Consider the following 144179-nt stretch of genomic DNA (forward strand, 5'->3'; position numbering starts at 1 on the left):
AAATTTCCCGGCAACATGAACTGAGGCTGGGGAATGGTTAATTGATGGGACCCATGTGGCAAATTCAGCAAGTAGCAATCCCAGCACCTCCCTCCTTGTCCTCTGTGCTCTCACACAACACCCCATCTGCACTCCAACCCAGGGAGCCAGAAGGATCTGTTCTCTCTCATTTGTGTTTCCCATTATTTCAAGGAAGTGGCCCTGGAAGGAACCAAGCCCCACAGCAGGCAGCAGAGCTCCCAGAACGACCGTGCTACTGCTGGAGGAAAATGGGGCAGGCTCAGCATTAAAGAGGAGAGAGAACAAGTGAATGGTTTCAGAGGCTCAAGGTTATGGAAATCTGTGGGGGACAAGGACGGGGGGACAGTAGGGTTCAGGACAAGTGCCAAGCACCAGCCCAGCTCCCAGCATCACTTTTTGATAAAGGGGCAACGTTGCCAGGCACAACTTGTTGACAGTGCCCATCCTCACTGGCTTCAGCCATTCCCATGATTTCGAGCAGCTGAGGATTGGCTCCGATAGCCCCTGGTGCAGCCCCAGGGTTACAGGCACCCTATGACTGGAAAAGGTCACACTGCAAGCCACAGCCTGACAGACCTACCAGAGCTTGTGAGCTCACTCCACAGCCCACAGAAGAAGCCGAACCCTTCAAGGCCTGACATGGAGCGTGACGAACACCGCGAGCATATGAGCAGCACAGGAGCACAGAGGGGCTGTTGCTGCTGCAGGACATGAGCCCACCTCCGCACCCCCGGCGAGACATAGCTATGGGATTTTGCACGAGTACAGGTGCACACTGCACAGCCCAGCAATGTCTGCCCATAACGTTCCAGACACTGTCAGAGGCTGCACGGGCCGGGACTTAACCTCAAATTTGAGCAGTGGTGGCGCAGCTCCTGCACTTGAATGGAAACTCCAGGTCGATGGCATGAGGCTGAGTTTCTTTCACATGCCCCAAGCTGCTATTGGGACAGTGCGTGGCAGGAGCCAGCTCACCGGGCTGCAGCCAGCAGCCAGGCCGCTTGCCTCAGCCCCTTCTCTTCAGGTCACATTGCAGAGGGCTCCCGTGTGAGCTCTGCCCAAACCCCAGGCAGACATTGCACCCAGCAACCATGATTTCTTAAAGGACATTTCCAACCACCTGGCTGTGCTAAGCCCTTGCTGGGCAGCTCCTGCTGGTGCAGGCAGAGGCTGGTATGCTTCCCTGAGCGGGTTCCCCTTGTCAGGCTTAGGAGACATCCCTGCCTCAGGGACGGGGAGGAGCCCGTCTAGGAAACGGAGGCTACTGAGGGACGAGCCAGGCCAGCACGTGCAGCAGGAAAAGTCAGCACCAGCAGGAGAGCTGGGCACAGGGGCCTCCGGAGAGCTGTGCCAAAACCCCAGGGTGCCGCATGCAAGTTAATTCATACCAAGGCTCTGTATAAAAATAAAAGGGTTCTAATGGAGTTAACAATCTTAAATAAATATTTAATCACAAGTCCCGGGCCTGGTTTATAGTTCATCCTTGGGGTTGATGTTCAGGTCGTCAGCTGCTAGGTGCTCTCGGTCTAACGTTGCTATCACTTCGTCTGCCTGGAGTCGCTCCTGCAGAGAAGAGGAGGAGGAATAAACAGAAACAGTGGCAGCCACTTCAGTGCCACCTCTCTGAGGCAGTTCGCGATCAGTTTCCTCTCCCAACCTTTGACTCTCTTGCCCATTTAGATTTTAAGCTCTTAGGAGCAGGTCTTGTCTAACATCCACACAGCACCTAGCCCAGCAGGGCCCATAATGCTACTCTAATGCAAATAACTACAGCACCAGCCTGTCCGTATGTCCCAAACTAGGCCCCAAGGGATGGTCAGGTTGTGGTTGCCAGACCCCAGGAATCCCGCAGGCGGCAGCACAGTCTAGCGACTGGACTAACCGAGGGGGCGTCAGGACTGCTGGATTTCACTCCATTTTGCCCATGACACGCTGCGTGACCTGAGGGAGCGACTGAGCCCATGTTCCGGGTTGGGCCATCCATGGGGAGGGCTCTGCCAGCCTGCTGTCGTTAAGGGCTCTGAGATCGCTGGCTGAGAACACTGTGAGCTCACAGATCAGGGGTTCCGTTGCTGGGGATTTCCACTGGGACACTGGTCATTAACTGACTTGCCCACTAGGTGTCACTAACGCCCAGCATGTGTCTGCGCGGCAAGGAACGCAACTTGGGCTGGCGGGGTTTGGTCAAAGGGCAGTTTAATTGCAGGGCGGATGCTCAGGCGCCAGTGGGGGCCCAGGTGGGAGGCTCCCAGGCCTCAGCCTGCCCAAGCCAGAATGTTTGCACCACAGCTTGTCAGTCGCTTAGCTGGAGTCCCGCAAGCCTGAGTCAGCAGGTACGGGCCAGCCAGGGGCTTCTAACTGCAGGGCAGCCACACCCCGAGTGCCAAGCCCCAACGGCAGGCCCTGCTTCTTGGCCTGAGCGCACACTAGGGCCACAGGGAAGCCCATTTCCTTTAGTCCCCAGGGCTCACTGTAGGGAGCCAGTCAGGGGAGGAGGAGAAAAAAAAATTACAAAAACCAGGAGACGAGAGGATGGCAGAAATCTGAGATGTATTCGGGCCCTGGACGAAGGGCGGAAACCCTCACACCAGGGTCGCTGAGGTACGTCTACGCTGCAGCTTGCACTGACACACTCATGCTAGCCGTGTTCCCTAACAACAGTACAAGCCCTCCTGGCCCCAGGGGACACAGCTATGAGGCCACACCACGGCATCCTCACGGCCCTGTACAGCTTGCTAGCTGGAGGGTGCAGGGCCATCTGCAGGAGCTGCCCAGCTGCAGTGCAGACAGACCTTGTGAGGCAGAGCTCCTCTGTGGAGGAGTGAGGTTTCCCTCTGTGCCACACTCCTCTCTTGCGCTGGAAGTGACTGACAAAGCATCGCTATCAGAGCCCAGGGGGCAGATCTGCAGGGCTGCTGGGGAGCAAGGGGCTCCTTCCCATGGGCCTCATGCACCTCACAGCCTGCACAACACAACAGCGCCCAAAGCCCCGAGGATGGGTTCCACCTGGCTATGGGAAGATACTGCTTCCGAGGCAGGCACACTTCTGTCTGGGTGGGCATCTTTGCAGCCAGACAGAAGGGCCCCTCTGCTACTGTGATGGAGCTATAAGGAGGTCTCTGCTGCACTGCCCCATGCCATTCGTGGCAGTCTCTGCTCCCGTCATGGTAAAATAACTCACCAGCTCCCTGTAAAGCGGGTCCAGAGTGAACCAGAGGGCCACAGCACACCGCTGGCCTTTGGTGACTGCTTTGACCCCATGGGGGTTCTCCCCGCCGGAGGAGAAGCTGATCATGCGCCCACACTTTGGCTTGATAGAGGCCTGTAAAAAAAACCCAAGTCAAACAACCAGCATTTAGCCTCCTGGCAAAGACCCAGCATGCTGCAGATCATGGGTTGCCCTCAATTCCTGTCCCTTCGGGTGACCTTTAGGGGGTCTCAATGGAGAGCGCCGGGAGTTAATTAGCTTTAGGGGAGTCGAAAACTCAGTGCCTTGCAGAGACTGAGAAGGGATCCATCCTGTACCAGGGAACTAATGCGGAAAAGACTCAGCAGTGTGGAAGGTCTGTGCAAAATTCAATGCAGTACATGCCGTCATTGCAAATCAGCCATGCTCAAATGAGGGAACAAGTAAACATCCCTTCAATGAGATCATCCTGACTGAGTGAAGGAACTAAGACAGCCAGACATTTTTAACAGTGAGGGTAATTGTTTCAATGGTTAATTTACCAAGGGCTTCTGCATCGTGAAGCATGTTTAAATCAAGATGGGAGGTTTTGCTAAAAGCTCTGTGAATTATTTCTGGGAAGTTCTCTGGCCTGTGCTGTACTGGAGGTCAGACAAGTTGATAACAATGATTTCCTTTTGGCCTTGGAAAACTTCAGCCATGTTCCTTTTCTCCCTCTTCTGACGCCATAACACCCTATGAAATTTCTAATGGGGCCTAGTAACATTCAGAGATGGCTGAAGCTGGCTTTGGGATAACTAGCCACAAGGCTTAATGTATTAAGCAAACCTGACCGGATGCTCCAATCTAACCTGGCTGGACTCAAGCTGAGACACTGCAGTGGCTCTACAAAAGGGACTAGCAAGCCCCCAGGAAGCATGACCCTGCATGATGTCCTGGAGTGATGTGGTGACTTTAAACATCCTGCTTCAGTCTGGTCCACATGGTTCAGTGTGGGAGACGTTCTGAAGTGAGCAAACTGACCAGCTGAGATGATAAAACCACTCCTTGACCCTGCCACCCCATACACAGTAACTTCTGCAGCAGAACAGGACATGGGGGCTAGCCCTGGAAGAGAAAAGATTCTTTCAGGACAACTGGCTGAGGCCTGTCAATCAACTTGCACCCCAGGGGGTGAACGACAGTTTGGAAATACACGTGTCTCAAGGCCTGGCATCGGATCCCTCCTTGCGGAAGTGCCTTTCAAAGGACCCATCACCAACTTATGTTCTGTCTTTCAATGAAGGAGGCTGGAGAGGAGACAAGGAGGGCTACACACCTGCACTCTAACCCTACACTGCAGATTTCCTTTAGGGGACATCAGTGACACCATCCCAGGTGTATGTACCAGAGTGTCCTACTCAAGATCCTGGTGTAGCTGTCCTCCTCTACCCAGCACTGATGAGGCCTCCACTGGAGTACTGTGCCCACTTCAAGGGGCACCATTTGAGGAAGGAGGTGGACAAACTGCAGAGATGCCAGGAGAAGAGCAACACAAATGATCAAAGGTTCACAGAGCTGACTTACGGGGAAATGCTAATAAACAGGGCAGGTTTAGTGTGGAGAGCTATAGACTGAGGGGGGACCAGATCGCAATGCTCAGACACGTGGAAGAGGACAGTGGTCAAGCGCACTCCATGTCCGCTAAAGACCGGCTGACAAGCAATGAGCCTACTGTGCAGCACAGGGGACGGAGGTCAGGCATTAGGAGGAACCTTCTAACTCGAGGGGTATTTAAGCTCTGGAACCTGCTTCCTGGGGAGGGTTGTGGAGCCCTCACCACAGGAGGTGAAAACCAGGCTGGACAGACACCTGTTGGGAGAAGTCCAGGGTTACTTGGTCCTGCCTCAGTCCATTGGGCTGCAGTTGATGAACACACTTTTCCAGGATTCCCACACCAATAGTTTAAATGGTCTCGGCTTGACCATCGGGGGGTGCAGAAGCTCAGTCAGATGGGGAAATCGCATAAACTGGGATCCTCAGCCAGCCCGTCCTTTTTTTTTTTTTTTTTTTAAATAAACGTTGTCTCTTAATTTAATCATTCACTTAACGGATCAAAGCTTACAAAAACCCGCTCTCTGCAGAAGAATCCTGAGTGACTGCAGCCACACAGCAAGGCTACCACACAGCTTTAGTATTAATGCCTCTGTTTATTTCCCACCGCAGAGGAGCAGAACTGGCTTGTTAAATTAATTCGGTAGCAATAAAACCCCCACAGCCAGTTAGACCTGTCCTAATTGGCCATCGTAGAGAGGGGGCAGCCGTGAGCCACACTGAAGACATCACACGCTGTCTGGGTAGCTGTGCTCTGCAGCAGCCGGGTGGTGACCGTGGCTTTTCAGATTGCGCCGGGAACAGATTCCACTCTAAGGTGACTGGGGCAAGGGAAGTGGCTGTTTTATGGAGGGGCTCACCGGCGTGAGGGCCGAGCTGACAGGGTATGGAAAACCCTGGCTGCCCATGGCATCAGTTGGGTCCCAGCAGGTATTATTAACCTTTCCTCTCCAGGGACTCAATCCTACAGCCACTGACATCACTGCGGGTTTTCCATTACCTCCAAGGGAAGCAAGGTCACTTTCATTCAATGGCAGCCATGTGTATCTCTCCCGCACTCCACTCTGCTGTCCCCATGCGACTCAGCTTTGAAAGAATTAACGAGCATCGCCCCGAGCGGCTTGCCCCATCCTTGCTCTGCTGACATGCACTGTCAGAGAGGCAGGGTGACCAAAACACAGCCCAGCCCATGGGGTTAACAGCTCGGCATCTGTGCTGCCAGGACACGAGGGGCTCTGCTTCACCTCAGTGGAGTTCCACCTGGGGCCCCACCAGCCCCAAGACTGCCCCTCTCCTACCCGAACCCCACACTTCCTGCTCCTCTCCTTCCCTCCCTCCCAGATCGAGGGCAGGGGAGGTCAGCACCGAACTACTTCTGAGGAGTTGGCCCCACGTCCCAGGCACTGTGGGCAGTTCATCGTATTGGGCACAAGCAAGACAAGATACATGGGATCGGACTCCGGCTCAGGAACTCCCATGGGGCTGCCTCTCCTAGCACAAAAGCGGAAGCTCTGGAGGACTGGACTAGGGAGGACACTCACATGGGTCTCCTCAGCCACCCCTCTTAGTGCAGCTTTCCCAGTTACTTACAGTCACAGTTTTGGCATCCATCTCTGTGAATACGAACTCCCCTCCTTCGAAGTCGGCGTTCATGTACAGGAGGGCACTAGGGGAGTGGGGAAAGGATGCGAGCACAGTAAGACTGGCTGGCCGAGCCCACCCCGGCAGCTGCGGGGAGGAGCATCTCACCGCATACGCTGGCAAACAGGATGTGCTACCACTGATCTGACCTGGGGGCCAGCAGGAAGAAGGATAACCACTCCACCCGCCCGGAAGTCAGGGGAAAGCCTCCCACTGACAGCAATAAAAAGCAGGTAGGCCCATCGTCTTGCAGGGGTTCAAGTTGCCCCATTCTATCAGCGCCAGCAGAGGACGGGGATGTGGGGTCGGAGTGGGGAACCTGTCCTCGCAGTTGTATGTAGGCCCAGCAACACCGACACAGGAGGTAGAAAGGTGGGGGATGCAGCAGCAAGCCCAGGCTTTGCACCAGGCCTTCCTGCCACCATCCCACCTCCCTTGCTGTGCTGGCCGCTGACTCTCTGCTGCCCCAGGGTCCTGCCTGGCTGCTGGCCCCACCTCTAGGGGATGGGGTGCAGCTCAGCACCCCCATCACAAAAACTGCTCCAGTGCTGCTGCCCAGCAGGGATGCTCATTTGTCTCCCCTGGTGAGGTTCTGCTGATCGCCCACAACCAGCCAGCTATGCGAGGTGGCTGCCAAGCTCTGCCTGGCTCCAGTTCCTCCCACAGCCATGGCAGCACCCCAGACCCAGTGCTGGGCTGGGATGTACCTGTTCCAGGGCGGCCTACCTCTGCCAGGCACCGGAGCCAACGTGGGCTCTTGAGGTCATGCCCACCTCCCGGGTACCCAGGGAGAAACCTTCTCAGTCTTTTCCTCCAGCCAGGCATGTGCATCTGGCACCTGGTGTCTCCGCCCTGCACGCCTACCTGTAATCCCGGAAGGTGTAGGCCGGGGGCTCCTTCCAGCACTCGCTGGCCTCGGGATCCAGCAGGCAGTTGTCAGCATGGATGGGGTGGCTCAGGTCATTCCTTTTCTCCTGCTGGCCTGAGCCGTACCAGACATGGAGGAGAGAGGGAGGGGTGAGATGGACCTGATGGGCTCTCAGGAACTCGGCACCCCCCACCCAGTGGTGGTTGCACTTGGAGGGCTCTCATGGCCAGTATAAATGCTTAAGACAGAGGGGCACAGAGGCAGAACCTGGGAAGGCTGGAGACAGAACACCAGCCCCTGCTTTGTGCTCACCACAGAACGGACATGCCTAGCCAGGGGAAGGAGAGCCCGGGGGAAGGCACAGGCAGAGGAAAGATGAGAACAGAGAAAGAACGATGGAAAGCTAAACCACATACAAACTCACGCCCTGCAGCTGGCTTTCTGCAGGGTGGGCACGGGGGAGACAGGACAAAATTGCTGTACATGCAAGAGCTCCATCCCCTTCCGCCAGCTGTTTCTTTAGCTCCCTGCTCCAGGCAGGGCCCCTCTCACCAGGCAGGGCAGTGCGGCACACCATGTGCGTGTAGGAGAAGTAGAGGGTGGAATTGAGCAGGAAGTAGGACTCCACTATCCTGCGGGCCTTCTCGCTCACGTCGTAGAACAGGCGGGCGCTGGCCAGCGGGATGCGTCCCTCGTAGCCAAACTGCGGGGCAAATCGCACCGGAATGAGCACTCGGAGGCCAGGGACTAGCGGGGCACCCTGGGCCACAGGGGTGGGAGAGAGGGGCAAACCGCACCTTGAGAGCTTTGAGGACTGTGGCACCTTCAAACTTCTCATTGGGAGTGTGGGGGGAAGGTTTTCCTCGATAGCCATCTCCAGCCAGCATGATCCCCTGGGAGAAGAAGTGACGTGAGCAGAGGGCAGAGGCTCCCTCTAATTTTTGCCGCTGACGTGCAAGATACATTTTGTTATGTGCACAAAGGGATGAACAGATGTGCACCTCCAACAGAAACATGCTGCCAGCTGTGGGTGCTGTGCAATCTGCTGGGCAGCACATGAATCTCTCCTGCTTGGCCAGCCAAGAGCTTGGCTTCAAGGGAACACTGGCAGGGACATGAGTTATCCCAAAGAGAACTCCCCACACCAGATTTATTCTCAGCCTGTTCTTGCACCCAAAATACCTAACCCTGGCCAATAAGAAATATTGGCAGAACTAAAGTGGTTCCAATCTGCTTGGCAGCCATCAGTGACACACACAGCTAAGGACCGCCTGCAACATGGTTCCTGGGTGAGATGACAATTGTGCTTTTGTGGCTTTCTGACAACCAGAGAGATTCAGGAGTGCCGGGCTGTGCTTTCAGCTCAGCTGCGACCAGCTTCTGGGTAAACTGCTCCAGCACTGGCCTTCAGTTGCCCTCTCTCTAACACAGAGATAATGGTCCTTAGCTCCTCTGTAAGGTCCTTGGGGATCTCTGGGTTGAAAGCATTGCCCTAAAAGCGAAGTGTTACACAGCTCCATTGTGCTGAAGAAGAAATATGGAAAATTACCCCGCTCCGCCCCCCCACCCCAAACTTTTTTTAAGTGCCATCCAGTTTTCGGAAATGAAAATATCAGCTGTGGGACTCCACCCCCTGGAAGTCTCGTAAAACTCTAAGCATGTGGCCTTTTGCGCCGAGGGGAAGAGGGAGAAAATGAAACCAGTCATAGCCAGAGAGTGAAAACCAGCCAGCTGTGATTGCTGGCCCCAGCAGAGTGAAATGCTGTAAGCCAACAAACTGCACCACTAGAGGAAAAGCCCCTGAGAAGATTCAGCCCGCTCCAGGAGCTAGCTGGAACACGAGCAAAGGGGATATTTTAGGCATTGACTATTCCCTAACTTGGGCGTCCTACGCAACTGTTTGCAGACTGTGAGCCAGCCCCTCCGCTGGTGTCTTTTGGCAGCGGGATGACAGATGGCAGTCCCGAAGTGCACAGATCACACTGCTCTGGTAAGGACGCCAGGCTGCGGCCTTGGATATGCACATGCAACTGACTCCCAGTGACCTCCTTAGTTACTGCAGTGTGGGAGGGTGGAATCTGGAGACAAAGTTCTGTGTTTGGGCTGGGCCTTGCACTGTTATCCTACACTGGACAATTACACCCTCCTTCCCCATGGCTCCCCAGCCCAGCCAACTCGCTACTCACGCCGGGAGCTCAGATACTCACGTTAGCCGCTCTGCGCAGCTCTCGGCACTCCTCCTCCGAGATGACGTTATCCAGCAGCACTCGCTGTGTGCCGTTCAGCTGCTGGGAGTTATGGACCAGCTTCACTTCGCTGTAGAGCAGGGAGCCCCCTAAGGGAAAGAGAGATACAAACCAACCCTGAATGGGATGACACCTCACTGGCTTGCCGGTCATGGTGACGTGCCAGGCCAGTCGAGGTCGGATCACCCTGCTGGCATTCCAAAGGCACAGCTCCAAGCTGTGGAACCGAGAGCCAGAGACGGCCTCATGTCAGTAACAAACGCACAGAGGTGAAATCCACTCCCGGGGGTGCCAGAGATTCCCCTTTTCTCATCGCAACACACATGCCAGACTCGAACAGCCTGCACGGAGACACAACAGGGCCTGGACACCAGCTCACTGGCTTCTTGCAGTGCAGCCAACAGAACCACTGCCTATGTTAATTCAGCCCCAAATTTCCCATAGTGCTTGTTCCGTACAAGCCTCTTCACTTTTAGCACAAGGCACTGGCCCCGGCATTTCTTCAGTCTTCTTTCTCTGCAGCTGCTGGGAGCCGACTGAGTCATACCTGCCCAGAGCTGCTGCCAGGAGCCCTCATTAAGGGCCAACCCGAAGTCATGGAGCAATCTCCCCTTCTCCCCACTTGCAGGGCTCCTGGGAGACAGAAGGGCTCTGGAGGTGGCCGTTCTGTGCTGCAAGGACCACTCCCTTACGCCCATCCCAGTCTCGCTCCTACTGTGTCCTCCCTCCAGTTTGCTGTGCCCTTGTCTTGCTCTCCTACACCCTAAGCTCCCTAGGGCAGGCTCTATCTCATGATGGAGAGACCGCCTTGCACAGAAGGCTTCCCACATGAGGCCTCCAGTAGCAACCGCTTCCCCAGAGTCCTGAGGCCCCTTCACTTTAGCGTTCACTCCTGAAGACCCTGGGAAGGATTCAAGGCAGAAAGACAACTGCTGCAACGCCAGCATGTTCCACAAAATGCCAGTTCCGCGCCCTCCTCGTCGGCCTAGGGCAGCGGATTGGGCCTGGCTGCTGTTCCATTGTGCTGGAAGAGCAGTCAGGCCAAACAGGGTGGCAACGCTACTCAAACTGCCGTGAGAGAGGAGCCATATCTGCTGCCTTGTTTGCCTATTGCTAGAGAAGCCCCTGGCTGTGATTCACTCTGTAAAAGCTCAGCCTGAACCCCTCCTCCTCTGCTCCTCCCAGAATCAGAGGGCTGGAAGAGACCTCAGGAGGTCATCAAGTCCAACCGCCTCTCCCCTTATACCCAGGGGCAGGCCCCAGCTGCCAGGTGTGCAAGCTGGCAGGGGCACTGAAAGATCCTAACAGTTATTTTGGGCCAGCAAAACTTTATCACCGTGTCCTGGCGCTGCCTCCTCACACAACCCTGCTGCCACTCAACACGGTGCCACCACAAGCCTCCCTTGGCTACAGGAAAGCTGCCAAACATCAGCTGAAGATACAGCACCATTATTATACTGGGCTGGTGGGGACACACAGTGGTGGTGGTTGACATTCCCTGCAGACTCCAGCCAAGACCCCCTTTTGTGAAGGATTTCACATAACCAGTTCATATTTGTTCCCAAGGGGTAATGTCTTGGATTGGTTTTGAGGTCCTTTTGAAATGGGCCCGGCAGAGTATTGTCCTGAGAGCACGGAGACACCCCAGACAGGACTTGGTGCAAGCCTGCCATGGGTTTGCATTGCGTAGTGCTGACTGGAGCCTGGCCAGGCCTTTTGTTCTGGGCTTGTACCGCGCCTAACTACTAGGTGTGAGGGTAATATAAGTAAACACTAGTCCATTGGTGACTTGGATGGGTACCTTGCAGGGAGTGAGGAAGCAATCAGCTCTTTGGCATACAAGTGGCATGATGCTCAAACATTCTCTCTCCTGCACACGGAAACGGAACGAGGCTGCCCGCCCCCAATAGAAAAAAAAACAATACAAGACAATGGAAACAACATCTCTGTGGTTTGAAAACTAACCCCTAAACCAGATGATTCGTGGACAGGAAGGTGAAACGCTCTGGAGCTGTGAGCAATGTCTCTGCTGTGGGAAAGCTGCAATGAAGAGCAGTCAGCAGCAGCACAGCCTGTCTGTCGAAATGTGACGCGATGGAACATTTCTATTAAAGCCTCCTCTTTTTATTTTTGTCTACTGAAGAACATAGCTGTTTTGGAGGGGCCGCCAGCCAGCAGATGACACACGATAAGGAGTTAAGATCCCACCATTAGCCCAGGAATGCTCTGCAAAAAAGATTTACGTTTTTTGGATAGGGAGCTTCCCTCGCAGTGTGTTTTGTTGCTACATGACAGTACTTATTATAAGCACGTGTATATCCAAAAGAGAGCCCTGGATCCAAGCCTCAAATGCTCAGGACATTATCCAACTGGACTCTGGACTTCCTGGAGCAGGTTCGTCTCTTCTACGTACACAATAGAGTGGGCACAGCTTAGACAGCTTTTCCTGCTACCTCCTTCTGGATTTGCCTGAAATAGCTCCCCATTGTTGGCAGAGGATGAATTTCCAACAACCAGGATGAAGCTGTTAAAAAGTGAACCATAAACCTCCAGCAAGTTGAGGAGGACGTGCTGTATGCAGCAGCCAAGGAAAGGAGGGTCACTGCCAGGGTTCCCTCCAATTCTTTTTTATTGATGGGGGAATAAATTTTTGTTATGTGCACCAAGGCACGTGTGGATGTGCACCCCCAGTAGAAATACATGCTGCCAGCTGTGCAGCACCTGAATGTGTCCGCCAAAGCAGCCTCCAAAGCACTTAGCTTACAGAGAACACGACACTGCAAACACAAAACTTCACTTTCCTTCTGTGGGTAGGTGCTGATCTGCCTGCTCCGGGCTGTATCATGTCATATCCGAGCACGCACGATGCTGGTGACCTCTACAGTCCAAAGGAGTGCGCACTGGAGCCTTGCCCCCTGGATAGACTGTCTGCACAAAACCCCAGGGTTTGCTCTGGCCTTGCGCTGTTCAGAGGAGGTCTCCACACACTTCACAGGCAGCCACCAACTTTGCAGGCACCACCCTGACTGAGAAGCATCAACATGGCTACTTAGAGGATGGGCAAACGTCACTGACCCTGTGGCCCAAAGGGGCTAACTGGTCGCGTGGCAAACCAGCTGCAGAGCTGGGACTGGAATCCAGGAGCTCTGACTCACACTCCGCTGGCATTAACCAGGACCAGCAGACACAATGCTGAATGCGACCGGCCCTTGTCATCCTCATCTCGGCTAACTCCAAGGGTCCCAGCAGCTGTCACAATTTCCAGGCAGGCCCATCTAAGCCACCAAACAGCTGACTGAGGATTGAAATCCATTGCTTCTCCTGCAGCAAACAATGCTGGGGAAGCTAACAGGACTGCTTTGGGAGTGAAGCCAGCAAGGTCTGGGGCCTGACTGACCACAAATCAGCAGGGAGCTATTCATGCAAGTTCTATGCAGCCACGTCAGCCCAAAGGTCCCTTGCAGTGAAGGGCTCTGTTGCTCATCTCTTGCTTTTATTCCTAATCCCGGCCCTGCGCCATTCAGGAGTGGCGCAGTAAGTGGTGTGCCTTTGGGAGGCTTTTAATTTTTGGCGATAATTTTGTAATTCCAGCCATCCACTGGGGGAAGCTGGGGACGATGACAGCTGTATGTTATGCTTACAAGAGATCATTTGCAGCCAAAAAGAAAAAGGAGCCCTGTTAGTTCTGACAGCTGGTCTGTGCTCTGACATTCATTCTGAACTGGCCCTCTGGCCAGCTGTGTGTACAAACAGGGGCCACCAACCCAAAGGAATTGGGCATCAGAGTTCAGAGGCAAAACCCAATTGCTCAGATTCTCAGGAAACTCCAAGACCTTCAGAGGATTAGCTCTTTGGAAAACCAGCCACTCCAGTTCTCCACTGCAAAGCCGGGAGGCTTCAGTGCAGTTCTGTGTCATGTGGAGGACTGGGGGAAACCATGCACACTCCGCAGCCAGGGGACAAGCGGCTTCTGGACTAATGCTAACTGGGGGGGATGGCTAACCTCGGCAGCTCTCATCCCTTCCCTGCACCAGCTTAGGGGACACAACCAACCTTCCGTGCTGCCAGAATCTGAGTGATTCCAGGCTTGCCTGTAGCTTCACAGGCAGGAGAACACTCATCATAGAGTCATAGAATCCCAGGGCAGGAAGGGACCTCAGGAGGGCATGGAGTCCAGCCCCCTGCCCAAAGCGGGACCAACCCCAACTAAATCACCCCAGCCAGGGCTTTGCCGAGCTGGGACTTGAACACCTCTAGGGATGGAGATTCCACCCCCTCTCTCAGTAACACATTCCAGTGCATCACCAGTCTCCTGGTGAAATAATTTACCCTGATATCCGCCCTACAGCAACCCTTAGCTCCGAACAAATATGGTCTCTGCATCCCCAGTGTTCATTGCACCTGGCCAGGGCTAGGTGAGGATTGTGGAAACCAGGATGGCAGGAGGTGGCATGGGGTGTGGAGAAGCAGCCATCCATTTCCTAGCAGAGAACAGCCCAGTGGCGTTAAGACTGAAGAACCAAGAAACCTGAGGGAATACACAGCCTTACAAACGTGTTTGGTTCCTTACAGCTGTTTGCATGGAGCTGCCCCAGCCAACTTGCAGCCGCTGCCCTGGGAGTTGCAGTGTAAACACTGCATCCTTGTATCACTCCCCTTCAGTATGTGGTTGGCTGCTCCATCCGAGCTTCCTGGGCCTGTGGTTACAGCTGCAGCAGGATCAAGGAGAAACCCAACATCAGACACACATCGTGACTGTGCGAAGGACTTGTTTGGCCTCCAGTGTGTCCTGAGACTTTGTACGCTCATGAAAAGAGGAGCTCAGAGATCTACGGCAGTACGTGCATCAAAATAAGCTGGATGGGAACACGGCAAACAGGGTCAGTGGTGTTTTCTTTGGCTAAAGCTAGACACCTTGGGGGCCTGACTCCAATGTAAATGGCACACTCGGGAATCTGCAGAGAGCCCATGGAGAGCAATATGCCCATGCAAAGCCAGGATAGGAAAGAATCAGGTTCCAAATGTGTCCCAGACAGGGTCTGTCACAAACGGTTTTCTGGGGAATCTCCAGAAGGGGTGAAAAAAAAGTCCCTTTTTTCTCATTTTTGGAAAGGGATTTTTCAGATTTTTTAGGAACAAATACCAATCTTTTTTCCTTGTGCCCCCGCTTCCCTCTCCTTCTTCCTTGGCCCTTTTTCCAGATGTGGGAAAGGTACCCCAAAAGTTACTTGAGTAAAAGTGCAGCTTCTTTCACTCCTGGATACTTGAATACAATCTAGATGTGCCATGCATGCGTGTACTTTCACTCAAGTAGTTTTCCAGAGGGACACAAGTAACTTGTACTTAAGCACACCCCCACAAACAGGGCACAGCCTCTGATGATCTGAACAAGCAGCTGATGTGGTCCTGGTATGTGGACATGCTACTTTCCCCTTGTTTTTCATCATACAGTATCAATGTCCTGCATCATTTTTGACTGCAGCCACTCAGCATGATTTCCAAAGGAAGCAATGCCCAGGATTATTCAGAAAGCTTGCAAGTCCCTGTTAGAATGACAGCCCCAGGCAGAACCTGCCTCTTCCGCCCACCTAAAGACCAGAGTAAACATCCTGATATTTTACATGATCTTCTCTCCCACCCAAGCAAGGTGGAGCTCGCTCAGTGGTGGATACAGGAGACCTGCTCTATCTGGCTTACTGGGGGGTTGTTGTACAGCAAAGAAACAGCTTTGTAATTTGGTAAGAGTGCGCCTGATTCCAAAATCACCCTGGGAAATAGCTCAGTGGTAGTCTAATCATTTATGGCTATTCCCTCTGGTTGGGAAACAACTACTGAACCAGCTGAAATCCCTGCAGACAAAGTGCCTACCAGGCTTGAAAAGAAAGTGACCTGAACTAAGCTGTGAAATTATGAGCAAGGAGAACATGCATGCAGTGCTTAGCAGAGTCAGAGGAGAGCCCTAAGGCTGCTAGCGAGGGGGTGGGAGCTAGGAATTCACAAGCTGAAGTGCTTTCCATTGTCACTCAGCATGCCCTCCGGGGGTATCAAAACAAAAAGGCAGTCAAGTAGCACTTTAAAGACTAACAAAATAATTTATTAGGTGAGCTTTCGCGGGACAGACCCACTTCTTCAGACCATAGCCAGACCAGAACAGACTCAATATTTAAGGCCCAGAGAACCAAAAATAGTAATCAAGGTTGACAAATCAGAAAAAAATGATCAAACTGAGCAAATCAGAGAGTAGAGGGGTAGAAGGGGTGCTACTTGACTGCTTTTTTGTTTTGATAGTATATAGACTAGCACGGCTCCCTCTCTGTTACTATCTGTGGGTATCATGTGAGGACTAATGGAAGGCCCAAGCGAAAGTTGCTACGGTTGTCATAGAGCTGAGGATCAGAATAAAGGACAGCCTGGGAAATGCGTATCAGAGCAGCCAACTTCTCCACTCAATCCAGTCTCTTATCTCCACATTCCCAGCTCAGCTGAGTGCGCTCAGCAACTTGCAGAATTAGGCCCTAACTTCTGGGCATCGTAAGGGCAATCTCAGTAGATCCCTCACTGCAGCAACATCATGCAGAGCTGTAGCAAACACACCGCGGCAGCTGGTCCCACGGCGTGACTTCCTGGCTCTACCCCTGCATTGACAGGCAGAAGAAGCCTCTTGGCTGACTTACCCTCCCGCAGCTCTCGATCCACTTTGGGCCCTGGTTTCTTCTCCAGAGTCAGGGCTGGACCATCTGCCAGCTCACTGGTAACACCAGAGGGGACTCTGCGGAGCAGGAGACGGGGAAAAGCTGTCAGTTTTCAGTGGGTTTCAGATCCTGGGAATGAGGCTTTTTTGCAGCCATCAGTAAAACAAACACACTGGAAAGGACGGGGGAGAGGGCGAGGGGAGGGACACAGACCTGCTGACAGGGGGAGTCAGTGTGGCAGCTGCCTCAGGACCTGGCGTTTCAAAGGGGCCCAGAGCTCCCACCCTCACTGTCACTGAAATAACGGCAGCAGCTGGGGCCGTGGGCCCCTCTGAAGTGCTGGAGCTGCGCTGCACAGCTGGGAAGGAGGCAGCAGCAAGATCCAACTGCCCTAGGCCCTGCTCCTTCTGCCCTTGGCCCCGTGCCGTCCAGGGCACAGAGCCGGGGCTCCCTCCCTCCTTGCCCCAAGGCCCGCGGTGGCCGTCAGCCCCCGTTGCGGGCGGGCGAAGCATTACTTGGCGCAAAAGCCACGACATTCCACACAGAGCAGGGATTTTAGGTGCCCCTGCAGAAGAGACCGGCTTTTCTGCAGTGAGGGAGTGCTCTGCCCTGGCTTAAATCCGGGTCTCACAGACGTGTCTGGGCCCCCGATGCCACAAGTGGCTTTTGAAAACATTGGCCTCGGTGTTTGCAGATTGGTTGCATGATTGTGACCAGGTTGGATTTGGGGGCCTGGAAAATTCCAGGGAATCCATGTGAACCGGTACCCCCAGAAGCTAGCGCTTGAGGATGAGAACAATATGGCAGACGTTTAGTAGTTCACATATCCACTACAGTCCTATAACAGGCCCCCTCCTAAGGAACCATGGGGTAATATTTGGTGCTTTGTAAAGGGGCCACATTCCCATCGTGCCCTGGAGCAGGTTCCTTAGGTTTGTGGGCAATGGCAATGCATGCCACATTGCCTCAACAACGACCTGGGGGCGGGGAGTGCATGTGTAGCCCCAAATCCAACGCTATGCTAGGGACCCATCAACTCTCACAAGCAGACACACTGGGTCTGCCCTTCTGAGACCTGCCGGGAAGGCTTCTGTGGGTGGGGCTCTCCCCTCTGAATACACACGGAGCCCCCAGGCCAGCGCGGTGCCCCGAGGTGAGGTGCCAGCGTCTCAGAACGCCATGCTCTACAGCAAGCAGCCTGTTCTCTGCACTAAAATGCAGCACTAGGGGCTCAGGAGATCTGGGACCCAGCTCTTGGCTGATTGGGCAGCCATGGGCAAGTCCCTTGGGCATGCCAGGCCTCTGTTCCCCTAATTAGTAGAACACAGCTAACACCACTTCCCTACTAGAGAAGGGTGCTGGGAGGTTCAGTTCATTGATGTTGGTGAGGCACTCAGATAAAACCACAGGGGGGGCTACAGAAAAGCCTGTAACTAGCCTGAAAAAGGCACCCCATCATTTCCACTGAGTTACGGGGCTTGCTGGGATAGCTGGAGTTCACAGCAGGAGGCCCCAGGTATTTCTCCAGCTGCCTTCTGCAAACACACCATCCTCTCTCGCGCGGCAGAGACCACGCGAGAACCCTGTGGAACCGTAAGTTCAGAAAACAAGGTTGTGCCTTTGATCAGGGGCTGACCTGTGCTCGTCCTGCCGGGCGCCGGAGCTGCTCCAGTAACTCTGCAATGAGAAAGCGGAGCTGGGTTCTTTACAATGAACAATCCAAGTGACTCACGAGCACCACATGGGAGTGAAAAGGAAACGTCTGAGTTTTTAAACAGGCTCAGTGGGAACATAGAAAACAGCGGCTCTTGAGAATGGGCAGGTGATGTCCATGAAGGCATCTCCCAGGGAGCACATTCCCACACCCCCTGTCTCATGTCCTCTGGGGCCTGTGTAGTCTCTCTGTCTCTGTCTCTCTCTCACACACACACACACACACTCACTCTCTCTCCCCTTGTCCTTCCAGCTATGCAAAGGACCCCTACTGGTTCAGAAGGGCAGGCCTCAAAGCAGATGATGTGAGCAGCCCAATAGTCTCCTCTCAACATACTCCACAACACCCCAGATATGAGGCCAAGAGGCCTCGTCCTGAACTGGAGCATTCCTCAGGTCCAGGTGCGTTCAGAGGCCAGGTGTAGAACGGCGACAAGCCAAGCTACCACGTCTACATCCACATTCAAACTTCTCCAGGCCCTGAGAGGGTTCAGGTCTCAGTGCCTCTACCAAGACCCTCCCTACCCCACACATTATGGATGGGTGCGCAGGTCACAGTTTTAGCAAATGGCACAAAGTCCAGATAACAGCACCACACTGGTTCTCCTGAAGAAAGGGTGAGGCAGAAGGGGAAGGAGCGAAGAATCTGCATGCATATTCCACATGGGTAGAGTCACAGGCACATGGCTTTGAGCCCTGTTGCAGTCCACTGGCATGCAGGATGTTAGCTAATCTGCAAGTCCGTTATTCTGCTGCTTAATTAGGAGGGTCCAGTGGTTAACACTCAGGTGTGGGTGGAGGTGGTGCATGTTCATATCTCTGTTCTGCCCTAGTCTTCCTGCCTGCCCATGGGCAAAGTTACTTAGCTGCTCTATGTTGCCTCAGTTTCCCCAACAGTAAAACATAGTTATCACTACCTCCCTAGTATGCTGGGAGATTTAATTCATTAAGGGCTGTGAAGCACTCAGATAAAACCATGACGACTGCCACAGAAAGACCTGTAGCTAGTTTGGTAGGGGGGCCATATGAAATAATGTGAGAAAGGCAGCTGCTCATGTGTTGGGGGTCTGTCTCTTTTCCATACTGATATCACCTTCATGGCTTGTCAGGCCAAAAGATTCTTCTGGACTTGAATGGATGCTGATAGACTGCTCTGAGACACACCTCACCTCTCCCTACCCATGCTTGGCCTTGCTAATGGGGACCGAAAACCAGGCGGCAACATTAGGAACCAACCAACTGCCATCGCAAGGAAGAGCTTCCTTACCGGCTCAGTGTACATGAATCCCAGGCCAGTTGCTCCCATCTGCAAGAGGTCAGATTCCAGCTTATAACGCCTCAGAAACCTGTCTGCTTCCTGCAACAGAGGAGAAAAGGGAGGAGGAAGGATAAGGTTGGTCAGGACAGGAGGCGCCAATCCAGGACAGCTGTGTGACCTGGGGTGAAATGCTGAGCCTACATCCACAAGACAAGCCCACAGCAGCTGTGCCACGGCAGAGCAGACACTTTCCATGGCAATGAAAGGGGTCCTACCCATCACTTTAAATCCTCACCCCACCCTAAAGCAGTAGAGAAGGACAGAAGAATTCTTCCGTGAACAGAAAGGTTTCTTCTCTGGGGCAGAACAATGCCTCTCAAGTTGAATAGTACCAGAGAGATAGCCGTGTTAGTTGGTATTCTACTAAAACAAAAAAAGCAGTCATGGAGCACTCTAAAGACTAACAAAATAATTTACTAGGCGATGAGCTTTGTGGGACAGAGCCACTTCTTCAGATCATAGCCATACCAGAACAGACTCAATATATAAAGCACAGAGGCCCAAAAATTGTTAACACGGTTGACAAATCAGAAGAATTGTTATCAAGGTTGGCAAATCAGATAGAAGAGCAGACAGAAGGGGCTGAGGGGTGGGGAAGTAAGTGTTAGGTCAAGCATCAAAGTATGTGAAGGAGTCCTTGTAATGGGTCAGGTAATTGCTGTCCCTATTCAAACCACATGTTAATGTATCCAATTTGAATATGAATGTGAGTTCCGAATATCCTCTCTGTCGACATTCATAAACCTTAATTACCCACTGGGAGAAGCACAAGAACAAATCGATGGGGCCAGACGAATACCCAGAAACCAACTACTCCAAGATAGGCCCAAAAAAACCATAACAGAACACCACTCATTATTACCTACAGCCCCGACTCAAACCACTGCAACGCATCATTAAAGACCTACAACCTATTCTGAATCAGGATGCCACACTCCAGAAGGCCATAGGTGATAGGCTCTTCTCTCCTATAGACAACCTCCCAAGATTCTCACTAGCAACCACAGGCTATAACACAATAACAGCAATCTTGGAACTTTTCCTTGCAACAATTCCTGTTGCCAACTTTGTCCACATATCTATTCTGGAGATACCATCACTGGACCTAATGACATTAATCACAGAATCACAGACACATTCTCCTGTTCCTCAACTAACATCATATGTGCCAACAATGCCCACGTACCATGTATATAGGAGAGACTGCAAACACACTTCAACAAAGAATGAATGAACATAGAGCAGACATCAAAAATCTACAAATACACAACCTGTCAGCCAGCACTTGAATGCAGTGGGCCATTCTGTTAAAGACCTGAGAGTTTGTATTCTGGAGAAAAGAGACTTTAACAACCGCCTACAGAGAGAATGTTCACAACTAACATTCATGTTCAAATTTGATACATTAACATGGGGTTGATCAGGAACAGCAATTACCTGACCATTACAAGGACTCTTTCACAGACTTTGATGTTTAACCTAACACTTACTCCCCCACCCTCACCTCCTTCTCTCTGCTCTTCTATCTGATTTGCCAACAGTGATAACAATTTTTGTGATTTGCCAACCTTAACAACAATTTTTGGACCTCCGTGCTTTATATATTGAGTCTGTTCTGCTAGGGCTGTAGATCTGAAGAAGTGGGTCTGTCCCATGAAAACTCATCACCTAATAAATTATTATATTAATCTTTAAAGTGCTACATGACTGCTTTTTTGTTTTAATGTCCCTCAAAGGTGTGAATTTTTCATACCCCTCAGCCATGGAGATAAGTCAACTTAAGTTTTAGGTGTAGACCATGCCTCAAGTTCCTGGCACCTCTGCATATGTGGTGAGGACCCCGAATAAGACCCTTACACACTATAGAAATGGGAGTCAGAAAGGCAACTATCGTAAAATTCCTTTAATACGGACTCCGACCATTAGGAAATCCTAAGCGTCCAGCATGTGGTAAAAATAGTCCTATTTACGGGGATAACCCGGCAAAATTTGATGGTCTGGCATACAGTATTCCCCCGAGATATGCGAGGGTTGTGTTCCATGCAGCCCTCGTGCACCTCGAAATTCACGTAAGTCGGCAGGCTTGGGTGGTGGGTTGGGGCCGTGGGAGGGAGGCGGTGGGGGTTAAGCCTGAGGTGGGTTAGAGCTGGAGGGGGGCTGGCGTGTGGGGATTGGAGCTGGGGTGTGTGGGCTTGATGAAAGAAGCTGGGGACGTGCAGGGGTGGTGAGCGGCAGCTGGTCACAGGGAGGTGAATCTGAGAAGTACGGGGTGGTGAAGAAGCTGCAGGAGCATGGGTTAGTGACATCTAATAGTCCAGAAAATTTGGTAATCCGGCACCTGTCCAGTTCCAGATGTGCTGAATTAAAGGAATTTTACTGTATCTAAGAAAGATCCACTTCTGGCAGGATGACCCATCTCTCAGGGCTGTGGTAGGAATGAGGACAGGATTCAGCGCAGCAAAGGGATCTATAGAGGAAGGTTATGGCTAGGAAGATGTTCCCCTGTCGTGGTGACTCATCAGTAAGTCCTGTTTCATCATATGACCCTAAACTAGTCCCACCCACCTAACTGCAAAGCTGTTTCCCACAGAACAGATTGGAGTGCTTTTCCCCATCAAGCTTTAATTGACTCCAGCAGCTGGAATGGGTTCTGCCACTTCACGTGGGGAAATATTTCCCAGTCAACTAACACACTTCACTGTCTAGAGTTCTCCTGGTGCTTCTTACCTTATTTTAATCACACTGCTTCTATTATCCTCTTTACGTTCTCCTAGCCCATGGTCTCCAACCAGTTCTGCAGCAGTAGCCACTATAGGTGGCTTGAACAGTGGAGCTGTTTCCCGAATAACGTCGCTAGTTTGCTATAGAAATGGCAGCTATAGTGGCTATTGCTATAGAGAACTAGCCACATTATTCCAAAAACAGCTTCACTGTTCAAGACAACTAGCCACACGTAGCTAGCATGTTGGACACCACAGTCCTAGACAATCCCCCTCCCTCCTCGGTCCATACCAACATATGGGCATCACAACCTCGTGGCTTGCTGGTCCTTTGGCTAAGAACAGCCACACTAGCCACTGGGATTAGTTCAGATTCACACTGATGTGACCAAAAGAACCACCTGGCCCTTAATCCTTTACCCTTTCCTTGGAATCTGTGACCATACCCGGAAACTACCAAATTACTGCATTGATTGAGCTACTTCCAAACCACCTGTCAGTGGTGGTGCCATGCAAGATGATTTCAATACATTTGTTCTCACTTCTCTGGGTTTGATGGTCTCTGGATCCATAGTCTCTTCCAAAAGGCTCTTGTAATAATCCACATTTTCCAAGACAGCTTCATCGTCCGGGTGGAACAGGAGGTAGGACTTGGCACACTCCAGGGCTTTCATGTACTCGCCAACTGCAAGAGAGCAGAGGTTGGGGATGGTAGGGAGATTACATGGCACCACTGATCCAGGGACTCGCATGCATCACAGGCCACAAGAAACAGAGTAAGAAAGAAGCCAGCCAGGGACAATGAGATTTTTCACTCAGACCTTCACCCGATGGCCCCAAGGCTCACAACAGTCATTTATGAACCAGTCCCACCACAGTTCTCTGCAGCAAGTCTGACTCATTGTCTGTATCTTACATAGGGGGAAACTAGAGCACGGAGACATTTTTTTTCCCAGGGCCAACCAGCAAATCAGGGACAGAACTAGGACAGAAGCCCAGAATCAGCAGCAGACCACAATCCCTGACAGAAAATGAGGAGGGGGAAATTCATTGAGTATGAAAAATGAGTAACCTCCCAGTTTTTAGTACGGTTTATTATTCTAAGGCCATACTGACTTATCTGCTTATTTCTCCCCATCTCAGCCCCTTGGTATATTTCTCTCTAAGATTCTGTAATTGTGCATGCTTTTTATATACAGCCACAGGCATAGACAGAGAAAAAAAGACCATTGTCTTATCTTAGGTGTTGTTTTGCTATCACCAGTACGTAGAGGTAATTATTTTTACAGTCTTGCCAATGCTTGCAATTTTCTTGCAACTCCTACAATCTTTGATGGTTAGACTAGTTGATTCTGTGAGGTCCTCAGTCTGCATTTTGTTCGTTTTTGTTTTGTAAACGGCGCGTTCATAGCCCTCATGGTTATGGTGAAAAACTCAAAGACATGAACCCCAAAGGCTCAGAAACCAGAAAGATTTAAACCAATTAAAAGATCCCAAAATGCATCATTAAAAAATAATCTCAAGACTATTGAGCTAATCTCCTGACTCTGTGGTGGCTGGTTGTAAGCAAGGCAGGCTGGTAATACTGCTTTTTATAAAAGCACTTACAGACAGATTTTTAAACGCTTATTTAGGGGGCCTCAAACATAGGTAAGCACATGGTGGGATTTTCAACAGCACAACACCTAAATAGCTTTAAGAATCTGGCCCTTTGCTCTTCACTGAGCTTGGAGAGTAACCCCAGGCAGGACTCTTCCACTCTCACTTTCTAACGAGATTTCATAGCCTTTTATGTCAGAAGGGACCACTGTGATCAGCTACCCTAGCCTGACCTGCACACTGCCACCCACAGAACCTCATCTACACCGAAATAGACCCCTAGCCTCTGGTGGAATTCTGGAGTCCCCAAATCGTGGTGTAAAGACTTTGAGTTACAGAGATCTCACCATTGGCACTAGCTTAAACTAAGAGTGTGGCCCACAGAGTGCAGAGGAGGGCGAAACCCCCCTATCTGACATACGGGAAAATTTCTTCCAGACTCCACCTATGCCACCAGTGAGATCCTGAATATGTGGGCTAGACCCTCAGGTGACACCTGGAAAAGTCAGTCACTCAGAGCCCTCCCACATTAGGGCCCCATGTTTAGCACCTGGGGATTTTTGCTATTGCGGCTGCCAATGGGCCACATGCCATAGTGTCCCTACAGAAACTTATCCACCTCAGGCCCAAAGTCAGTTAGGTTCCTTGTCCCCATTGCTTGCTCCACCCCCTGCTTCCCAGAAGGCAGGCCCAGAAACTCCCTCATTGGGTGGCTAGAAACCTTCATTTTGAGCCTAAGCATGTTGATGGCTAATTTATATCCATTTGTTCTTGCATCCACATTGGCATTTCACTTAAATCACTCCTCTCCATCTCTGGTATTTACTGCTCTGATGTATTGAGAGAGAGCAATCACCTCCCCCCTCGGCCTTCTTTGGGTTAGGCTAGCCACGCTCTTCGAGTCTCCTTCCATAAGCTAGCCAGCGCTGTTACGCTGCGATGACACAATCCCTACAGGAGAATCTATACATCTCCAAATGAAACAGGCTCTGTTGACTGAAGGAGTAACAAAACCAAGCCAGGGCTGTTACATATGGGTGAGCTTAGTCATACCTCTATAATAGGCAAACTGCAAGTAGTCATAATGTAGGGGAAGGTAGTTCTCGATGGGTGATAAACGCCCAGGACGAGTGGCAAGTTCTCGGACGCACTCGTGAGCACACAGCAGGATCTGCATGTAGTGATCTGCAGTGGAAAGAGAGATGATAACATCTGTGCTCAAATGGCTGAAGATCAGCTCAAGAGACCAGCTCAGATGGGTTTATGGAGATCAGTTTTGCCACACTGGGTTCGTGTCACAAGTAGATCAAAGACACAGGGGCCCATCCAGTAAGCTCCTTGATAGGTATACCTTGAGAAACCAAAGGGACACAAAGGTGCTTAGCAACTTACAGGAACATGTTCACCATGACCAATATCTGGCCCACTGCTGTGTTCCCTCATACAAGGGCTCATAACAAAACTCAGGTATGGAGCATCTTGCAAACACATTCTAAAGGCACACCTTGGTTGCAGGTGTTTGATGTTTTACTCCACATTAATTTCTAAGGCAGTTAATTTTGCATATGTGACAAGTAGCAACTGTTTTGGTCTGAAACCACAGCAAAGACACCTCAATGTACCTGCAACAGGCCTCTCAGGAGACCGTTGCAATGGTCTGACTCCACGGATCAAAATGCAACTGAGACACAGCTAGAAGGGTATCAAAGATGTGAAAGATTTTGAAGTCATCACGTGAGGAACAGGTTAAAATAGCTTCCAACTGCTTATGTCCCATTGGTCTGTTCCATCTATTTTTAAATGTCTCTTGCAACAAGGTTCCCACTGCTTCTTTTTGGAGACTAGCCTACAAAGTAACAGGACCTATTAGAAAGTTCTGACTGATGCACAACCTGTGGGGTTCCTCTGTTTAATTTCATCCCTTAACAATGCCATACATGCCTGCTGGGGCACACTAAGAACCATATCTTCGATCCTTTCTCTGTTGCAGCAGTGACAATACTGGACATGTACCAAATAAGCGACATTCTGGGATGAATACTGCTGCAAAATCAGACTGGGAAGCAATGCCAGCCATTCGAGCTAAACCTAGTAATGGAACACGTACTGCTAATAGCAAAGGCACACGGGGGAAATGCTATCTGCACAAAACTGATGTCCGTTGCTTCTTAAAGATGACAAATATCTCTGGCTAATTAAACTGAATAGCAAGCATCTGCCAGAAACAAGACGTCTAACTGGCGAAAGCAAACCATCATGCGCTGTGTCAGCTGTTGCATTTATAATCCAAAGCGGACATCTGCTTCCACTCTGGGACCTTTCCTACAACGTATTTACAAATCAACTTCACTTACTGTGTCTCTGTATGCAATTAAAATTTTCAAAGAACAAACATGGGCTTGAAAGAAAACATGCGCTCAGCTACCAGAACACTCCCTAGAACTGTCAAAGTGCTGGAAAATTAGTACTGGGCTTTGAAATCAAAGTAGAAACTCAAAACAGTCCCTGTTTCGCTCTGGGGATTCAAAGAACTGTAAGTGTGAGTGGACATCTTACTTTCTATACTCACTAAAATATTGTACTAAAGAGGAGCAGAGAGGGTAGCTGAGCTTTAAACCTACCAGGACCATCCTGGATCTAAAAGCTGGCAACAGATCCCCAAATGAATCATCACTGACATATACCGCTGCTTCTCAATGCCCTCAAAACATCCTCCAGAACATTATAGGCTAGTACAGGAATCATCACCCACCATCTCTGGGGTGGAATGTGGCAGCACCCTATTAGCCCATGGCAGTACTACAGAATAGCTTGGGATAGGAAATGAAACACTGTTTGGGAGCAACTTGAAAACGTTTTCACAGTGGCATCAGAATTCCTTCTTTCCACTAATTCTACGAGACTGTGAACCAGAGACTTGTCAGTGAATTATGGAGTAAACTCTGAGTCCAGCACCCTTCTCTAACGTCACAGCAATGCTCCTCTTCCTTCTCCTCCTGGAACAATCTGATTCTTGCTAATTTGACACCCTCAACTGACACCGCAAATCCCCCAATCACCACCAGAGCAAAAAGCCATGGAGTGCAGCGAAAGCAGCGTATGTGCACTGAGCCGGCCTGGGAATGGGGAATGAGTCCCACCTGCATCTCTCCCAAACGATCTCCCCTAAGATGATCACAGCTGCATGACACGACGGGACACACAGGACACACAGGAGAGCACCCTCTGTTTGGAAAGAGGTGGGAACTCAGCAGTGCTAGCCTCTGGGAGCATGCTCCGGGGGAGGGGCCGCTGCCAATTTTCCTGGTCTCGTGCGTGATGCCGCCCAAGGTTTCGTAGAAGTAACCTGACAAGGTGGATGGCCAGAACCATAGCAGACATGTAGAAAAGCCCTAAGGGTCTTTGTATGACAAGATAGGTGGCACTAGTTTCATTATGCAGGTTAACCCTCTCTCGTCCGTCACACTCTAACCCAGCAACATCTGTAATCTGGCATGACATTAGTCAGCCAGATGTCCACTTACCATGGGTGTGGCTGAGTTTCCCGTGGTCCCATAAAGTTTATTTCCAGCCAATCATCCTGGCTCTCAGAACTCTGTGCTGTTATTTAGCTGTAATTTACCCTTAAATGTCTTCTAAGGCCCAGCAAGCAGTGACAGGGTTGGTAATGCTGCCACACAGTATTTACCACCCGAGGTTGGGCAAATTCTCTGGTTCAGCACCAGTCAGATCCTGCGGGTGCCGAACTAGAGAGGTTCAACCTGTACTGGTGTAGTTAAAACACTACAAGCTCCTCCTACAGGCACAGCTGCAGAACTATTAAAAATGCACATACTTGTATGGGAAGGGGAATAAAATATTCCAGAATAAGATCACTTTTATGCCCGTACAACTATATCTACAGCAGAGTGTGAACCAGTATAACCATATTAATGGTGGCGGAGGGTGGAAGGGGAGGAGAAATCATGCCCCTAACTAACGTACAGGCACAAAATCTACCTGCAGGTCAGGCCTTTGAAAGCTTCTCATTTTTTTCTTCCAGGGACTAAATGTTAAAATCAATCTGCTGTCTCCTTCAGAAAATGATCAACCAACCAATGAGCAGACAAAGCCTTCCGCCTTGTTGTGCCAAGGGCTTCCTGTCTCACTGGGCTCAAATGGGCTCTTGGTTTTGTGCTGGCAAAAGGAGTTCAGACACAAATGAACATTAAATCTCTGTGTTTCAATGGAAACATTTTACATAGCAGCAGAAGAAAAACTATCCCCCCAAAACCCTGGAGCGGTTCTCAGAGCTGAGAGGCCAACTGCAGATACACAGGCCTTCAGAGGCAAATGGGCTAAAGTTTATGGCTATGCTTTCCTTTACTGCTGATTACAAGCTATCTGGTTTATGGAGACACTGCTCCCACTTAAACCTGCCCTGCTCTGGGTCACCCAAGCAAATCAGAAGACAATACAGCAGCTGTTTCAATCCCTGGCATGAGTTTCTAATCTGTAGTAATCTTTGTTGCTTCCCCATTATTACAGCATCTACCCTGCCTTTTGTCAGCGCCCCCAGCCCTTTCAGACAATGAGCTGTTCAGAATACAACCTTGATAATCACAGAACATGAGAACTTAAAGGAGCCCTAAGCGGTCATCAAGTCCAGTCCCCTGTCTTCACAGCAGGACCAAGCACCATCTACTTCATCCCTGAAAGGTGTTTCGTTAATCAGCTCTTAAAGGTCTCCAAGATGGACATTCCACAAGCTCCCTCAGTGATTTATTCCAGTGTTCAACCACCCCAACAATTAGGAAGTTTTTCCTAATGTCCAGCCTAAGCCTCCTTTGCTGCAATTTAAACCCACTGCTTCTTCTCCTATCCTCTGAGGTTAAGGGGAATAATTTTTCTCCCTCCTCCTTGTAATGATGTTTTAGGTACTTGAAAGAACAACCCGTATGGAAAAATCCACCTCTCCTTAGCTACACGTTAAGGAAGGTGGGCTGAGCCTGTTTATCATTCCTGCCTGTCCTGGGACCGAGGTGTGTAACCTGCCCACTTCTGGGGCTCTGGGCATGTGGAAGGTAGAATGCTGGTGTAGGCAACAGTACAGGGCTCGGAGCCAGGAGTCCTCTGTTCCAATCTTGATTCTGTCACCGACTGGCCGTGGGCAAGCTGCCTCCTCCCGTTTGTAAACAGGCTGTTAAACCGCCCTCCTAGGGGTGGCCAGGTGTTTTTGCACAAGGGTTTCAGATCCCTCAGCTGAAAAGAGGGCAAAGCCTAGCTGTCACCTCTCACAGGGTCGTGAACATTGTGTCCTGCTGCTCGCGTCCCACTGCTCCCAGTGCCACCTTCCGGTGCGTCAGATTCTGCAGCATGCCAGGTCAGCATGCACCCATGTGATGGAGACTGAGCTCTCGGAAGAATCTAGAATGGATTCTAGCTAAAATCTAGAATCTCTAACTAGAATCTAAACTGGCTGGATCCAACCTTTCCTGACATTTGGGGGTCTGGGTTCAGTCTGTTCCAGGGGCAGGGACAGATGTGAAATTCGAATGCAGACGCATTGTGATCTTCAGGGATGAACTTGGACCCCCGCATGCACGGGTTCAAGAACAACTTTCTAGTTGGTCTTATGAGACATGAAACATAAGTAGTTTTCAAATGGAGCTTTATAAAAGTTTATTAACAAGGCCATGTGACTGGCTTGCCCTCAACTGCAGGGGAAGACTGGCCTCTGTGACCAGGAGGTCCCTTCAGTCCTGTGTCCTTAGACATATTGTTCTAGGACCGGCTGATCAACCCACAGCTCTTAAGCCACATGCCGCTCTTGGCTCAATGAAATGCAGCCCCTGCTTGAAGCCATGCGCCTGGACTGGAGGGAGTAGTGCGTGGCTGTGGCGGCAGCTCTGGTGAGATCCAGGCACTGGGTTAGCGTGGGGGGCAGGGCGGGAGGGGACCTGGTTCTGGGGGAGGAGTGGTGATCAGGTTAGAGCAGGGAGGCTGGAAGTGCCTGGCTCTGTGGGAAGGGGAAGGCATTGAGCCAAGTATTCTACTTTTATTTTTATACATCTATATCTAAAAATATACACTACGTGGCTCTTTGCACTCTAACCACGGTTATTTTGGCTGTTAGCCTCTAACTGGTGGGCTACCCCTGCTCTAGACAGTTTAAGGGACCACAGCATCTTGAAAACACTTGACGCACAGCCCGCTGATAAGGCAGATGCTAACGTCCTCATCTTATAGGGAGGGGCACCGAGGCAGAGCTGCTAAAGGCCCGATTTTCAGAAGGGCAGAGCACCCACAACACCAACTGTAATCTCAGCACCTCTGACAAAAATCAGTCCCCTCCCCCAGCCCACTGAAGGAGACCACTTCCGACTCAGGATCTAAAGGCAGTGCCTGTGCTCAGTGTTACGAAGCTTGCCGGATTTGCTGGTCAAGGCTGCCAATTACCATTCTGGAGAGAAGCTTCTTTGCCAAATTCAGCCAAGGGCTTAAAGTGTCTAGTTAAAAACAGCCCAGGAGCGAAGCCGCATACATATCACGCCCCTCGAGGAAACCAGGAACACGGCTGGAGGGGAGGGGTTACCTGCAATTGCTTCATAGAGGCCAGCTTTATACTCCAAGTACTCGTACTCCTCAAACTTCTGCGGCCCCTCGCACAAGACGCGGCATTCCACGTCCGCCGTGTAGTAGCCCTGCAGGGCTCGCTCCAAGGACTCGATGGCCAACTCATACTCTTCTTCGTCGTAGTGCTTCACTCCCATGCTGTAGTCCTCCTGCCAAGGAAGCCAGGCAGGCTACGTAAGCACAGCAGGGAAACCATTCCACCCCACGGACATGGACACTGGCAACCAGTCAGGCAGCGAGGCCCAAAGATGTGAGTGCACAGGGGCTGCAGCTCACAGCGTCGCCTCCTGCACCTACCTGATTTAGGAGCCGAAGTCTCATTTCAAAAGTGATTTAGGGATGCTGGAGCCTAAGTAGTCTTAGCTGTTTAAGAGATGTAGGTGCCTATGTGCCTAACCCCCCTTTGAAAGCAAGATCAGAGCTCCTAAACCAGTGAGGCATTCAAACAAGGGGGAGGTGGCAACTGATAAATACCTCTACAAATTGGGGTCTAAATCAAAGCACGTGTGGCACACTGCACCCCACAAGGTCTCAAAGGGACTCCTGTGGAACTGCGCTGTATGCTGGGTGCACAAGGATGTCTAATGGACCTCCTGCATGTAACTTCTCCGGCGTGCTAGGAAATCCCTAGCCACCAAATGCTACGTGCCCAGTTCTTGGGTTCATTTTGGTTGCTTCCACAAAACACCTGTAAAGCTAGCTTCACCAGCTGGGCACCCCCAGACAACACAGGCCCAGACCCATGGCCTGAAGGAGTCAGTCAATGGGAGTTTTTCTATGGCTTCAGTGGGTGTTGGATCCCGCCCAGAGACCTGACATAATGCTAGCACCTCTCCCAGCACTGCCATTGGAAAAGAGACCTCTCTGCTCCGGCAATTCCCAGAGTCTGCTCTGATTTATTTCAGGGTCCTGGTGGATTCCAGCTGGTCCTGGGATGGGGGCAGGTGGGGAATGAAATTGGTTTACATCCCCCTTTTGCCACCCCTCACTCACTCTTAGGCTCCTGTGATGGACACATATGTGGCTGTAAGCAGAGTCAGGCCCTGGGTAAATGTGTGTCAGCCAGGGTTTGTAAACCCATTCATACAATGTGTGCAAAGCCTGCCACTTACCGAGCCATCCGTCACACCAGGCCAATACAGGCTGAACCTCTCTAGTCTGGCCCTCTCAAGTCCAGCAACATCTGTAATCTGGCATGATTTTAGTTATCCAGATGACCATTTATCATGGGATTGGCCAAGTTTCCTGCAGTCTGTCTATAAAGTTCGCTTACAGCCACCACTCCTGGCTCTCAGTGTTCTGTGCTGTTATTTAGCTGTAATTTACCCCTAACTGTCTTTTAAGAGTCCACAAAGCTGTGCAAGTGTTGGTAATGCTGCTGGACAATATTGACACCCTGTGGTCTGGCAGATTCTCTCGTTTGGCACCAGCCCGGTTCCCAGGGTGCTGGATGAGAGAGGTTCCACCTGTACTGATGCTAAGAGCAGTCAGCACGTGAGTCAGCAGATCCTTTATTGAAGTGTTGTGCCACTGCATATACCACTGGGATGTGTGTAACCAAGGCTGTGCAGTCAGCTCAAACAGGACACACACAGGAGAAGAAAGGGCACTTCTGAAAGTCTGACTGAACCTTCCCAGCCAGAGAACACTGAGTGGTCCCGTGCCAGCCAGGGGTCCGCCCTGAGAAACTGAGCTCTGGTGTGGTATGCCTTGGATGTGCACAGGTACAACAGGTGAGTGAACAAGTGCTGTGGCGAAATACAAGGGCAGCAGTACAGTGCAAATGCAGGTGCACGGATGCGTGCATGGATGTGTAAATCAATGCACAATGGCCGTGTTTACTCTCGTAAATTGGGGACATGGGTTATCCCTCAGCCGAAGGCAGAACAATGCTGCAGCCAGGCACGCACCACAGGGTGGAAACTGACAGAGGTTGCCTTTCTAATGCCCATTGCAGACCTGGCTGAAGGTAGAAGCCTGGCACAATGTCATTCTCCAGCAGGCACTCACTTCACAACACTGGAACACCATCCAGTGGAGCTTGGCCCGTAGCCCAGTTTACTTTCCTCCAGCCCGAACTCTCTTCCCCAAACTGGCTTGGCACCAGACTCATTTTCAGCTCCCTGGAGAGAGCTGGATTCCCACACTCACCATATGTGGCCTGGCTTCTCGATCCACCAGCTGGGCCTTCCCTGCCAGGGTTTTGTAGTTCTCAATGTCCTGTTGTATCTCCATGTGCTCAGGGTTTGCCATGAAGAAAGTGTGAGCAGCATCGGCTGCCTCCTCCAGCTGGTTCAACTAGAACAAGGGCAGAAAAATCCAGCTGTAAGTCCCTGCCCAGGTAAGCCAGAATGGCCCTCCATACAAAGACAAGCACCACACTCAGGAGTCCAGGGGCATCGTGGTCCACCCCCTGAGCCGCTGTTGAATGCTGGGAGGAAATCCTGCCATTTTGTCTTTGCTAAGTCCATCGCCAAAAGCAGGGGCTGAAAGGGACCTGCTGAACATGAGATAAACTCTGAGTGATAAGTGAAATCAAGGGAAAAATGAGCCTGCAGAAGGAAGCAAGTGATCTCAATCCCAGAGCCAGCCTAGTGCCATGCACTCAGGAGACTGGGAGTCCAGTCTTGTTTGCCTATGTGAACTTGAGCAAGTCACCTTGCTTCTCCGTGACTCAGTTTCCCCGTGTCCTCTGAGATAGCAGCTCCTTCAGAGGAGGGTGCAGACACCCTCCTCTGCTTTGTAACTCCCGCTTGGAGCCTGCAAATACGTGCAGCTGGTGCGGCGATTGGCCACACCTAAACCATCCTTGACAGGTCCCCGACAGGCAGTGGACCACTAACCCTAGGGCACCTGTGGAAGGCTTCCAAAGAGGCCTGGAACAGGAAGCACGCGAGAGAGACCAGCCACCCCTCCCTTCTAGACCCCTCCCCCTTCACTAACGCTCAGATCTGAACCCCCATGGAAGCCCTGCACTAGCAGGGAACATTCTGCTGGGAATGCACCCTGCCCCCCGGCTCTTCCTGCAGCCAGTGCCAGGGCTCCAAGCTCCCCTGGGCTTGCACAGAGCCATTGCTGGGCCATTTAAACTGCAAACATGTCAACTCTGCTGCCAGTTACACCGATGACGTCTGCAGTGGATCCCACTCAGCTAAATTATTCAGGGAACTGATATCAGATGCAGGCCCCTAAACAAGGGGAACCCTGCCCTGTTCACACCTGTGGGGAACGAGACAGCTGTTCCAGCAATACCGCTGCTTGCTGCCGTCCTCATACCCCCTCACAGGCGAGAAAAGGAAAGGTGGAAGGTGGCAGCTTCACTGGCTGAGGTCTCAAATTTGATTGCAGCACCAGGAAGAGCAGGAGCCAGGCGGTGGCCAGGCAGTGACAGCTCTCCCTGGGTGCCCAAGGAGCGAGTGCAGGCCCAGCGTGCACAAGGGCTGTCCAAGCCGAAGGCTGGCTGACAGCGGAGCCAGATGCTCTGGGCCCGACTCTTCTCTTGTGTCGGGTGCTGGAGGGCCAGCCCAAAGCCTGGGCAGCTCTGGAATCCCACCGAACACTGGTGGCGGTTTCATTGGCACACCCTCACACCCGACTGCCCGCCCCCCCGCTTCCTGAGTAGCACGAGGCCCATTGTGCGTGTGTGGTGAGGGAGTGGGGCAGAGTGAGCCGAGCCCCTCCTGCGCCAGGCCCCAAGCACGGGCCTCCACTGGATAGGTTCGGTCTGTCCAAGTCACCAGAAGGCCCCTGGGGACTCCTCCCTCTGCACCCCCCTCCTCAGCCAAGGGGGTCTGCAACGTCTAGCCTGACGCCTCACTCGGTGCAGGTAGCTCACAACAGGGCTGCTTTCAAGAGTAGTCCGGAGATTGACGAAGATCCCAGGAGGCTCCAGGCCAATCTGAGAGAGCTGGCAACCCTCCCTCATAACGGCAGGCAGGGCTTTGCCCCAACCAGCAGCGAGGAGCCACACCTTGGGGGCTGCACCTAGCTGTCTGGGGCACCAGACAGCTGCGTGAGGGGCCCGGAAGCGTTTTACACAGCAGGCCCAGCGCTCTCGCTGCCAGGCCCCAGCTGCGCAGTTTTCCCCAGAGAGGTGACGCAGCAGAGCAATTTCCCAGGACCACAAGCCTCACTCCACTATTGGACACTCACTGCCGGAGCAGGGCACTGGGAAGCAGATGCCAGCCACGCTTGTGCACAGGCAGAAGTTACTCTCGATTACAACCCTCTGGCAGAACCCCAGCATGCCAGCCGTCTCCCAGAGGGACCACACAGCTGGGCTGGCTCCCAAAGGACGTTATTCACCCACGAGAGAGACCAGGACATTTGCCGGGTCGAAGCCAGCGCCACAGCACAGCGTGACTGAGGGTAAAGTGCTGTGGGGCTGAGTACATAAACGCACGCCACTTGGCTGGCACGGCTGCGAGTTGGTGAGCCACACTGGTTTGGTCCTATCTGCTGCTCGGTTTTCCAGAGCAGACATGGGAGGCAGGGAGCTCTTCCTTTTGTGACCTTCTCTCTTAGTCTCTGCTATAGCACAGGCTGTAGGTCACAGCAAAGTAACACACCTAACTCAGCAAGTTGCCTGCCCAGAACGCAGCTGGACCACCTGGAGCAGCTCAACTTGGGTTTGCTTGACCGGTCACACTTTATATTACCATCCCATTGAACAACAGTCGAGGGAGGGCTCATGCCCAACGGACAGACCTCTCAATAAACTGTCAAGCAATCTCAACCTGTCAAACTGGTCTATCAGTTACTTATGACCTGGGCAATGGGAGTTTATAGCTCCTTCCTCAGATGTGTTCGTACCCCTCTAGAGCACAGACTACTTGTGTCTGACATATCTGTCCATCCTTTCTAAACCATTCGATAATGGAACCTTAATAATAATTGTGACCATCTGATGTGTGGGCGCTCCTGGCTGTGACATCCTCGCACCTCAAAAACATCACCCGATAACTCTCCTGGGAGTATCACTATCCATAGGGGAGCAGAGACATGCGGTGATTCAGGCCCAGGTCTTTGAAGGGAATTAGGGAAGCCGCTCTCGATTAGCTTTTAGAACTTACTAACGGCCATACAGGATCAGACCAGAGATCCACCTAACCCAGTGTCCTGTTTTCTGACAGTGGCCAATGCCAGGTGTCCCAGAGGGAGTGAACCGAGCAGGCGGTCATTGAGCGATCCCTCCCTGACATGCATTTCCAGCCGCTAACAAACAGGCTGGGGACACCATTCCAACCCATCCTGGATAATCGCCATTTATGGACCTAACCTCCATGAATTTATCTAGTTCTTTTTTTGAACCCTGTTGGAGCCCTGATTTTCACAACATCCTCTGGTAAGGCGTTCCACAGGCCCACTGTGAGCTGTGTGAAGAAAAACTTCCTCTTGTTAGTTTTAAACCTGCTACCTATTAATTTCATTCGGTGACCCCAAGTTCTTATGCTGTGGCAACAAGTACATAACTTTTCCTTACTCACATTTTCTACACCCCTCACGATTTTACAGACCTCTGCCATATCCCCCCTGTTAGGTAAAAGATGATTTAATATACTGAGTTATAAATGTTGTTCTAAAATGGCGTAGGGGTTGTATTGTAAATGTCACCTCAGGCTAAAAATGTAAGCCTGGGAAAGAGACCGCTTTAGCGCCACCTGTTGATGGCTAATGGACGTAGTGGACAAATGGACCTAATTGAGAACTGCGATTTTACACACGGCACTAAAGTTTATGCACACGGCACTAAAGTCTATGCACACGGCACTCAACCATCCAAGAGCCTATATAAAGCATCAACAAAGGGTCCTGTGGCACCTTACAGACTAACAGAAAAGTTTTGAGCATAAGCTTTCCTGAGCACAGACTCACTTCATCAGATGCTGGTCTGAGCATCTGATGAAGTGAGTCTGTGCTCAGGAAAGCTCATGCTCAAAACTTTTCTGTTAGTCTGTAAGGTGCCACAGGACCCTTCGTTGCTGTTACAGATCCAGACTACACGGCTACCCCTCTGATATTATATAAAGCATGTGGCTCTCCCACACACAAAGAGGAAACAAGAAGACAGCAGAGAAAGGATCAGAAGAGAAGCAGGTTCAGGAGAAAGCCATCTCTGGAAGCAGAGCTGGATGTGACTGAGCTGAGCCAGAGATGCCTGTGTGCATAAGCGCTGTTGCCATGTCAGTGCTAATCAGGGCCTGACAAACACATACAGGCATCCCTTTGGCATATGTGACTAGCATGAAGGTGCAGTCATGAGAGCTGAGCTAAATCACTGAGCTGAATCTCTGAGCCAGAGCTGCCTGCACGCATAAACGCTGTTGCCACTGTCAGTGCTAATTAGGGCCTGACAAACATATGGGCATCTCTTTGGCATATATGACTAGCATGAAGGTGCAGTCATAAGAGCTGAGCCAAACCACTGAGCTGAATCTCTGAGCTAAACCACCGAGCTGAATCACTTCTCCAAGACTCTATTCAGTTTCAGGTTTAGCGCTGCCCTGAAAGTTGCTATCTTCACCTATTCCACCAGGAAGGCAAAACCAACGTCTCACCCACTCATTCGCTACCTCGCCCAGCAAGTGCAAGTGATCACCATAGACATCAGCCTCGAGGGATCTCCTCACTGTTCCTCCTCCAAGGAGCCATGGAGTAGAAGGTCGTGAGCGTCAATTGTAAACTGCGGCGTATAAGTTTCGAGAACCATAAGGTTGAACTTAATGCCTCCAAAGGTTCAAATGTTTGTTTAAACTCCTTGTTTTGTTCCTAAAATTATATGCAAATATATGGTTTGGCCCTAAATTTGTGTAGATGCTAACTGACTACTGGTGATTAGATACAGGGTGGCGGGGGGGGGTCGAAACTCAATCTCTCTGCCCTGAGGATAGTTGAAGTCCTCTGATTATTTCATCTACTGGCTTCTCAGTCCAACGCTCCCTTAATCTCTTTCCTAAACTGAAAACTCCCCATCTTTTTACTCTCTCTTCACAAAGTCCCCTTTCCAAACCCTCATCCGTTTTGTTGCCCTTTTCTGAACCTTTTCCACTGCCAAGAAGTCTTTTTTGATTGACTTTAATAGGAGTTAGGTGCCTAAACATCATGCAGGATCTGAGTCTAGGTCACTTGCCAAAGACCACGCAGAAAGAATATGGCAGAGCCCTGCGGAAGAGGTCAGGAGACACAGACACACTACGCTGAGAGAAGCATGGCATTACCGCTGAACGCACCGTTTACGCCCAATGGCGGAACTGCTGGCTTTCCATCCAAGGCTTGTCAGACCATAGCCGCGAAATTCAAACCGAAAACGTGTTCTCACATCACATCTCACAGCAAAAATCAAACCTGCCCAGTGTGGGCAGGGGTGTGGCTGTCACGCTTTAACTTCCCACTAGGTGAAAACAGACCCAGGGGCTACCCCGCAAGACACTGATGCCCCAGGTGGGCTGGGCATGTTGAATATTAGCCTAGAGCAGTGTTTCTCAAACTCAAAACATTTGTGAACCCCTGTGGGGACTTGGGCCTTATCGGCATATCCCCTCTCCCAGTGCCGTCCCAGTGTTATCTCCTGATTTTCAGTCATTTATTTTCTGCTACATACCTCTTGAAATCCTTTTGAGTACAACCAGTGGAACACGTACCACACTCTGAGAAACACTGCCAGAGATGATCCCAGAGAAATCTGCAGGCAGAGACCTCCACATCCAGGTCCCCTTGCTCAGCAAGGAAGCCATTTCCAGGACACTCTCCCCCATCATCTGGGATCCAGCAGAAGGCTCTCCAGGCGATTACAACTAAAGCAGATGGTCTCATGTTCACGACAAAGAGTGAGTCCCCTGCTCGTGCACACACACTAGCTCTCCTTGCACAAGGCGAGTACCAAGAGCAGTCACCCCACAACGAAGAGCAGGGCAGCTGCAGGAGCACAGAGAGCTGCAGCACAGACATGGCTGAGCCTGAAAGCTGTAGATATGTAGCAATATTCCCTCTCACTTTTCCCATTCACAAGTGGAATAAATTTTGTTCTGTGCACCAAGGCATGTGCACATGTGCACCCCCAATAGAAACACAGGCTGCCCACTGTGTGAACTTTGCTAAGCAGCTGAGTAGCACCTGAATCTCTCCTGGGCAGCCACCCAAGTGCTCAGCTTGAAGGGTACATGGGAACATACCTACCTCAAACGTTCACTATTCTCTAATGAATATTCTCTAGAGCTTTGTCTAGTAGTTTTAGGTACTCACTACTACTACCCTTGCTGCACTGCTATTTATACTTGTGCTTGCACAAGGAGAGCTAGTGTGAGCATGTGAAAAGATAATAAGTGGAGGCATGCATCTCCTACAGCTGGAAGGGACCTCAGGAGATTGTTTTAGTCCAGCTACCTGCTCTTTTGGCAGGACCAAGCACCATCCCTGATACCTATTTGCCCCAATCCCTAGATGGCCTCCTCAAGGGTTTAGCAGGCCCATACTCAAGCCACTGAGCTATCCCTCCCCCTATGCATACATGAGCTGTGCAATCACATTGCCAGCCTGCTGTTAGCCAGGCTGGATGTCTACATGGCAACTAGCCACTTGCAGCCCAGGGAGCTGACAACCATGACAGGTCCTTGGAGGATGTGATGTGGGGGTGTCATATGCTTTATTCCTGGAAGGGGCAGGGCCTTGGATGAAGGGGTGGGGCCTCAGGCCGCAAATATACCATGCACCGCCCCCGCCCCCGCCCCCCCTCAGAGCACACCCACCCCACCAGTCCTTAGAACCACCCCGTGTGACCCCTCAGAGCTCCAATGGTGATCCAAAGGGCCTGGGGCTCCAGGCACTGCTGCTGCCACAGTAACAACCGCAGCCCCAGGCCCTTTAAAATCGCTCTGTCCTGGGACGGTTGCCCTCTGCCTCACCACAGCTGCCCCTTGTTAGCTGACTCAGCCTCATGAGGCTCCCACTGACGGCACAGAGCCCGGAAGTCTACACAGCAAGGAAACAGCACAGCTGCCCAGGTACTCCAAACAGGTGTCAGCTGGCACGAGCAAGCCCCAGGATTTTCATTGCTGTGTTGACATACCCTAAAGATCTAGATCTTTTTCAGATCTAGAGAAGTAGTTATTCCTCTTTATTCGGCACTGGTGAGGCCACATCTGGAATATTGTGTCCAGTTTTGGGCCCCCCAGTATAAAAAGGATGTGGATTTGCTGGAGCAGGTTCAGCGAAGGGCAACAAAAACGATTAAGGGGCTGGAGCACAAGACCTATGAGGATAGGCTGAGGGATTTGGGCTTGTTTAGTTTACAGAAGAGAAGACTTAGAGGTGATTTAATAGCAGCCTTCAACTTCCTGAAGGGGAGCTCTAAAAAGGAGGGTGAGAAACTGTTCTCAGTGGTGTCAGATGGCAGAACAAGGAGCAATGGTCTGAAGCTGAAGAGGGAGAGGTGTAGGTTAGATATTAGGAAAAACTACTTCACCAGGCGGGTGGTGAAGCATTGGAATGCGTTGCCTAGAGAGGTGGTGGATTCTCCATCCCTTGAGGTTTTTAAGTCCTGGCTGGAGAAGGTCCTGGCTGGGATGACTGAGTGGGGGTTGATCCTGCTTGAAGCGGGGGGCTGGACTAGATGACCTCCTGAGGTCCCTTCCAGCCCTGGGATTCTGCGATTTTGTAAAGGGCAACTGGGCTTGGCTACAGCTGGCCAGATGGCTCACACAGCTGTCCAGTGCCCAGCACTGCTGCAGCTCCTAGGGCTCCTGGCCTTGGGGAGAGCTTGCTGTGGATGCACCATTTTCTAAACAGCAGTGTATAGCAGCTGGGTTTCTATAGAACACTAGAACTGGAAGGGACCTCGAGAGGTCAGCTCCAGCCCCTTTACTCATGGCAGGACCAAGCACCAGCTAGACCATTCCCAACAGGTGTCTATCTAACCTGCTCTTAAATATCTCCACTGATGGAGATTCCACAACCTCCCTGGGCAATTTATTTCAGTGTTTAACCACCCTGACAGTTCGGAAGTTTTTCCTAATGGCCAACCTCAACCTCCCTTGCTGTAGTTTAAGCCCATTGCTTCTTGTCCTGTCCTCGGAGGCCACAGAGAACAACTTCTCTCTCTCCACCTTCTAACCCTCTTTTAGGTACCTGAAAACCGCTATCATGTCACCTCTCAGTCTTCTCTTTCCTAAACTAAACAAGCCCAATTATTTCAGTTTCCCTCCTAGCTCATGTTCTCTAGACCTTTCATCATTCCTTGTTGCTCTTCTCTGGACCTTCTCCAAAGCTTTCTTGAAATGCGTTGCCCAGAACTGGACAAAATATTCCAACTGAGGCCTAATCAAAACAGAAGTTATGTTTAATGCCTCTGTGAGCAGGAATGGCCTGGAGTTGGGTAAGAGTGGCAGCCTTAGATTTAGCTAGAGCAAACAAATTCCCCTCCGACGCTGCAGGCACTGGCTGAGCGCTGCAAACCTGTTCCCATTCAGAAACTGGTGCTGGCTGCCAGGGCTCATAAAAGACGCCAGTTGTGTAACTGGCAGAGCAACACCTCCACCTACAGTATGTGCTCAGTGCAGTGGGGTTTGGGAAGGCTCAACGAGGATGTATGTTTTTTGTTCCGAGGCAGCTTTTCTAAAGGTTTAGTGGGAACATACTCTGGCAGCAAACAAACCGGCGGGTGCCATTTGAGTCTCCTCTCTCAAACAAAAAAACCCAAGCGGCAAAAATGCATTCAGAAGCTACCGAATTGGATGTCCTGTGAAAACAAGGTAGGGAATAAAGCAAGTACAGCAAGCCATGGAAAGTAATTTCACCTGGGCAAAAAGCAAGCCAACTAGCTGGGAAGTCTAATTGGAGTAGTCCCTCCAAGTCTGGCCTTCCCAGGCATCCTAGCGCTCTCTCCAAATGTGGTGACTCTAGCTCCCTCTTTGTGAAGCAGAGTGGGGAAACCTGATGTGTCACAGGACAAAGAAATTGGCTCATGGGATAGTATGGGCAGACTTCCAGAGCACAAGTACAATGGGACTGTGTCTACACTGTAAAGCACCAGGGCTTGAATACTGGCTCCCAGGGTGACTTAGGCTCCCATGGGATCCTGGGTCTAAGCCGTTGGTTAGGGCGATTTGCATGTAGATGTGCGTGGGGGGGGGGGGGCGGCACTAGGATTAAACCTGGGTTTGAACCCTGGTATTACCTTGCAGTGTAGACATATCCAAAGGCTATGTAGACACTGTGATAACACCCCCTTCCCATGGCCGCCAAGTCTGCTCACTGAGCCTCAGGTTTTTTTTAACTGCAGCGCAGACCTACCCTAAATGACCTAGTCTGGGGGCACAGAAATCAGTTGCACAGATGGGAACAGAAGCTGTGTCCTAAGTGTCAGTACTGGTTGAACCTCTGTACTCTGACACACTCTTGTCTGGCAACATCTGTGGTCCAGCATGATTTTAGTCAGTCAGCTGTCCGCTTACCATGGGCGTGGCCAAGATTCCCACGGTCCCATAAAGTTTGTTTCCAGCCACCAGTCCTAGTGCCCAGTGTTCTGTGCTGTTATTTAGCTGTATTTTACCCCTCAATGTCTTGTAAGAGCCCAGTGAGCAGTGGAAATGTTGGGTATGTGTTAGACAACGTTAACCTCTTGTGGTCTGGCAAATGCTCTGGTTCAGCACCAGCCAGGTCCCAAGGGTGCTGGACTAGAGAGTTTCAACCTGTACTGTGCCTTCTCCGTGCTGCCTTCCCCAGGGCTTAGGGAGGCCACAGTCCCATTTTGAACCCATTCTCAGATCACGCAGTTTGAGATACAAACCTGGGAGAAAACAAACATAGCTGGAAACTACAGCAGGAACCTCCAGCCCCCTTCAGAATCCTCTTGGTGCTGTGGCAAATGCTAATATGGGAAAAACCGAGACCCAATTTCAGTGGCATGTGCCATGCACTTTGGCTAACCTGTCACAATCTTGCTTTTTACAACCACACACACTAGCTCACCGAGATTTCCACCACTGCAGTCAAGTCTTAGATAACAAACTTTTCAACGGCAGGTTTTGTTCTCTTGCCCTGAAACAGCCAAACCCCACTGGTGGGCCCAGCTCCCATCAGACCCAGTAGAGGAATGCCTGAGAAAATGCATGCGTGATTGGCTTTGAAAGGAAAATGCAAACTCCTCAGTTGGCATGTCACAACAGGCTCCAGCTTTGTTCATCAAACAGCAAAGCACCAAGCCACAGCGATGCCCAGAGGAACTTGAACAATTTGCCCTGTGCAAACTTGAGAATATTTTCGGCTTAATCCTTTAATTACAACATGTGCGGGAAACAGAGGCTCTCTCTGCTCTCCCTGCAAAAACAATAGCTCTCCCATTGTGTATTCAATCCAAACAGAGCTAAACATTTGAGTTTACATTACAGCACAAGGGGAAGAGACTGAGTTGACCTGGTAAATTCTGTTCTACCCATTTTACAGGTAGGAAAACAAGGTGCAGGGAAGTAATGGGATGTGCCCAAGATCAGTTTATAAATAGGTGGCAATGCTGAGAACTGCACTTAGGAACTCTAGCCCAAGGGCTCCCGTAAGCCCTAGCCATGGATGGTGCATCTAGGGTGGAGTACAAGACCGGCTATCCAGTTGTGGCTGGTCCAGGACAGCTGATTGGGGCTTGCAGTGCTTGGACTCAGAAGGCTGTCTAGGTGTTTTGTCCAGGTTAGATACAAACATTTGTACAGCTATAGAAACAGAGAGATAACCATGCTAGTCTATAAGATCAAAACCAAAAAAAAAAAGTAGTTCAATAGTATTTTAAAGACTAACAAAATAATTTATTAGTTGATGAGCTTTTGTGGGACAGGCCCACTTCTTCAGATCATAGCCAAACCAGAACAGACATATACAGCCATGCTATTGAGACATTCTGATGTGTCTCAGTAGTTTCATACCCACAGCTAACCTTGGTCAGCTGGCTCTGGTATATGGGGCTCAGGCTGGGAAGCTGTAAAATTGGCATAGACATGCAAGCTCTGGCTGACACTGGAGCTCTTGTACCCTCCCCACTACAGGGTCCCAGAACTCAGGATCCAGCCCAAGCCTGGACACCTACACTGCAAGTTTATAGCTTAAGCCCTGTAAACCAGAGCCAGCGGACTAAGACCAGCCCAGGGTGTCTAACTGCGGTGATACGCCAAAGCATCTCAATAACATGGCTGTAAGAATGTTGCTAACCTGGAAAAAAACAGCAATTTACTGACAGCAAGGTAATGGAAATCTTGCCGTATTGCAAACTTTAGCCTTGATCTCCCTCACGCTTAACTTTGCAGTCTTTCACATAATTATGCTTCAAAAAGGTCCTGTATTTATTTTTTTTCTACCAACAAACTTAATCCAGCTCAGCAGAATTCTTGGACAACAGACAAATTCCACTTCTTTCCTCAAAATAGGGTGTAAACAGTTTCAAGCTCTAAACATGCAACATAATATCAGAGCACCTTTTCATGGTATTTGCTTCTGAAATAGCGAAGTAGCCCTAGAAACCAAGTCCTGGTAAGTTTCTACTTGTCTTGGAGTGTTTAAATTAGAAGCATATATAGATAAACAAATTCCAAACTCAGAAGCTTGGGTTCAGAGAGATTATAAAACACACCAAGGTCTAAATGCAAAACTAAATTTCGCAGCAAAGTACAGGTTTTGGACTCAGGAGATCTCAGATGAGTCACAGAGTAAAATAATAATAAATAATATTGATACAGGTTGAGCCTCTCTAATCTGGAACTCTCTCGTCCAGCAACATTTGTAATCTGGCATGAATTTAGATATCCAGGTGACCACTTACTATGGTTGTAGTCGGGTTTCACACTGTCCCATAAAATTTGTTTACAGACACTAGTCCTGGCTCTCAGTGTCCTGTGCTGTTATTTAGCTGTAATTTACCCTTAAATGTCTTCTAAGAGCCCAGTAAGCAGTGGAAGTGTTGATAATGCTGCTAGACAATACTGACCTTCCATGGTCCTGCAAATTCTCTTGCCTGGCACCAGTTAGTTCTTGAGGGTGCCAGATTAGAGAAGTTCAACCTGTAAAATCTTTTTATCTTACTACAAAGATGGCAACTTCCCTGAGACAGGGAACGCCTCTTGTTGCGTAGCACATGGGAATCCCATTACTGGTTGTGGATGCTGAAATAAGCAATGGAAAAATAGGTGTTATTTATAAATCAGAATTGGACAAAGTGCAGAGAGAGGCTATGAAAATGATTTGGGGTGTGGAACAGTTTCCAGATGAGAAGAGAGTAAAAAATTCTTGGATTTTTCACCATAGAAAAGAAATGACTAAGGGGTATGGCAGAGGTCTATAAAATCATGAATGGCACACAAGTGTTATTTATGCCTTGACATAAACATAAGGCTCAAAAGGTCACCCAACGAAAACAACAGGCAACTGGCTTAAACACTAACATAAGTAAGTATTTCTTCACACGGAGCGCAGTCAACTTGTGGAACTCCTCGCCAGGGGAGGTTGTGAAGGCTAAAAGCATAACTGGATTAAAAAAGAATTACATAAGGGCATGGATGATAGGTCCACCAACGGCTATTAACTAAAACAATCAGGGATGCAAGCCCCTGGTGTGGCTATCCCTAAACCTCCAACTGCCAGAAGCTGGGATTGGACGACAGAGGCTGGACCACTCAAAATTGCCCCACTCTGTTCATCCCCTCTAAAGCACCTGGACTGGCAACTTCTGTAAGACAGGATCCTGGGCGAGCTGGACCATTGGGCTGACCCACATAGCCATTCTTAAGGATCAGGCCCTTACAGTACAATACATCTTGAGTTATACTGACACACACAGGAATGACATTGTGAGGACATCTTCAAAGTTTTACATCCAAACCTGTCTATTTCAGCCACAAGGTCATAAACACAGCAGAGCACCTGACAGCACTCAGGTTTACAGAAGTGAAATTTGCAGACCCAAAAAGGGATTTTTAGACTGCATATTATTGCAGCAGACATCACACACACCACACAATCTCAGGCACGGGCATGGGAAAGAAGCTACTTGAATGGGTTTCATGTCTCTTTGGAAGAGATGAATGGGCTTTTCTGCCTTCCTTAACACATTTGCCTTCTCTCAGAAATGTGCAAAGCATTTCGCTGTCTGGACAAAGCAGAACTATCCCATTTGTGTGCAAACATCTTGTGCAGCGCTGACAGGGCTGCTGCAAATGTGTACTGTTACTGAATGCTGGAAATGTTACAAGGGAGAAAACCACATCCAAATCAACGTGGCTGGAGTGTGATAATAGTGAGGTCTGAGTTGGATCTTACAGATATTGCTCTTCCCTGGGACGCAGACTCCTCTTTTACATCTGTTCCACAATATCACTCCCACTGGGACACATTAAAAGGAGAAGACAACCCTAGTCTGCATCGTTTTTGTTCTAGGTACTTGGTAGGGGCCCAAGGCCAATACTCATCAACAGGCATGACCCTCTGTCTTCAAGGAGAAGTACCAGCATCAGAGAACATTTTCTCTAGCAGTTCCCAACTGGGGTCCATGGACCCCTGGGAGTCCGCAAGAATATTGCAGGGGGTCTGTGAAAAAAAAAAAAAAGATCAAGAAGAATGATCATAAGTTAAATACTCTGCAAAGTTACAATTATCATTATTAAATTAATTATTGTGGTAGGGCCAGGGTGGAAGACCCTCTCAGAGGGAACCCAAGCAAGCGGAAGGGCCTGCGGAGCACCAGCAGGGCAATTGCAGGAAGCTGGGCAGGAGATGGCTCAGGCTAACTGGGGCCAGCTGACTCCAAGGAGGGCCTAATAAGAGGCCTTTAAAAGCCCTTCACAGTGGGAAGGACGGGGAGAACGCGTGAGAGGCAAGTGGAAAGAGGGGAGGAGACCAGAAGTAGTGAGAGAGAGCAGGTTGGAAAGGAGCAGAAGAAAGGAACAGGAACACCAGGAACTGCAGAGGGAGAGTGAGGAGCTGCAGCAGATTGAGAGGGGGACTCCTTACAGCTGCAGCCTGGAGAAAGTACCAGGGGAATCATCTGGGGAAGTGGACCAGGGAAAAGAGCTGCTGCACCAAGGGCTAAGGGAGTCGGCCTTTCCCACCAGCAGTTGCATAAGGTCCCTGGGCCAAAACCCGGCATGAGTGGGTGGGGGCTGGGTTCCCCCCAGATCCCCCCCCCTCACCCCAGCGAGGGCAACTAGGCCCTTAAGTGGGTCCAGTGGACTGAACAGAAGCCAGAGGACCAGGTATAAGACTGACTGTCACAGTATCTTCCAATAATGTTATTGATGGCTGTCAGAAAATCCATGCTGCGGTTTCCTTTTTCATTTAATGAAGTGCACTTAGTGACTAAAATTGGCTTTGGGGGTCCATGAATGGCTTGGGCGGTGATTGAGGGTCCACACAAGTGAAAACATTAGGAACGACTGGTCTAAGGGTCTTAAGTTATTAGACTGAGTACAGAGTTTCAAGCTTGAAAACCCATTTCCCTCCCAGAACACTTGTGCATTCGTCTCCTGAACACTCAGATGATGCAAAACAGGATTCCATGCTGTACCCTGCAGGTTCTTCCTTAAAAGATTTCATCATCACATCTTTTTCCCCGTTGAATTCGACACGCTCGATAACCATGGCAGAAACACAGACTTTCTGACTCTTTGGAGGCCATCAACGTTTGTTTGTTGAGATTCTTCCGTCCTACAAATGTAATCAATCTTCAGTTTGCTTTGGATGGTCCTTTTTTAAACAGTTTCAATGTGTCCGAAACAAGCACACTAGTATTCTGCTGGAGCAAAATGGAGCAAATTTGGGAATTGGCACCAGGTAAGCTCATCGCGATAAGGTAGGCTTGGCATGGGCATGTCATTGAAAAAGCTATTGAGAGAGGCAAATTATACCAACACCAGGGGTCAGCAATCCTTGGCACGGGTGCCAAGAGCGGCACTTGAGTGGATTTTCATTGGCACACAAGGCAGGAGCTCAGCCCTGCCTCTCCTCCCCCATACAACACAGAGCTTACACAAAGCCAGGCTGCCTGCGGATTAACAAAAGACCAGTCAATGCTACCAACCACCACCTATACGGTAAAGCTCAGCCTCTTCAGTTATTTATTAATCAAGCTGTTACAAGTAGGACTATTAGTGACTTTAAAAGCATCAGCTGTACTCGGACCATATATAGAGGTCAAGAGGTCAGCACTGCACCTTGGAAAGGTTGCTGACTATCTGACCTACACCATCATACTTATCAGGCTATATGCACATGTGTATGCATACACTCAGTACAGTCAGCGTGCACGAGGCTTTGGAATAACCCCCAGAAAGTGGTGTTCCCCTGGAGAATCCTTGCTTTGGAAATGTATAGCTGGATTGAACAAACCCACAGAAAACATTTCCTGGGGAACAATCCTACTTTGGCTGCAGGGAGCTGGATCAGATGCCTCAATGGATCCCTCGCTTGTGTGATTATCTCCATGTCATATATGCGCATTCAGGCACATGCGCAATAGACTGAACAGATTCTGCAGTCTGATAAAAACAAGAAGCCCTGTGGTACCCTAGACACTAACAGCTTTCGTGGGCAAAGACCCACTTTGTCAGATGCATGAGTGGAGGAGTTCAGAGGAGGGTTTAAAGAGGGAGTCTCAGTCAAGGGGAAGGCCAGAGTCGACACAGTCTGTTCAGTCATGGAGGATGTAGCCAATTATCAGCAGTTTGTGTGGAGTTATGCACCTTGAGAGGAGAAACTGCTTTTGTAATGGACCAGCCACTCTCAGTCTCTGTTCAGTCCTTGGCTGATGGAGTCAAATTTTGCAAATGAATTGCAGCTTGTTCATTTTTGAAGTTTTTTGTTGTTGTAGGACTGCTACTTCTACTACTATTGCTGATAATGGGCCACATCCTCTGTGACTGAACAGACCTTGTCAGCTCTGGCCCTTCTCTTGACGGAGACCCCCTCTTTAAACCCTCCTCGGAAACCCCCCACTCATGCATCTGATGAAGCGGGCCTTTGCCCACGAAGCCTTATGCTCCAAAATATCTGTTAGCCTATAAGGTGCCACAGGACATCTTGTTGTTTTTGAAGATACAAACTAACTCAGCTAGCTATCTCTCTGATTCCAGTCGGATAAGTCCATTTTGTAGTGGGTAAACAATGCATAGTGGCTATAAAGCAGTAAGAGGTGGCCATCGGCGAATTCCCTGTGTGCTGAGTGGAAGCAACACACTGCTTTCTGTACCAGCTCTCTCTCAACCACAGTGTAAGGGAAGGAGGACTCGGCCGGGGGGATTCCAGGGATGGTGTGGTGATCAGAATCGGACATGGTGGAATACAGCTTTGCCTTGCACCCGCATCCAGTGGTTCAGGATAAGTTTGCACAAGGGCAGCGTGATCTTGCACCAGGGCTGATAGGTCCTGAAACAGAGAGCACCAGTATCAGAGGGGTAGCCGTGTTAGTCTGGATCTGTAGCAGCAACGAAGGGTCCTGTGGCACCTTACAGACTAACAGAAAAGTTTAGAGCATGAGCTTTCGTGAGCACAGACTCACTTCATCAGATGCTGGTCTGAAGAAGTGAGTTAACTCACAAAAGCTCATGCTCTAAACTTTCCTGTTAGTCTATAAGGTGCCACAGGACCGTTTGTTGCTGCTAGAGAGCACCAGCTGGCTCCCTGCAGCCCCCGCCCCCAGCTCTCTGCATTTCCAAGCTGTGTTCAGACAGATGAGAAACAAGCCTTCATCACATCTACTTGGTCTTGTGTATCACATACCTTACACACTTGCATGTATATGGTCAGGCAAAAGGGTCTAAAGGACTTGGTACACCATTTCCCGAGACCACCTCCAACCCTAAGCCCCAAACACGCTGACACAGGCTCCAAGGATGCACCACAAGAGCACACAGCAGGCAATCTGCTTGTGTTTATGGCCCTGCACCAAGCCTTCAATATGATTGATCACCCAAAATACTCCAGTTGGGATTTCTTCCCAAGAAAACATTCGGTTCCATTTAACACACTCAAAAGACAGTTAAGTCATACATTAAGTAACACATCATAAAGAAAACTTTCCAACAACACATGCTGTTGGTTCTCTTGGCACATAGTTAAGGATGAAGCTGAAAACTAGATGCAAAATAAGCCTGTGCAGAAAGAATTCTTTCCTTCATGCCGGTTGGTGAAACACACACTGGCCATTCTCAAGTTGAAGTCACACGAAGGACATCTCTGGCAGCACGCAAATTTTGCCACCTTGTTTTGTAGTGCAGTACTTGGAACAGGGAGATTCATTCATACAAGGTGATGCAGGGCAGGCAAAGTTGAGCCCCTTCAAGCTGAGGACAGAACTGGGCCCACAGAACCTACTGTTAAAAGAGATCAAGCAATCGCAGATGAAGACACCCAATAGCTGACAGCAGCTTGTGGTGCAAAACACAATAGATTTGACAATCCATCAATTTCTGCAGAAACTTGAGCCTGGTAAGAAAAGGTACATATTCCATATATTTAAATGGATGCACACATAAATCAGACGGCAAATGAGTAAGTGGCAAAAGCTTCTTTTCATAAAATTCTTCCATTCACTGTGTGGCTACGTCTACACTAGCACAGTACATCGAAGTAGCCTATTTTGACGTAAGAACATTGAAATAGGCTACTTGGACGCATGCCGTCTACACGTCTTCCAGGGCTGGTGCTGTCGATGTTCAATGTCAAAGTAGTGATGGAGAACGTCAAAAGGAACTGCCCTGGAAGGAAATGTGGAGCGTCCACACACACAAGCGCTCCCCGTTGAAATAAGGGGCCAGCAAAGCCCCAAGCCGCTCCCTTAAAGGCCCCCTCCCAGACACACTCGGCCTGCACAGCACAAGATCCACAGAGCCGACAACCGGTTGCAGACCCTGTGCATACAGCATGAACCCCCAGCTGCAGCAGCAGCCGCCGCCAGAAGCCCTGGGCTACGGGCTGCTGCACACGGTGACCACAGAGCCCCGCAGGGGCTGGACAGAGCGTCTCTCAACCTCTCAGGTGATGGCTGCCATGGAGGACCCGCTATTTCGAAGTAGCGGGATGCGGATCGTCTGCACACACCCTACTTCGACGTTGAACGTCGAAGTAGGGCACTATTAGATTTCGATGTCTCGCCGCCTAACGTCAATTTCAACATCCAAATAGCACACGGCGCGTGTAGACGCGATGCGTGCTATTTCACCGTTGTGCCGGCTACTTCAAAGTAGCTGGCTAGTGTAGACACATCCTGTAAGTTATTACCTCTTGGGAAATGCTACAAAACTCCCTATTTTCAGAGCTTGTAAGAAAAGCACTTGACATTCTTCTTGGTCAAGCTACATCAACAGACTTTCTAACGCAACCCACTTCACCTCCTGGGACTCTTTTGTGGTCAGACATTCTCGCCTCAAATATGAGCAGCAATACACAACACTGAATGCTAAAATTCGGTATAAAGACCCACACAGCTGTTGCCAGGCAGGCATTCTTTGCCGCAGAACAAAGGACACACCCTCCTTCCTAGTCACAAACCTATAAAATCCCCATGGCAAGTGAAGCAGTTATCCACAAGGAAAAAATATTCAGAGAGTAGTTCATGTATGTTAAGTTAATTAAACTTGCGCTGGATGTAAGTGGGAGGAGCCAGCAGTAAAGGACCAACCAACTCCCACCCCCACACCAGCAAGCATCCTATGAACCACAGTTTGAGACCCCTTTTTGCAAGATAAACACAACAATTGACTTTAATCCCATGCAGCCAGGAACCTGCACAAAGCCATAATGCCTGTGGATTGACAAAAGATCAGCTAATGCTACCAACCACCACTTAAATGGCAAAGCTCGGCCTCTTCAGTTATTTATGAATGAAGCTGTTGTGAGCAGGACTATGGGGCTACGTCTACACGTGCACCCAACTTCGAAATAGCTTATTTCGATGTTGCGACATTGAAATAGTCTATTTCGATGAATAACGTCTACACGTCCTCCAGGGCTGGCAATGTCGATGTTCAACTTCGACGTTGCTCAGCCCAACATCGAAATAGGCACAGCGAGGGAACGTCTACACGCCAAAGTAGCACACATCGAAATAAGGGAGCCAGGCACAGCTGCAGACAGGGTCACGGGGCGGACTCAACAGCAAGTCGCTCCCTTAAAGGGCCCCTCCCAGACACACTTTCATTAAACAGTGCAAGATACACAGAGCCAACAACTAGTTGCAGACCCTGTATATGCAGCACGGACCCCCAGCTGCAGCAGCAGCAGCCAGAAGCCCTGGGCTAAGGGCTGCTGCCCACGGTGACCACAGAGCCCCGCAAGGGCTGGAGAGAGAGTATCTCTCAACCCCCCAGCTGATGGCCGCCATGGAGGACCCCGCTATTTCGATGTTGCGGGACGCGGATCGTCTACACGTCCCTACTTCGATGTTGAACGTCGAAGTAGGGCGCTATTCCCATCCGCTCATGGGGTTAGCGACTTCGACGTCTCGCCGCCTAACGTCGATTTCAACTTCGAAATAGCGCCCAACACGTGTAGACGTGACGGGCGCTATTTCGAAGTTACTGCCGCTACTTCGAAGTAGCGTGCACGTGTAGACGCAGCCCACGTGTCTTTAAAAAGTATCACCAGCACTCTGACCATGCACAGAAGTGAAAAGGTCAAATTTTGGTATGGAAAGGTTACTGACTTCTGCAATAGGCAGCTGATATCTACAGGCAACCACTCCAGGGCCTGGCAATACAAAAGGGACCACTGCTGCCACTGCTACTGTAGCAGCATCCAGAGCCCTTCACATGGCCGCTGGAGAGCCATGCCGTGCACTCTGGGCAGTACTGAAGGCTAGGCGAGGGACGCGTGCTGCAGACCGGGTGGCTCGGAGGGCTGGCTGCCCCAGCCCTGCCCCTTCCACCCGAGGCCCTGCCCCTTCCAAGGGCAGGGAGCAGGGCCTGGCTGGCACTCTACCAACCGATCAACTATTAGCAGAGTGCCTGGAAGTTCACAGGAGCAGGTTATGTGGGTTTTCTACCAGGACACAGCGACCCTGCGGCCAGAAGGGTACCTGCTGAGACTGCCCTGCAATCTCAGTATTTTAGAGTTAATGAGCTGGTTCGTGGTGCAAGGAGAGACATCAAATCACAGATTCTTTCCAAGGGCATGACACAGTCCCCTTGACAGAAGATACTGTAGACACAACAGACGACTGAACTCCTGCAGTGCCTCCGCTTATCTATTTCTCCTCTTTTTTATTTTTTCCTGTCTGGGAGGACATAGGAAAACAGGACCTGTCCAGGTCAGGGATTTGCCTGCTTCCCATGTCTCATCCAGTGTCCGAATACTCCACTTCAGACACAACCACTACTGGCTCTTGTGAAGTCTACTGCATCATTTGGAGCGGACTGACACCCGTGAGAGCAGATGCAGAGCTAAGCAGCAGGGCCGCTGTTTTCAGGCTGACGTTTCTGGCAGTAACTAAAAGAAAAGATGGAAGAAAAACAAGACAGAAAACAACAGGAGCCAGAAATACCCCTACAATCCACCATGTATTTTCCCCAGATTACCACAACAGCTCAGCACCTCTTAAAAGACTCTGAAATGATGAGCTGTTGAATATCCAGAACGCTGCCATTACTAAACGTCATCCAGTCACTTCCACCGGCTGCTTCTCCCTGACGGCCTTTCAAGAGAACTTGAGTTAGTTACGACCATCAAGCACACGCAACCGTGATGATGACTTGATGCAGCGAGTAAGAAGACACTTCTACATCGCCACTTTCCCAACTTAAAAAACAGACTTGAGTCCAGCTCCACCTGGCCCAAGCTCAGCTCCAGGCCCAAACGTGGCTCTCTGACAAAAGATAGTTTATCTTCCAAGGAATGTATGGACTGACCGTAAGAGTCTCAGAGGGGGAGCTCTATTAGTCTGCATCCGTAAAAACAACTAGGCGTTCTGTGGCACCTTAATGAAAAGCAGATAAGGACTCTTCGCTTTTTTGACTTTAATAGAGAGTTAGGGTTTGTTGTTTTTTTTAAACTCCCCAGCATTTATTTTAAAAATGAAGCAGTGAATACCCTGGAGGGTGAAGCCAGAAACAGGGCTGTGTTACCTGACAAAGAACACATTATCTACGTACACCACAGGCACAATCACCCAGCAAGAGAGGAAAATAGGCAGAGACAAAATAAAACTGTAAAACCGCAAAGAGAAAACAGACCTCCATGTAACTATTCCATCCCGGATCTTTGAGAGTCATTAAGGAAATGCTTTTGCCTGCCCCGGTGTTTTCAGAATTGCTTTTCCAGGGCTGGATTCATGGTGCAACTGACCCATCTTCCAAGTGCTGAAAGCTTAAGAACACAAGGATGGGAGACATTAAAGCCACAGCAGATTTAATTCAATAGCCTCCTCCATCATCATTTGATAGGAAATAACTTGCTGAGACTAAGTAGGATTTAAACAAAAAGAAAACTCCACAGTCCTTAAAGGGAAGACAGAAAGTGAGAAAAAGGCCAAATTTTTGGCAGCAGTTCGATTCCAACATTCCTTTTTGGGAGGGCCGATAATTCTTCCAATGCGTGCTGGGGATGCCCTGGCTTAGATACACGCTCCCCTCCTTATCTTGCTGCACCAATTTGGAGTAGGCGTTCATATGGTGAAGAGCAGCAGAGGCAACGTTCCCCCTCTCCCCCACCACACACAGCTAATCCTACAAGAGTTGATGAGGGAGGCATTGTGGGGTTGTCAGAATTTCAGTGTGACTGCTCCTGACTTCCTGCCCCAGAGGCCTCTCAACAGACGTTTCTGACTCCCAGCCATCACTTCTGTTGAGCAGACAGCCTCATCTCTCCCCTCTTGACCAGGGATTTTATAGGCTGCAGAGTTCCTGCCTTATATTGGGATAACCCCAGTGAGCCAGACTTCCTAGAGAAGCCAGTGTCTGCTCTGTGCTCTCTTTGAAGACCAGGAGCAGTATCATTGCCAGGAGTTACAAGACACCGCACTGCTCTTTCTCAGCAAGTGCATTTATTCTTACAGTGAAAGCATTCCAAAGAAAGCCAAGTCAAAGAACTTACACACATGCTAAAAAGCTTACCAGAAATCAGCATCAGGGCCAGTAGCTGTTAATCCTTCAAACCCTACAACTGGGTTTCCCCATTGGTACACGTTCATAATTGTCTCCAATTCAGAACCAGAACTAAGGCTGGACATTTCAGCCATTTAGTTATACAACTAGGAGCTTTGTTCTCTAGTCTCTGAGAAAAAGTACTCAGCAGTGACATGCTCCTCGGGGTGGAGCTTAAACAGGTGGAGCTTTTCCGTAACCAGAGGTGGAGAATTTGCATTAATCTCCATCTAGTGATTTGCTCAATATTTATGATACCAAAAGTCCACTTCTGCCTGGCTCATTTGACTTCCCAGGCCTCCCATCACATCTCGCCCCCTAGAGGGGTTACATGCCACCCAGCTCCACATATAGCACAAACCATTCATTTAATGCAAAGGACCCCAAAGATACTGAATTAAAGGGGGTTTTCCATGGATATTGCAGGGAATGGTCATCTCTGTCACAGGGCCAAACAAGTGAGCTAATTTTTAGATGTAGCATGATAAAATTATGAATGGGATTGTATGCTGGGCTTGCATTCAATAGCAGGGGACTGAATTCATGAGGTCTGATTCTAGGAACTGCTCCTAGAGCAAGGCTCTTCTTAGCTTAAGGATGTGAGATTGCAACTAACTCAGTTTACAAGATCATTCTTTCTGGGAGCTGTGAAATCTTTACAGGAGACTAACTCCAATCCCACAGATCCTCTAACGTCTGAGACTCCAACTGTTGACTGCAAAAGAAATAACATACATAGAAGTTGGGGGGGAAAGGCAAGATGGGAAATGGAAAAAACTTTTCTACAGTTCTTTCTACAGTATTACAATTCCCCCTGGCTCTAAGGGCAAATTCCACTAAACTCTTGTTGAAACATAAAAATAATACTCCCTACCTGCTCTTAAGGTGGGACTTGAAGACTCCAGGACTCTGTAGCAGAGGTGTGCAAAGTGCTATGTGTGAAATTTCATACGGGGGTTCAGCACGATCGGCTGCTGGTTTTCTGGCTCATCCATCTCATTAAAAACTTTGAAATAGGTTTCTGTTTTTATTTATGTGTATTCACATTTATATTGAAATTAATAAGTTTTTACAATCTTAAGACTTATTTTCTTATATGTGCCAATAAGTGGGTTTTTTTTAATATAGTTATAAACATAACTGAAATTTCTGTCAGTTTGGGTTACATTAGACAGGTTGTGGGGGAGCCTGCTAATTGCAGGGATGAAAAGTGGAGCTCAACATAAAACATTTGCTCACCCCGGTAGATGGCACATGATTCTCCCTAGAATACAGCTGAAGCCATAGAATACACAAGAGATGAACCCGATGCGTGTGTGTGTATACGTACATACACTCTGTCCCCCCCGTTTCCTAAAAGCAATAAATATATACTTTCAGAAAGAAGACTGTAGTGATAAAACACCATCACCGTGTGTACGCTCCCACCGCATACACCCCTTCTCCTAGATGCATATCAGAGGAGGTGAGCCTCCTGAAGTGAAGCTGGAAATACGTACATGTTCCTCCATAGCTTCACTGAAATCCACAACCATCTGGGTAAAACAGGGCAGCTTTTCACACAGCTTCATGCCGGTTGTTTCATTGTTTTGAAACCAAATCAGTAAAACCACACTGACAACAGCTGGGTTCTGGCACATGAAAGGAAAGCGCTGCTGAGAATTGCACACCAGCGTCGAACAAACAGAATGGTCAGTGAGGAGCAACAGGAGCTCTGGCATGGAGAGGACAGGAACTGGGAAGGGCAGGCAGTGGGAAATGTTCTCAGCACGGCTGATTTCGCACACATATAATTTCTGCGCATAGTTGCATGTAAAATTGAAATTCACTGCCCCCCAGAAGAAAGGCCCTCTTTCCCCACCCTGGAAAGCTATGGCCAAGGACGACTCACAGGAATAAAAGGCCTACCATAAGCCAGTGTACAGCTATCTTGGTTTCCATCTGTGAGGGTGCCTAAGCACTTTCCCCACCAAGTAAAATGCCCCCCACCCTGAGGTGGAAAGGCCCTCTTGTTTCATAATGCACAGACAATCCATGCTACTCTTTAGAAGGGCAGCTAATGAATGACTTACACGAGGCAAACCAAAAAAGAATAATTAAAGGAAACAGTAGAGCCAATAAGGTGTTCTCTTCCTCTATAACGCGCTGGATGCCTGGAGAGTCTGCCACTGAGGAATCTCTGTTCTTTCCTTCCCAGCAGCAACCAAATAGCCACAGCAGCGGCAATCAGCTTGAGTTTCTATAGCTCTGAAGCTAGCATGAGAAAGAACCAAGATTGTGTTTCATGGACAGGGGCCTGATTCTCCCCTCACTTTGCCAGTTTTGCACCAGTGCAATTCCACTGACTTCAGATTTGCACCAATAGGAGACAGACCCAGCCCGAGGCATCCAGTCAGACCAACCCGTGCTCAGCACTGCCAGGGAGACCCAGTCCAGCCTTGGCGTAGCACCATTAACTGCATTGGGATGAACTTGGCTCCAGCTTTCAGGGAGAGAGGCAGTGTGCTGGCCAGACAATCAGCTCCACGTGCTGCTGGAACCACAAATCTCAGCTGGATTTGCTGCATCTGAAATGAAAACTGTACTTGTGTTCCCGGGACACGGCTCGGCAATAATTACTACGCACTTATCAAGTGGACGGCTTTCATGTCCTGAAAACCTGGATCCAATTATGCCAGAAAGCCACCTGCTTTAACCTGTAGCACATCACGCTTGGAGCCCTTCTGCTGCAGAAGCACACTCTGTGGCTTTCTGCTACAGGGAGAATCCAGCTGGAGCCCACAAAATGGCTAAAGATTGGGATTATTCGCAGAGCTGAGCTTGCTTCACACCATGTGAGAATAATAAGAGACAATGCTTTGCATGCTCCCATCCAAGGGGTTTTATTAACACTGACTAAGCCAGGGATGGGCAGCCAGGAATAGTGGGTGGAATGCACAACTGGCCCTCCGTCACCTCAGTGGTCCAATGGGGTGCCACCTGCAGCCCCCCATGTACCTTTCTTCCCCACACCTCTCATGCACCAGAGCCCCACACTTTCCTCTCCTGCCACTTCCCCCCAGCACTCTCTGAGCCATACAGATGACCTGATTTGTGCTGGATCCTGGCTCTTCCATCTCCCTCCCAGAGCTCTCTGCACCATAGCCTGAGAAGTGGAGAGCTGCCCGTGCTACAAAACTCTTTTCAAGTGCCTGGCTGGGCTCTTACTGAGATTTATTGGCAAACAGTTCATGCACCAATCCATCTGCAATGAAATGCCAGAGAAGCAGCTTTATCCCAGGCCCTCCAAGCTGGTCTCTCACAGCCAGTCTGCTAGCAAGTTTCTTCCTCCCCAGGGCTGACGAAGTTGGAAACGGAGCTGCTGTGCCATCGTTATCTGCCCCTCCATTGTGATTATTTCTGACCCGTTCCACCCTCAGTTCACAGAATCATAGAATCCCAGGGCTGGAAGGGACCTCAGGAGGCCATTGAGTCCAGCCCCCTGCCCAAAGCAGGTTCAACCCCAACAAAATCATCCAGACAGCACTTTTGTCAAGCCAGGACTTAAAAACTTCTAGGGATGGAGATTCCACCACCTCTCTAGGTAATAAATTCCACTGCTTCACCACCCTCCCGGGGAAATAGTTTTTCCTAATATCCAACCTACATCTCTCCCTCTGTAACTTGAGATGGTTGCTCCTTGTTCTGCTATCCGTCACCACTGAAAACAGCCTTTCTCCATCCTCTTTAGAGCCCCTCTTCAGAAAGTTAAAGGCGGCTATCTAACTGTCGTTCAGTCTTCTCTTCTGCAAACTAAACAAGCCCAAGGCCCTCAGCTTCTCCTCATAGGCCATGTGCTCCAGCCCTCTAATCATTTTCATTGCCCTCCACTGGACCCACTCCAATGCATCCCCATCCTTTCTATAGTTGGGGCCCAGAACTGGAGGCAATACTCCAGATGAGGCCTCACCATTGCCGAATAGAGGGGAATAATAACTTCTCTAGATCTTCTGGAAATGTTTCTCCTAATGCACCCCAGTATGCCATGAGCCTCCTTGGTTACAAGGGCACACTGTTCACTCATATCCAGTCCCTCATCCACTGTAATCCCAAGGTCCTTTTCTGCTGCACTGCTACTTAGCTAGTCGGTCCCCAGCCCATAACAGTGCTTGGGATTTTTCTGTCCTAAGTGTACGACTAAGCACGACCCTGACTGTAGCACTGCCCAGGACTCAGAGCTGCCCAGAGTAGAGATTTTGTGGGAATTCAGAAAAGCTCAGGGCTTTGGCCACCCGACCTCACTGGGAACTTTGGGTCCCTTTTAATCTCTGGGCCCTGTACAACTGCCTCCTAAATCACCACCCCTGAATCAGCAGGCCTGGGCATAGGTTCTTCACTGGCCCAGAAGCAAGTCTGCCGAATTGCTCACCTTGCTTTCCAACACACACTCCCCTTGGGGTAAACAACCAACAGGGATGCTGCACTGGGAGGGAGATGGACATCTTTGTTGACCTAGCAGCTTTCCTGAGGAGCTGACCCTACGCAGGGTGAAAGCTTTACGCTGCAGGGAATCCTCACTGAACACCAGCCCTGGCACAGCCATGCTCTGACCCACACAGATTAGCCAATTCCTTCAGCAGCTTCCTTTTGCCTTGTCCCAGGCCCCAGCTAAGCCAATGGGGCTTGTGTAATGGCCTGTGTCAGCAGACCCCGTTGCAGGAGAGGACCCTTGAACAGCCTCAGTGGTGGGTGCTCCTTCATGGTCCCCCATCCTCCTCAGTTTGCAAGGACCAGTGAGCTCGCAGTAGCACAAGCACAACAGCCGGAGGAACAACAAACCTGGAGTCGTGCGTTCAGCTACCTGCTGCTTTACTTTCCCTCTGCCTGGAAAGAAGCAGCCGACTCGGTCCTGCTCCACGGGACAGCTCTTCATTTCCCGAGGAGGAGCCCCTGGCTGCTCATCAGGGGTCCCGCTAGTTCCTTCCATCCACAGGCAAAAGAAATGTTACATGCACCGTGAAATGCATGGATGTGCACCAGCAATAGGAACACAGGCTGCCAGCTGTGGGCACTAGGCTAAGCCGGTGGGCAGCACCCGAATCTCTGCTAGGCAGCTGCTAGGAACCGGGAACACTGGAGCCGTGACTGATCCGCAAGACAGAGCCCCAGGGGAGCAGCATGTGGAATTCCCAGCTGAATATGGAGGCACTGCTGCACATCGCCAAGTGATGCCACTGGGGGGCTGTCCCTCCCCTGGAATGAGCATTTGTGTTTCCGACGTAACCTGCCATTAATTCCTCAGTACCTTATGGCAGCACCCTCCTGCGACCCTGCCCAGGGCACCACCTCCAAAGACCGAGACGTTACCCTTGGGCCGGAACAAAGTATCTGCCATTATTCAGGACACAGGATGAATGAACTGTGCAAGCAGCCAGTGGGGTTTGGGCTCAGCGCAGAAACCTGAAAGTCTGAGCGCTGAGTTTCTAAATGTGGACTTTGCTTCTGACTCACCAGGGGTTCTTGGGCAAAATCTCCAAACCATCTTGTCACCAGTTTCCCCATCTTTAAACAGGGACAGAACCTCCCTACCTACAGACCCAGGCAGGCAGAAGGCTGAATAACAGCACTGAAGATTCTTAGATGCTATTCTAAAGGCTTAAGATGTTGCAGTATTTTCCCACTGACCTTAAAATCTTTAATGAGTCCCTTGGGAGGGCTCACTCAACCCTTATAAGTGGCTCTTTGTTGCTGCTTGTGTCCATACCCCAGTCCTTCTTTGAAAGTCAAATGCGGCTAATTCTATATATGGCTGTTTAGCGAGAGACTCTGAAATCCATCAAGGGGAAGTCAAACACGGTCAGGCTGGTTTCGTCTTTGCCAGCCTCAGCTCTTGCCTCCATCTGCGACTGACTACTAACAACAGTCTGCCTGTCTGCGGAGTTGCCAGCATGGGAGGGGCCTGTCTTTGCCCTAATAAGGAATCCTCACTAGAAAGAGCTATTTCATCTCCAGTGGAAATAGCTGTGGTGAGAAGGAGCTGGTGCGAAGGTAAAGTTAGAGAGCTAAAATTAAAAAATGCCTCCCCTTGTTACTAACAGCTGAAACAGGCTGGAAAATGAGGATGTGGGGGGGGGGACCAGCGTTCCCTCTAATTTTCTTCCATTCATGGGTGGAATAAATTTTGTTATGTGCATCAAGGTCTGACCAAACATCTGGTGCTAGCTGTTGGGAGGCTGTCGGTACTCTGCTAATCACCTGGGTGGCACCTGGATCTCTCCTGGGTGGCCACCCAGGCACTCAGCTTACAGGAAACTCTGGAAGAGACCCTCAGAAAATGTTGACATTTTGTTGAAACATCTGAAACCTGGGAAGCAAAACCCTTCTAGTTTTCAGCTGGGAAATTTCAATTTTAGGGTACCCTCACACTTTCCACAAAAATTTCCTCTTTGTTGAAATGCCAAGTTCTTCTTCAAAGAAAATATTTTTGTTGGAAATTTTTCAAGCAGCCTTCACAGCACCCAAGGCTGACAGGACCAAAATAAGTGTGCCATCTAATCAACTTGTTAGTCTTCAGCCGGTTTACTTTCCCTGCTACTTTGTCCAAGAACAATAAAATGAGAGTTGTCCATTTCACTTTCTGCATACAGTCAATTTCACAGCTGCTGTCTCCTTTCACTGCACAAGGGTCTCCTGCTTGGATTTCCAACTGCATAGTTTGGGGAGGGAAAGATGAATACACAAATTCCAACACACCAAACTTTGAGGGCCATTAAAATATATATTTCTAACCAATTATATGAATCAATAATAATAATAATGTCTTGCAATGCTCTGATCATCACAATATTTTAAGAGGTTCCCAAAAGCTGGCTCTATGGCAGCCCAGCTCAGGATGAGCTACGGACAGGCAGGGAGTACAAGCATGACGCAGAAGATTCTGAAGTAGCCAAAACGTAAGGACACCCTTTAGAATTTGGCCCCAACACCAGGTTTAAACTTGGGAGTCCTGGGATATCATATCAATTCAGCTTTCCCCATGGACCCAATTCAGCCTGGCCATCAGTGAGTGCAAGTCCCTGGGAGTCAGTGGGAGTTGTGCCAGCTTATGTCAAGACTGAGTGATGCCAGGGAGGGCACAGAAATGCCTGCTTTTCTTCACATGCAAGCAAAAACTCCTTATGCACATCAACTGAATATCAAAGGGGCATGCATTACTGTGACTTCACCACCTTATCCTGCTTCCTGACCAGCTTGCAGGTGACACAGAATTTAGGTCATCTAGTCCCTACTGATTTTGGCTCAGAAATTTCCACACCCATCTCCGGCAGTCTGTATTTAGCCCTATAAGCAGAGCACCAATGGAGAACAGGCCAAAAAAGTGCTGAGACTTTCCACCACAGGAACACCATATCTGTTGTATGCTCTAGTCCCAGCCTCCCTGTGACAAGCAAGGCAATGTGGTTAGCTGCCCCGTGCCTCAGTTTCCCCATCTGTGAAACAGAGGCAATACTGATCTCTGCAGTGGAGCTGGGACCCACTAAAAGTCTTCACAGCAGATTGAAAGCATTGCATGGCAAACACAGGACAGCAAAAGAGCAGCAGCACAACCGCTGGTTGGAGAGGCAAGCCAGGCAGAGGGACAACCAAGCCCAGACAGAATGAGGTAGAGGGAGCAGTCTCATCACCGCAGCGGTACTTGGGTGGGGACCCAGCCCTAAAGAGATGGACAGAGCTGGAGACCAGCCAAGCATCCCACGTTTTCCACTAATGAAAGCCACAGGGCCTCCCACCACGGCAGCTAAGACCGATATTCACTAATCTGCTCTCATGCTGCAAACCACAGAACTGCACTTGGCTTAGTAGTCCTCAGGACCAGCGTTCCTTGTAAGCTGGGTGCTCGGGCGGCCACCCAAGAGAGTCAGGTGCCACCCCGCTGATGGCAGAGTGCCCACAGCACGTACTATGTGTATTTCTCTGCTTGCTGCACATGCCTCCGTCCACACAAAAATAATGTTCCACCAGGGATGGACAACATTAGAAGGAGCCCTGCGCAGAACTACTAACTCCAACCACAGCCACACCAGCAACAGGCCTCTCCCCAGGGGTTCTCTGCATACAACCAAGCATCTGACAGGCACCAGTGCACAGATGGGCAACGGAGCCAGGTGCTCACTGCCCATTCAGGGCCCACGTCCCCAGGAGCAGACAAAGGCCAGACAAGGTCAAATCAGGAACCAGGAAATTGCCCAGGCTGACACAGGGAGGCTGGAACTCTGCTCTCTTCTGGATACTACAGCCTCAGGAGGGTCTGATGGGGCCTAACAAATGGACATTGGGATGGAAATCCCCTCCATACCTGCTCATGCTCAGTGATGGCATCCGAGATGCCCCAAACTTTCCCCACCCCTGAGATCTTGTTGGCAACCTGCTGGCTGCTCCAGGCCTCGGGGAACCTGATGGCACATAGATACCAGAGACAGACAAGGGGTACAATTTTCAGGACTGCCCAAGTCACACAGGCACCTAAATCCCAATGGGCTCCTAAATCACTCAGGTATTTTGTCCCTGAGCTGATGATCTGATCTGAAAGAAGTCACAAACGGCAAGTACAAAAGGGGATGGGAGGGCAGCGGGGAGAGTAACAGCAGTGAGGTCAGAGTTTCACATGCTGCTTATTGCACAAGGACAGCCACAGAGTCCAAGGCCAGCAGGGACAATTGGATGATCTAGTCCAGGTGTGCCAAACTCTCCCACACCGGAGCAGTCATGCAGTCTGGCCCAGGAATACTGGGCAGGTGCTTCATGGTGCTGGGAGTGCTGGGGGGTTGGGGAGAGGCTGACTGCGACTACTGCCTCCCACCAGGCCCCTGTACCCTAGAGGTGGGACCCTCAGAGGGCAGGGTGCCAGTGGAGTCGGGGGGAAGCGGAACACTGGAGAAAGGCCAGGGCTTGGCTGACCGGAAGGGACAGCTCCCTCTCTCTCCTGGTACTCCTGGGCCTGACTGTCTGTACAACTGGTCCAGTCAGGGATGGCCCACAGGCCAGGAGTTTGAGACCCTTGATCTAGTCTGAGTTCCTGATAGCACAGGCCTGACAATAAATATGAAAGCACAGGTGTCAGAAAAACCTTTCAGTCAACTGCCCATGCTGGTGACTTCACCCAGACTCTTGACCTATTGGCCCGGTGGTCAATTACGCTCATCATTAAAAACTGAACACTTTAGTTCCAGGCTGAATGCGTATAGTTTTAGCTTCCAGTCAGCTGATCACATTAGATCTGTTTCTACTAGGCTGAAAAGCCCAGTATTAATAATTTGTTCCCCTTGTAGAATGTGATCAAGTCACCCTTTCACTTTCCCTTTGATCATCTCAACAGTTGGCACTCCTTGGCCGTGTCTACACTAGCCCCAAACTGCGAAATGGCCACGCAAATGGCCATTTCGAAGTTTACTAATGAAGCGCTGAAATGCATATTCGGCGCTTCATTAGCACACGGGTGGCCACGGCACTTCGAAATTGACACGCCTAGCCGCCGCGTGGCTCGTCCCGACGGGGCTCCTTTTCGAAAGGACCCCACCTACTTCGAAGTCCCCTTATTCCCATCAGCTCATGAGTCATAGGGTTAGGGGCTAGTGTAGACATAGCCCTTGAGTCTAGAAGGCATGGTTTAGCCCTGGGATGTCCTACATTTGAAAGCTTTTTCATAACATACGCATTGTTATGCCTAACCCTGTCTGCTTTTTCAAATTCTCAAGAATTAAGGAAACTCGTTGCATTTGTGACCTAAGACAGAGGTAAAATTGTGCTGACACAGAGATGAGTAACTGAAATTTTAATCCAAAGCACTATAAAAAACAGGGATGAAGATCAGAGGTGGAAAAAATACTTAACATATTTTCTCTTTATGAAACAAGCTAGAACAACATGAAGCCTTGTCACGGTGTAAACAGTTGCTAGGATTGTATACACATCACGCTGGGCTTGACAAAGCCCTTCCTGGGATGACAACGTTGGGGTTGGTCCTGCTTTGAGCAGGGAGTTGGACTTGAAGACCTCTTGATGTCTCTCCCTGCACTATGATTCTAGGATTCCAGAGAGTCCCATATTGTTAATAGCCTGGCACCTAGAGATTCCATCAGGCCACTGTGCCCCAGGGGAGATCACAGCAGGCCCAGATTAGCCTCCTGGGAAAATGTTTTAGTACACCCTCACAGGCAGCCTTTTACCAAACTGAAAGCATCTGGACTTTACCACATGGTGCAGCTGAGCTGAAATTCTGGAACAGAAAACCGGCGTTCCCTGCTGAACCTTGTCCGCAGTCTCCCAGTCTCTTCAGACACCAAGGTTGGGTGCTTTGAGGTGGACTGTACGTTGTCATGTTTCTATGCAATGCCCAACATGGCACCAAAAACCAGAACCCTTAGGAATTAGTTACTAACTGGGTCATTACTGCAAAAGACGTAAGAGTCAAAAGCGTAACTCACTGCTTGTGATTGCTGCTATCCTGCATTATAGACGTAAGGGAACATCAAGAATGAAGTCTTGTTTTCAAGTGGATTACGAGATCAGGCTCTACCAGCTAGAAAGATACTGGTCCCATCATACCACCAGGCATTGCATGCAAATAGTTATGTGCATGTGCATCCCTGCCTGCTGTTGCTTGTGATCAGAAATGGCCAACTGCTGGTAAGAGGTCAAACCCTGTAGTGCTAACTACAGCTGGGCAGAAGGTTCTCCCGCCTGTCCAGAGTTTGAGATACTGAAATCATTTCTCAGCCCAAATCAAGTCAAAAAGATTAATTTTGAACCATTTAAGTTAAAAAAAAGTTTTGTTTTCAACATTTAAAATTTTTTTTTTTTTTGAACTTTCGTTACCTTATGTTCCAAATAAAGAGTCATTTCAAACTGGGGAACCAACAGTTTTCATTCTAAAGGTGGCCAAACAAAATGACTAGACTATGTCTAAACTCCCCTCCCCTGCAAATCTCCCACCCACATCTCGACACCCACCTTTCCCCACGCAGTGTACAGGTTTAAATGAAGCAGTTTTCCCACTGGCTCTAGAGCTAAGCCTACATTGATTTCCTTCCGGATCCAGAGGCTGGGCCTGCATTTTTTGGGACAGGATAATGAGTTCTAACCCTGCAGCCATTCCAAACCGACAAGCAACACAGCATGGTGATGGACAAGACGACTCAGGGGACCTGTTTGTTGCTCTCCGAGCTGAGAGAGCTGTTTATGAACACAGCACACGGCTGCCCTGGGCCTGGTGTCAGCATTTCCAGGGAGTGTAAAATATTTCCACTCTGACCCAGTGGCATTTTTTCACCCACTCGGCACAGCTGTGCATGACGAGGCCTGGTGCAAAGCAATACTGAATTGGGCTTTGTGTACCCACAACACACAAAGGTTAGCAGTCATGGACTTGGCTGAAACGTGCACAGTACAAATGGATCACTCCTCCCAGCAGTCACAAAGACGGGGATGAGGACGATCCCATTACCACAGCAATGTACAGCTGTCTTTAAAAGACAAGGGAAAAGTAGTTTATTCCATTCTCCCTGTCTGTTTGAAAATGTGCACAATTGGTAATGACAACAATGCTCTAGGCCCTGGGTATTTCTTAATCAAGGAGAGCGAACACCCCAGTCCATAGGGTCTAGACACAGCAAGCCAGACCCTCAGCACACCAGAGCCAAACAAACCAGCACCGCGGCACGACAGCAGCTCTGGATCTGTCCCAGTAAGTTTGATAGACTGAAGCCAGTTTTCTTTTGAAATAACTTCGAAGTGAGGGTGAAACCCTGGCCCTGGTGAAATCCACGCCCAAACACTTGGTGACAGCAAAGGCTAGAAATGCCCTTGGAGTTTAACTTTATATCCTGTTTTCTGCTTCACAGGTCCTCCCGTCACTTCTCAAACAACAGTAACAGGAAAGAGTTCCTACTCTGCTGGCTGGGTCAGGTGTAACAGTGCAACCCCTGGGGCCAGATAGGCAGGATTCTCTTTGCTAGGTGAGTGACAGTCCACTCCCAGCCTCCTGCTGCATGGAGACAGAATGGGGGTAGAGGACAAAGGAGAGGGCAGACACAGCACTGAGGGGGCCCAACATGAACCCGCTGAAGGTGAAAAGAGGAGGCACTCGGGGAGTGTCGTAATGGTGCAGAAGCTCCTGAGAATAATCACACACAGAGTGATGGGAATGGAAGGGACCCTTTCTGGTCCAGGCAGAGTCTTCACTAGAACTCTGCAGAATGGCCCCTTTTTACTCACACCGTAACGACTGTCTGAAATCCTCCTGCTAGTGACAGTGCTATCAACAGCTTCTGTTGCCATTGCTTCGAGGAGGCAGAAAAGTTGCCTGTTCAGCCAAAGGTCTGTTAATATAATTATCTGATACTTCAGCCTGATCCTGGCCTCACAACAGGGGCCAAGAAATTATCTTCCACTGCTATAAATAAAAGGAAGTAAAACCAATGAAATCAGTCTGAGTGGGGCGTTGGCGCAGTGCCCATCCTGTGTTTAATTTGCCAGGGTCTCTGAAGGCTCTGATCCTTCAGCGCTGGGTCTTAAAAGCTAACAAGCAAGGGGAAGAGGTCAGAAGTCAATGTACCATGAAGTTGGCTTGCCTCGAGCAGCCTCTGGAGCAGATACAAATATTTGACTTTTTGCATTCCTTCTAAGTTTTAATGCACACACCATTAAACCTCTTGGATTCTTATTGGAAGCAGAAGTTTGCATTTTCATTGACTTAATCTCAATGTTATTCTTCCAAGGGGCTGAATGCTCGCGTTACTGGGTTGATCTGGGGAGCAGGAGTTGATCTCAGCATAATGTGCTGGAAAGCTCCCCCTGACTCAAGGAGCTGAGGTGTAGTCTCCAAGAGCCTTCTGATTCCACAGGATTGTCATGTTGCACATACCCTGGCAGGGCCAGTTCTGGGGACTCCCAAAGGGCACAGAGCAACAGCTCCAGTTTGCTCTTTTTCTTTGGGCGTGGCCACTGGGGGAATAGCTGGAGAAAATACCCTTCCACCCAGCTACAAGCAAGACAGCTTGGAGTGCTCCTGTACCTAGCCATGTCCACGCATAAAAACAACAACAACAAGCTGACTCACCAAATGGAGAGCTCATTCTCACACAGATCTGGTGCCAGGTCCAGTAGGACACAACACCCTTGCTAGAAGTAGTTTCACTGCAACTTTGTAATACACCGGGTGTATCTTTAACCAGCCTGCAGGCCCCAACCTCCTCCACGCCTTTGTCTGCACTTTCATCAGCACCCTTTCGGAGCTAGGGAAGAACCAAACAGCCCCATTCCCGCAGCATGGATGCGGAGCTCTGTTTCCTTAATGGAATCCAGCCACAGCTTCACCTGGTACTGGGGTGTCCAACCAGTTCTGAGATCGCCACAGCACGTGGAAAATATATTTATTGTTCAAGCCCACTAGCCACACCCAGCTGCCCGAATAACCGCCTGTGGCTAGTGTCTTGGACAGCACCGATGTGGTGTTTTTACAGACTCTTCACTCCACACACAGAGGCTCAGACAGCATGGAGCAGCCTAAGCAGGGATGAACTCACCCTCTGGTCTCAGCTGCTCCGCGGCGCATTTGCTACACTAAGCATGCTATGCCCTCGCTCCAGCATGAGGGACTAGTCCCTGCTGAGAGCACAACAGCCTCTAATGAGTAATCGTTTAGCCTGAAAAAGGAGGTTGCCAGCACTGTCTGTAAACCACACACAGAGGATCTTACAGCAACACGCGCTGTACAACAGCCACCAAATCTAATTAGAAACCACAGGCTAAATCGTCACAACCAGGCTGCCTGTTCCAACCCACAGCATCTGAGATTGTCCCCATATATACGCACAGGCGTGGGAAGTAAGGGTGTGAGGGTACTGCAGCAGCCCCAGGTTTTACACCCAGCATCTCTGCTGCTGGCCCTGCACCAGTGTCCCATATGCCAGCCAGCACCCGAGGGCCCCCACTTCCAACTGGGATTCCAGCTGCCAGCCCAGGAGCTCCACTGCAGCCCCAGGGTCCTGGTTGTCAGCAAGTCCCACATTCGGGGGGTGGAGGGAGGCTGGCCCTGGAGTAAGAGAGCTTTCGCTGATGCCTGGGGTCCTAGACACCACCCCTGAGGCTCCAGTTCCTGCCCCTGGGGCTCCGCAGCTGCCCCATCTGTGACCTGGGGCAATGAGTCAGGAAAGGAATAAGGGGTGGGGACTGCAGCTCAGCACCCCCCATCCTAATAATTGTTCAAGCACCACCGTCTACACTCAGCTCCCTTGGGATTTTACCTTTACAAGAATTATTTCATCCGAGGGCACAGACAAGGGATTTGCTGGAGCCAAAAGCGAAGAACCACTGCCCCCTATAAAACCTGAAATGAGCAAGCCAATTTTGCCTGGGGAGACAGGAGGGGACAAAGTATTTATTAATCAACTTAAATCAAACAAGGATCTCCCCCTTTGCCCCATCTAATGCACCAAATCCACCAAAAGGCCAGCAGCACAAGGCACGCTACGTAAGGGGTTTGTTTTGTTTGAAATGCCTTACACAGCTGAAGCTGACCCAGCGCTGACTTCCAAGAGCAGTCGGTGGGATTACAGGCCTCAAGCATGACTCATGCTCCTGTCACTGCCAAAGAAGTAGTTCTGGAGTAAGCAAGTCACAGGAGGACTTAAATTAGAAAGTGGAAAAGGGGGGGGGGAGGGAAAAAGCAACCCTCCCCAGGCTGACAGTGTAGGTTCTCTTCTCAACCAGACAAGAGGAAGGAAGGAAGGAACACAGCACATACAATTAAAGGGAGACCAGTGTAGAGGTTGAACCTCTCTAATCTAGAACTCTCCTTCAGCCATCTCTATAATCCAGCACAATTTTAGTTAGCTGAATGACCACTTATCATGGATGTGGCCAAGTTTACTGCAGTCCCATAAAGTTTGTTCTCAGCCACCAGTCCTGGCACTCAGTGTTCTGGGCTGTTATTTAGCTGTAATTTACCTCTAAATGTCTTCTAAGAGCCCAGTAAGCAGTGAAAGTGTTGGTGATATGCTAGAAAATATTGACCTCCCAGCAAATTCTCTCTTCTGGCACCAGTGAGGTCCCAAGGGTGCTGGACGAGAGAGGTTCAATCTATAGGTTCTCATCTGTAATTAACACACACACTGCCTGAATTTATATATGTCATGTCCCATCCTCACTACATGCATGCACAGGTGCACACAGACACTTGCTTAAAATACATTTCTTTGGCAGGTTAGTAAAATTTCAATCGCATCAACATTTTCTAACTAGTTTCAGTGTTGCTTTGCCTGTGTGTGTCTTTCCTTGATGTGCACACCATAGGGACTACTGCAGCATTGCTACAACACCACAGCTATGAGTGCATAACCCCCTAGCATAGACCAGTAAGCAGCATATCTTTGGGCGCTGCAAAGATCTATCAGCCAGTTCATCATCTGGATATTTGCCTAATTTTACAACAGGCTCCATAAAAACACTGGTCACATCAGTATAAATTAAAATTTTAGACAGACCATGGTTGATATTTCGCCCTACACCTTACACTGAAATGTAGGTACAATATTTATAGTCCAATTGATTTATTTTATAATTGGAGAGTAAAAGGAGGGAGCAAACCATTTCTCAGTCCTAGTGGGCTAGGGCGGTTTTATAGTTTTATGTCTGAGTCTGTAACCACGCACTTTTGAGTTGAGTTGAAACTTGGGGTACATGAACAAATCAGACTTCTGAAAGGGGCAGAAGAACCTGGAAAAGTTGAGATTCACCAGTGCAGACACAGCCTACAATAACACGAGGGGTTTCCACCACCTCCCCGAGTGACAGCACCTAGGGCAGCGTAAGCACCTTTTTGTCGACCTTACTCACTAGTGTCTAGTTGTGGGGGGGTTACTTTACACACACCCTCAGGGGCCTTGCGCTGCCTTCACCGAGCTCTTCCTTCAGGCCGATGGAAACAAACTGGGCGCCTGGCTTTGGACTCCATGAGCACCACAAATACCAATGGGGTCAAGCTGCATGCTGCCCAGAGTGCACACAATGCCAGTCAACCCAGCAACAGCCTCTGGGGAGAAGTTCCGTTGATTTCACAGTAAGAGATGCACATCTGTGCTGAAAATCGGCAGGCACAGAAGAGTTTGTAGGAGTGGGGCCTTAGGGATTGCCTGAACTGAGCAGAATATCGACACTCCCTGGCTAGATCTTCTGGACTTTGATTTAGTGTGTTGGGTAGGGACAGGATAAAAAAAAAAAAAAAAAATCAAAACACAGAGGATGCCCCAGTTGGCACCACTACTCCTGCTCTTTGTGAGTAAGAGAAGTCGGTGGGAGCATTTGCTCCTGTTGACTCCCAACCATGGGGAATGTGTGAAAGCATGAATTAAGACACGCCAGCTCCAGAGACATAATTAACATAGCTGGAGCTGCGTACCTTAATTCAACCTTCCCCATTAGCATAGACCTGGCCCTCAACTGTGGTGTAGTCTCCACGTTTTGCTCATTTGTCTGTTCAGCGAAAAGTCTAGCATGAGGCTGACTTGACCAAGGCCAATGTGGGGTGTGGGAGGTGGGCTATTTGCCCTTGGGCTCAGGCTCAAAGTGGGCCTCAAATTTAGATAGTTAAAGTTTTTGGCATTTGATAAGCATCACAACTTGTTTTCCATGTGTATCCCTCAATAATTAGTGCATTTGCAGAGAAAAAAAGGCTCTGGATTAGGAATATTCAAATTATAGCTCACCTTTGGTTTGGAGCTGTGTTTTGTTCCCATCTGCCATCTTTTTTTATTTTGTATTAAGGCTATGGGCCTCAAAAGCTGGAAGTGGTTCAGGCCTTTCTGCACCTTTGAGAGGGCCTAGGAATGACAGAGAATGGTAACCACATGGGGAAAAAGGCCAACTCTAAGGGAACCTAGAGCCTTGTTTGGTAATATACCATCCAACCACCACCACCACTGCCAACCACGCCCCCCCACCCCCTTTTACACACACACACACACACACACACACACACACACACACACACACCCATGCATCTGGCTGACAGTAAGGGAGCTGAGGCACTCCAGATCAGTGTCTGGTAGCAAACCCAGATATCAATATCTGCTCAGACCATTAATGCTGAGAGAAGACATCAAATGCTGGGAACCAACCTCTGCCCATAATTCAAACCGCCGTGGACAATCAGCAGCAACACACTGAGAGTTAAGAACAACCTGTTAGCAGGGTTTAATCTGCTCTAGAGCTTCCCAGGGCTGAGCCCAGGCACCCCCAGGCTCGCCCTGCCCTTAGAGAGTTAAAAAATGGCTTGAGCCCCAGCACCTCTTTCATCACAAATTAAGTACTGCACATTGGCCTCATTACTGAAACTTCCTTCACTGTTTGTTTAAGGCAGCCCTTCTGTTTCCGGTCTGTCTGGTCGCTGTGGATTTAGGCAGCTTTTCTATTTTTCATTTTGATTAAAAATGTATAATAGTCTTAAGGAGTTTGTCAAACAGGGATAGAGTTTACCCTGGAGACAGGGAGAGTCTCTCTCTCTGTAGCTGTTCTTTTGGGCAAACATTGAGTTGCCATGCTTAGGTAGTAAGAAAAAGAAAAGACATGCTATGCATCAGATAGATCAGGAAAAACCAGCCCGGCTCTATGCCCATCAGCTACAATCACAGTGACTGTTGCTTTAATTGATTGTAATATCCCAGAGCCATTCCTATGGTGCAGTTTTTAAAGACATGGATCAACTCAAAATCCCACCTATTTTAAAAAAAAAAAAAGGGGGGGGGCCCTACCCCACTTTGGATTCAACACCTGTACCAAGGCTCCCAACATGAATGTTTGTGATATTAACAACTGCTCTGAAAAACAAATACTTAACAAAAAATTTGTATTAAAAATGAACATTTTCCTTTTCTATTAAATTTTTTTTGGAAAAAAATCAAAACCTTTAATGAAAGTGGACATTTGGGGTTGAAAGTTTCTGGTTTTGTCAAACAAGCCACTTTCCTTTGGGGGAAAAAGGCCTGATCAGCCTTTTTCAGCCAGCTCTAGCTTTGCACTGTCTCTTGCCTGATGCTGTGTGGAAGGAAGAAACTCAGCTCCCCAAGCGTTATCGCTGAACGAGGCGCCCACCAGGGTTCCCTCTAACTTTTCCATCCAAGAGCGGAATAAATTTTATGTACCCCAATGCATGTGCAGATGGGCACCACCAGTAGAACACAGGCTGTCAGCTGGGGGTGCTCAGTTAAGCAGCTGGGCAGCCCCTGAATTTCTCCTGGGTGGCTGCCCAAGTGATCAGCTCACAGGGAACCCTGCTCCCACCTCAGACAGATGAGTGAAACATAGGCTTTCGGGTGGTGGGAACAAGAAGTGGTGGGGTCTGGGGGTGGTGCGGTTGACGGGGCCTTGACTTGGGCACAGGATGCATGAGTGACGAGTACCCCGCTATTTTATTCTCCAGAAGCTGCTGGAGCCCCAGAATACGAACGGTGTCTGCACCTGTGCTGCCCCCAGGGAATTCTCTAATTGACCGGAGGAACAAAGTCCCCATTTCTCTTGCACACTGGCACACTAGATCACATGGCCTCAAAGCTGTGTCAGGTTCCTGGGGCGGGGAGAGGCAAACAGAGCAGCACTGATGGCTCAGCCTTGCAGAATTGGCACAGAGCTGTTCCGCCTCACCTGGGCGAACCTGCGAGTCGGTACACAGCCCCAGTGTGCTGCCGTGGGGTATGCTGGGAGGGGAGAAGCTCCTCAAGCAACACCACAGCCTGCCAGGCTCTTGCAGGCTCCCGCGCCCCTGGCCCACTGTGGCCACGTGCCGCTGACCTTGAAGCCGCTGCCGACGTGAGCGCGGAAGACAGACTTGCGTGTCAGGTGTGTGCAAACGCGAGGGGCGCTTTCCACTGCATGGAGCCCAGCCAGACACACAGGGCTTGATCCTCCACTGCAGAGCATTCCAGCAGTCACTTTAACCGGCGCAAAGAAAGCTGGGCACCCATGTAGTGCAGAGGTCTGCAAAGTGGGGGGCAGGCATCCCCGGGCGCATGAAATTTTTAACCAGGGCACGGCCCAACTGGCTGCTGGAGCTCAGGCTCATCCATCTCACTAAAATCGTCAAACTAGGTGACTGTATGGCTGTGTTCACATTTATATACCAATTCGTAAAGCTTTTACATGCTACAGCCTTATTCTCTGACAGGGCCGAAAGGGCTCTGGGTTTGATATAATGTAGGAACACTACTGAAATTTCCATCGGTTTGGCTTACGTTAGACAGGCTGGGGGAGGGCTGCTAACTGCAGGGATGAAAAGTGAGATTTGACCTAAAAGTTTGCTCACGCCGGTGTGGTGCGTATCGGTACACACACCTACACTCACTCAGATAAATATGCGTCCAGGTGCATGACATGTATAAACATTATGTAGACAAACTTTCCTAAAAAACAAAAAGCCTACATTGGGGGCCCAGAGCACTTTGAGAGGGTCCCTTTGAAACCAGCAGGAACATCTCTCAAACCCAAGTTTCAAAAAGCCAGCCAGACCCATAGTGCATTTTTCCTCTCTCTAATTCTGCTCACTCCCCCACCAGAGGCAGCCTTCAGAAAAGAGCTGGTAATTCAATTCCATTTCAAGAACCAAGCTGACAAGCACCAGCTGGATGGAATTGTTCTGCTTTTGTTAGCTGGAGAAGTAGAGGCTGTATGCTAAATTATGAACAATTATGGTTCAAGAATCATCTGGGACTCTGAAAACGGTGCACAACCTCAATTTTAAATAGACTCCTTTTAAACTTCTGACTCCACTTCAGTTGTCATGCCTGCCAAAAAGGAACACTGGGCAGCAGCAGACCAGGAAACCCTTAAGCCACCTTGCAAATATGTGGAAATAGGTGGGGCGGGGGGGGTAACAGCTGGAACAAAGGGGACAATTTACACCAAGACATTCTGCACCACTTTTAAAATTAGCTTTAATCCCTGTTTAAAACACACTGGACCTTGAAAAGAAGAGACAGATTCTTGTTGCACTGTGTGCATATCACCTTATTACAGAGTTGCACAAGAACAGTGTCTTGTAAATGCAGGTTTCTCACTGGGGGGCTGCTCAGCGTAGTGGGCAGAGCACAACAGTTTGTTATTGCACAGATGCACAAGAATCCTAGGCTGGACACACGTTTGTGAACAAAAGGCTGGCAGAATGAGCTAGGCAGCACACACTGGGTTCTGATTGCAGGGTGCTGGGCGTTTTATTTTCAGAGAGCCCTGAGCAGTTCGTCCTGGCAGCTAAGCGCTTGGACAGCCACCCAGGAGCCATTCAAATATCACCCAACTGATTCAAGAGCACCCACAGTGAGCAGCCTGCGTTTTTACTGGTAGTGCACAGCCACACGTGCCTCAGTGAGCACGAGAAAATTTATTCCTCACTTGGATGCTATTAGAGGGACCGGGGGCCTTCAGGTATTCGCTTTTATTTTAAAATGCCTCCTACATACACTTTTAGGTGGATTTTTCAAACAAATAAAAAAAATTACAGGAGAGAAGTTTATAAGCCCTTTTCTCTTGCCCAGCGTTGACTCTGCCTCCCTTATGGGAAAAGTCTTAAGCACCAGACCAACTGCACAAATAAAGCATGTGACTGGCATGGGCTGGAGGTATTCCAGTCCTATGAATGCAGAGAAGGCACACAGGGCAAAGGCAAGGAGAGAAGCTGCACCACACTGCAGGTAGATAGAAAGAACCATTCAAGCGGCCATGTGCTGCTCCCACTGGAGCATCTGACTCACCGCAATATTCTGAGTCTGGAATAAAAACCCACAGTCTCAAATTCATCGTATCAGAAAGAGCCCGTGGAGACGAACGCTGTCTAGACCGGCCTTTAGCAGCCTAAGCCCATGCCGGGCTGCACAGAGAGCACCAGACATGCTGCAGAGCAGATGGTGGGATGATGGATGGAAAAGGTTGTGCTGTTCCTCCATGTAGCTTTTCTCTGTGCCCCACTCGAAGGCACAGCAGGGGAAGAGAAGAGGGCCCAGAGGTAACGCCGAGCTCTCTATCCCTCCAGCTCTATGATCATATGGTTCACCTTGCATTGAGCTGAAACTGATCTTCCACATCAGCCCAGGTGGGTAAGAAAACAAGAGCAAGTACCTAGCTATTTTCATTCTTAGATCACCAAGTGCTTTACAAAGCATAGTAGGCATCCTTCAGTCTGCATAGACTATGGATCGCGCCCTTAAAAGTTTCAATTGAGGACTTCATTTACAGCATCTATTGTGACTATGAAGACCCACACGAGAGTGACAGTCCTTGCTGCATCTCTTGCAGATGTAGTGGGTGTCTGGCAAGTCCTTACTGTGCTTTCTGTGCGCTTGCTTCTCCTCTGCTAGCTGTCTGATCCTCATCTCGCCCTTCTGAAGGCCCTTGTGTAACCCCTGCCTCCATCTTCTGCGGTCGTCTGCTAGTTCTTCCCAGTTGTTCAGCTTGATGTCTACCTCTCTGAGGTCTCTCTTGCAGACCTCTTTGTAACGCAACTGGGGGCGTCCGGGGGGTCTTTTGCCAGAGGCTAGCTCACCATATAGGATGTCTTTTGGAATCCTTCCATTGTTCATCCTGTGGACGTGGCCAAGCCAGCGGAGCCGACGCTGCCTGAGGAGGGTGTGCATGGTTGGGATTCCAGCTTGCTCGAGGACGGCTGTGTTGGTAACTCTGTCCTTCCATGATATTCCAAGGATGCGCCTGAGGCAGCGCAAGTGGAAGACGTTCAGCCTCTTTTCCTGGTGGGCATACAGGGTCCAAGTCTCGCTGCCATAAAGGAGGGTGCTGAGGATGCAGGCTCTGTAGACTTGCATTTTGGTGTGAGTGTACAGCTTGTTGTTATTCCACACACTGTTGCTGAGTCTGGACAGAGTTGTGGCTGCTTTTCCGATCCTCCTATTTAGCTCAGTGTCCAACGACAGGGTGTCAGTGATGGTGGACCCGAGGTAAACGAACTTGTGGACAACCTCTAACGTATAGTTGTCAATGCTGATTGATGGGGATTCAGCAACATCCTGACCGAGTACATTCGTTTTCTTTAGGCTGATGGTAAGCCCAAAGTCCTTGCACGCTTTGGAGAACTGATCCAGTAGTATCAGTTCCATCACACAAATGGGGAAACTGAGGCACAGAGCAATTGTGGGACTAGACCAAGGTCACCGAGCAAGCCACTTTGCTCTGCGGCTGACTATGCTGCCCCTGACCTGTGGGTAGCCAGGGGAGGTTAAAATGGAGCTGTCCAGGTAAGCAGTGAGATTCTCTGCAGAGAAGCAACAGTGAAAGCCTTAAGACTGTTAGTGACTCTGGGAATGTGCAGGGGCTGCTTTCCAGCTGGTCAACCACAGAGGTTATAGAACTGATTATGAAGCATGGGCTAAAAGCAGAAGGGAATTCCATACCACAGATCCCACGAGCCTAGGGAGTCAAGTACTGTGAGTCAAACCCAGGGGAAAGCCTGAAATATGGGTATGCCTATACATTGCTCTGGGAGGAAACCCGCAGCTTGCAGAGCATTCAGACTGCCCCGACCTCACCCCCACTTGCAGCCGCAATGAGACAAGGCTTTGGAAAATCTGACTTCACACATATACACACAGAGAAACTCAAGACCCTCCAGAACACGCCAGGCAGAGCGGCTTGGCTGGGCTGGCAGGAAGCAGAGGGGGAGGAGGAGGAAATGGCTGGATTATGCTCGCTGCACAGCCCCTCTGAACAGCCAACTTGACAAACCCACAAGCTTCACCTTGTGCGGTCCCAGGGCGCAATCACGAGGCTGCCTGCAGAACAAGAATCAAAGCCTTGGGCGCAAAGCCTGGACCAACACACCAGGGTGCAGCCAGGCATGGGCAGTGGTGCACACAGCTCCTGGCCGACGGCGTACAACCCAGATGTCAACATAGATGCCAGACCACAAGACCTGCCGAGAGCTGATTGCGTCCGTGCCACAGAACAGCCATTAGATGGTAGCAGCACTCGGTCACTGCTCAGTAGTAACAGAAGTAGCCCCGTTAGTCTTCAGCCTAAGGAAACCCAACCGCAGTCATGAAGAAGTGGGGCTGTCCCATGAAAGCTCGTCACCTAATAAATTATATCTTTAGGCTTTAAATTGCTACATGACTGCTGGTTTGTTTTGTCACTGCTGAGTTAGTTCAAATCCAGCCTGAAAGCCCACAGAGGGGGAAAGGTACCAGCAACCCCATGACAATCACCTTTCCCCTGCCCCTTGCAATAGCCACTTTACACAACGGCCGCACACCCCCCCGACCCTGACCCACACACAACACAGATCAGTGCAAACAAGGCAAACCTGGCTGGGCAAACCCCGCCTGCCCCTACCACTCGTTAGAAGGGCCTCAAATGCAACAGGGCTGGTGAGGCTCTGCTGCTCCGGGGGTTCTGGGATCCTTAACCTCAGATGATGGGGGAACGCACCACAGCCTTTACCTTCCAGGACACACAGGGGCCAGAGTGGGAGCAAGCCGTTAGCTGGCCTCTTGGCCGTTCCCTCTTGAGGAATGGGGTGAAGGGCTATCGAGGGTGCCTAGCACTCCCCTGCGGTTCTACAGCCTTGGGAGCAGGAACGGGATGTGAATTCGTGCGCATCTAGAACTTGGCAGGGGCGAGACGAGGTACCCACTTCTGTACGCCCCGAGGCACATTGCAGACTCCATGGGGAAGGGATATTAGGGGTCACCTGCAAGGGATCCCACCTACGACCCTCTGTGCATGCACCTGGCCCTGACTCCCAGGGTGCTGCTCACACTGGCTACGTCTACACTAGCCCCAAACTTCAAAATGGCCACGTAAATGGCCATTTCGAAGTTTATTAATGAAGCGCTGAAATGCATATTCAGTGCTTCATTAGCATGCGGGTGGCTGCGGCACTTCGAAATTGACACGCCTCGCGGCCCGTCCCGACAGGGCTCCTTTTCGAAAGGACCCCGCCTACTTCGAAGTCCCCTTATTCCCATGAGCAGATGAGAAAAGGAAAAGGAGCCCCGTCGGGATGAGCCGCGCGGCTGCGAGGTGCGTCAATTTCGAAGTGCCGCGGCCGCCTGCATGCTAATGAAGTGCTGAATGGCCATTTGCGTGGCCATTTCGAAGTTTAGGGCTAGTGTAGACACGGCCACTGTGCCGGACTTGGCCCCTGCGAGACATGTTCCCTTGGAAGATGGCTAAGCAGACCACTGTCCTCTGGATACCTGCCCAACGGAGGCTCCCTCCCGAGAGTGGGAGGCTGGGAATCTGGGCCAGGATTTGGGACTTGCTGGCAGCAGGCCGCGCTGCAGCTGGTCTGCACGGAGCAGAGAAGGGGGCGGGGGAGTTAATTACATTAAATATCTGACAGCTGGAAAAATCTGAGGCACCATTGTTCTCAGCCCCTTACGGTCCTGTCCTGCTGCCCCCCTCCAAGCCTGTCCACTGAGGAGCAGGAGGGACGAGAGAGAGTAGGAGTCAGGCTGGAAATATGGGCTCCCTCCCAGGACAGAGGGAAACCTCCTTGGTGGCGTCAGGCTCTGCACAGTGCTCCTTCTGGGTCTGGCTGCGTATCTGAAGGGTACAAGCCTCTTGCTGCTCCTGGGCAGCAGCTTACTCACAATTCCCCCTCCCAGAGCAGCTGTGTGGGGCTTTCACATGGGGGCACTGAACTTACTACCATTGCTACAGGGCGCAAAATGCTCCTCCAAGCCCCTCGGCTGCCACCCCCTCTTGCCACTGTGAGGGTGGGCAGAAGCAAGGCCTGATGCGTCCACAGCTCCTGCCTGCAGAACGTCACCTCCACCTCGACACCCAGCCTTATTGGCCCATGGGGCTAGCGTCCTCAGGGCCAGTAGCCCAGCTGTGAGCAAACAGACAGAGGGGACCCTAGTGCCTTTGCAGGGATCTGGCCTATCCCTCACCATAATGTGGCGATCAAGGCCTTTGCCTCCTTCTGGCTTAGGTAGGTCAAAATTCACAGGCTGGTTGTAGGAAAAGAAAGCAGAAGTTCCAGGTTTCAGCCAGAATCTCCAGCTCCTTGTGACTAGCAACAGGCAGCACATGGTACCACAAAAACCAGCTCACCTAAGAGCATAAGAACTGCCAGGCTGGGTCAGACCAAAGGTCCATCGAGCCCAGTGTCTCATCTACTAACAGTGGCCAAGGCCAGGTGCCCCAGAGGGAGCAGACAGAATAGGGAATTATCAAGTGATTTCTCCTCTGTCATCCGTTCCCAGCTTCTGACAAACAAAGGCTAGGGACACCACTCCCACCCATCTTGGCTAATAGCCATCGATGGATCATGAATTTATCTAGCTCTTTTTTGAATCCGGTCTTCAAAACAATGTCCTCCGGCAAGGAGTTCTGTCCACTGGTAGGAGTGCCGACCTCTGCGCCTCCTCAGTTTTATTCTTCTTCTAGCTAACAAACCCTTCCAAAATGCTGCTAGACCTGAGGCTACCCACAACAGGACAGCCCTCAATCAAATCCAGCACTGATCTCAGGCAACCCCTAGATTCACAGAAGATCCAGAATGCCTGAAAATACGGTGCAGGTAGGGACAGATCACCACAGGAAAAGGCATTCCCAGACAGCCATATTCACAGCCTCCAGGGATTACATTAAGGTGCTATCACCAGGCCAAAGCTCCTGAATAGCTGCAGCGATCGGTCAGTTTTTAAACCCCTGGGGGTTAGAAAGTGATTTTTATTGGAACCATTAAAAGTCACTCTCTACTTGCTCCCAAGCTCAGCCCCAACAGGACTGAAAAGATGCAGCACCTTTGCCCCCAGGGAAACATTTAAGTAGATGAATCAGAGATAACGTGCATGCTTAGAAGCAGCTTAAGAACATGAACTCCTCCTAATTAAATTTTTGTGTAATGTTCATTGAGGAAAAAGAGGCTTTCACTTCCTGAATGGATCTGAGTGTATGATTCACTAATAAAGAGCTCATAAGCTAGCAGTGAGCTGGGCTGTTGAATTTGGTCACAGAAACTCAAGAAAGGCCAAACCAATGGTCCCTCCAGCTCAGTATCCTATCTTCCAACAGTATCCAAAGCCAAGTGCTTCAGACAGAGTAAACCAAAGAGGCAATCAGAGTGTTCAGTGGCTGGCTGCAGCAGCAGGCCATGCAGCATTTTTCCATCAAGGCTCTTCATTTACACCTGGGGACTCATTCCAGCCACAAACAGTGGCACCTGGTAGTTGGAAAGTGGCACTTGCTGACAGTTTCCCAAATCACATGTCCTTCTCCTCACGGAAGCAGATAGATTGGATCATCTTGCACTGGAGTGAAGAATAATGACTCCCAAAACATACTTGGAGAAGACAAGCACAAAAAGCATACAAACAGCATAACAGCCTGGAACACAGAAATACAGTATTATGACATATAAGACACAGTAACTAAGTGGCCTGAAACTTACTGAGCTATTAAAAACAGGTGGTTTTGCAGCGACAGGTTGACACTCTCTAGTCTGGCATCCTACAGACCTGACCGGTGCCAAAAGAGAATTTGCTGGACCACAGGAGGTCAATGTTGTCTAGCACACTACCAACACTTCCACTGCTTACTGGCCTGTTAGAAGACATTTGGGGTAAATTACAGCTAAACAACAGTACAGAACACTGAGAGCTAGGACTGGTGGCTGGAAATAAACTTTATGGGACCACAGGAAACTTGGTCACACCTGTGATAAGTGAACAGAACAGCAGTCATGTAGCACTTTAAAGACTAACAAAATAATATATTTAGTGATGAGGTTTTGTGGGACAGACCAACTTCATCCAGCTAACTAAAAGTCATGTTGGATGAGAGGTTCAACCTGTATGCATACAAGAGAGAAGAAAAGCTAACTAAGGAATTCTATTCTCTGTGCTGACCTGAAGTCATGGGGAGTAGAAATAATTAGCAGCAAGAGACATTCAGGTTCTTGCTATCTCCTGTTGTGTCTTACACAATGTACATGAGCCAGTCTGATTAGATGCAGGGCTTTCGTACAAGGCCCTACCTTTGCTACCTCTGTTCCCACACGTCAGCAAGCACATTCATCTAAAAAGACAAGACGCGAAAGGGAGGATCAGAACATCTCCAAGACCTTGCAGCAGCCTCTCTCCAATGCATCAATGACTTTTTCCACTGTTCCTCTTCCTTCCTCCAGCTGGGAAACATGGAATTATTTATATTAATTTATGTTCATGTTGGCCACAACACATAATAGTAAGCGGATTCAAAGCCAGTCTGGAAAAAGGATTAATTCCTACTGCAGTGTGTGGAGGTCTGCATGGTTAGGGTATGATGTAATACAGGCAATGGAAATTCTCCTGTATGAAGGACATGTAGATTGTCAAGTTCCAGCACCAGCTGGTTTGGTTGCCAGTAATTCAGGGGCTCATGCAGCCAACAGGCATTGGGAGTCTTAAGGCCTCTGGACCGCTTTATGCATTGCCCCCTTCCATCTTGCACAGGCTGAGACATTCAACACGGGCGGAGGCTCACTGAATCTCTGCACGTAGAGGTAAACAGACACGTGAAACCAGGGGCAGGAACAAATATCTTGGCTCAGAAACAGAGCACGTCCAGCCACTCACTCCATACTGAATTGTCGGCTTTGACTTGTGGCACCATTGCAGCAGGTGGTTAATGCTAGGAAGAACCTGGCTGGCAGGCAGCTACCAAGCTCACATGTCAGCTGTCTGCAGTTTGCACTGATAGCTGGTGGGAGAACTGTGAAGCATGCCAGGCCTGGTTTATGAGCAATTTCAGCTGCTCTGAATATTGGTCCATACCGCTTGTGTGAGGATTACATTGCCTCTTCTATCCCTCCATCTCAGAACCTTGTGCCAAGCGGCCTAAGCACTGTTATCTCCATACTACAGGTGGGGACAACAGGCCTGGAGGAATGAAGGCTCTGAAAAGCAGAGGCCTGCATTTTTAAAAGGTATTAAGAATCACAGAATCCTGGGGCTGGAAGGGACCTCAGGAGGTCATCGAGTCCAGCCCCCTGCCCAAAGCAGGATCATCTCCAACTAAGTAATCCCAGCCAGGACTTTGTCAAGACAGGACTTAAAAACCTCTAGGGATGGAGATTCCACCACCTATCTAGGTTACACATTCCAGTGCTTCACCACCCTCCTCGTGAAACAGTTTTTCCTAATATCCAACCTACGCCTCCCCCACTGTAACTTCACACCATTGCTCCTTGTTCTGCCATCCGTTACTACCGAGAACAGCCTCTCCCCATCCTTTTTAGAGCCTCCCTTCAAGAAGCTGAAGGCTGCTATTAAACCACCTCTCACTCTTCTGCAAACTATATAAACCCAAATCCCTAAGTCTCTTCTCATAGGTCATGTGCTCCAGCCCCCTAGTCATTTCAGTTACCCTCTGCTGGACCCTCTCCCATGTGTCCACATCCTTTTTATACTGGGGGTGGGGGGCGCCCAGAACTGGGCACAACACGCCAGATGTGGCCTCACCAATGCCAAATAAATATTTAAGTAGGGCTATGCTGAGCCAATGGGATTTGAGCTCCTGGAAGAGATTTAGACTCCTAAAAATCAATTAATGTGGCATTCCTCAATGCAGCAATGGCTAAATATTGCTAAAATCCAAAGCCAAAAAAGTGATTGGCTTATGGCGTCATAGTGCTTCAGGATCAGTCAGAATTCAGCTCTCTTGACTCCCGTGCCTATGCCTGATCTGCTGGGCCAAACTCCCGCTTCCCGATTCATGGCAAAGGCCAAAGTGGTGCTCTGGGCTTGTCCGGGATAGGGAGAGGAGAGCAGAGATTGTAGAGGAATAACTTGTAAGTTCTGCAGCTGTGTGAACTGGCTCCTGCAGTGTACGGCGAATCCATCAGCCTCAACCCCAGCTTTGAAGCTAAACTTTTTGCACAGTTTGTATCTCAGCCCACCTCTGCAAAGCCAGAAGTTTTGGCCTCCAGCGTCCCTTAATTAAGCCGCATTTATTACATAACATCTGTTAAGAGGCTTGCTCACATTTGCATAATGTTGGTACTCGGAAAGGGCTGCCTGAATCCTTAAGTCAGCAGTTCCATGTAAGTATGGGATCACCAGAATATAAATAAGGAGCCTGACATGTAAACAGCTCTTTAATGAATTGCTGCAGCTCCATCTCTCCACTTTCTCCCCCAGCAGGGACTGGGCAAGAGAGAGCAGACAGCTGTAATGTGTAGAATTTAACTTGGCTTTTATTTCAGTGCTGAGGAGATGCAACAGAACAATTCAGATCTAACACTGTCACACAGTACAAGTTAGCTGCATGGAGGGGGTCTGTTTCTCTATGCAGCCTGGCAGGTTTTACACATCCCAAAAGCTTTAGGTTCACTTTTAAAACAGAGAGAAAACAGAATCTGAGATATACTTCCTTCCCCCTCTCACTTCCCACTCCTCTTGTGTTTGATTCTTTGGCCATTTAACTTTCTCTAGGAACTTCCATGACCCAGGAACCATGAGGAAAGGGGGTATTGTTTCAGCACGACATGCAGGGAATTACAAACACTGTTCTTGCTACCACTAATAAAAAGTACAGATCTGCTGCAGGTGGTCCTGAAGCCATAGTCAGAAGTGCAGTAAAAATCTGAGTGACTAACTCACACTGCTATCCAGAATCAACAAATGTAGACTGTATTAACATCTAGAAAGAGTTCAGTCGTCTTCAGACAAATCCCATATAATTGGCCAGAAAATGATGTCCTTTCAGGGGGTTTTAAAGTCAGCTCTGCAATAATTCTCCACTCAATTCTATAGGATGCTGCAAAAAACAGGCAAAAAGGTGATCATTTCTGGTTAAGTTCCATTAGGATTCTCTATCATGAGCACTGAGAAATGCTGAAGGATGTGATAACTTGTTGAATAAAAAGACTACAACAACAAAAAGGAACCATTAAGTCAAGCAAAGAGAGTTTCCCAGGTTTTCTATAAAAGGCACAAAATGCATTCAGGTCTCTTTCACAAGGAGCTCTAGTCTAAATAGCCATATTAATCATCCCTTTCTGAAAGGGAAAATCGTCTGACTAGAGCATGGATGGAAAAGTCAACCTGGGGGCCAGATCTGGGCTGCCAAGCATTCCTCTGCCCCGCCCTGCCGATGAGCAGAGCGTGCACCCTTACAGCCAGCGGCATGTGTTCAGCTGTCCCTCCCCACACCTTGATCTGTCTGCAGCCGAGCTGCTCCCAGGATTCTCCTGCCAGCTGCGTGGAAGGGGAACGGGTAGAGGATAGTGTTGAAAGCCCCGGCCCCTGTGTAGTAATGAGAGGGCTGGTGTAAGGCTAAAGGCCAAGAACAACAGTCGATGCTTTGTTAACATACAGCAAAGCTAAAGGCCTCAAGCCTGAAAAACAGCAGGTTAAAGCAAAATCTGGGCTAGGTAGATTCTGCCCACAGGAATGCAGCAAGAGACAGAGGTGATAAGTCACAGGGCCTAAAAGCACATAAACACACCTAAAAGCATCCAGAGCCAGGCACTGAGTGATACACAAACACATCCTGCTTCGTACCATGCACTCCCCATCCCCTCCCTTTTGATAACAGCTTAGCACCAGGTACATTCCCACCCAAGTTCAGGAACAGGTCATAATGACAGCATGATAGTGTTGTTTTGATAGTACCACCATTATTCCCCAAGTTAACGGGTAGATCTAGTTACATTAAGGCATGTTGACGTATTACAATGAGGGGGGTGTACCTGGATAGGTAACTTGTTTATACCTGTGTATAACAGTGTGTGTAACGGGGCTGCGCTGAGTGACCTAGGGGACGATGGAGCCCCTGGCCACCAACTGAGTCGCATCCATTGTCATGGCGTATGCATGTGCCAATGTAAACTGTTGAGTCATATTGGAGACTCATGAGGGTGTTGGAGACCATATGTCAACGACAATAAACCTGGCTCCAGGGCCTTCGTACCTCACTTCATTTGTGGTTCTTGGGAGCTCTCCGAGGGCTGCAAGGTTGGCTAACTGGGAGTCTATACTGTTGTCCAAAGAGAGCCCACGCACACAGCCAAAGCGATTAACATCAAAGGGAGCAGACTGCATGTCCGAGCACCATTCCTGTAGAGATGCCCGACTACACCCTGCGCCTCACCTCTGCAGAGCAGGGATCAGGGAGATGGAGACACGCAGAGGAGCTGCTCCAGTCTGATGCATGGATGGTAGGTGACTCAGGAGTGCAGAGCAGGGAGACAACACAGCATGACAGATTTCCCTTAAGGAGACAGAATAGTTTCTCTCAGAAACTAACCCAGCAGCAGCCAGTGCACCCCCCCCCCGTCACTGTCACACATTCCCACTCTGTGCCCCGAATGCAGTCACTGTGACATGCCCTGCAGCAGTCCCTCACACACAGTTTCTCTCTTTCATACTCACACCTTCTCTCTCTGTAGCCCCCAGCCCCACCCTTTCTGCGGATGGAGGGGGGCAGAATCAGTCTGCAACCAGTACCAAAAGCGTCTCCTCTGTGAAAATTATTGCCCAGCCCTGGCCGAGAGCCACAGCTGAACTCCGATGCTAGGCGCAAGGCCATGTTCCTGGCTGCAATGCCTGGTAGTGAAAGTATTAGTATTTATCCCACTTGCCTCTTGACATAAGAGGCACTAGAAGAGTGGGTGCTCACATATGTTTAGGGCATACATATGTATTTCCAGCAAGCCTCATGTGTGTGTGATGGGGTACTGACTTCATGGTCCCCAGCCCTGCTACTGCCAGCACCAGAGTCCAAGGTAAAACTCCCACTGACTTCAATATGCACGGTGAGGCCCATGGATTGACAGTAAAGTAGCATGTTGTACTTGCTAGACCATTTTAAGTATCAGATTTCATTCCCTAGCACAGTTTGCGATCATCAAACCTAGAAGCCAAGAATGCCTAGAGCCCTGGTTTATACTGGAGACAAGATGGAGGGTGGCCCTTGAGCTATTCTGAGATGGTGCAGCTGAACACTGCCCTGGCTCAGCCTGAGCAACCCCGTGGACCCCAAACCCCATTGGGGTTACCAAAGCTATAGGCCAAAGGCAAATGTGGCCCATGGTATCTTAGTTTTTACGGAGACCAGAGCAGAGGGCTCCCTGAAAATGATGCATACAGCAGAGGAATTGTGCATTCTTCCCCAGGATAAAGGAAAGGGTCTGGAGACACAGGGTGACTTGAAAAGGAGCCTTCTTCAGGTACTCATTAGCTTCTGTGGGGATGCAGCAGCCACAGGCCTACATTCATTGCTAGTTCAACAGCGTGGTGCTTTAGATACTCTTCTGCTCTCCTCAGCAACACGTGCCCCAAGGCCTAGCCAGATTCTTCTTAGAGCCCTAGGATCTCAACCAACACACAACAACAGGCAGTCCTCAACCTTTCAGTGGGAGGGGACCTTTCTATGAACCCAACATTTGACAGACAGGCCTGGTCGACAGCCCAGAACAATGAAAACGTCCCACAGCAGATCCACCACTCTGGAAGCTTTACCATGCTGCACTGACAATGCACCTCAAAAAGCCAACCCCCTGAAAGGAGCCCTCTAAGAACGGGGACTTGATAGCATCGCGTTATGATTAGTCCTCCCCCTTCTTCCCCAGGGATAGTGGTTTTCAGCAAAATAAGACAACTAAGAAGAGGACTAAGACTCATTTCATGGGGGCAGAGGCGGGGGGCACAAAACATCCTTTGTTTGGCAATCAGTCATCAGGGGCCTGAGCTGGAGTGGAGTGAGATTTGAGGAAGTACCACAGACCATTGCTTATTGCCCTGATCTATCCAGTTCCCTTAAAAGCAGTTTCACCCAAATCCATATTTCTTAGTGCCCCAAGTAAGAATTTCCACTACCTAAGATGACAGCAAATTCCAGCCGTTTGTTACAGCTCCAAGTTTTCAAATTCTGGTTCCAGACACCTCATTAGCTTCCTTGCCACCCGTCCAAGATACAACGTATTTGTTCTAAAACATGCCAGAAGCAGTCATCACAACTGTCTGGTTACATACTGGCTCCAAGATGTCTCATACATTTTTAAATATATGATGATGAAATGAAGTGGGCAGTTGTAAAGCCATTGGACTTACACTTTTCTTCCTGAAAAATTCACATAATCCCAATCCTGGAGATACCACCAGGCATGACTTTCAGTGATGGGCAACCTATGGTCCAAGGGCCACATGCAACCCATCAGGGCTCAATGTATGGTCCAAGAGACATTGTGCTCTTTTTTGACCATGCGCAGAGTTGCCGAATTCTGCTAATTTCTATCCATTTTTTCTGACCAGTATTGCTGAAGGGGACAGATAGAAAGGTGGGTGCTCACTGCACACCACACTGACTGTAAAAGCTGCATGCTCCCTGTGAGTCTCCAAGCTCTGCTAGAGTTCAGCTGGCACAATTTCAGGTATACCAGTGCCGTTAACAAACCTCCCTATTTGTAGTTACCCAGATGGTCTCTCCAATCTTGTGGCCCACTGAGCTGAAGGGCCACTCATGCAGCCCACTCACTAGCTCAGGTTGCCCAGTGCTGTGCTACACTGTCACACCCACAGGGTTAAAGTGAAGCTGATATTTGCATGTGGGTGGGCCAATCCCTGGCAAGCTCACGAGCTTTCATCAACATGAGTAGCAGGGATTTTATTTTATTTTTTTTCACATTTTCTACATTAAACTAGGCAATGCCCACTCCACTCACCTCTACAGTTCCTTCCTGGCCTTTCCTAGAGAATCTCCCCGTTAAGGTTTCTGCCACTGGCTCCTGAAGGTGTCAGTCTATCTTAGCCCCACCCTCCATTGTGGTGTCTGAGTGCCTCTCCATCTTTCACGTATTCACCTTCACAGCTCCTTGTAGTGCAGGGCAGTGCCACTACACCCATCGCACAGATGAGAATGGAAGCTCAGGGAGACGGTGTGGCTTGCCCAAAGTCACACAGGAAGTTTGCCGCAGAACATGGGTCCCAAAACCCAGAGTAGTGTCCGAGCCACTAGCACCTTTGCACTCTGTCTCATTCCAGCCCTTCCAACTCGGCTGGAGCAGAGTCCCTCCCCTGACTCTTCATGTTCCTCTCTGATTAAGTTTCCCTTGCAGAAAGCGTGGTCTCGAATTTGTCACCAGCTGCACCTAGTCAGCCAGAGTCTCAAAACTGTGGCAGCTTGCATGTGTCCCAGACTAGCGCTCTGTTACAGTACCACTTCCAGCTGTAAAAGCCATGAACCAGAGGTTCTCAACCCAGCAGTGCATATACCCTTTAGGGGGGCAGGTACATCAGCTCATCTAGATATTTGCCTAGATAACAGCTGGTGACGTAAGTAGCTAGAGCAAAGTCAGTACATCCTACATTCCAATACAATGACCTGTTTACACTGCTCTGTAGCCCATGCACTGATATGTTAAGTACAATTCTTGTATGCCACTTGTGGAAACTGAGGGTGTGGCTCCATGGAGCTGGTCCCTTTCCAGCTCGTTGACGTTATAGAGCAGATCATAAATAGGAGAAAGAAAGCAGTGTTTTAGTCACAGTGTGCTGTGCCACTTTTGAACACCTGTCAGATTTGTAAGCGAGCAGTTTAAGTGAGGTGTAGCATTCTGGGACACAAGTCAAATCAGACTCTTAAAAGGGGTACAGTAGTCTATAGAGAACCACTGCAATAAACCCATCGTATTTGCTCTGGTTCCCTTCTTGTGTCAACTAGGGTTTGAAGGACTGGCCTTCCCCTATTCCTTACCCCACTCTCCTTCTGAACCACGAAGCACTTCCTTCCTATAAAAGCTGAAAGAAAAAAAATATTGAGAGAGACACTATGCCCTTAATTTTGAGACACATATTTTTTGGCCAAATGTTTTCAGCATCATCCTGCCAAGTGCTCCTTGCTGCTTGGCAAGCTGACAAAAAACATGCACAGTCAAACAACTGAATTTCAACTCCCCCATCAGGCTTAAAAACAAGAAGTTGGACAGTTAAGCTTTTTAACGAGAACATTGAAACACTGGGAACCTACCACGTAAACAGAGTAGAAAGACTTCATGGAAAGGTGTTTGAAATGGTTCTCGGCAAGGTGGTTGATGCTACAGGTTGAACCTTTCTAGTTTGACAACATCCATAATCAGACACTATTGTAGCCACCCAGACAACTGCTTATCATGGGTGTGGCCAAGTTTCCTGTGGTCCCATAAAGTTTGTTGACAGCCACCATTCCTGGCTCTCAGTGTTCTTTGCTCTTTAGCTCCAATTTACCCACAGATGTCTTCTAAGAGCCCAGTAAGCAGTGGAAGTGTTGGTAATGCTGCTAGAGAATATTGACCTCCCAGGGTCTGACAAATTCTCAAGTTTGGCACTGGTCAGGTCCCAAAGGTGCTAGTCTAGAGAGGTTCAACCTGTAGTAACAGCTAAATAGTATTAACAATCCCTTCTAACTGTCTGTCATACAAAGATGCAGAGGAAAAATAAAGCAGCTAAAAGCATTCATTTTAATTTATCTAAATGTGGAACTGATTACTTGCTTTAAGGGTAAGAGAGAGATTCAGGGCTCACACCACCTCTCTTGGGAGTGAGGAAGTTACACAAGTGGGAAAATATTCCATCAAAACATTTTCCTAAAGGCATGAGGAGCTTTGGTGAGAATCAGTCAGATGTCCCCTCTACCACCCAGGAGCTGGCCATTCCAAGGGGTTCTATCTATGAAGATATCCAGCACCGAAGGGGCCTGAGTTACTCCACTCAGTGCAGTTGATATTTGAACACACAGACAAGGAGCTATGAAGAGAGAAAGCTAACCCTACAAGGTGAAGTTTGGGAAAAAGACGTGTGATCTAAAAGACTGATCCAAAACTCAGTGAAATCAGTGGAAGCCTTTCTACTGATGTCAGTGGCCATTAAATCAGACCCTAAGCCTGAAGTTGCAGTTAATAAAGTCACTTCATAAAAAGAGTCCCTGCTACCTCAGAGGAAGAGAATGGTGAGAAACTTCCTCTGTCTGGATCAGATAACTCCAAGATACCCACCTGAAAAGAGTCTGGGCTTACATAAAAGACCACGGACAGCTCAGCAAGACACTAAGAAATTCAAAGTCTTCAGTTCCCGTCTCGAGCGTTCTGAAACTCCCCCAAAAGCAGCCAGCACAGACTCAGTGACACTATCTTCTTTCACTGGGTCCTGAATCAGGTAGCTAGTTCAATGCCTTTCTGTGCCTGGCGGTTCTTCTCAGCCAGAAGCCTTTGACAGACATTGCAGCTGCGTAATCCTCAGCAGTTTGTATCCTGAACTCTGGAACTTCCCTTCGGCGCATCAGCCTTGTTTTCCACTTTCATACATTCCATGCGGAATGCCAATAGTTCCTGCCTGTTACTGAACTGGCACTCAGTGGGACCAGCTCTCACAGGCCCGTGTGCCGGGAGCCAGGGAATTGCATGGCAAGCTGAACATCGGCATGATCTCTGAATCCAAACTCAGGCTTCTCAAGCCATTATTCAACTATCCTTTTAGTGTCCGATGGAGTTTCCTTTGTGGTTTCAGCATTTCTCCCTTAAGTCTTATCCCACGGCCTCTTGCTTGCCTGCACATACCCTGTCAGTGTTAACACTAACCATATTCATCCCCAATCGGTACCCATAAATGAATGCTAGGTGGGAAGAATCAATTTTAACCCACTCCCCAGTTGTGGGGAAGATACATTTTCAACTCCTGATCTATGTAACTGTATGCACAACCCTGGGCTTACACACAAATTTGCCTCCACTTTGCAGATGGCTCAGAGGAAAGGTGTAATTCCCTTCCCTTGCCAACACGTTCACACACACACAACGCAATTAATGATGCAACACTGCACCATGGCAGAAATCCTTCTTCCACAGCTCTGCAACAGAAGGATGACAAGTTAGGAGAGGACACTTGAAACGGACTCTTATGCACATTTGTAGTTTATTTTGCAGAGAACATAAGCCACAAGAAGGTTATTAAATTTAGAATACATCGTGCACAGCAGGGAATTCAAGTATTCGTGAGTGGCTGCGAGCGGCTGCTTCCCCAGGGCGCTGGGCAGCGAGTGCCAGCAGCTGCTGCTTCCCTGGGGCTCTGGGCCCCCTGTATTCACGAAATTCAACATTCAAGAGGGTTCTCAACACGGAACCTTTGCGAATGTTGAGAACCTACTGTAACAGAGACACTATACGCACATACCTCCCTAGCAAGACACTGGGACAGCACCCAGAAGTTTTATTTTTTAAACTAGCCAAAAACTGTCTTTGATCACTAACAAAAATATGCAGAATGAATTCCAAACCCCCAAGCATTCACACACTATGCAAGATACCAACTATAACAAAGAACAACTGCATTTCCTCATTCTTTGATTTGCTCCCTTTTCTGCATCTTTCTTCTTTTGTCTTGTATTCCCCAGGGTATTGCTGGGGAATAAATCAACAGTTTTCTTCCCAGAAATGCAGATTTAATGGAAGATGGCTGCAAAATTATTTTGCTAGCTCCACTGGCCATTTGCATCTCCACCGGTAAGAATATAGGTGAAAGACAGCAGCTACAACCAAAAGTTAGGACAAGAGGGTTTTCCCGGCAGATGGACTTACTTTGGTACCCAAGTGGCACTTCACCTTTTTTGTTTTTAGTCTGTGGGACCTGGAAAATAATTCCTGGAATTTAGTGTGAATCCTTGGCATCCATAGCAGCCATTGACATGGAACCAGAAAGGAGGTGGGTGAAAGAGATGCTACTGAAGTAATAAGCACACTTCCAAATGCAAGATCAGAAAACCTGTCTGCAGTGATACTTCTATGGAAATACAGATTTTGGAGCTCAACGGTCAGTTCCAATTTAAAAAAAGAAGAACTGGGCCTTAGTAACTCCGGATAAAGGCAAGGTTTTTTTTGTCATCTGCCAGATGGGCTCTATCTTGCTATTTCTACTCTGAATAGAAATGTCCCTTCTACAGATGTAACCACTCCAGCAGCCATTAGCTCAGCACAGCTAGGGGCTAAGAGTTTGCAGGCAGATATTGTGTAAAACAGTCCAAATAATCCTACCCTCAGCTAGAGTCTTGGCTGAGAAGCCTTCATTAAGTAAAAGAGTTATGTTGTAAATGTACACACAATACTGACTAGAACTTGCTTCAGGAGGGATCTGCTGGTCCAACAGCTCCCTGTGTTCTATTATGGGCAAGGATGGGAAAACTAGAACTTATGGGAAGCTTCCCAGGACACAGACCTCAAAGAACTTTTGCAAAAGCCATATGTGACTCAGTAAAGAATAAGGGGTGATGCAATATCCTGTGGGAAACGGGAGCTTACTCTTCCCCTGAAAAGCTGTGCAACTGTGGTATGGCCAGTTTCCAAGCCAGGGAGTGTAACCTGAAAGGAAGCTAAACGTGAACAGCCTTCCTCATTTAGTTGAGTACAACAAGGATTTCCCAAAGGCGTATGGAGTAGGTGAGCTGGTGGAGAGAGAATACTCCCTGTGTTGTGCTGTCTCGGGCAACTGTGAATTCATTTCTGTGCCTGCCATTTGCCTCATCTAGGACAACACTGTTTACTGACCTTGGGAGAAAGCACCCAGTGCAGGCATGACTCTGCTCCTCCTCAAGAAGTGAAGCTCCCATAGACTTGAAGGGAAGCAGAGTCAGGCCACCACTGGGTGCTTTCAAAACTCTTTGCTCCAGTCTCTGCTCAGAAATTCAAGTCATCTCTATTTATTCATCATTATCTACGAAGTTGTAGATTTCAAAGCAGAAGGGACTTCTGTGATCACCTAATTTGACCGGTATAACAGGGGCCAGAGGACATCCTCAAAACAACTGCAAGAACTGAGCTTTTAGAAAAGCATTCCAATCTTGATTTTAAAATTGCCCCCATGATGGAGAATCCACCATACCCCCCAGTGAATTGTGCCAACGGTTAATTACTACCACCATTAAAAATTTTTATTTGACTTTCAGTCTGAATGTGCCTAGTGTTAGATAGAACACGATCAACTGACTGGAAAAAATCTCTCTGCGAGACTGAAGAACTCATTTTAAATGTTTGTCTCCCACATAGGTACTCATATATTGTGATCGAGTCACCTCTTAACTGTTTCTTTGTTAAGGTAAAGGGACTCCAGGAGCTCAGCCCATCCCAGGTTTTCTTGTTCTTTAATCATTCACTTGGCTTTTCTTTGAGCCCTCTGCACTTTATCAACATCCCTCTTGAATTGTAGGCACCAGAACTGGACATGCAATACCACTGCTAGAACACTACGTGCCAAATACGGAAGTAAAATAACCTCACTGCTCCTTTAGGAATCCAGGGATCATATTGGCCCTTTTGGCTACAGTGTCACAGTAGGCACTTGTTTTTAGCTGACCGTCCATCGTGACATCCAAAACTTTTTCCAAGATCATGGCTTCCCAGGCTCAAGTCCCCGTTCCTGTAAGAGCAGCCTATACTCCACGTTCCTTGATGGATTTATTATACACTTAGCCACATTAGACACACACTGTTTGTTTGCACACTGTTTACCAAAAGATCATGATTGCTCTGGTTCGGTGACCTGTCTGTGACTGGTCGGTGAGAGTCTGGCGGTAGTTCAGAAACTCATTCTGGGTGATCACTGCTGTCATAAGACTCCGCACTTAACACTTGGCCAGGCAAATATCAAAAGAAATCATCTAAAATCTGCTGCAAGCCACTTTACTCCACTGAACTCAGGGACAAGGGTTAGCCACTAGACAGGGGACAAAGACCTACAAAGGATTAGCGTGGGTTATGCATCATGAATCTGTTGGTCAGAAAAAAGTCATGGCTGCAGTGAAAGAGGAAACAACATGAATGGAAATGTATACACTTTAACCAAGGTGATTCTGCAACAGGGTAGGTACAATGTGCACTGTAGTAACAGCTCTTCTTACGTAACACTATTATATACAAAACATTTTCTATACCATTCTAATAAAATTGATCAAATAAGTCAGTTAATTTCCCCAATTACCATCCTCCTGCTACTTTACAGAGAGACAATAGGTTCCTAATGAACACTGCACCCATCTCTAGAACTAAAGCCTTTGCTCAAATTCCATAATAATCCACAGCAGCTGGCTGGCAGAGTTTGCCACAGCAACAGCTCTATTCTTTGCAAAAGCTTGACATGTTTCTTAAAATAGCATTTTTGTACAACCCAAAAAAAAAAAAAGGATAACTGAGTAACTTTGCACGGATTTAAATAAAAAACTAAAAATGAACAACAGCAAGAACGCACGCATCGGGGTACACATACTGCAGGGCCTGTCGTAGCTGGATTTACAGGACGTGCTTAATACACACTTTGGTGCCATACTACCTTGTATTGTGACTTGGCTGATATTCTGGAGGTTCAGTTCAGCCTCCATTTAACACAATTGTTCCCCCCCATTGACTTCACTGGTGCTAGACTTATTTAAAGAAAACTAAAAAGCATCAAGATCCCAACCCTGCAGGGTCCCAAGTATCTTTCCATAGGAAGAGAGGAAACTCAGAGGCTCCCTGATCAACCCACCAACGCAGTTCCGTTAATCTAGAGAGGAAGGGGTAACGATTTCCACCATGATGAATGGCCCTTTGCAGTCCCCTTGCGGCAGGTTGGAATCTTTGCCAAAGGAGAATCTCTGGGCTCCCTATTAAAGCCCTTCTAAGCAATCTGACTTAGCAGACGTATTTCCTTTGGGAATCTGAGGGGAAAATAAATAAATATGTAATAACAGCTGGGTATTTCTCTATCATCCACATACCCACCTGTGTTGTGAAATGGGGCTTCCACAAGGATGAGCAGCCAGCAGGGAGGAACCACACAGCATATTGAGTTTCTTGGCCTCTGTTCTGGTCTTTTTAGCAGCAGCAATTATAAAAGTTTATAATTGGTTGAGTCAGTGCTCCTCTATTAAACCTAATGGTGTTGAATTAGGAAGGAACTACAACCCCCGGAGGTTCATGAGAGAACAATTTCTGAGACAAAGAAGGTGGTAGTTTCCCTCAGCACAGGACGTAATGTCAAGAAACAGCTGACAAACAGCTCAGGGTAGGCCTCCCACAGGCAAAGTCTGGTGGTTGTCTGCAAAGGGACTAGCATTTGAAAAGATACTTTTACAAAAAAAAGAAAAAAACACCCCTCAGAATTTCCTGTTAACAATAATAATTACACAGCTACATGTTCCTCCTCCACACGTGGTCCAACAAAATCATGCAGCCTAATTGGCGAATGAAGCCTAACCTTTTATCAGCTTCACCCAGGCTCCTACTCCAACCCATACATGCCACTAGCTTTTTACCTTCTATTTGGACCCCACCACACTGTGCTATGAGAGATGAATCCAGACCTTTGTGGGGAAAGTTTACAGCTGAATCACAGACTGTACTTTTCTGTGGCTAGTGAGGTAAAGACTGTAGCAGTGGCTTACTTCAAATTCCTTCCACTGTACGACACTGTATCCATTAGAAGAGTCATTTTCCTAAGTTATTCAAGAGCTTCACTGATAGGTTTTCCAAACCGGCCACTCTAGGACTCACGTGTAAGTTACCACACATCTCAAAACTGTGCTCCCAGCTTACACAGGGTCTTGCTGTCTACCATTCACAGTTATCAGCGTAAAGCAGCCAGGCAAATCAAATAAATTACTTAATTCCTCCTGGGACTAATGGGAACGTAAGCAAGCATAGAAAAGTTTAGGCAGCCATGTTTTCCTACTGATGGGAGCTCCTAAATGCTCGAAAGTACAGCAAAGGGACTTCCTGCCCCCACGCCCCAAAGCTGCGTGCGTGTGCCAGACCCAGGATGTCCCAAATCCAGCTGCCACCACTCCTGGGCTACACTAACATCTGGGAATGTGATGCTTTAATATGCTTTCACTCACTGCACGTTCAGTGACATGCTTTCTGCTGTAGCTGCTGTGGGATGTACGGCCCTCAAGCTGAGTGACCCAGAATATACCAGGGATTGATTTACCAATGCTATTACACCAGGGTGGGCATTAATTTTTACAGAGGGAGATGTATCAGGCAGCTGGATTAGGTCCCCTTTGGGTGGTTGGTTGAGTACCCACCATGCAGCAGTAACCCACAGCATTGCTGTTGCTGGCTGTATTCTGTTTGCACCTCTGGCTAAGGCTCTCTAGCACTGACATCCTGCTATTGTCATAGGTCACTGGCAGGGCAGTTTTTGCCTGAACCAACAACATTCCCAGATAAGAAGGGGTAGGGGGGCTGGGTTCTGCACTGGTCTGAATAAAAGCAGGCAAAGGAGGGAGCGCTGAGGAATACGAAGTGAAAACCCAGAATAAAATAAGCACAAAGACAGGCTTCCTGGTACAGAAAGGGGAGAATACACCAGGGGCTTCATCCACCATACAATCCCTGCAGCAAGCAGGTAATTTAGAGGGGCCTGCTGTTCATGCTTGGATTGGATGAAGACCAGCAGAAAAAGGAAACTCTAGCGATACCCCAGAGAAAAGAATCTCTCTTTGCTCCCCTTTACACACAGTACCAGCCCTCCCCCCGCCCCCCCCCTTTTTGTGTGTGTGTGTGTGTGTGTGTGTGTGTGTGTGTGTGTGTGTGTGTGTGTTTTTAACCAGATATGCATCGGGTCTCCAACACACTAGTGCAAACACCCACAGATCTTGGGGGAGTCACAAATCTGGGCTGGAAGTTTGCAATCTGAGCCACCCACCCAACTTGGCCTTTGAAAAAAAAAATAAGGCTGCCACTGTAGTAGCTTTTATGTATTCTGCAGACAGCAGCACTCCTGGCTAGCTAAACTGTTTCTTCGCTTCAATTCAACAGCGTGTTCTACTTCACCGTCCAAAACTGCTGTACTCCATCCCAGTGATGGCTGCATTTCAGTGCTGGATGAAATAATCCTGCAGGAACTGGGCCAAATTCTATTTTCATTTACCCCTGAGCAAGCCCTCTTGCTTCAGTGGGGCAGCCTAGGTTCAAGTGAGATGAGAATTTAATCAGTGTGAGCGATTAAGAGTCTCAGTTTAGATGTAGAACAGGTCCATGAAAATGCAACAGTATCTCGCACTTGTTTGGTTTCACCCATGCCTTTGCTAAGGCTTACTTCTGCTCGTTTCACTTAGGCCTATATTAAACACATGCAAAAGCCTAAGTGCATTTGAGCTCTTAGGATAACGGTGTTCACTTAAAAATGATTCCTGGAGACATGAATAAGTGTTACTCCACCATCTAGCATAACTGGCAGTGGCATTAGGGTACAATTCTAACCTCCACGCTCTGAATTAACAGCGGAGCTGCTGGCAGTTTATTCCCAAACAGGAATGTAAATAATACATCAAAACCAGGCAAACTTGACTTCTTATCAAATGTGTCTCACTCCAAACCCTGAGGATGGCATGGCAATACACAACATCTTTGCTCAGGGAGTGCATGGATTTGTAAGAACTCAAACAGCTTTAAGCCCTTCAACTTTCAAGAGCAGATATCATTCAGCCTAAGCAACTGGTTTTGCTCCCATTCAACAAGCTTCAAAGTGTGTTTGCAGGTCTCATGCAGCAGCATTTCCAAGAGAGACTCCAGAAATAGCCACTGGAAAACAGAAGGGTGGTGATTAAACAAACTAACTGGAGTTAAAAACAAGCCCTTGGATAACATCTCTCTCCAGGCAAAGTCATTGCCAAAGCCTGTTCCGTTGACTGTTTAGAACTCATGCAGCAATCAGGCAAGCAACAAGTCCCGGGAGATGGGTTGCTCTCATCATCTAAGTTCAGGGCCGGAGCTTACGAACATTCAATTCCCAGAACTTTAGTATTCAGAGGATGGGTTCGGATTTCTAATGCACAGTCATAACGTACCCCCTGGGCCTGCCAGTGGGCCAAGAATGGGACTGAGCTCCCTAGGATTACAGGTATTGCAGGATACAGGATACAGTTTGAGCAGGTATTTGATAAACTGGAACTCTGAAATAACTGGCACAAACCGCAAGCCATGACACCGCTCCCCCTTCAGAGACCAGAACTGAGCACGCTCCTCCCTTCTCCACTACCCAGAGTGGCTCCCCATGCAGCACTGCCAAGCACCAGGCAGTGGGGCACTGAACTTTGTTATGGGGGCGGGGGCCTGACCCCACCTGCTCTTCCCTCAGCTGCCCTCTCAAGGCATATTTGAGCACCTGGCAAGCTCCTGGTCCCAGGCTTACTGGATACGGAAGAGTTTACTGCAGCACGAGAAAAATATCCATAGGCATAAGCTCAGAGTCAGACCCTCTGCCAAGTAAAGGCACCACTTGTTGAGGGCAGCCCTGCACTGGGATTCTGAACCAGCACCCCAAAGCAGCTGCAGTTTGTTTCCAGCAGCTGTGAAGGACTGGGGGATGTTGCAGGAGGAGACACTGTAAAAATCCTCAGGTGGTTTGTGGAGAAAGTTTGAGGATAACTGGACTGGATGAGCCAGCAGAAACTAGAGCCAGAAATCCTTATTAAAAAAATCCCTGGGAAAAGTCTCCAGGAGATGAAGGTGAGGGCTGGCCAGGAAGAGAAAGGAAGGGATCTGCCTCTCCCTCTCAAAAGGAATCCTAGCTGCTTCCTGCCCATTACAGGTGGACATTAGTGCAAGTCCAACACCCTGGGTACAGTACAGCTAGTATGTGCTGCTACGTGACCCGAGGCAGGTCTTCTGTGGCTGCCACCAAGCCCAACATTCCAAGCCCATGAGGTCAGAAAGCCCAAGCATTCCCTACACAATAGTGACAGACACCAGGTGAGGGATCTACGGGCACCTGGTCTGAAGCACAGACTTCTCTCTTAAAGCCCATGGTGGGAAGAGAGGAGGGGATGGAAACATGGCCAGCATGAGCAGTGAGGCTGTGGGAACAACGTGGGAAGTTTCTGTAAAATACCTTAGCCCCCAAAGCTGGCTCTGCTGGACAATTCCGCAACTGTCTTTCCCCAAGTCAGGGGGAGTACTGAGGCCTCCCTGTTCAACTCCTGGATCGACTCCGCCGACAGTGACAGAGCATTACTGGACTCCTTCTCCAGCATATTAACTCATTTAGACAGTGACTTGCTGCCTGCCTGCACAAGCACGCGGCTGGTAACACTCACAGATCAGGCATTTAAAGAGGGTGTTGGCACTATGTACTGGTGTCTTAGTCACTTCCAGTTTTACGCACACCATGTATTTAGGTCACAATCATTCTGAACACACACCTAGGGGGACATCAGCATATGTGGCTCGTACTGGGCCGTGATGTAATCTCCTCTAATTGCCAGGGAACTAAGGAAATAGGTGTGGGTGGTAAAGATGAGCAATGTGATAAATTAAAAATACTAGCAGGCTTCACACAATGTCAGCTTAATGGGAGGTCTCCCCCCAAGACAGAGCTTTAATCGATAAAACACATTTGCACTAACAAAAAGAACACTGTGAATCAGAGCCGATATTGGTTTTACCAGACACTATATGCAGCAAAACAAGATTGTTGACAGAGTTCTCTCCCAGCTCCACCATGCGGGATGTACGATTGGTGGAGAACAGCATGAAAAAGTTGATGACAGTGTACTTCCACATTAGACGATCTCAACAAAGCCCGTGGACCATTTTCCTCATTTGTTGAGCATCTTGGAGACTAGGAAGACACACTGATGTACTAAAATGAGATTGTACAACGATGTTGTCTTCCCAATACAGTACTACTGGCTGCCTTGGAAACATGGCAGATGGTGGACGCACACAAAAGGAAGCTGAATGCATTCCTCCAGCATTGTTCAAGAAGATTGTTGGGAATTCATAGGACAGGATTATGTAACCAACATGGAAAGTATCGTAGCACGCAGGCCAGTGGCCTGCAGACTCAGTAATCAGAGGTGACTATGGTGGTTTGACCATGATAGGAGGAACCAGTGGCTGAAGCACAAGGTGTGGCTTAGGTGGGAGCCCATGTGGTGGGAAGAGGAGAGGTGAAGGACAAAGAGTGACCCCAGGCCGGCTGGGAAAGGCGGCGATTCATTGGAGAAGCCCAAGTATGAATTTAAGAGACGGGGGTCAGGTCCCCAGTTTTTGAAAATCTTGGCCTGCACGCATATCTCACTTACCACAAGTTTAATCACTGATGATGCCTTAGGAGGTCTGATTCCACCTACATATCCAATGATCCACACTTTGTCTTTTAACTACAGCTGTGAACTCTGCAATATTAGCTTTGCCTGCCCAGATGGTTGTTAAGTTGAAAGCTTGCCACCTGCGGTGAGACTCACCCTGCTAATAAAGCAAGCCTCATGCTAGCTCTGCCCTGGCTAGTCCTGAACATGCTGTCTGTATACTTCACTTCAGTAGAGATTAAGCTTAAAATGCACCACGTGGACTGAGGAGCAGCTGAAAAACACACAGCAGCTTGCAAAGAAAATTCTGCTGCATCTGCACATTGCAAGGGTGGAATTGCAGAGTGCTGAGCCACGCAATGGCATTCCCCAGGCGAGAGGCAGCCGGGCACCTGGTGTCAGTCCAGTTACGAGCACAAGTCATCCATTCATCCAGGCCCAAAGCAACAGGTTTTCTTCTTTCTTTCCTCCTCTCCAACAAATAAGAAGCTACAAGAAAATAATTGGCCTCCAGATCTGAGGCCACCACCACACTCTACCCCACATTCCAGTTAATGCCTGTGGGTTTGGCTTCCCACCCAAGGAGAGAGAAAAGGACGCTGATGATCAGGGATCAGCAGGAAAGGGTGGGAGATGGGACACTATTTTAGCTGATATAATTATTCAGCTGCTAAGCCCACAACCCTGGAAATCAGCGTTGGAAGGGCTGTTAAATGCCCAGATGCCATGGAGAGGAAGTGGTTTGGCAGGGAGGGACAGCATGGCTAAGGAATGCTGGGTAGCTCCTGGCTCCCCGCATGCACACACCCAGACCCATAACCAGCAGCCCGAGTCCTACAAAACTCGAGTCATTGCTTTTTGGACATTTTTATTGCCTAGATTAGTCAGGAACCAAAATAACCTGGGAGCGCTGTAGGCTTCTCTACTGGCAGTTGAAAAGCGGAATCGCTCCAAATTCCCAATGGAAATAGAATCAGCCCCCATTCCTTCTGAATGCCTCTGAACCCTCTCTTAGGGAAGTGACTGGATACAGTAATCAGTTTATATTAACAATCCTTGAGGATGGGGGTTCTCAAACTGGGGGTTGTTGACCCCTCCAGAGGGTTATGAGGTCAGATTGTCACACTGCCCCCACAACCCCACGTTGCCTCCAGCATTTATAACGGGGGTTAAATAGATTAACAAGTATTTTCAATTTATAAGGGTGAGGGGAGGGAAGAGAATCACACTCTGAGGTTTGTTTTGTCTGAGGGGTCACCAGTACAGACTCTGAGAACCGCTGCTTTAGGATTAGAACCGACGAGTCATTATCACAATTCCCTTTTTACCAGAGCTCCTTCCCCTTCCAAAACTACCTTTTCCCCCACCTCCAACAGGCTGGGGGAGCAGGGGGCAAAGGAGACTCCGGCACCAGCTTCTGGAAAAACTACTCTCCAGTTGAAGCTGACAAAGGGAGAACTAGAGCATTTCAGCTCCAGGCACTTGGATCAAACCTAGCCCATGTGCCCAGTTCTGGGAGGTACATAGCACCCTGCAAGGCAGCTGAGGATGCTCTCAGCACCACGCAGGTCCAGGTCCAGGTCCAGGCCCAGGCACTGCCGTCTGGTGGCTCTCCTGGGGCCTTTATGAAATGAGCTCATTGGATCTCAGCCCAGCTTGTCATGATCACACTACAAAAATTGCCACCACCCTAGTAGCTTTATTGTCCAAATTAGGGAGCTGATTTTCAGTGCCCACAACACCTGCAGAGGACATTGACTTCAGCTGGGGTGGGCTGCTCAGGAAAGCTGAGGAAAACACCAAAAATCAGTCCCCATGTGACCCTTTTATCCTTCCAAGAACCCTTTTGGGTGGGAGTCCTGCCAGGCAGGTACTCTAATCACCTGCCCCCTCCCTGCCTCAAACCTCACACTCCCCAGCAATCTCCTCTCACACACTGAGCCCCTCCATATCTACCAGTCCCCCCCAAAAAGTTAATCCAGCCCGAGGCAAAGTTCTGAGCCTTGGCCCTCCTACCCTCTTCTGCCCCCTCCTCTTTTTTGGGGGGGCGCTTCTCACTTGTGCATGGCCCCCAACTGCCCCCCGCAAAAGATTCCCCACTCCTGTTCCAAACCCAGCTCTTCTACTGGTACACTCTAGGGACTTGGAGGAGCTGCGCTGATTATTAGGCCACATCCTGCTCTCAAAATGATGTAACAGAGCTACCCCACTGTAACTGACCTCCTCCAAGCACTGCCACTGGTCAAACTCCACTGACTCAGAGTTACTGCAGAGCTACAGCAATGCAAGACGAACATTTGACCCCCTGCCTCAGTTTCCCACCTGCCAGGCAGGGACGATAGTGGTTACTTTCCCCACCTTATCGGGCTGGAGTGTGGACAAATTCGTATTTATATGGCACTGTATTTTCCAAAGGAGCATATACAGGCCCATTCCTATTTTTTATTTCTCTCATGTTTTGTCTTTGCCCCCAAAGGGTTAATTCTCCTCCCTGCTGAGAGCTGCACAAGGGAGTGAGAGGTCACTAGGAACGGGAGGAGGAAGCACGCTCCACACAGTTCGTTCTCTACGAAGACGCAAATCACAAACTCCTGCCCTCCAACCACGCAAAGAAATGGACGGAAGCACCCAGCTCTCCACCCACGCTGGCAGAGCGTGGGGAAGGAACTGTCCAGGATGCACAGCTGGATGTTTAGCCTAACCTCGTTTCCTCTTTGGTTGGACATGCAAAGCAGGGGTCATGCAGCACCCGCGAGACCAGGCTGGGATCTCCAGGCAGTCTGCAATGTGCTTTACACTGGGGCTGCTCCAGCCACCACCAGCACTGAGCCTGTTTCCCCAGAGACACAAAGAGAGCTGCCCACAGGAGGTAACAGAGAGCTGGGAGTCCACGTGCTACGTTTAAAGACCCAAGTGAGATGCAGAGACTGCCTTGGCCGGGGGGGGGGGGGGGGGGGGGGGGGGGGGGCGAGGGGTGCTGCTCTCTCTCCATGTCACACAAGTGCCGTGAGAGAGACACGGAGGTGATGGAGTATCTTCTATTGGATCACCATCAGCTGACAAGTGTTTGAACCACCCGGTGCTCTGCTCCACCTCTGACATTGTGAAGCCAAGGCTGCTACAACCACCCTGCATACACACAAGTGCAATGCCAGGTGTGGCAGTGGTCCTGAAGCAATGATGGTGGCCTGCGGGGCCATCAGAAATTCTATACGTGGCCTGTGAGACATTTTCTTTACCATTGCCCATGTCCAGGTTGCCGGAATCCCCTTGTTTCCATCCATGTAGTTTTATTGCCCCCCTCACCCCAGTATTACTAAAGTGACACATGCGGAGTAAGGAACTGGGAAGTGGGATGTGTGTGGATTACACACATGAATCCAATCAAAACACTGCAATACTCCAATCAGCACGCCCTGCCAATTCTAAGTGCCCCAGCCACATTAGCAAAACTGCCCCATCCCTGGAGACCGCCTTGGTAACAACCATCTGCGGCCCACTGCACTGAAGGAGGGTCCACTCAGGCAGCCCACTCACTAGCCTACACTGCCCATCGCTAGCCTGAAGCCACTGGAATTCAGTCTCCTTGCTGCTTCCTACGGTGAGTGAACTGCCACGGAGGTTGCAAAAAGCAGTTGCCAGAAGTCGTCCCCTTCCTGGGTGTGCAAGTCTGGTTAGGCAGCAGAACCTGTGTGCAGAAGGGTTTACCAGGGGAGTTCTGCAATCCCAGTACCAACCGCATCTATCTGCAGCACTGGACAGGATTGTGCCCGGGTGAAGAGAGGAGTGTTCTATGCATCACCAACAACCCTTTGCTCAGCCTCTCCCTCTGCCTCCTTGAGCTCCCCCCTCCATATCTTCCCCCAACTTCAGGCTTTTGTGGGGCAGGAGAGGTGAATTCTATCCTCCAGGGCACACGCCAAGCCCATTCACAGAGACTAGGCACTGAAAGAGAATCAGGATCTTACTGCACATATGCCCAAAGCTTGGGGTCAGTACAACTGCGGGCAAATCTAGGCTTGTCCAACTGGATTGTTCAATCCAGGCCTATCTCCGCACATCATTATATAGAGAAATTCTTCCAGCTAGCCAATACTTAAAGAAGCCATTGGTGAAGTCAGAATGGCACTAACTGAGTGGCCCTCTGGAAGCCAAGACAGAAAACCCTTAGATCAAAAGAAAGGATTCAAAAAAGATATTTTTAAAGTTTCCAATTAAAATAGTTCTATTTGGGGGGGGGGGCGGAGAATATCTCCTGCGACAGCATCTGAAACCACTTATACAGCTAATGAGCACGTTCACAGTTACTTGAAGCAGGACAGACATGCTTTAAAGAAAGACTACAGGCTCAGATTCTTAAAGGTGTCAAGCTCCTGACCTCCCAGGCTCCGGTTACACCAGAAGCATCTGTCAGACGTTTCTCTTGGAAGAGATTTTCCAACAAAACGTCTATTGGCCAAGTGCAACCATGCACACAAGCAGATCCGAAGAGCGATCTGCTCTGTCAACAGAGCACGGCCAGACTGCCCGGTCCTCTCTTGACAGAATCGCAGATCAGAAGCTCACCAAACAGGGCTGCCGGGTCAACCAGAAGCCCTGTCTGTCGACAGAAGCCCGCATCCTCACAACTCTTGTCAACAGACTCTGTTGCCAAGGGTGCTCCTCCTCCTCTGGGAGAGGCAGAGGGTTGTCGGTGTGCCATTGCCGTACTGTTAACGAAATGCATTTTGCGTGTAGGCACTCCACAAGTTTTGTCAACAAAACCAGATTTCAAAACAAAAAAGCTGTCCAGGAGCACTTTAAAGACTAGCAAAAGAGTTTATTAGGTGAGCTTTCATGGGACAGACCCACTTCTTCAGACCAGAGCCATATCAGAACAGACTTAATATTTACAACCAGATTTGTGTCGACCAAACTCTCTAGCATAGCTGTAGCCCCAGTGATTTCAATGTCAGACCCCCAAGGACCTTTCAGGGTCTGGATCACACATTCTGGGGACGGCAAAAACCACAAACATTGGTTGGGGGCTCAGAGACAGCCGTATGGTACCCAAATCATCTTCCCACTTGTCTTTTCTTTAAATGGAGCGAGTCTAATGTTCACTTTATCCTTTTAAAAGGAGGAAAACTGACTCAGATGGTGGAAGCAGGAATGGAAGCCAGGCCTTATTTGGAGAACAGACACACACAGACCCTAAAAGATGGAATAAATTTGAAGAAAGGGGGCCAGACATACTAGGTTAAACTCAGGCTCTTTTGTGCCCTCTACGCAGGCAGACTCCTGAATCCACTGGATTCGCCCATGAAGAGGAACATGCAGAGTCAGTGGCTAAGGCACTGACAGAAAACTCTTCTGGCTTCAAGGACTCCAGAATTTGGACCAAATTCTAAACCTGTTCCTCCAGTGGTGTTTCTTTCCAAGGCTGCACATTATGTATGCTGTGGTTCTGACCTTCCTGTAAATCCTTTTCTTTGCATTTCCAGCCCGGTGGATTGCAGAAGCCTCAAATTAAGACATCAGTGAACAGAAGCAAAGCACAAGACGCAGCTCTGATTTTCAGCGGATGCTTAAATCACAGGGACTGATGATTGCCACCCACATTCTGTGGCTGTGTAGCTGACACATTACAAGTGTTTATGTTTTCCCATACTGATGTTTGTTTCTCCATTTGGGTTTGGTGGAATGCCTTGGAATCACTGCCACTACCATGTCATGCCCCAAAAAGGAAAGATCTCTCCCTGCCTTTAGCTGCTAAAGCACTGTGTCAACTAAATAAAGGAAAAAAACCAGAGGGAACATCCCGGCAATATTTTAAAATTTTGGTTTAGTGCAGAATAAATTCCCAAAGAGTCTGTATATTGTTAGCCATAAAAAGTCAATTTACTTCAGTAAATACAAATCAGCCTTGAATTAAAGGAGAGCCAACTTCAGCTGTTCTGGAGATTTTCTACCCAGAGCAAAGTCATTCAGGAAGAGTAAACAGTGATTATTTGGGTATGATTATCAGGACAAGGGGGCAGACAATCAGGATTTCAGAGGCTATGAAAACATTGATTTTACTGTATCCTACAAACTATTTCACACCCCAGGAAAACACGAGAACATGAGGCAGATAGAATACAACAACAGAAACTGAGTACCCTCTTTTTACACTCACAGAGGAAGGAGGTTTCACAGAACTTACAGGAGTTTAAGGTGCTGCTACATTCCAATAAAAAAGCCTCTTGTCCCATAACTTCACAGTTGCTGGATCTTCCTTTAAATATTCTTAATTAGGCAAGCCATTTTCAACCGTAACCCTGTCCCCTTTGACTTTCATTAGGAAGAAAGACCACAGGTGCTTTAATAATACACTAAGTTTGTAAGTCCTCAGCCACCAAGGAACAAGAGAAAGAACATACAATACATCTGGCTTAAATCACAGCAACTCAAGACAAAAACTGTCCTGTCTAAGATAGATATTCATCCAGAACCCACTCATCAGAAACCCTGTGCTTCAGTTTTCCCTTTCCTTAGGTTTTAAGGGGCCAAGCACGCACTTGGGTTTCACACTGGCTCACTTCCCCCCATAACATTTGTCACTTTTGTTTCATTGTATGTCATGTTACCAATGGGAGTGGTAGGGGCTGTGAAGACAGGCGAGTGGCTAAGACAGAAGGTGGGATGGATAGGGGAGGGATGAGCTAACAAGTTCCATACTGGGGTTCACGCCTGCCAAAGCAGATTCTACAGGGCACCAGCCAGACGAGTGGCTGGATGGTATGGGATACCCTAGTCTCACATGGATGTATGCTGACCAGAGGTAGATGCATGGTTCCAGAGGCAAGATTTGTTAAGGTGTTTAGGTACCCGAAAGATGGAGCAAGGCACCTACTAGGAGTTTCAACTGCACCTATGCACTGAACTCTCCCTGATTTCACCAGCACATTGGCTTTGGGCTGGGTGGAAGGGCTAAGGACAGGCAAAGATGAGGAGCATTACAGAAAGGCAGGTGAACGGATGCAGAGGCTGGCTGGCATCCTTGTATCTGGATGCTGCAGACAGGTCAATGTGGGGAGGGAGGATGACAAATGGAGGGGGTTTGGTGGGAGCAGCCAGGGCCAGCTCTCACCCAGGTGCACAGCCACTGTATGACATCCCACCCAAAGGAACGGAATGGGTGTGGGATGGATGGAGACAGAAGGGGCCTTTGGGGCATGAGGGAGTGGGGATGGATGGTGAAGCCAAGGGAGGGGTGGGGGTGGAACGCAGAGATGTGGAGTATGGAAAGAAGTCTGATGGATGGGTTAGTGGAGGATGGGTGCTGGGAACTAGCAGGCTGGTGGCAGTATGGCGGAGGGGCTGGGGAATGCCTGCCTGACAGGTAGCGATCAAGTACCCTGAAGGGGAAGATGGAGGATAAACTGATGGATAGAGGACTGAATGCTGGATGGGGGTTAGCTGGGTACCCAGCTCACTACCACCTGACGTACACTCACTAGGTAGCAGTGGACACCTGCAATGGCAGCGATGGGTGGGATGGAAGATAGTTGGGGTTCACGGATGCAAGGAAGCTGGGAGTGGAGGGATAGGGACAGATGGGAGTGGCTGACTCTCACCTGGATGTAGGCCGGCTGCAGGCAGTTGTAGGGCACTAGGGAGGGAGGCTGGGGGTGGCCCGGCTGCAGGCAGTTGTGGGGCACTGGGGAGGGAGGCTGAGGCTGGCCCGGCTGCAGGCAGTTGTGGGGCACTGGGGAGGGAGGCTGAGGCTGGCCCGGCTGCAGGCAGTTGTGGGGCACTGGGGAGGGAGGCTGAGGCTGGCCCGGCTCTCACCTGGATGTAGGCCCGCTGCAGGTAGTTGTAGGGCACCCTGCGCTGGAAGTCGGCGCGCAGCTCCTCGCTGGCGCGGTGCCGGGAGGCGGCCCCCAGGCGGCGCCCCTCGCACTCCCGCAGGCAGCGCGCCCGGCGCAGCAGCGAGCCGGCGAAGGGCAGCTGCCCGCCGGCGCCCGGCCCCAGCCGCCCCAGGGGCTCCCGGCGGCGGCAGCCCAGCCCGCAGCGCAGCCGCGCCTCCCGCAGCTGCCGGTAGCTGCTCAGCGCCCGCTCCAGCCAGCGCACGGCGCCCGCGAAGTCGCCGCCGTCATAAGCCTCCACGCCGCGGGCGAAGAGCGCGTCGAAGGGCGGCAGGGGCTGCGGCTCGGGGCCCCCCGCCGCCTGGCCCAGCAGCAGCAGCAGCGCCCCCCAGAGCCGGCTGCGCCCGGCGGGGGCCATCCGCGCGCGCGCTCCGGCCGGGCCGGGGCTCCCGGGGCTGGGCCTGGGGCTGCGCTCGCTAGGCGGACGCCGCGCGGCGGGACTCGGGGCCCGGCTCCATGTGCGGCGCGGGGACCCCACCCCCGGCTGTGCCTGCTCCTCGCCCGGCCTCCGGGGCGCGCAAGCCCAGCCGGCTCCGCCGCCCGCCGGCAGCTCTTAAAGCCCCCCGCGCCGAGCCGCACGCTCCTCCCGCGCGGGGCGGGGCGGGGCGGGGCGGGGCGGCGCCTCCCTGCGGCCGCGGGGGGTCGGAGCCGGGGCTGGGCGCGCCACGTCCGAGCCCCTCTGCGCCCGGGGCGGCGCCGGCAGCCGTGGCCAGGCGGATCTGCTGCCTTGAACTAGGAGCTGCGGGCAGGTGTGTCCCCGCGCAGGGCCGGGGAGAGGCGCCCAGGTGGAGCAAGCGGCGGACGTGGGCAGGTGGGGCCTGGGACAGCGGAGTCCCAACGCGCCTATGAAACCAGTAATTAATGTGCTTTAAAAGCTTTTCACGCTCCTGCTCGTGCATAACCCAGTTACGCTGTAATTTCATACCTGGGACGTCTCTTGCGTGCTCTTAAAGCGCACGGGTTCAACACAGTGGGGTTATGGAGCCTTGCGGCCCCTCACCCCTGGGCCAACTGCCCCTTTGGCCTTATCTGAACTTGCCACTGTCCGTGGAGCTGCTACCAGAGGGGCAGCCATGCTAGAGGCCTCTTTCCCTGTAAGCTGAGCCCTTGGGCAGCAGCCCAGGAGAGATACAGGGGCAGCCTGCAGATTAGCAGAGCCCCCCTACCAGCGGTGGTTCACATCTGCACAGGCTTGAGTGCACATAACACTTTATTCCACATATGGATGGAAGACATTGGGGGCACACAGCCAGGATCACCCAGTGCCCCAGTTTTATAGGGGCAGTACTGAGATTCGGGGCTTTGTTTTAAGTAGGTACCTCCCATTCCCAGCCGAGTTTTCATACTGCTGTCCCAGTGGTGCACAGATTTCCATCCGCCCTGCTCACTGCTGAGGAGCCCCCAGAAGTGCAGATATATTTAGCGGTCAGGGCCCCCTTGTGTCAGGGACTGTACAGACAAGTAATAAAAACCCTGGCCCAGGGAGGTGACAGTCCACATGAGTGGTGAACACTGATGATTGGACTACGTAGGGGAGAGCAGAACTAGTTACAGACCAAGTCTACTTAACTTGTTGCAGAAATGCCCATCTCTGCCTCTTCCCTCTGGGCAAAGATACGGGCAGCTCTGCTGCCTCCCAGGCTTCATGCACTAGGCAAGATGGGTGAGATCAGCCTGATCCGGGCAGTTGTGGGGCTCGGAGTTAATGCACACGTGTTGTGGGGGGGAACCCCAGTTTGTGTACAGATTTCTAGCTATATGCCCAGCTCTAACAGGCTGGGAGGGGCAGTGTTTGGTGTGTGTAGGGGAGAGGTGGGGAAGCCAAGGGAGTCCCTCTTCAGTGAACTGCTCCATGGCTGTAAACATTAAAAAAACACACACGCACAAAAACTTCCCAGCTGCAGGCAATGTACTTTTTTCTCTCTTGCTTCCTGGAATTCCCCGTCGTTGCTTTACTATTTGCTAAATATTTTATGACACTCTTCAGTCTGCTGCTTGGAGACCTTGGACTCTGGTTTCTCTGTCCCTTTCCCACCTACACATGCCTCCAACCTCTAGGAATTTTGCAAATAACTTTTCAGGGATGTGCATAGTGAGCCAGAATTGAGAGAGGTCTGTGAAGCATCCTCCTCGTCTCCCAGCTGTGTGTATGCCTCTCTCTCCAGGGTTCCCTCTTCCAATGCTACAGCACCTGCTCTGCCAAAGTCTTACTCATTTTGGATTAATGCTAAGGCAGTATTTTTTTTCAAGCTTTTCATTCTTCCAGCAAAATATTTCGCAAATGCAGCTCGCTGAGACATTTAAATATTTCAGTACTGGGGAGGGGGGGGTGGAAATTGCAGTTTTAACTCATCTTGTTGAATCCCTGATAGTAATTTTTTTTTTAAGAAGTTCGGTTGATATGGGTGAAACAAGCTTTCACTGCACATGTGGGAGTGAGCAAAAGTTTGTTGACTCCTCTCTTTAGAAACCCTGGGTCTCATTCAGTCTCAGACTGTCAGCTCTTTGGGACAGGAACTGTTATTTATTACGCATTTCTACAACTCCTAGTGTAATGGGCCCACCAACTGATTGTGGTGTGAAAGCACTGCTCCAATGTAAATATTTAATAACAACATCAGATTCTTGAAAGTAAACAAAGATATGCCCTGGCAGGTGTCCGGCCAACCAGTCCTTAAAAGCCGCCAGTGATAGGGATTCCACAACCTCCTTCGGAAGCTTGTTCCAGAACTTAAGTATTTTTATAGTCAGAAAATTGTTCCTAATGTGTAAGTTAAAGCTCTTGTGTCCTCCTTCCGGTACAACTTTCTACTTACCTCATTGTAGACTGAAGACAGATCTAAGAGAAAGTTTATAGCTAATTCCTTTATTTGACCCCAAAATGCAGTTTCAGTCAACCCAAAACTACACGTGTATAGGACAAATGTAGTTTTATCCATTCCCAAAACAGCCAGAGGAGGGGATGGTGGTTCCATCCTTGACCTCTCACCTGAACATTTGTAGCCTTTAGCATAGTGGTTTGGGGCCCACCCCGGCATCCAGGTGACTGAAGTGTGAGTCCTTGCTCTGGAAGGACCCAAAATTGACTATTTTGCATCAACAAAAATTCAGATAAATGTCAGCAACTGTTCAACCCAAACCAACATATATTTTTTTCTGGAACCAACACTGGACTGAGAAAAGATCCCAAGTATTTGTCCAGGTCTGATCAGGAGTAACTGTCCCGAAGTGGACTTGCCGCAGAGTAGCACGGATGTAAAAGGGAGGTGTCCTAGGCCCCGTGGATCGAATGTTGACATCCTTTCATCCAGCCATTTCAGAGTAATTGTATTGGGCCTGGCACTCCTTCACTTATCTGGGACATATAAGCAGACTTCTGGGCATCATTTTCTGTATTTGAGAGATCAGTTAAGACTGTGGAGTCTGCTTTGAAAATGGCTCTCCATAACAGAATCTTTCCCCAGCATGGAGTTGCTGACTCTTGGCTGTGATCTGGCCCCTTTCTTTTACTTCTGCAGCAATAAGGGCCTGGAACACAGATTTTCCTACCTGTGAATTGCAATCAGGGGTCTTCCTCACCTCTGACAGTCCAATGTGGGGCTGTGACCTGAGTGTGAATGAGACTGTGGGAGGTGAAGGGTGTGCCGCTGGAATAATGGTGTTCTGGGTATTTGGGGCTTCTGGACAGTCCCTTGGGGTTAACCAGGGTATTCGGGGTTAATCTCTCCCACCTGCTCACAGTCGGAGGGCACCTTGTCTATGCCTATCAGAGGAAACTCCCCTTAACGGGTGGCTGCTGTCAACAAAAGCACTCTGCTCTGGACTCAACAGGACCAATTCTTTCCCAGTGGAGGCCGCCAGTTTGCACACCCCACTATGTTACCCTGGGGTGTCCTGTCCTTCTCTCCTGTACCCCTGCAGTGTACTCTGAGCCATGGTCACTGCTTTCCCTTCTGTTCAAGCTTATTTTTAGCACAAGGCACCCAGCTGTACCTACTGAGGGTATGTCATCTACACAGCAGAGTTGTTCTGGAATAGCTTATTCTGGAGATATTATTCCAAAATAAGCTATTCCAGAATAATGCCTCTACACTACCGAGTAGCCTCGGAATAGGCAAAACTTATTCCAAAATAGTGGCTCTAATCTGAAATACTACGTCTACACAGCAGAATTATTTTGGAATAACCTATTCCAGAATATCTTATTTTGAAATAGGCCCTGTTCCCTGTCTACACAGCCCCTATTCTGAAGTATCTGTAGGCTATCTCTAGGTTCAGGAGATCTGTTGGCAAAACATACGCAAATTGTGTAATGCATTTGCGTAGCTCCTGCTGACAGTTCTGTCAAGAGAGGCTTTCCTGACACTTGGCCTGTCTACACAGAGCCATATGTCGGGAAAACCCCCTCTGGTGACACCTCCCATCTTCCTTGTGGAATGAGGATTACTGGGATGTCAGCAGAAAGCTCCTGGAGTGGCAGATTTCAGTGGGAAGACCTCCTTGCTCCCCATGGAACCCTTCAATCTAGACATAGCCCTAGAATGAGGTTTATCAATTCAAAATAAGCTCTCCACTATTTCAAAATTATTTCGAAATAGCAGTTGCATTGTGTAGAGGCTCACGAAGTTATTTGGGAATAGTGGTCATTATTCCAAAATAATTCTGCTGTGTAGACATACCCAGAGAAACTGAAATAAAGTTTGCTCAACAGAGGTCAAGGAAGAGTTTCAAATAAAGCAAGTAAAAGAGTTTGGACACATAAGGTTACAGGTAAAAAAAACCTAGAACATGATCTAGATAAAACCTCTACTTGCTAGCCTTTCATCTGCCTTTCATCAGATACTGCCACGAGCAGTGTCGTCTCCATAATGGATAAAAATATTGTGCCCCCTTCCTCTTCTCTAACACAGTTACAGATGACTGTTTCTCCCCGCCCCCTGAGGTATCCCCCTAGTCACAGATTTTGTATTTGTAAACTCTGAAGCCCGCACCTGTCCCTGACAGTAAATTTAGGGCAGACCACTGTTCTCAGAGGTGACTGAGTTAACCCCAGGGAAGTCACCATGTCTCAGGTGATAAGTTTCATTTCAACAGTTTGAAGACCCAACAGTGTGCATTTGGCATCTCCTGCAAACTTCTCCCGATACAAACATCTCACAGTTAACAACAACAGATTGGTTATTAGCTTTCAACAGATACTGCACCCAACCTCTCTTCAGTGGAATACTGATAGTCAGCTAGGGGCCATACTCCTGTTTGGGCATCTCCAAGTCACAGCATTTGAGGGTGTGCTAATATATGCTGTGAATTAAATCAGCCCCAGAACCTGAGACATGCAATGGTGAAGTTAAATCCTCCACCCCTACACTGCATCCCCTGAAAGGCACAACTCAGAACTGAGGTCTAAGTATTGTCTGCAAATAGATGTATTTGATTTCTTCCTCTCTTTCCAAATCCCTTTGCCCTGGATTCACCGCACAGGGTCAGCACCGAGGCCATGGATAGGAAGGAATGTAGAGCCTGAATGAAAGGAGAGAGAATGAAGTGAGACTAAATGTTTTCCTTTCAGTGTGTTACCATTTGTGAACCCGACGTTCTTTTCAGAAAAATCATTTTGAAGCAACCTAAAGGTTTCGTAGGCACAAGGTGTTATTTCAGAGCCGGGTCCTGATGCCTTACCCATTGAATGGGCCTGATTCTGAGCTCACCCCAGATTTACACCAGTCTTGCTCCATCCACCTCAAGAGAATTACTCCTGATTTATATCACTGAAAGAGCAGAAGATGTTCATGAACCAGGAAGGGCAGGATACCACCCTTAATTCCAGCAATATCAATATTTGTTTATTATCGTAATTTGTAACCGGGCGCCAAGACACCTGAGACATCTTTCAAGCCTTTAATGAAAGGAATAATTTTAAATATGCAACAACTCACCCTTCATCACTTGCTGTTGATCCTGGCTTCTGTGAGGTTGTTTTGAAAATTTGGAGGGGGCGGAGGGGACATAAAACAGGTTCAGCTGAAACTCCCTTCCCAAATACACCCTGAGAGGTAGGTCAAAACACCAATGATTTGGCAACATGACGTGAGAAGAACTTTCCCCAAAATATTCATTTTAAAGAAAACGTATTTATCTGGATCCAAGTTTTAAGGCCCCTTTTTGTTTTCATTAGCAGTTTTTTGGTTACTCAATGCTCAATTCACAACTGAACTTTGCAAATCCTGAATCAAACAGTCAAAGCTGTTCAGCCATGTCCCTTAAGTAGAGATGGAGCATGCCTTTTGGCTTGAACCTAACACGACCAAACTGCAGGGGCCTGAGCCTCAGCAAGGCTGCATCACTGCAGCTTTACGGCAGTCGCAGGAGCTCTTCTGATTTACACCTGCCAGGGATCTGGCTCTGAGTTGACAGCTGAATTCTGTGGCAAATACCTATTTCTATTCATAATTGTGTTAACAGGAATGGCGATGGAGAAGATGGATGAATGTGGGGGAGGTGAATACAAAGCGTGTGAAATGCAAAAATAAATGTGGGGTATGTATCAGGAATTTATGGACAACTCACCCTTTAAAGTGAGTTTAAAAGTCATTTAAAATGAGACTGGCCAAAGACCTGGAGACTCCTTAGGGGAAGAACTGTTGGCAGAGTAGGGAGCAGAAACACAACTTCTCTCTCGCTAATTCTGTATGTTTTTTCTTACTCAGAAGAAAATCAATAAAATGACACGTTGCAAAAGATCAGGAAGGGTTTGAGTTGAATATACAGGGTGCACTGTGACATTTAAAGAGGGCTGAGGTGGCTCTATCATCTGCTGACATGCAACTATTATCTCTTTGCTGATGACACCTGACCTAGTTCCTTCAGTCCAGTTCCACATTTCAGCCAACGTATCGTTTTGAGTGCCCCATCAAAACACACATTCTGCTGTGAGAGCTCCTGAATCTTCCTCCCAAGCCTTCTTCATGTCAGCCTTCCTCCACCACTGCTGACAACACCTCACTGTCACCCTGGCTCAAAACCTGGGGGTCATCTTCAGCATCTTCTCCCCTGAAATGTAGGCCATGAGCAAAGACTACCTTTCTTCCTCCATGGCCTACACTGTCAAGAACCTGACATGCCCTCTCCTCCCAGACAGCTGAACACTTGTCCAAGCCCAGATCATCTCTCACTTATCTTGATTATGGCAATTTCCTTTTCTCCAGCTATGAATGTCACCTCCAGTTTGTCTAAAAGTTGTCCGCTTAACTTAGAGTCCTCGCTTGTCAGTCTGATCACATCACCCACTCTTTTTACCTTTCTGATTGCCTACACAGATAATTTCAAGCCTAAATGGCTTATGCTCACCTTTGAGATCCTACCTAAGTCTGCCCTGGTATAAACCCCTTAACACATCTTCCCCACACTCCGTGCTGCACTAACAATGCCAGTCGTAGTAGCATGTTCTATTTCAGGGGTCTCAAACTCCCAGCCCATGGGCCACCTACGGTCTGAGCACTTCCCTGATCTGACCCTCCTGAAAAACATTTTGAAAAAGTTATTTAATCAGGACAGTGTGGCTGCTGAGCTGAGGGACAGAGGGGCTCACCCATGCACACAGCTCCCAGTAGCACCCAGGCCCCTCAGCACGCACATACTCCTGGCAGCCAATGGTGCTGCTTGGTCTGAGAAGCCACACTGGCTGCCTCTGCTGCAGTGCAAACCATGCTACCCAGGGAGCCACCAAAGCTGATGTGCTTCTGCAACCAGGAGGGCGGGGCAGGTTAGGTTTCGCTGCTGGTTACCTTGTGTGGTGGCATAGGATCCCAGCACAAGGACACACATGTTAGTGGGGGATTGGGAAGGGAAGCCGGGGGGCAGCTGAGATCCCAGTGTGAGGTATGGATGTTAGCAGGAGGAGGAGCAACCCAGCACAAGGACGTGGGGGTGTCAAGGTGAGGATTCAGTTTTAGGTGTTTTGTAGGATCCTGGTCTCTGAGCTCCTGGACACAGGGAGAGAGGCTGTCAACTTGCATGTACTGTATGGCCAAGCCCAAGAGCTCAAAACTCATGAATCAGCCCCTCCTCATCATCATCATCAAAAAAAATGGTTTATTGAAATCACAAATAAAAATACACTTCGGGAACTTTTTATTTAACATCTGGTGTTTGAGGTCTTTGGCTGAATTCAGGGCACATATTTTAGCTTTTCTCCATCAACCATGAGACCTAAAGTCTTCTTTTTTTTTTAAAGGCTGGGATACTCTTCTAATACCGGGCACCCACAAACAAGCATAATCCACCTTGTCAGAGTAATCACAGTTGATAGTGGTGCATGAGGCATCAAGGAGTGAAATTCCCATACCTGACTTAGTTTGAGTGACGTGGGTCAGGCTATCAAGAGGAAAAATAAAAGCCCCAGTTATCAGGCTGCTTGTGATCAAATCAGGAGAGCTGATAGTTTCACCGCTTACCCATATGGACGAGATGCCAGTGGTGGCATCCAGAGTCCCCTGCTGCTTGTAAATGCCCCTGGGGTTAGTAGGTGCGACCGGGGGACACATGGGGCAGGGATGGGAGCACACAGGCTGGCAGGAGGGGCTGGGAGATTACACTGGCTCTAAGGTAAATTGAATTGGAGATTCCTATTCTATTAATTGCCCCCATTCCCACCCCTGTAGCTAGGTGCCCTGCATGCATATATAACCGTCTGGCAAGTGCATATTACAGGCACCATGTGTGTTCTGTCCACAGAGAATATACCTTGTTAGCTCAAGCTGTAGTTGTTTATGCTTTTTATCCCTAGAGGTTCATGGTCCAATCCTGGTATATTGGCCAGGAGGGCAGCCATCACATATAGAACCCACTTGGCCAAGCAACCATCCCTCTGCCCTTCCTCATTCTTCCCAAACAACACTTCTTTTGTGCTAAGAAACAAAGTTAACTCTGGGTTCTCTCTTTTCTGGCCATGCTTTCTGGGTATGTCTACACTGGAGCTGGAACGCGTAATATCCAGATTGGAGAGCTAGCTTTGAGAGTGCCAGTGTGCTACAAAATAGGAGCTCAGCCATGGAAGTACGGGGGTGAGCTACCCCAGGAATGCACTTTGGCCTTAGATGGGCCCATTCTTGGGGTGGCTAGCCTATTCCATCACTAGTGAGCAACAGCTGTGCTTCCATTTTTAACATACTAGTGGTGATGGAGTTAGTGCAGGTATGTCTAGATCTCAGCTGCAAGGTCTACACAGAGCTCAGATACCTTGGTGATGGATCAGACTTTAGAAATTACACACAAGAGAACAGAATTGTATAGTACCAGCACATAGTTGGCATGAAATAAACAAATAAATAAATGAATGAGAATCACATGAATAAGAGTCATTGGTGTGTTTCCATATGCAGACGGTTGTGTAACTTTATTAAATGCCAAGTGCCTGCACACTTTGCTTGTGTTGAAACTTGGACAGCAGTGCAGTTATAAATGAAAAACTAATAAAAAGGAAGTTTAACAAGTACATACAAAAAACACAGCCACAGGCACACCAGTGTCTGGGCGGGGATGTGGAATTATTTTATTTTATTACTTTATTGGGAATTATTTTAAATCTGTGCTCAGAGACACAGGCTGCGTCTACACTACCAGACAAATTCAATTTTATTAAATCTGATTTTATAAATTCTGGGTTTTATAAGTTCAATTTTGAGTATCCTTGTTCCCCCACAAAGTCCACACAAAGTCGAGTTAGTGCTGCCACACAGAATGGCCAAACATCAACCGTTGCAGCACTGCATTGTGGGAACCTATCCCACCATCCCCTCAACCTGCATTCTGGGCCCTCGCCCAGGGCCTTGCTGCACCACCGCCAATAGCAGCGCTCACCCTGCTGTCTGCTTCCCGAGTCCCTGCAGCTTGAGGGAGCCGGGAAACTGACGAGTGCAGCTGCACCTGGCTAGCCAGAGCCAAGAGCCAGGTGCAAGAGGGAGCCAGCTGCGGCAGCGCCAGTTAGTTTCCTTGCTCCTGCGAGCAGCGGGGAGCCGACAGCCAGCTGCAGCAGCGCCAGGTAGTTTCCTTGCTCCTGCGAGCAGCGGGGAGCCGACAGCCAGCTGCAGCAGCGCCAGGCAACCTCTGGAGGCTAATGAATTCGATTCAAAGATGTGGTGCTTCCACACCGACCTTTATTCCAACTTTTAAATTCAAACTTGATCCTACCCTCAGCTGTTTTCAATGATGCTATGATACAGCTGTTCGTGCTCTGTAAATCGAGCTCATGGTATTTAGAGTGAAGCCCAACACTTGGTATAATCGAGCTGGCTGTCTTAAATCTCTAAGCACAGATTTAAAATAATTCCTAAACCCTTCCTACTTATTGTGCTAACAATTACTAATGCTTAAGTAAGTAAATTAATAACAATTGAACTACTTGTGACATAGCACCTTTTCTTTCCTACCCCCAAATATTTTCAAGATTTACAGACAGTTATGAGCCTGAACAGAAAAAAAACCAAACATAAATCATATTAGAAACAACAAAAATATATTCCAAGATTCCTATGATACAGATATAATCAATACATGATCCAGAGCAAGGGTCTGCCACTTGTGTCTCCAGAGCTGCATGAGGCGCTCTTGGGACTTCTTCGTGGCTACTGACAGTATAATTGCAAAGTGGGGAAAAAAAAAGTGCTCTCCTGTTTATTTTTGGTAAAAGGGGAACATCTAAAAGCCCAAAAATGAACAACTCATAACTAAATAGCAAACGACATGTGATCTCAAAACATAGGATAACTCCCCCTAGTGTCCTCCAGAGAGAGAAGAGGGAAGTGAGAGTCAGGAAGACACTGGTACAAACGCACACGTGTGTGAGGAAATCCTTCAGGAAACATGTATCACATTACAAATCACTGTATGTACTGTTCTTAAAATAGGCGTTACAAAAAGTAGAATTTGACATTATTTATTAGGGACCATCTCATATTCGTGTGTTGAGGCTCTTAAATTATTGATTTTTTTGCCAAATTGGAAAAAATGGCTCTTCTTGCTATTTTCGTTGCTGACCCTTGGTCAAGAGCTAATAAGGCTCTTGAATGGCTTCACACTGGGGCCGGTGAGGTTCCACAGGGGTCTTTTTTGGGGATGGTTCTGTTCAATATCTTCATCAACAATTTAGATATTGGCATAGAGAGTACGCTTATTAAGTTTATAGATGATACCAAGCTGGGAGGGGTTGCGACTGCTTTGAAGGATAAGCACAGAATTCAAAATGATCTGGACAAACTGGAGAAATAGTCTGAGGTAAACAGGATGAAGTTTAATAAGGACAAATGCAAAATACTCCACTTAGGAAGGCACAATCAGTTTCACACATACAAAATGGGAAGCAACTCTCTAGGAAGGAGTATGGCAGAAAGGGATCTAGTGGGTATAGTAACCCACAAGCTAAATATGAGTCAACAGCGTGACGCTGTTGCAAAAAAAAGGAAACATGATTCTGGGACGCATTAACAGGAGGTGCTGAGAGCAAAGACACAAGAAGTCATTCTACTACTCTACTCTGCACTGGTTAGGCCTCAGTTGGAGTATTGTGTCCAGTTCTGGGCACCACATTTCAAGAGGGATGTGGTGAAATTGGAGAAGGTCCAGAAAAGAACAACAAGAATGATTAAAGGTCTAGAGAACATGGGCTTTGAGGGAAGACTGAAAGGACTGGGCTTGTTTAATTTAGAAAAGAGAAGGCTGAGAGGGGACATGAGAGTGGTTTTTGAGTACTTAAAAGAAGGTTACAAGGAGGAGGGAGAAAAATTGTTCTTCTTAGCCTCTGAGGACAGGACAAGATGCAATGGGCTTAAACTGCAGCAGGGGAGGTTTAGGTTGGACATTAGGAAAAACTTCCTAATTGTCAGGGTGTTAAACACTGGAATGAACTGCCTGGGGAAGTTGTGGAATCTCCATCGCTGGAAATATTGAAGAGCAGGTTAGACAGACATCTATCAGGGATGGTCTAGAATGGTACTTGGTCCTGCTGTGAGGGCAGGGGACTGGACTTGACTTCTCGAGGTCCCTTCCAGTTCTAGTGTTCTGTGATTCTATGACTGTGTAACTCAGAAATAAAGCTGTGAGCTTTAGTTTTCCACCTTTTGGGTTGTGTTCTGTACACGAGGGGACAACTGTATCCCTGATGTAACTCCGCTGCTTTCTGCAGCATTACAAAAGGGAAAGGTTGAGCCCAGATATGCACAAACGCAGTTTTGCACTGACTGGCTATACATTCATGAGTGTGCCACCCACACCAACGAGTTATGGCTTGCTTGCATTGTCAGTTTGATGGAATGGAGGGAGATGCCAGGACATCAGCTCTGTTTTTGGCAATGAATGAAGGATGAAATTCACAAGGAGGTCTCGTCCAAGGCCCTCCCCAGCACCAAGCTTTCCTCTAAAGGTCGGGGGCAAAAGGGATCAGGGGTCGCTCTTGTGTGGCCTCAGTGGGGTTTTAGTAGCAGGGTGGCAGTATTTGCACTATCATGGATCCAGCAGTCTAAACTCCCGCACAGGTGGCTCAAAGGAGCTGGGGTGTTAGCCCCAGTCCCTCCAGTGTAACTCTCAAAAAGCCCCATTCCTCTTGCTGCATGCTGGGTGGCGTGTGGCATTTCACCGTGTGCACCTGGGAGTTTATCCCCCATAACATAGTAGCACAGCACATGTGAGAGAAGGCTGATACCTGCAAATTCAAACAGCTGTTAATATTGGCCTGCAATATGCTGGACTTGCTGGATTTGAACCAAAGCCTCGCTTACCCAAGAGCAGTGGCAACAAACAGCAGCTGTTGTGTAAGCTCTAGTGGGCTCCATTATGGGGCACAACAGAAACTTCTGTCTTGCTGTCTTTGTCTTTAGATGCAGAGCGAGCCTGACTGCCATTGGCTTGCCTCCAGAGATCTCGCCTTCATCCCTGTGCGCAGTGCATAGGGAACTGATTGATTTCACTCAGTACACTGGATGATTTGCCTTATCGGTGTCTTCTCCCAATGATTTCTGCATTTTCAGTGCCCAAAACATTGCCCATTGCTCAGGAGATCAATCAGATTCCAAGATGATGTGGGGAAGAAATCAAGGCCTTAAAGAAGGAGGTACCGCGTCAGAAGGTCACTAACGGCTACAGGTTGAACCTTTCTAATCCAGCAGTCTCTTGTCCAGCAGCACCTGTAATCCGGCATGATTTTAGTTAGCTGGTTGATCCCTTATCATGGATGTGGCCAAGGTTCTGGTGGTCCCATAAATTTTGTGTCCAGCCACCGGCCCTAGTTCTCAGTGCACTAGGTTTAATTTATCCCAAAATGTCTTCTAAGAGGCCAGTAAGCAGCAAAAGTGTTGGTACTGCTGCTGAACCAGGGGTGTCCAACCTTTTTCTTATTGGGGGCCACATGGCAATTTTTTACGTGTTCCGGGAGGGCCAGACACAAAATAGCCCCAACTCCTCACCCCCGGGTTATACCCCTTGCAGCGCCAAACTGACCCCAGGCTTAAAGCCCTGCAGCCCCAAACCACCCCCGGCTTAGATTCCCCCCCACTGCAGCCCCAAACTGCCCCCCCCATCCCTAGGCCCCATCTTTAAACCTCTCACCACCCCAAACCACTCCCAGCCTAAGACGACCACTCAGCTGCAAACTATCCACAGCCCCCAGCCTTAAACCCATGTGGCTCCAAACTGTCCCCTGTCCACCCTCAGGCTTAACCCACCTTCACAGCCCCAAACTGCTCTGCCACTGGTCCCATGCCCCAGCCAGGGCTCTGTGGCCAGTGGCAGCTCTGCATTCCAGCCACTGGGGCTCTGTAGCAGCCAGCCCCACGGCAGCTGGTCCCCTTGAGGTAGCCAGCACCGCGGGATGGATAAAAAGGCTCCGTGGGCTGGATTCTGGCCTGCTGGCCACCTGTTGGATACCCCTGTGCTAGACAATATTGACCACCTGTGGTTCAGCAAATTCTCTGGTTCGGCACCGGTCAGGTCTCCAGGGTGCCGGATTAGAGAGGTTCAACCTGTGCCAGTTTTTCTCTAGGCAGGAGATTCTGGAAGGCAGGTCGGGAGCTGTAACAAAACACAGATATGGCTCTGGGACAAGATTCAGAACTGAATCACTGCCCCAGAGGCATGCGTGAGAAAGACGAAGGCACTTGGGCAGAGACAGATAAAAAACATGCATGCCACATGTTAAGGGGCGGGGGTGAGGGAGTCATCTAGTATCTATGGCAACGAAGTAGTGACTCAAGCAAAACAAGCCCTTATTTGAGATTTCCCTGTATTGTGGCTGACCAAGGGGTGTTCAAGCATTCCACGTACAATGTTGCATCATAGCTCGGTGACCAGACTGGGTGTTGGGAGACCAGTCACATAGACACAATTCTGCTTCTCATTTGAGGAGGCCTCAATTTCCCCACCTGTAAAGTAGAAACGATATTGCTCATGTATCCTTGTAACTTCTTCTAGTACTCACGGAGTCTCTGATTCTATGAAAATAAGGCCTTGCTACTGCACTGAGGCCAGGTCACCACTAAGCATTAAAGTCAGTTGTAGATATGCAATTCTAGCTAGAATCAACTTATCGACAATTGACTTACCAGGCTGTGCTCTCAGAGGGAGGTCAGCAGGACCTCCCTTACTCCTTGTGAGACTGAGGAGGACAGGGGGTGGCCCCAATAGATAGATTTCACGGGTCCCTACTAGGCCCATGAAATGGAACCCTGGAAGATCGACTCTGACTGGGTCGATCTTCCGCATAGTGAAGACATAGAGTATAAGAATGTAGGTGAAAATATTCTGCAACATCTTGAGGTTTGTTTTGAACCAGTTTCTATATTTGGCTGTGAATGTTTAATGGGCCAAACCCATGCCTAAAAGGCAAATGAAAAACCTTACACCCAGCTTAAATTTGGCCAAGTTTGTTTTTCATTGGCTTATCTATTTTCTCTACATTTTCTCATATTCCCATTGCTGGGGGGCATTTATTATTTTTGTAGTTAATTTTATCAATTTTGGTCCCTTCTCAAAATATCCTTCATCAATTGAACAGTGTTTACAAATCAGATTACGTGAACCCTGTGGCCCTATTGAGCCAATTAAAATATATGCCAAATTCCACTCTGAAACACACCCTGAAAACAGCAAGTTTTTATCTGTAGACCTTTATCCCCGAATTACCCTGCAGTGGAAGATTGTGCTAAATAAAGTATTTCCTTTCCTAGCACAAGTCTCAACAAAATTTAGACTCCATTTTAATCGTGGGAGGAAAAAGGGACATTAAAAAGATGAAAGAAAGAGCCAGAAAGAGGAAAATACAATAGAATATAGGGGAAATTTAAGACCGATATTAAACAAAACTTCCTATCTGTGTGATCTCTTCAGTGAGGTTCCCTCATGGCAGCAGTGCTTTAGGAAATCTAAAAATAATTTAGGCATGCATTAGATAATGAACTTTAGCGAACAACACACTGGGCAGCAGATGGGTTAAATGCTTACTGTTAGCAATATGATAGCATCTAGAGGTCCCACCTCAGAATCCTACAGTCCAAATAGCCAAGACAGAAAAAAAAGTGGGAGGGGAAATGATCTAATTCAGTAGGTCTTTCCTGGTTTTAATTATGATTCTATGAAAATAGAGGAGAGAAACTAGAAAAGATGAGTTCATTTATTCAACATGTCTTGTGTTCCCTATGAATTTTTTGTCAAGATACAGTGCTCTTCCAAACGCTACAGTTCTAACACATCTGCCAGAAGAAATAAATCATTATTAGTGGAGTTCTACTTTGTAATAATAAAGACTATAAGGAAAATGAGGTACAAATAAAAGATGTAATACTCAATGGCTCTTTGTAATTATTGTGGTATATTGATTTGTAAGCTGTCACTTTAAATGCTCAAGGTTGTTGGGTTTTTTTCTTAATCCTGCTTGCAGGCTCAGTAGGTGAATGTATCATCTGGGCCTAGCAATGCTAGCTACAAGCAATCAGAAGGAAGACCTTCTAAACTAGTGGAAGGGAGCCTTAACTGTGCATCTCTGTTGTAAGGAACAGCCTGCTTTGTCTCTCTGTGTTTAGAGGGTTCTTGTGTGTTATCTTTCTAAATTCTAAGAAATAAAGCTGTGTTACTTCCCAGACATCCACCAAGAGTATTATGTGTTTTCATTAAATTTCTCTGCATTTGTTCTGTGGTCATAATAATTATATCCCATAATATTGGATGGAAAGATCACTATAGGACAGAAATAAAATCTCCCTGGCAAAGCCAGGCTGAGATGCGTCTTTGGCAGATTGTACATGTCTAGAGGAAGGCTTGGAAGCCACACTGAAACCATAAGAATTAACAAATCGGTAAATGAATTTGGCAGAAATATTTTTAGTAGCGTGCTTGGCCACGTCCACAGGATGAACGATGGAAGGATTCCAAAAGACATCCTGTATGGTGAGCTTCCCTCTGGCAAAAGACCTCCCGGACGCCCCCAGTTGCGTTACAAAGATGTCTGCAAGAGAGACCTCAGAGAGGTAGACATCGAGCTGGACAACTGGGAAGATCTAGCAGATGACCACAGCAGATGGAGGCAGGGGTTACACAAGGGCCTTCAGAAGGGCGAGATGAGGATCAGACAGCTAGCAGAGGAGAAGCGAGCGCACAGAAAGCACAATAAGGACTTGCCAGACACCCACCACATCTGCAAGAGATGCAGCAAGGACTGTCACTCTCGTGTGGGTCTTCATAGTCACAGTAGACGCTGTAAATGAAGCCCTCAATTGAAACTTTAAAGGGCGCGATCCATAGTCTGTGCAGACTGAAGGATGCCTACACTACTGTGCTTCTTTTATATAGCAACTAATATTCATCCTAAAGAATCCCAAAGTACTCTTCAAAAATGTACCCTGGGATGGGGCCAGGCCAGATGGTTAAGAGGAAGTAACAGTAAGCAGGTACATTTGCCCCAGGTTAAACAAGTCCCTGTCTCCCTAGTAACCAAACAAGGTATGACCCCGAGTTATTAAGAAACCTAAAGTCAATCAAGACCTCACTAGAACCACTGGAGATAGGTTAATGCAGACAGCTGGAGGCATACTGGCTGGAACTGGGGAAAAGCCTCACCTTTAGTCAGGTTAGTGGCATGACAGGAGTGGTGGGAGGATGATGTGCTGCAGGAGAACAGGAACTGTAAACATCAGTGGCAGGAGCCAGGAGGAAATTGTACAGGTACAGAAATGATAGTTAGGGAGAGCCGAGCCTGGCGAACAGCCCCAAGGGAGGTAAACCCCTGCTACGGGGGAGAGACTGAATTAAGAAATCTAGCCTATTGCCTCTGTATCCAGTGAGGCCACTAGGGATGGTGAGAGTGGCTAACTCAGACTACAGCTTGCCCCTGAGAGCTGTAGAGAGCCACTGAGGTGAGCAGTTAAACCAGGAGTTGCCATTTTCCCCAGATAAGGAGAGATAATAGCCTCCCACTGCCTAGAAGCACAGGATCCCCCGTGAAATTATGAGCTCCATCGGAATACATACAAGAATAATTCCTGTACAGCTACTGGGCAGGCAGCAAGCAAAGAACACGCTACTCAGAGGTGAGGGAAAAGGGGAAACTTCAGCCAGCCAAGGACACCAGGGCAAACGCCTGTCCTGAGCAACGGCCATGGGCAGAATAGACAGACCTGACATTCTTAAGGTCTTTGTCAACAGAGGGCAAACTGCCCAGACCTCAATGGTCTGAGTCGCCGCTCACATTGGAGAGCACCCATTCAAACCAATGATGTTACACTGGAGTAGGGTGACCATTCATGCATCTCCGGCATATCGGACTCCTGGGAACAATGTGAGCCAACCCCCTCATCTGTTTGACACGGCCCCTTCTAGCATGACCTCCCAGGTACCGCGTGCGCAAGATCACTCTGCATGGACGATGCTGTTTTGAAGAACATGCTGCCACACCCCCGCCGGTGCGACCTCTCACGTGTGGTGCAGGTGAGGTCTTGCCAGCTGAGACGGAGGAGCGCACTCTTCGAAGTGGCTTCCTCCATGATACAGGACAAGACCACACGGAATTTTATTTGACAGCTGGAGAGGGGGCAAAATATAGAAAAACAGGAAAGTCTGGCTTAAAACTGGATGAGTGACCTGCCTCATACCGGGGGACTTAGGCCTAGTATTTCTGCTCTGGAAGAACGGAGGGTCTGAGTTAATCTTACCTGGATTTGAATTTCTGTTCCCAGGGAGTCTAACCATAAGAACAATAAATCCTTAGCCCTTTGAATCCTTTTTTTTTTTTTTTCACTGCGTAGGCATCATAAAATCAGCAGGAAGCAGGCAGCTGGGAATTCCCCTGCAAGATACTGTATTGTGGTGATGTCCAATACCCTTCCCATTCACCACATGTGGGGAATGGGCACCACAGGGTGAGGAAGTGTGGCTCAGGAGAGCTGCACACGTGGGGTGCCTCTCTGTGCATGTGCCCTGCCACATGGTGGGACAAGTGTATGGCCACACGGCAGCCATGGCTCCTCCAGTCCTGGTGGGTTCCAGCCACGTTCCGGGGTGGGGGGGGTGCCTGGCTTGAGGGGAGGGAGGCACCTGGCGGGGGAGTGGGAGGAGGAGGGCTGTGGCAATCCCTTATATTCCTTGTGGACACCACTGCTCTATAGTACCTTCCTGCGCAGCACAGGCAGAAAGGCAAGGCAGGGCAGGCGCACGCTTGGGAATGGAGAAGGACATGCAGTCACACTGCTGACCTCAGTTCTGTGTATCCCTGGCTCAGCCAGACCTGACGAATTTACCTTTCCTGGTAAGCTCGTGGCACCGGGCCCCAGCAGTGTGGTGTACTGCACTGGTCCCTTCTGCCACCCCATGGAACAAATAGAGTCATGGTCCAGAAGACTGAAAAGCTCACCAGCCTTCTGCATTGGATGGAGGGATGGCAGCCAAACCATATCCAGTGTTTACGGAGCCATGAACACCTCATGGAATACACTCTGGATACAAGTTTGCCAATATAGACATGTTTTTCCCTCCTTTTGCACTTATTTCCCTGGTGTCCGAATCCCGTTCTCAGAAACTGTAGTCAGTCTGGAGTCGCTCCAGTGAAATCAGTGCGTTTACTCTGGCTGTACATTGGTATGACTGTGCAGCGAGTCAAACCTAGTGGTTCTCAAATTCCTGTACCGGGGACCCATTTCGCGGAGCAAGCCTCTGAGTACGATCCCCCTGATGCCCTCACTGCACACATGTGCCCCCTTATAAATTAAAACCACTGGGTGCACCTACACTAGCTGGCTACTTCGAAGTAGCTGGTACAACGTCGAAATGGTACATGTCGCATCTACACGTGCCGTGAGCTATTTTGATGTTGAAATCGACGTTAGGCGGCGAGACATCGAAATCGCTATTCCTACCCGAAGATGGGAATAGCGCCCTACTGCAATGTTCAACGTCAAAGTAGGGCGTGTGTAGATGGTCTGCATCCTGCTCCGTCGAAATAGCGTGGTCCTCCATGGCGGCCATGAGCTGAGGGGTTGAGAGACGCTCTGTCCAGCCTCTCCAGGGCTCTATGGTCACCACGTGCAGCAGCCCTTAGCCCAGGGCTTCTGGCTTCTGCTGCTGGTGCTGCTGCAGCTGGGGGTTCATGCTACGTGCACGGGGTCTGCAACCGGTTGTCAGCTCTGTGGATTTCGTGCTGTGCAGGGTGAGTGTGTCTGGGAGGGGCCCTTTAAGGGAGCGGCTTGGGGCTTTGCTGGCCCCTTATTTTGACAGGGAGCGCTTGTGTGTGTGGACGCTCCACATTTCCTTCTGGGGTGGCTCCTTTCGACGTTGTTCGTCGCTACTTCGACGTTGAACATCGATGGCACCAGCCCTGGGGGATGTGTAGACGATACACGTCGAAGTAGCCTATTTCAATGTTCTTACTTCGAAATAGGCTACTTCGATGTAGTGTGCTAGTGTAGACATAGCCACTTTGTTATATATTTAACAACATTATAAACGCTGGAGGCAAAGCGGTGTTTTGGGGCAGGGGCCAAAAGCTTGTAACCCCCCATGTAGTAACTTCACAGCTCCCTTCAGGAGTCTGCCCCAGCCTTGCATCCCTCCAAACCAGCATGGTTCCTCTCTGTTCCTACCACACTTGTTCCATCAGAGTTAAGCAGTGCGCCATCCAAGCCAATCCCACAGCAGCCGATATCAGAGTGTGAGTCTGGCATTTAGAGGGAAACAAGCTGCAGGTGCAGAGGGGGCTGGTGTTGAACTAGTGAGGAACAAAGATGATCTTTTTCATTCCCATTCACTGTTAATTACACAATGGAAGAGAACTAGAAAGAGCCACATGCCCAAAGTGGGACTGCCTCTGCACAAAGACAGATCCTCCCTGGTGTATATTTGCACAGCTCTGTTAAAGTCAATAATATAATTATTATTGTTTGTATTAGAGTAGCACCTACTAAGACCAGCTGGGAACACGTCCTGGTTGTGACAGGTGCTGTACACCGAAAATGAGTTAAACGCCTTGCTCCAAAGACCTTACAATCTAAGCATGCTGCAGGGGGCTGGGAAACCAGAGATACAAAGTGATTCTCCCCAGATCACTCAGCAGGTCTCTGGTGGAGGAGGAATGGCAATGCAGCTGTCCTGACTGCCATAGCAGTAGCCTGTCTGCTAGACCACACCGCTCTCTGTGGCAAGCCTTTCCCACCTCCAGTTGAGACAGGTGTGAATCAGCTTAGCTCCACTAAAGTTGATGGAGCTGGTGAGGTGGCTCCCCTGATCTGTGCAGCAGAACTTCATCAGTTCCCCCTAAAGCCTACTTGGCAGTGCGTGAGTATTGGGAGAGCTGGACTTGACCTTAAAATAGTGACTAAAAATAGAGCCCAGCTAGTATGCCCAATAGATGTTGCCAAATTATGTAAGGTTTGGGTCCTGTCCAGAAAGTGACACAGAGTGGTACAGAGAGGTCTGCCGGAGACAGTAGCAGGATCTCTGGGTTTCTTAATTTACTACTTTCTGGAATGCACCTTCTTGTAAAAACAGAAAAAAGCAAGCCACAGACAGCTGCTTTAAGATCACCCCTCCATGAGGGGGCTCCCTCAGCTGCTAGAATTCTATAGCATGAGGGGGCTTGTCTGAGCTCCGCCATCTCACTAGGGTGCAGCCAGCAGGTCTCACTGCTAGGGCCTGGGGCTGGGAGCAGGGTTGCCTCTCTTATTTTCTCCATTCATGTGTGGAATAAATTTTGTTATGTGCTCTGAGGTTTGTGTGGATGTGCACTCCTGATAGCAACATGGCTGTGGGAGCTGCGCTAATAAGCTGGACTGCATTTGAATTTCACCAGGATGGCTGCCCAGGTTTTCAGCTTACAGGGAATGTTGATTGGGAGTGAGGTTTCCTCGTCTACCAGGTCAAAGGTGGCTTTCAGAGCACATATGCAGCAAGAACAAAGGAAAACAAGGATCTTTCACTGTGTTAATCCATCCACTGGAGATGGCTCCAGAGCTGACTTGGTTCTGGTGCTGGCACATATAAGGGACATTTATTATTTATGAGAGAAGAGGGAGCAATGGGAAAAGAGGAAATCCTTTGTTGTGGTGCAGGGATCTCTAAGGAGGTTCTATTTCTGTTACACATTTGAAAATGGCTCCATAAAACTGGATTTGAATGGTTAGCTGGGCGGCATATCTCTCTCTTGAAGCAGTTTCAATTGTTACTGGCCAAGTGGGTAGCTCCAAACAGCAGTCGTGGCTGGTGAGTGTTCCTTAGCAAAGGTCTTCTGAGTATTTATGAGCGGGGCGTAGGGCACTTCCTGAGGATTAATGACTGGCTGGCTGGAAATGATGGCCTTGCACAGCATTTGAGAATGATAGCTACAGCTGCTTGTTACTCTCCAGCTGCCTTGTGCCGAGTGGGTTAGTGCTGTTATGAATTAAAACAGGCTCTTCAAACAGAACATCCTTTTAAATGATGTGTCTGGATTTCAACTGAATTTGCCAAGAGCAGGGCCAGAGGCAGTGTCACGTAGGTTTCCACCAAGCTTGGTGGCCAGTATGCCTGATGCCTGTCTTACAGGGAGTACGGGCCGAACCTTTCTAATCTGGCACTCTCTCGTCCAGCAACATCCGTAATCTGATATGTTTTAGTTAGCTGGATGACTCTTTATCATGGGTGTAGCCAAGTTTGCTGTGGTCCCATAAAGTTTGTTGACAGCCATCAGTCCTGGCTCTTAGTGTTCTGTGCTGTTATTTCGCTCCAATTTACCCCTACATGTCTTCTAAGAGCCCAATAAACAGTAGAAGTGTTGGTACTGCTGCTGGACGATATTGACCTCCTGTGGTCTGCCAGATTCCCTGGTTCAGCACCAGTCAGGTCCTCAGGGTGCCGGATTAGAGGGGGTCAACCTGTACATCTAATGTGACATCTTTACACCAGGACCCACAAGTCCTCACAAGTGCTGGCTGAAGCAGTGCAGTAGTAGCAATGGTGGATGTTGCAGCCTAGGCTTAGGGGACTCCTTGAGCCCTATCTGCAGTACAGCTTTGGCTGCTGCTACAGCCAGTGTAAAATTGTGGCTCCTGGTTTTTCCAAGTGTCACCAAAACCGGGGGCAGGAAACAAGCATGGTCTCTGTGGCTCATTGAAACCATTGCCTGCCTGGTAAAGCTGCAGTGCTTGCTTAAGCAAATGATCAACAAAAAACACCACCCCAAGAGGCAGCCTTGGGTCAGCTGACAGCCAAGGCTGCCTTTCGTGATGGTGGTGGATTTTCTTCAAGGACATTTGTCAACTGGGAACTGACCTGAAGGCAGCCCACGTAATTCATTCAGGTGACAAGTAAGTCATCAAAAGGCAACACCTTGTAGGCCACTCTGGTCTAGGCTGGCTTTGCCCCAGTGACCTAGAGGGGTCTGTGTTCCACATTTGCTGCCACTAATGGAATGTTTATATGTCTGTATCAGGCACCCGGAGAGAAGGACTCCTCAAACAGTCTGGTGCATTCCTGAGGCCTCCACTCAACTTGGGATCTTACAGGCAGTCTGGCCAGCTTCTGCACTAGGATGGCAGAACTGTGTGGAGTGTGGGGCGAAGAAGAAAGGAGACAGGGGAGGGAAGGAAGTCCCATAAATCATCTGAAGTTGTTTGGATGCTTCTTTTTATACATATGCCAACACAGTTCAATAGTTGAGCCAAGTTCTGTGGGGGGAAAGCCAACAAAAACAGTGACATATGACCAGCAGAGAATATAACTCTTTCCGGTAGGTTCATAGTGGTCTCCTTTACAGAATGATGGCGTGTTTGTGTTCTCATCCCACATAACATGTTTAACGTATCCTTAGATCCCCTGCAAATGTTTTGGGTGGTGAATTTAGTCATAAAGAAAGTTGTCATTTGATGATTACTTGATACTAGTTTAAAATCCATTTGAAAGTCAAGATGCTTATGAACAGAATGAAGCCCATGCAGTGAATAAAGCCTTGCTGGAATTGGGGGTGGGAGGGATTGGTTGCCCTTGATAGCAGAAAGCCCCGGTTAATAGGCCCCCCTGGAAACTTTTCCCATCTTATCAAAGTTCAGCCAAAATGATCCTGCTCCCTGATTTGCAAACAGCTCTCCGCTGTATCAAAAAGTGTGGGACTGGACAGTGTGTTGAGACAGTGGCAGTGTGTTCAGTTTCATTTGGGAACAAAGTTAGGTTTTGCCTTCCAGACAAGGTGCTCTCAGAAGGCTAATGCACTAAATCATTAATATGGGCATCCTGCTTTTACAGCCATTTCTTTGTAGATAAATTTGGGGGCTGTTTTACCTTTGTTTGGAAAATTTGAGAGCCCACTGCTGACAGGATTAGAGACATCACGGGACTGATTCTCTACACTAGTGTAAGCGAGATCAGAATCAGAAGTCAGCTTCAGAGCTCATTGCAAATGCCCACAGTACACCTCTGTCAGAGCTTTGGTGGGGAAAGCTGGAAATCAGCCAGCTGTGGTGCATGCACTCCCATAAAGAACAGGCTTGAACAGGGTCAGGTTCACCCTGCAGAAATACGCAGGTAGAAACCTTGAGCCTGAAGGTTTTAGGACTCTTCTGACCAATACTCCACCAAAGGGTTAGGTCTTTGCAGCTTTGTGAGATGACACCTGATGTGGATCTGGCTCAAAGACTTCAGATTGGCAGTGATTTTAATCTAATACCCACTCCCCTGAGACAATCACGAAAGAATGCAGTTCCTTAGGGCCTGCAGTCCAGACAATCAGTTACAGGGCCAAAAGACCACAAAAGCAGGGGGGAAATTCTATTTAGAATTAGGTTCTGTTTAGAATTTAGGGTCCAGTCTATTTAGAAACACATCCATCATGCTAGCATAGCATCACTCACTGTAGCAGCAAAGCACTGACTGTGTTTTTCTCTTGTCTTTGGTGACTTAGGAAACTGTTTATCCTCTACTAAAACCCTTCAGGAAAGTCCTGTGGAAGGTCATTCAGCTAATACAGTGACTAGAATTAGTAGCCATAATCAGAATGGCTGCATACTGCTCTATGATAAAATGGGTAACTCACGCCTCCTATAACTATACTATACAAACTACGTAGTGTGCATTTGGAGAGACAGAAACCCAGAAATTCAAGGTTATACTGATCAACTCTCAAGAAAAATGATGCTGGATGCATCCAATCCTGCAAGCGTGTCAGCAGAAACCCAGAGTGAAATTCTCTGCTGGCTTATGTCCATTAAATTAATGGAGTATTTGGTCTCAAGAGTATTCAGTAATGTTTCAACAGCTCTTTGAAGTGCTAATAATTAATTATTACTAATTGAAAACCAATAACATGATATAGCCTCATTGGGTTTTGCATGATTTCCATGCTAAACCATAAATCAATCCAGGCTTACTGGAAACTTAACCAAAACGTTGCTTGAAATTTGGCCAAGGTTCAGAGAAAGATGTGCAAACATTTCAGCCATCTTGGCCTGAGTTTCAGATTTCTAATGAAACCCCCAAAGTGGGTGAAGCAAATGAGGTTTTATTTTATTTGGTTTGCAAAAGTTTCATACAACTCTAGGCCTGGCTCCCACTAGCTCTCATCACAGGGGTTGAAGTGGATCGAGATGAATAAAGATAAATTCCACAAGGTGTCAAGCCTATGTAAAGACAGATTGCATCAAGTAGCATTGATTCAAATCTCCCAGACATGCCTCCAATGAAAATTGTCAAATCTATGACAAAAAAGACTAAAATAGGGCTTGTTTTTGACTTCACTGACTTGTGAGCTGCAAGTTGGGTAGTTTTTCCACTTGTGGCTTGTTTGGCTTGTTGCTTCTTTTTGGGGAACAAGAGGGCAAGCAGGGGTAAGGAAAGAATTCAGGGATGCACAGCAAACCCACCACAGCTCCAGACTGCTTGCTGGAAAAATCTAGTCACATAGGTTTTGGGTTTCTTTAGGTAATGGCTTGGTTTTGCATTGTTTTAAAATGGGATTAGCTTGGTTTCTGGTTGATTGTGAAGAGTCAGGGTACTTATTTATGGCATGAAATTTGGCAATCCCCAAGCATATACAAGAAACTAGATAGACAAGGAGGCCATTCTGTGACAAATAATGGATTTTAAAAGAAGGGTATCACTTGCGTCTGAAAGGGAACATCCTAGAGATTCACAGACTAATGCAAAAACCACAAGGCTTTAAGGCACCATGACTGGAGAAGAAAGAAACGGTCACATCACAGACTGTGAGTACATGATTTACATAGCGGTGCAATAAGAACCAACTGAGATGGAGAATGAAGACAGAAGAAAGTTTGGTATTATTCCAGGTGGTGATCTAAAACTCCTAGAGGATAAAACTAAAGAGGATCAGTGTTGCCCCAAAGTGGTATCTTCCTGAAAAAGAGCTCCCCAGGGAAAGAGCCAGGAACCGGAGTGGTTGGGCTAGCACATGAGTCTGGACAAAATGGTGCATTTTCCACTCATTACTTTCCTTTCTACTCCAACTGTGGTCTTGGAAATGACTGAATTAGGGCAACTGATGTTTGTCAAAGCACTTTGTTTACTTTTTTCTGAGACCCACAGATGCAAGCTGTATACTACAAACCAGTCATTTTAAAAAAACAGAACAGAGAAAACCTATTGTATTTCCTTTATGCAGAACTCAAAACCAATGGCCAAGGATGCAAAGTTGTGCCAGGCCACATCGGTCTATGCAGCTATGGAGGAAAAATAAAACCCAGCCACACATACATGTATTTCTAGGACAAATTAAAATAATGAAAAAAAAATTCATTTTTCAAACAAACAAAAAAAATCATTCTCTGGGAAGGCAGGCAGATGCTTTTAATTCATCTAGTATATATTTTAGATTTTTTTTATCTGTTTGTCGAAGATCTCTTCCTAAATAATAAGTGCTAGGACCACCAGTTTGCTTATACATCTTCCTCTTATCATACCTTAAAGCATCTTAAGGGTCTGACTGTGAAATGGCATGTGCCTAGAATGGGACTGCTTCTCATAAAACCAACCCAGAAAGAGACAGAATCACCAAATCAAGCATAGTCCTCCAAACTGACACAACAGAGCCAATGTTGAAAGAGACTGAACTAAGATGAACCTGGAATAGGATTGCATCTGAATAAACCTTACAGAAGAGTGATAAAACAGGGAAATGTGGAGTAGTGCTCTGTTCTGGTACAGGTACATCCGTGCCTAAGGTTTGATAAATAGAAGGAAATGTTATTGGAAACCAAATTGACTACAGCTCTTTTTGTTAAAGCACAGCAACTCATAAGAATTTATAGGGACAGAAAACACATTCCCATTTAAAAAAATTCTAAAAAAATTAAACAGAAATTTTAACAATTCCTTTTTTAGGAAATCCAAAACAAAAATAAACTTCAGAAAAGTAACACTTTTTTTGGAAAAATGCAATCGTTTAAATAAAGCGTCCGCATGTTCCTATTACTTCAAAAATACGCAATTGAGTTAAGGAGCTGAGCAATGCCTGGTAAATTTGCTAGTATTGTCTATATTTAAAACAAAACTATGTTGAAAGAACATTATTAAGGTTGCCAAGTCATGCATCCTAAAATTAGGAGATGCCAGTAGCAGTATTGCACTGATAATCTGAACTCAGCTCCCTTGTGCGTATGAATGATGACGCAGTCATTAATTACTTAATCACATGGGCCATGTCTACATTATAGCAAGCTTTCAGAAGACATTCTGGAAGATCACTTTCGAAAAAACTTTTCGAAAAGTGTGTCCACACACACAAAAGCAAATCAAAAGATCGATCCGCTCTTTCAGTAGATCGCAGCCAAACAGCACCTGCTCTTCAGAAAGAACAGGCCAGGGATCAAAAAATCCAGCACCATGAGAACTGCTCTTTTGAAAAAAGGGCACCCAGAGCATTTACACCTGCTTTTTTCTGAATGAACCTTTTGGGAAAAGGTGCTCGTTGTCATCTGGGAGATGAAGAGGGCCGCCAGAAAAAGTGCCACCTTCTTCCCATTTCAGATCAAAAGAGCACATTTTGTGTGTGGACGTGCCGCACGTTCTTTCAAAAAAAGGGGTGATTTTCCGAAAGAACTTGCTAGTGTAGACGTGTCCAGGGTGTTTTCCTCACGAGCCCCTGGCTCAGTCAATGCACAACGCTTGCTTTTAATGAAGCTATTTAGAGTTTCATTTTACCCTCATTGTTCGATGTGTGGCCCAGGTCTCATCTGTCACACACTGCTCACGCCCTGTTCTGAAGACAGGAGAGCACATTTCCTCATGGCCATTTCCAAGTCACTCATTACCATGGTACACGATTGCGGGGTGAATGCTGATAGCTACAAAGCTTTGTTGAGTGGCCACCTCGATGGTCCCATGAACAGGATGGTCCCTCATGTTCAGTTGTGGGGCCCAGCATGGCCTAGGGCATTACCTATGGATGGGGATAGGGCATGCCCCCCTCCGCATTCACAGCAGCAGCGGGAAGTGGAGCCCCGAGTGGTGCAGGGGTTGGGGGAGCGGGGTGGACCTGGGTTGCTCTGTTTCCCATTGCTGCAGTGACATGGAATGACCTGGCTGTGGGATAGGCGATGGAGCGGACCAGGATGCTGCGGCTCTCTGGTATCTATGATCCCCGTCAGCAGAGTGAGTGTGGGGGCAGCCAACCCCTGTTTTTGCCCAGCACCCCAGCTTGTGTCGCTCAGGGAAGGGGGCTTCAGATGAGGGGTGCAGTGACGGTAGGAGGGGTGGAACAGCAGCAGCGCTTGTGGAAGCGGTGGAATGGGGGTGGGACTTGTGGCAGGGGGTTGCCCCAGGCCTCACACCTGGGGCAGTGGTGGGGGGGTGTTACCCCAGGCCCTGGCCCCCCTACGGATGTCCCTGGTGGCAGCTGTGGGTGCTCAGCACTCCTGCCATGTACCTAGACAATATGATACTGAGGTTCCTAGGCTAAGTGTCCATAGTTCTTTGCAAACACCTCTCACTTCAGACCTGAAAACTGCTCTACACTAAGCACTTCTTACAGGGTTTTACGAGTAAAGAATAACATGTTAAAGTAGCTGTAGAACACTTGTCGTGTGTCAAGATTCTTAATCATTGTGAGATCTCTGTTCAGGTAATATTTAAGGTGTAGTGCATGTAGATGGAAAGTACACTCTGTGGATTTGGAGTAGAAATTAGCCAGCAGGGGCCAATGTGTCTTAGTGAAGGCCCATTTGGGCAGGGGGAGCTGTCACTCCACCCTACGTAGCTCTGCTCCATCCCGAGACTTTCAGTGGAAAATGACCAGAGACTATGGCACGCAAACGCAGTACCTTGCAGGTGGAAAAGGATCATTGCCCAAGGTTCACCCTGTCTGTAAACAGAAACAAAAAGCTGTTTCAGCATAACACGGAGGAGAGGGAGGTCCACTGAACTGAGGATCCTTCTAATTTTTTCCATTCATGGGAGGAATAAATTTAGTTCTGTGCACTGATACGGGTGGATGTGCACCACCAGTTGAAAAACAAGCTGCCTGCTCTGGGCGCTCTGCTAATCAGCTGGGTGGCACCTGAGTCGCACCTGGGTGGCCAGCCAAGTGCTCAGCTTACAGGAACACTGCTCTGAATCCTGTTACTGAGGAGACATCTGGCAGACCAACATCCTAAAGAAACTAGAGTCTGGCTCTTGTGAAGCTAGCCAGCTCTGCAGTCGACCGAACTGTGGGGACAAGACCAACTTTATTAGCTGAGAAAGGGAACGGTGAGGGAGTGCAGACTGAGCTTTGCATTTTAGGGTTGTGTTTTGTATTGTAACTGTCTGTTTCCACTGCACTCACCCTCATTTCTAGCTAAGCTTTATTCTTTCTTACACAAACCTACTTTTGGTTGCTCATAAATGCTCATGCATGCTGTGTGTTATACATGACCAGTGATATACATGGCGGGTACTCTGCTCTGTGGGGCGGGGGATCTGGGATGCCCATGGATAGCCAGTGTCAGCAGCTGGATAGCACAGGGGAACAATTCTGTGAGACTCGGGGGGCTGGGCTTCTCCTCTTGTTAACAGGGCTGGCAGAGCTCCCTGGGAGTACAAGAGGGAGTACAAGAGGGGCAGAAAGGCTGGTGGTGGCAGGGCAGCTGATGCGGGGAGGGGCAAAGGAGGGAGTTGCCCAAGGGCCTGGAGATTTAAAAGGGCCCCATGGGAGTAGTGTCCCAGGAGCCGTCTGAATGACACCAAGGGCTGGCTGGGGGAGGTGCGGCAGGGGCCAGGTAGCTCTTCTTAGCCCTGCCCCTTCTGGACACATGAAGCCCAGCCTGCCCTAACATTGCCCAGGTAAGGAATTGGCATCCTGCCAGACACAGGAGAGACTCCTTCACACTGGAGGCAGGGGAAACAAGGTGACTCTCAGGCCTGGGCACCCCAAGAACCATCCCAATGAGGACCACACAGTTAGCAAACATCTGTGAATAGTTCTTTGTAAGTGGCTTGCCCAGCATCACTTAAGAAGTTGGTGGCAGAGGCAGGGACATAATCCACTTTCTCTGAGCAACAGCCTTAATCAAGAGACAGTTTTTTAATCCTGCTCATTCTCCATGCTCCTTTCCAGGGAGCCCGTGATATAACCTCCCTCTGGTCAGTGGCGGAAACAGGCTCTGTTAGACCATCTTCTCACTCTGGCTGAACTCTTGGGGTAATCTCTGTCCGATACTCCTGGCACGATGGTGCAGAAGATGACATGTTGCTCAGAATGTTCCTTGGGTTGTCCATGCTCCAGCTGTGAACAAATCCGAAAATGGGTTTGAAAATAAATAAAGCAAATGGATGGATGCAAATTGCCACACAGTGTCTTCAGGGGCTGAGCTTCTCAGTTAGGGAGCTGTGAAGCTGTGGATAGGCAGAGCCTGTCCAGCCCAGACAGACAGGAGAAAGCAGAACCTTGCCACTGATTTACTGCACTGAGTAGTCACTGATCACCACACATGTGAATGTACTGCTCGTGAGGGGTGCTACACTGACAGGTCCGGAGTCCAAAGCCACCGAACATGTGTGGCAGAGTTCCCACCACCAGATCCATTTGCCAGTCTGCCTTCTATTAACAGCTTGGGGTGGGAAAAGGGTAAGCCCAGCTCCATGTTCCATTGAGTCACTAGCTCTTCTGCTGGGGCTGCCAACAGCTGGGCCATGAGTGGCTGGGGTTGACAACAGGCCCGTTGAGAACTGGACTGAGGCCATCAGACTTGTTTCACAGTTTGTTTGCTCCTAACTAAAGGCCTTCTTGATGACTTGTTGCTGGCCACAACTTAGAAGCCTCCTTCTGACATACAGGGCCAAGCACATCTTAGGACATAGGAAAGGTGGCGGGGTCTAACTGGCTTACTCCAGCCCCAGGTATGCAAGGAGGCTTTGCAAGTAATTTGCAACTTGTGGCTAACGAGAGGGGATTCCTTTCTTCTTCTGAAAATGGCACCAGTTTCTAAAGGGAGCTTGTCTGGTGTCTGGAGTGTTTGGGGTTGTGGAAAAATTTATGAAGTGTTCTCTGACCATTTTTTTCCAAGAGGACATGGAGTCAGTTTTCTTCCAAAGTATAACTGAATACAGATTCTTGGAATCTGTGATCTCATGGTGTTTGTATTTATACCCCTCACAAAACCTCTTTTATAGCCTCAGTATCTGAGAGGCACCTAACGCAGATATGGGGGGCCACTTAGAAAGAATGCGACCTCATGGCTGGAAGAGATCAATTTTATTGTAGGGGAGGATGAGGACAGAGACTACAGCTCTGACCATGGATTGAAGTAATACAACCATGAAAATTAAAATGGTGAACTAACTAATATATATATAAATAACAGGGAAAAATTTTGCTTGAGTAGTAGACAGAGGGGGTGGATTATGGGGAGCTAAATTATCTAACTGGTAGTTCCATCCCTGGATTGCTGTGAAATTCTCTGCATCACGGGCTTAAAGAGAGGTTTCTTTAGCAACTTCCCTAACGAGTCCCTGATGTCCTACAAAAGATGTAGAACAGTATTTCTGTTTGAAGAGGTGTCTGTCTAATGCAACTTTGCAATGCTGTCATGGAAACATACCACCCCAGACACAAAATCTTGATGACACTCAAGGAAAAGCTAATGTTTTACTTGCCATTCTATCTGGGGTGAGCAGAGAGCAGAATTTTGCAGTCTGGGTTGCATATGATGCCTAGGCCATGGATAATAACAATACTTTCTTATTATAGAACAGTTTTCAACCATGGCTCTCCAAGCATTTTAGAAAGGATGGTATCATATCACTTTTACAGAGGGGAAAGAGAGGCACAGAAGTGACTTGTTCTAAGGTCACAAGCAGACCTTGGAAGGGTGCACTCGTCTCCTGACTTCCAAACTCTGTCCGCTAGATGACCCATAACACATATCTTAGCTTTGTCAGGACTGGAACTCCCTCAGCTTGGGCCCAGAAAGCCCAGTTTTGTTGAGCTGCAGAGTAGATGTTAATGCACATCTCTTTTCCTGAAGGATCTTGAAAGATGTTCTAGATGTGGCCACCACATTTCTCGCATTTTACAATGCGTTTGTGCCATGGGTGGCTTGTATTTTGTGAGATGAGACTGACACAGGTAGGGTGGGCTATTGCTCATTTCATGGCAAACTGGTTGCAAACAGAGGAGACTATTCATGATCCACTGAGCAGACTTCAGAAGTGGACAGCAATGGAGCATGAGTCATGGTTCTGGAAGTGCCTGGGGCCTTTAAAAAATAAACCAAATGTTAAATATTCACACACACAGCCCCCAGTGTGCTCGTGTGAAAGACACCTGAGTGAGAGTTGCACTCTGACTTTAACACTTCAGCTGCTTGTTTTCCCACCTGGAATCCTAGGCCTTCGGCTGGAGGCCTAAGGACTGCCATGAGGCTCCATCACCCACTGCAGTCCCTGGACGTCTCCGTGCTGACCACAGTGTTCCTGAGATGGTAAGACCCCAAATTAATTGCATGTGTGGTACACATTTCTGAAGCCTTCCAGATGCTAATGAGACCAACATGTCACAAATGGCTTTTAATAAGTACAACTATGTGAAACATTAGCAAGATCACGGGTCTGGTGCAAATCTTGGCCATCTCCAGTCAACTGGAGGTTTGCCAGTTGATGTGGGGCCAGGATTTGATCTCCATTATGCAACAAGGATGATCAGATCCTTCAGGAGTATCAGGACCACCCCTGTATTAACAGCTTTGTTTTATATTCATAACTAACTTTTCCTCTCTCGAGGAAAAAGAAGTGGCCTGAATTTTCATGTTTGCTGTCTGGTTATTCTATATGTGACACTGAGGGTCACATTCTTTTGTGTTTTGCGGGAGTAATTCTTCAAGCTTCAGGTACACCCCCAGAGTCAGGACAGGCCTACGCTACAGGGGAAGGTTGAGTTAAGGTATGCAATTTCTGCTATGTTAATTATGTAGCTAAAGTCAGCGTACCTTCATTTGGGCTTCAGTGCCGTCTCCACCCAGGGAGGTCAATGGGCTCCTATGTTCCTGTCAACTTCCCTTACTCCTAATGGGGGGCAGGGTACCATGGTAGACAGGGAGTGCCCTGTAAATTCAATTTAGCGCATCCACACTTGGCAAGCTAAATCTAACTCTGGCAGATTAACCACAGCCGGATCGGTCTTCGCTGTAGTGGAGCTGTACTCTCACAGAACAGTGAGTTTGTCTCATTATCACAAGTGTTTTCCCTGTGGTGCTGTGGCCCTTTACTCAGGGAGCAGGCACTCCTAACCTGCCGAGAGAGCCCTGCTGATTTTAATAGGGCAATTCACAAGAGTATCAGAAGCTTGCAAGACCAAACCCATCTTACCCTTCACGCCAGTAGGGTCCTGTAGCAAGGTAAAGGTGGGACCCTCTGGAATCTGCCCCTGCTTCAGCTGCAAATCTGTCCGGGCTGCCTCCGGTTGGTGCAAAAATCAGTGCTCTTTATTTATAGCTGTTTCCCACCACCACCTGACTATCCAAGTATAGAGTTTTCACAGCCAAACTGCCAGCAGAAGACCCCGGGGTGGAGGCCCCTTCTCTCCAGGTTTCCTTCATCCCAGCCTTTATAGCCCCAGCTAATTCACTTGGTGTCTGTTTCTTGTTGCCCTGCAGGCACAAGGCTGTTCAGCCAGCCCCAATCCATTCCCCTTGCTGGGGGCTGGCATGGCAGGAGGCTGAGAAAGCCCTCTCTGCTCAGGACCCTGTCCCAGCTCCTTTTGCAGAAGCTGTGACTGAAAACACAGTCTAGTACTGAGCAACATCTGAGGAGGAGAGTGAGACTGAACGTGCAGGAGTAGCTTCTGGCTGGTTCTCGAGGAAAGTCTCAAATCACCATCTCCTCAGCATCAGTGGGCTGGGAAGGATGGCAGGACCCTAGCTGTTGCACTCAGATGCAAGGCCAGGGCTTGGAAGGAGTCAGGGGCTGTAAATATAGAGGAGGGAGAGGCACGAGGATGGGGGATCAGGGCTCAGTCCCCCTGCTCCTGGAACTGGCCAGAGGTAGCACAAGGAAATATGTCACAGCCCTTAAAGGAATATAGCAGCAAGAGACCTTCTCTGCATACCGAGCTTTCTGCCTCCAGCACCTCCCCTGAGCAGGTGGGTTCCTCATCCTTCTCCACCCAGTGCTGGGTCCCACAGTGCTGCTGGGGAAAGTGGGGTCGTGGGAAACGCCATAGCTCCTTAAAATTTAATGGCTGGCTCCCTAGATTTCCCCTTGCCCCAGTTTCCCATGGCTTGCTTTAAGTGCAGCTGCCTCACACGGAGAAGTGTTCTACATAGAAGTGTAAACTGTTCCTTCTTCAGCCTGTGGGAACCTGTCAAGGGCCCTTACACAGTCTTACACAGCAGAATGGCCAGTGCACCAGGTTACCTTCCCTGGGAGTGTGTAGTAATATTCCCCCCAGACTCTTTAGGCACAATGCAAATAAAGCAACTGCTAAGAAGGAGCCCCCTTTTCTGCTTCCTGGTTCATCTGTTGCTTGCCAGCTTCTCCCAGCTCTCCAGCTGGGCAGCTTACTACTGCACTAGCTGAAGGTGACACCGTTCTAACCTTCCAAACCCCTCAAACTGCCCACCTGCCTCCTACTCTGTCCTAGCTTGCACGCGGCAAGTGGCGAGGCCTCTGGGTACAAAAAGTCTCTGTTTATACTTACTAACAGCACCCGGTCACATTAAAGCTTAAAACCCTGCTCCTGCAGGCAAAGTGCCTTGAGACAAGGGAACTAACACATGGGACCTGCTTTTAAGGTGACCTCTGCAAGCCAGGATGTGGGAGCTGCCACAGCTCGAAATCAGTCTGACACTTTGCATTGGAGACCATTTAAACATTTGACTTTTTAAAAAAATAAAGCAGAAGACTCCATTTAGCATATCTGCAGAAATTCAGTGATATTCTGCCTCTTAAATGAATCATCTCACGGAAGGATAAGAACATATAAAGCTTCCAGTTAGGAAGGAGCATCAAATGTGAAAGGAAACGGGTTTGGTGAAAGGGTAGGGATTTGGTCTCTGCATTTCACGCACAAGAAACCTTGACATTGGATTATGGTGAATAAAGCCCTGTGACTGGAGAAGCCATTGCGAAATCATCACGGAGCGGCTTCCAGGTGTGACCTTCCCTCTGTGACTCACAAGACATGACCTTGCATCATTTTGCAGATTCTACCGGTGGCAACTTTGAATGGGTGGAAGGAGATCCCTGGGACTGCATAAATGGGGTTACCAGATTTGACCTTTCAAAAAGGAGGACACCCTTGGGAGGGAGCACGTCTGCATCAGTATTTGCCAACTCATGTTGTGTTAATGTGTTCTAGTATATGCAGTACATTAACACAGCGGGAGTTGGCAGATACTGATACAGTTACGCTCCCTCTTGGGGCGTCCTCTTCCTTTTACGGTAACCCAATGCATAAACTGACTGTCTGAAGCAGAATTAAGGTGGAATTATTGGACTGGAGCTGCTCTTTTTCACAGAACAGCCTCAGTCTGAATGGACTGGGGCATTGCCATGCCTTGGAGCAGCTTGGGCTTTCCTGGGTCTCAGCCGCTCAGCGCTCACTGGAAGCAGGTTCTGCCGTAGCTGGGCATTGTGGGGGACGAGGCAGAAGCCCTTGAGGCAGGAAGGCTATGCTAATTGCCTGTACTGATTTTTTGGACTTGTCAATTGTTTTCTCCTGGCGTTTCATACCAATCCCTCTCTCCACGAGTACGTTAGACTAACAGGACCCAACTGCTCAGTTAGTAGAATAGGACCCCTTCTTGTAACCCTCTCTCTCGATAGCATAGTCTGAGATTACAATGAAATCTGTGGTGAAAGACCTTGTGTGGACAGTTTCGTGGTCCGGAAGGCTTATATCCTCCTCGCATCACTACATCCTAATACACCCAGCCATTCAGTAGACAGGCACAAGGTTTATGCTGACACCTAGTGGTTGTCCTCACTGCGATCAGAA

The 144179-nt window shown here is 48.9% G+C and overlaps 1 protein-coding gene across 1 annotated transcript; it reads right to left on the bottom strand.

Moving 5' to 3' along the window:
- Nucleotides 1-1450: 1450 nt before the first annotated feature.
- Nucleotides 1451-108822, bottom strand: P3H2 (prolyl 3-hydroxylase 2). The gene is made up of 15 exons (XM_075004421.1): nucleotides 108183-108822; nucleotides 32365-32511; nucleotides 30173-30362; nucleotides 24652-24783; nucleotides 22542-22684; nucleotides 19229-19318; nucleotides 17885-17925; nucleotides 16231-16325; nucleotides 9518-9645; nucleotides 8108-8203; nucleotides 7863-8013; nucleotides 7307-7424; nucleotides 6392-6467; nucleotides 3203-3343; nucleotides 1451-1584 (listed from the first exon to the last, which is right to left on the bottom strand). Exons 1-15 carry the CDS (start codon nucleotides 108615-108617, stop codon nucleotides 1492-1494), a joined length of 2076 nt encoding a protein of 691 aa, XP_074860522.1. The 5' UTR covers nucleotides 108618-108822; the 3' UTR covers nucleotides 1451-1491.
- Between the last annotated feature and the right edge of the window lie 35357 nt (nucleotides 108823-144179).

Source organism: Carettochelys insculpta, chromosome 10 (assembly GCF_033958435.1).
Source record: "Carettochelys insculpta isolate YL-2023 chromosome 10, ASM3395843v1, whole genome shotgun sequence".
Classification (NCBI taxonomy): Eukaryota; Metazoa; Chordata; order Testudines; family Carettochelyidae; genus Carettochelys; species Carettochelys insculpta.

Coding starts and splice junctions, on each gene's coding strand:
- P3H2 (XM_075004421.1), bottom strand. CDS start 108,617: ATGGCCCCCGCCGGGCGCAGCCGGCTCTGGGGGGCGCTGCTGCTGCTG. Junction 24,784..30,172: donor CCTCTATGAAGCAATTGCAG/GTAACCCCTCCC, acceptor TTTCCACTGCAG/ATCACTACATGCAGATCCTG. Junction 7,425..7,862: donor GTGCCGCACTGCCCTGCCTG/GTGAGAGGGGCC, acceptor GGTACGGCTCAG/GCCAGCAGGAGAAAAGGAAT.